General features: G+C 40.0%; 3 protein-coding genes across 8 annotated transcripts; all 3 read left to right on the top strand.

Moving 5' to 3' along the window:
- The first annotated feature begins 5,065 nt into the window (after positions 1–5,065).
- LOC119143524 (interleukin-1 receptor type 1-like) lies at positions 5,066–36,979 on the top strand. 3 transcript variants are annotated; one of them, XM_037377876.1, is made up of 13 exons: positions 5,066–5,288; positions 6,548–6,723; positions 9,414–9,483; positions 12,752–12,995; positions 13,298–13,484; positions 14,276–14,438; positions 16,476–16,541; positions 17,106–17,226; positions 19,104–19,252; positions 19,552–19,695; positions 20,966–21,127; positions 21,613–21,938; positions 36,881–36,979. In XM_037377876.1, exons 2-13 carry the CDS (start codon positions 6,676–6,678, stop codon positions 36,953–36,955), a joined length of 1,755 nt encoding a protein of 584 aa, XP_037233773.1. In that variant the 5' UTR covers positions 5,066–5,288; positions 6,548–6,675; the 3' UTR covers positions 36,956–36,979. The 3 variants fall into 3 exon arrangements, with proteins under 3 accessions (XP_037233773.1, XP_037233775.1, XP_037233772.1); XM_037377875.1 differs by lacking the exon at positions 5,066–5,288 and adding an exon at positions 5,560–6,096; XM_037377878.1 differs by lacking the exons at positions 5,066–5,288; positions 20,966–21,127 and having other exon boundaries at positions 5,559–6,723.
- A 4,348-nt stretch (positions 36,980–41,327) lies between these two features.
- On the top strand, positions 41,328–72,283 carry LOC119143651 (interleukin-1 receptor-like 1). 4 transcript variants are annotated; one of them, XM_037378118.1, is made up of 13 exons: positions 41,328–41,484; positions 42,680–42,809; positions 47,158–47,253; positions 48,143–48,213; positions 50,444–50,645; positions 50,943–51,111; positions 51,202–51,364; positions 54,458–54,526; positions 56,422–56,554; positions 56,647–56,804; positions 64,611–64,754; positions 66,685–66,843; positions 70,623–72,283. In XM_037378118.1, exons 4-13 carry the CDS (start codon positions 48,147–48,149, stop codon positions 70,967–70,969), a joined length of 1,611 nt encoding a protein of 536 aa, XP_037234015.1. In that variant the 5' UTR covers positions 41,328–41,484; positions 42,680–42,809; positions 47,158–47,253; positions 48,143–48,146; the 3' UTR covers positions 70,970–72,283. The 4 variants fall into 4 exon arrangements, 3 of the variants coding, with proteins under 3 accessions (XP_037234015.1, XP_037234017.1, XP_037234016.1); XR_005102760.1 differs by lacking the exons at positions 66,685–66,843; positions 70,623–72,283 and adding an exon at positions 58,350–58,486 and having other exon boundaries at positions 64,611–64,724; XM_037378119.1 differs by lacking the exon at positions 41,328–41,484 and having other exon boundaries at positions 42,650–42,809.
- A 5,001-nt stretch (positions 72,284–77,284) lies between these two features.
- LOC119143380 (interleukin-18 receptor 1-like) lies at positions 77,285–101,860 on the top strand. Its single transcript, XM_037377596.1, has 13 exons — positions 77,285–78,532; positions 79,495–79,593; positions 81,141–81,319; positions 82,275–82,389; positions 83,267–83,507; positions 89,550–89,727; positions 91,390–91,543; positions 92,060–92,122; positions 94,382–94,538; positions 94,723–94,856; positions 96,221–96,382; positions 97,150–97,308; positions 98,964–101,860. The coding sequence occupies exons 4-13, from the start codon at positions 82,341–82,343 to the stop codon at positions 99,362–99,364; spliced, it is 1,698 nt and encodes a 565-aa protein (XP_037233493.1). The 5' UTR covers positions 77,285–78,532; positions 79,495–79,593; positions 81,141–81,319; positions 82,275–82,340; the 3' UTR covers positions 99,365–101,860.
- The last annotated feature ends 13,847 nt before the right edge of the window (positions 101,861–115,707 follow it).

Here is a 115,707-nt window from a genome sequence, read left to right as displayed (position 1 = left end):
TATCTCATGGAGTCTGAGCACCTTTCCAATGGGATCTATAATGAACACTTTCATCTATGCATACAGGTGCCTTAGGTACTTCTCTAACTGTACTGGAAATAGTTCACCTGATTTAAGACACCAGTTGCTATTTCAGTATTTTTAATAGAAATAGCGTACTGGTGAGTCATTGGAATCTTAACATCCAAGTAGTCTTAGTGTGTGATTTTTGGATGGCAAGCTGTTATTTTTGTCTTTTAAATTATTTAAAAAAAAAAAAAAAAAAGTGGTGTAATTCCTAAGTGCATCAGGAGCACGAGTAAACACCGTTATGAGCCAGGCTGCAGGGTCACATACTTCTCTTCTAACTGTTACGCCACTGGTAAATTATATAGGAAAACTTCCTTTTTTTTTTTTTTTTTGTGTGTGTGTGTGTGTTGACAGCACTGATGAAAACATCGATACAAAGGCAATGGCTGATACCCTGGTGAGTTCCCTCAGTGCCAGTAACTACTGCCACACCTTGGCTCCTCCCTTTTCAAGCATCTGCTATCATCTTTCACCAGCTGGCTTCCCAGTCAGCCTTACAATTCTGGTTTTGCAATATAACTCAGCTTTCTCTGCTCTACCATGATAATTGGTTTCCGAGATGAAGGCAGAAAGGATAACGCAAAACAACAGACTAATGTGATGTAACTGAATGCTGCAACATTACTTTTGCATTTTCCATTTCTAGTTTTGCACTTCTATTTTAATCTTTCCGAATCAAAAGTTTCTGCATACCATGCAGCTTGCAGTTTGATTGCTTTTGAATATTTTTCTCAATAGATTTTTCTCTTCTCCAGTTGCATAATACGTACATTTTTTTAAAAACCTGTAGAATGTTTTTTTCTGCAGAAAAGCTTATCTGTTCATCTAATTTAGATGGCCCAAATAAAGATACTACTTCTTGAAGTGGCTCTTGCCATCCTTCAGGATTACTAGCTACTGTGCCTGCAACTTCTTATAGCAGTTATTCTGGAATTCAGGATAGAAGCTGCTTGACCTCCCTGAAATAAATATGCAAAAAACTTAAGAACTTTGCTTTCTTCTTAGTTATTGTAATTTCCTGGATCATATCTTAATTTCTATTAACGTTGCTTCATTCTTCTCCCATAGTTGCCACTACCTTTCTCAGAGGAGATGAGAGGATTAATTTGGTTTTGTGGCTGCATATAATTCTCTTCCTCATTCTGATTGTGTTGAATTCTTATTTCATTGGTCGCTTTTATAGCTATAGAATATTTTATTAAATGTTTTGATCTACCTTGTGAAACTAAACACTGTCAGACTTTTGCCAACGCTCTTGATTATGACCTTGAAAACAGATCTTTTATCAGTCAGGCCCATGTCCCATTTCTTTAATGTTATTTTGCCAAGCCAGATACCCCCAGCTGAGTTTTAAGCATTCCAACCATTTTCTTTGGGGGGAAAAGGAATAGATTTTGCCATAAAAAGTGTGCCTGGCCTTTCTAGTAGAAACCTGCTAGAAGTACAAATTACTTCCTATGCTCTGTTGGTGAGTAATTTGTAACTGCAAGATTTTTGATAACCACACTTCCAAGTCCAGAGAAATTATTGTACAGTGGATGTCTGCGAGATATAAATGCTAAGCTAGTTGCTCAACATTAAAACCAGTAGTGGGATTGCTCAGTAAAATGGAATTACACATTCTCAGCACTGCAAATACATTTAGGTGGCCTTGACGTTCCTAGTATTCTGGTTTGGGATGATCGGTATTACAACAGACTGTTTCATGCAACTTTAATTGTATCTAAATAATTACCTGTAATTACATTTCCTGATTTTTTTCTTGTAGCTTTAAAAGTTTTGTACGTACAATGATATTCTTAGTATCTTCATTGAAGTTATCTTGTACAACAAAGCTTAAAGCAGAAATGGCAGAAAAATATACATAAAGAGCTTTAAAATTCTGTTAGGTTTTTATTTGCACTGTTCAGTTTCAGATGAGAAATATATACAATGAATATGTATGGCAGCCAAAACCAAAAAATAAGATTGTGGTTACAACCCACAAAGTTTAGCCCTGAATATATTTCCGGATGTCTTAGAGACACATGTTACTACAATCTCTTTGCACGTAGAAAGGATGATTTACCAAAAGCAGGTAAAAGAGAAGATTACTAGATTGTATAATTTCCTTTACAAAAGTAGCAATTGCGCTTGCTTGTCATCGTTGTCATAGTCACTTGTCCTAAAATAAATCAGGGCAAGTGTTGCCCTGATTTTTGCGGGTTAAGTCAGTTGGTGTGGAGGGCCTGGTGTCCACACAATGCATGTTTCAAAAGACTATTTCAGACTAACTGCTGTCAGGTACTGTTGATAGCATGTCCAAGTAGTTGGAGCTTGTCTTTAAGTTTTGCCTTATTTGAAAGGAATTTGTTACATGGGCTCCAGAACTGTTTGGTGGTACAAAGCGTGGGGGGTTAAGAGGGAGACCAGCTTTAAAAGCTCTCCCTTGATTCAAACAAAAATGCCAATGCAGCCACATGCATACGCCTGAAGGAGATTAATATATGTGAAAAGGGAAAGCTGTCAATATTGTAAATTGGGGAAGACAAGTGATCTTGAAAGCTGGTACAAAACTACTGGAGGATGCAGAAAAACAAGGTTTGTGATAACAAAACGCAATGGTCTAAATTAATCCCAGGCAGCTTCCTTTCCATCTCTACCTAAGTGAATGCTCTCACTCTGATTTCCTTCTATGCATAACTCAAAAGGACTGAATTATTTATTGAAGGTAATGTTCTCCCTTCATTGGTTATATAACATTTCTCAAATAAATACAGCAAATGCATGCCACCACCTGATGGAAAAAGGACTTCATGGTGACACCTTATCAGCAAATACATGTTGGAAAAATCCAATGTACTAAATGCTATCCCCAAGTCCAGCCCCTTCATGTGCACAGGAGTAGCCTTTTTAGAATACCTCTTCAGTCACGGGAAGGTAACTCGTGATGATTGCTTTGCTGCAATCCATTTTCAACGATGGCACTGGTGAGTTTCTTTAGAGCCTTCCCTGTGCAAATTACAATGGATCACTCTATCTTAGAGCTTTATGAGATGAAATACTTCTGAATGTTTGTGTAGATTTTAAAAAAAGTAATTTCCACTGCACAGATCTGATCAGGAGGATACTTGGATAACTCTTTGCTTAGCATCACCTTCATTGCTGGAGGTGGTGGTTCTTAGCATGCTTTGAACTGTTCCTGCTGACCACATCAAATGTTAACGAAGACAAGTGTCAATTTCCATGTTCCTCACACAACCTACTTCTCTGCTCTTCTCTGAGATTTTTGTCTTGTGACTGCTATGTTCTGTATGTTTTGCTGTCTCATGAAATCCAGCCTTTCAGTTGATATTCCTTCAGCTTTACTATAACGTGTTTTTTCTAAATTGATTCACATCGATCACCGAATAGTTGAATGATTGGATAGTTCCCATTTAGCTATTCATCTTGGTAATGCTTTAACAATTACTTTTATACCAGAAACATTTTTACTATAAACATTTTTTCACTATTAGTATTATAATGAAGATAGAAAGAAAAAAAAACCCCTAACAACTGCATATAGCAGAATTTTAGTCTGTATGTCCTGGAAAGGATTCTTCAAAAGTGATTTTTTTTTTTTTTTTTTAATCAGTGCTTCTAGAAAAATGTAGTAGGGCAGATTAAGGAACACCTTACTTGTAAATCAGATTTAACTCAGATGTGTGTTGGTGGTGCAAAATAACAATACAGAAACTAGAAATCTTGCATAAAAAATATTTGACATAATGCAGTGAGTTCATAAGAAACACTTCCAAAATGAAATATGGATATAATTGCTGACCAAAGAGAGACTAGCTGATTGCATAAATCCTACTGCTTTGTTGTGCCAGGAATGAATTCATTCTGTGTTCCTCCCAACAGTGTAATATCTGGAGCTGTTACAATGTGCCTCCAGCCAGCACTACATAACTTGCGTTGATGTAGGATAATATATGCAGACATAGCAGGGCATAATCCCCCATCTTTGCTATCTGTGGCTACCATACAGTGGGCAGGATGGTTGAATGTGTTTCTGTTTGGTAAATACAATACTACCAGAAAGTGGAATGAAAGAAGTACCGGAATTAGAACAAGAAATAGGGTGGAAGAAGCAGGACATGGCTGGATTATCCTCCACAGTTTTTGCAGAATACTTGTCATTTGCTTAGCAAGTGAGTTTATGATGTATTTTTAACAATAATGACAACATCTACCTTGGTAATTCTGAAAGGTCAGTGATTGCGGCCTACTTTGGGAGGAACCCAAGAAAGAGCTTTCCTCGACCTTACTAGTAGTTAGTAGTTAAGTCAACAAGTGACTATGCAACCTTAAGAACGTCCTTGTCCGAGTCTGTCCCTTCAGTCTACATCTGAAGAGCTTCTGCTTTGAAGAATTCTGACTCCAGCTGTGATGTGCGAGCAAAACAGAGCTCAGGAACACCAGAACATAGTGAACATACCATTCCCAGAGGGGCCACAAGCTAAGTAACCACTAAAAAACGTCAGGGTTACTTACTAGCTGTTAAGTCTGCAGGTAAAAACTTAGCACTAGATGGACTAAGCCTGTATGTTCCAGCTTCAGAGCCAAGTACCTATGTGACCTGTGGCAGTCTGGGGAATTCAGACCATGCTGTTAAAGCAGCCCAACGAAGAAGCAAACAAAGCAGCTGATGTCCTGGGATGCTCCTCCTGCCACCAGCCTCCAAGTCCTGAGGGGATCTTTCTCTTCCAGTGACACGCTGTCTTCAACTAGGGAAGTTTGCAGGTGCCTGTAACTGGAAAAAAAATACAAACGGAAACAAAACCAAAAGGTCAGTCACCCCAACTCTTGCAATCCCTACTCGGAGGATTTCCTGCAGGCTCCCCCCGCGCCTGCCTTTTTCAATAGAAGGCGGCCGTTGCTCAGACGCCTCCCGTTTCACAGCCCGGCTTGATCGGCACGGCCCGCGCCGGGCCACCTGCGCCGGGGCGGGGCGGGGGGAGCGGCTCGGCTCGGCTCGGCACGGCACGGCACGGCCCAGCCGCGGGGCCGCCTCACCGTCGCGGGGGCTCCCAGGCCGGCAAGCGGCAGGCGGGGCAGGGTGAGGCCGCGCCGGCCGGAGCTGCCCGTGCGATGCGGCGAGCGCCGGCCGCGGCTGGCGGGCGGTCTGGGAGGTGGCAGCGGGGGCTCCCCCCGCCCCGCCCCGCCCCGCGCTCGGGCGGGCAGCCGCGCAGCAGGTAGGCAGCGGCGGGGGCTCCCCGGGCGCCGGCCCGTCCGGAGGGAGCCGGGCCGCCTGCCCGTGAGGCGGGGGGCGGCGGCGCTTCCCTCGCGGCCGCGGGGGCGGGGGCCTAGATCCGCGGGGTGGCCGAGCGCGGCGGCGGACGGTCGGGTGCGGCGGGCGCCGCTTTTCTCCACCGGACGGTCCGGGGGGACGGCGGAGACGCGCCGGCCGTGCTGCCTTGCCCCGCATCCCGTTCGTGAGGCTGGGGGGGGGGGGGAGCTCAGAGCAAGAGCTCCGGGCTGGCGGCAGTTTAGGAGTGGGAGTCAAATAATCTGTTTTATAAGGTCAGCGTTTTCCCCTGCCGGCCGTGCGTGCGGCGCGGCTCGGTTTCTGGGAGAAGGCGTGCGAGCGCCCTTCTCCGAGGTCCGCTGCTGTCCCCGCGGGTCCCCTGGCAGCGCCCTGCCGGGTCGCCTCAGCGCGCCGGGCCGGGGGCTGGGAGCGCGGCTCCCGCACCGCTGAGGGGCTCCAGCCCCTTCCAAGGGAATTGCCAGGAATGCGTAAGGGTTTAAGTGATGGACAGTGAAACGTGATTTCCTGCCGTACCCGGTGAGGGGTGGCAGCCACCCGCGGAGAAGCGGCTGCCCAGATAGTCTCAGCCCGCTACACCCTGGCGCGGGTGACCCAGTCCTTGGGCACCCGTTACGTGTGCCTCGGCGACGGAGGAGTATTTGTCATAATAATTCTTTCTAGACCAAAAGTGAGAGGCTTGAGAAAGCTCTTTTGAAGAGGCATGGTGTACCGTGCAGTTAATAGAAGCAATTAAGGTAATCTGAATATGTTTCTTTTATGATTTAAAATGTTCATGGACTTACATAAAAGAAATAGTGTGATGGTCTTTCTGTCACTTCTCTCAATTCTGAGAACATGACTGTTGCATGTTGTAATCTGTCCATCTTTTTGAATAAGACGTTCAAAGAAAAATATGCCCCAAGTGTGCAAAAATTAGCGAAAGCCGTGTTTCTTCAAAGTTCTGATGAGCTTAGGTTTTTGTTATTTGTATTAAGTAGATCAACTTTTAAAGGATTAGAGAGCAGAGGGAAAGGTGGCGGTACCGATTTAGTGACAGATCTTAATGAGAATTATGCTTTACTGTGTGCTATCAGGGATGCTGTAATTGTAATTCAGGTGTGTGATTGAAGATCTTGTTCAGACGCTGGTCTTTTTAATTTTTTTTTATTTCTTTAATCTGAAATTTATACAAAAATTTCTTTTCAGGACTTAACTTTATGGACATGGCCTCAGATAGATGGAGTTTTTTCCCCTCTGGGAAATTTGGGCAAAGATAATACCAGCTGAATTCTATCCTGAGTGATAAAACTCCACAGACTCAAGATCTGGACAAAATGACTGAGCAAATGGAGAAATTTAGCTGTTTATTGTGGCTGAATGTGGTAGGAAAAGCATTTGTACTTGACTCTACAGTCATACGCTTGTTACTTTCATCAGTAATTACATGAATGCATGCATAGAGCAGAGCCTAATTTTGCTGTTGGGTATACCTTCCACAGAAATGGAAATTTTTTCATCGTGGAAAGTCAAGAGTCTCCTCAGAGCAGTTCATGTGTATGGTTTTACACAGGACTATACATATTTGCGGGTCTTCCACGTTGGCAAAAGGGCAAGTTACAAATTTAAGTAGATAGAAAGAACGCTGAATTTATAGAGAAACAAATTCTGGAACACTTCAGAGCATGTCAGAATACTACTGCTGCATTTATTGACGCTACTGCTGGGGCAAAATGCTTGAGAGAGTACATTTGAGATGGAACGCTAGAATAAGGTAACGCTGTAATAGAATGGATCTTATGAAAAAACAGTGATTCAGAGAAGTCATAAAGAAAATACCTGGTCATAAGTGAAGTCTATTCAGTCCCAGTTTTTTCCTTTGTTTCCATGATAATATTTTCATTGTCTTTAAAATTGAAAACTAGATATTTTAAGAGTTACTGTCTGTCACAATTAGTAAGGAAGGTTGGAGCTTTTGTACAAACACACATAAACCCCTTCCAGTGACTTTAAAGTTTTGTGTATTTCTTTTTATGTTCAGCATTCTTGTCTTAACTCCTTTTTACAGCTAGGCAAGAAAAGACCTGCCTGGTAATTTGAGCGGAAAGTTGCAATAAGGGAGGAGGAAAGAGAAGGGGGAGGAAGGCAGGCACGGCAAGAAGCAGTGTGGATGACTCAATATATGGCATGCTTCTGAATCAGTTTGGTGAAGTGAAACATAGCAGCCGGAAGTGCCATCTTTGACTATTGCAGAAATTGGTGATCAGCTGAAGATTCTTCACAACAGGACAGGGTCCTCCTGCTCATCCTTCAGTTTTAATAACTGCATTTGTCCTTTCATAGTGCTGTAAAAACTGTGGTAGGCAGAATAGAAAAAAAAGCAGTAAGGCAAGCCAAGTTAAAGAACAACTTGTCAGAGGCATGCAACTAATAGATCCTTCTTCAAACATGTTAGGGATAAGCCTGCCAAAGAGTCCGGAGGGCCAATAGATCATTCAGGTATTAAACAACCCTATGGCATAGGCTATGGGAAGACACGAACATAGCAAGAGGGGAAAAAAAAGAATTTTTTGCATTCATGTTTGTCATGGAAGAGCATGAATTTCAGTGCCAGTACCTTTTTTCTTATGGTTAATCTTCCATGGAAGGATCTGTCTCAAATTGGAAAGTTAGTAAAAGGCAGTTATAGCACGAAATTATCTGTAACAAAGTACCATAACTGATACTCACTCTTGTGTTCTCTTGTAAACATCTCATTTGAAGCCCCTTTGGGACCAAAAGATCAGAAAGTGATAAATGTTACTGTAACCTCACCAAGTGATCAAAGGAGAGCCAGGAAAGTAGAGACCAGTGAGTCTGGTATCCACAGCAGGCAGCTGGGTAGAAACTGCTGTAAAGAACGGAACCAGTGGAAATGATTACAAGTTATGCAGGGAAGGAGTCAACAGTGACTTTTCTAAAGGGAAATCATGGCTCTGAAATACTAAAAGTGTGTTAGAATTGCACATCTGTATGTGAACACACTGGATACAGAAGACATGGTTGATACAATCTTAATTTACAAAAGCTGTTCAGCAGATGCTGGCAATGAAGCCAGACTGCCATAATATATTCTCACATGTATAAATAAGTAGTTAGAAGATAAATGCTCAGTTTTTCAGGTGGAGGAAGATCACTACTAGAGTAACAACTCTCTTCTGCTCAGCATATATTTTTAATGATCTACACAGAGGGAGACAGTTGCAGTGGCAGAATTTGCCAACAATAAAAAGCCATTCAGGCTAGAACACAGAGGTGTTCATTGCAGAGCGGCAGAAGGATGTAATGATAGTGAATAACTGGGTAATAATAGCAGAAGAAATTTATTGTAGATAAATATAAATAAAACTCAAAATTAAAACATTACGGGCCATATATTAACATCGTGTGGTCAGCAGCTGACTGGGTTTACCTGGTTTTTAACACTCAGTGATGGCATCTTGGGATTTTACTACACAGGCCCATGGAAGTATCAGGTCAATACTCAGTAGTACTAAGAACAAATAGATAGTTAGAAATCATTAGGAAAAAAACCCAAGGGGAAAAAAAATATCATTGTTTTAGTTTATAAATCTGTAGTGCACTTATGTTTTGAAGACTGTATGCAAGTTCTGTTTTTCCCTCCCCTCCTCAAGACAGGCTGTACCATAACTGGGGATGATACAGAAGAGGGTGGCAGAGATGGTCAGAAATATGAAATCAGATTCCATCTAAGGGACAGTTAAAGAGACTAAGACTGTAGCTTGGGAAAGCAAGAACTGGGGAGGCAGGAGTGTGCTGCCCATGTAACAAATCCTGAGTGCTTGACAAGCTGAACAGGAAATGTTCACTTTTTTTTTTCACTTTTTTTTTTCTTTCTGGTACAATAATTAGAATCTGTCAGGTAAGCAGGTAACAGACTCAAAACAAGCCAAAGACAATTCCTGTATTAACTGTGTAATTGTTGTATTAACTGTGTAATGCAAGCATTGACTTTAAATTTTGTGAAGCGTATATTGGAAACCACTAATTGAAGGGTTTCTTTCCATTTCTGCAGGGAAACATGACAGCAAAAACATTGTTTTTGTGTAATATCACAGCAGCATTTCTGTCTTTAATTATTGCGGGTAAGTTTATTGGTGGCTAAGGAAGGTCTTGTTCTGAAATTTATTTTTTCCACACAGTACTAATCTTCTGTGAAAATCACAAATTTATGTGCATGACAATGAGTTCTTTTAAACAGTCCGAAAAGCAGGAATCTATAAAACATATAGTATGTAGTATTTTATGTACTACCTTATCACATAATCATTCAGGTTGGAAGGGAACTCTTGAGATACCTAGTCCAACCTCTCTGACCCCACGAGAGTCAGCTAGAGCAGGTTGTCCAGTACCATGTCCAGCTGGATTTTGAATATCCACAAATGGAGACTTCATGACCTCTTTGGGCGACTTGTTCCAGTATTTCATCACCCTCACAGTAAACAAGTGGTTTTTTGTGTTCAGATGTGGGTTTTTTGTGTTTCAATTTGAACTCATGGCCTCTTGTCCTGTCAGTGGACAATTCTAGCCTGGTACTTTTTTCTTTATTCCCTCTCATTGGGTATTCACACACATAGATAAGATCCACCTACACTCTCCCCAAGCCTCCTCTTCTCTAGGCTGAACAGTCCTTGCTTTTTCATTCTCTCCTTATGTGAGAGGTGCTTCACTGCCTTAATCATCTTCATGGCCCTATGCTGGGCTTTCCCCAGTAAATCCATGACTGTCTTGTACTGGGGAGCTCAGAAATGGCTGCACTGCTCCAGATGTGGCCTCACCAGTGCTGAGTAGAGGGGAGGAATTACCTTCCTCGACCCACTGGCAGGTCCTAATGCAGCCCAGGATACCGTTAGCTGCCTTTGCTGTGAGGGAGCATTGATGGCTCATGGTCAGTTTGTTGCCCACCAGGACCCCAGTGTACTTCTCTGCAGATCTGCTTTCCAGCTGAATGGTCTCTAGCATGTGCTGGTGCCTGGGGTCGTTCCTCACCAGATGCAGGACTTTGCATTTCCCTTTGCTGAACTTCATGAGGCTCTGCTCAGCCCACCTCTTCAACCTGTCAAGGTCTATCTGAGTGGCAGCACAAGTGTATAAACTGATGAAATAAGTTGTAGTTGTAACTTTACAGAATGTGTCCTTAGGATTTTTTCATACTGGAAAATACATCCTTTTGACAATAATGTAACATTCAGATTCTTGTAAAACTGCTAGGCTGCTCAGTTGCAACTGCTTGTTTCTGCCCTTCAGCTGTCAACCAATGATCCAGTTGATGTTTAAAACGTTTCAGATGATTCAAATGAGTTGCTGTCATAATCTTGTAATTCCACTGGAATCTTGCAGTGGTGTCACGGTGTTAAAAGAAAAGCTTCATGAATTTCAATTCCTGGAGTTTCTAGCAAGCCATTTGTTTGGAAATGGTTTGGGTTTATTGTTTGGGGTTTTTTTTGCCCATGGATGGACAAGCTGCAAGGTTCAAAAATCCATTGGATAGTCCGGTTTTTGGCTAAGTAAGTAATCATATGGAAAGGTGATTATGTGGCTGCCCTTCCCTGCAATAGAAGACTGTTCTATTGTCTCTTTAACTATGTGAGTACCTTACAATTATTTCCTGCTCCATAGAAATAATAGAGGGCGTTGGGGGAGGGCTACTTCAGAGAAACTGAGACAAGAAGTGTGTAAAAAAAAATAATAATCACACTATTTCAGAATATTAGCATTTAGTATCAGAAAAGGGTTACCAGTTCCTGTGGCCACAGCATTTCATAAAGTTAGGGGGCATTCAATACAGATACCTCAGCAATTCAATGTTTTGGTAAGTAATTTGCGAGAGATTTATAATGAGGTGGTGAGAACTGTGGATGGTACAAAATTATCCCTTGGTGATCAAAACTAACGCTCACTTATGAAGAGGGTATCTGGATATTGAATAGTTTAGTGATAGAATGTCAGTAAGTAAAATCAAATGGATGTGGAGAGGCATGGAAGGGTCATACATGTATAGCAGAAACATGTATACTGTATGTGTGTGACGTGAGTGTTAAGTTAGTAAATAACCACCTGGGAAAAATTCTCCTCTGACATCTTTGGGTGCTTTCTGGAAGCATTAGCTCTGTCATTTGTGGTGGTCAGAAAAGAAGAATTTTTGGCAAGCAGTGGAGCAGAAAACAACATTAAGGCTACACCTTAACCCCATTGTGAATGTGCCTCAGCTGTCTGCAGTTCTGGTCGTTCTGTCTTAGAATGACTATATCTGAAGAGCGACAGTGATGTATGATAAGGGATGGCTTCTATTTGAGAAGTCATTAAATGAATGAGGACTCTGAGGTAAAGAGATGACTGAGGCAGGATGCGATGGAGGTCTATAAAATTGTAAATACTAGGCAGATGAGGGAAAGTTTACTTTGCCATTTCTCAAAACAAGAAATATATGATACCAAGAGAAATTATAAAAGCCAGTGAATGTTTTTTTGTGCAGAACATAAGAGGAAAGAAAGGGGCTGGAAGCAAAGTATTACTTGGTGTCCTACTCTCTTTTCTTAAACATTTGCTACTGGTTGTTAACAGAGACAGGGTTTTGGGCTAGACAGACACTTACATGACTCTGTGTGGCTGTTCTTATATTCTAACAAAACAAGGAACTTTAGATAAATATAATACTGACTTAGGAATGTGACCATGGTATCCAGAGTTAGTGCCTTTTTTGTTATATTGAAAAAAAAAAAAAAAAAGTAATAAAAATCTCAGGATGTTGCTCTTTTTCCGTATGAATCTCATTGTGTCAGGAGGAAAGCAAATGAGCTCATTGGTAAGTGCTTGTAATAATTCCTCTCTAAATGCTCATAAAATGAAGGGTGAGTTGACATTTCCATAGCAAACTTAATATTTGTGCAACAGCAACTTTAACTTCAGTGTCCTTTTTAGGACCTTTGGATACTGAAAGCATAGTCTTGTCTTGAGGACTTCGACTACAGTTAAGTTAACAAATAAAGACATTGAATGTGAAATTTGTGTTTGTGTACATGCACATGAAACAGAATGGAGGAATACAAGTGCTTTAGTTATTTGCATCTGAATTAAAACATACAAATGACAAGTCTGCTGCAAATGAAGAGATTCTGCTGAGTGTAAAGCTTGTAAATTCAAAAAACCAGCATTTCATTTCAGGGGCATAACTATATATCAGTGAGTAGTACCCTCAGCTGTAAAGGTAAGGGATTATATTTGTATTTTTAGTAGAAGACTTGAGAATGGAGGTGAAAACTCCACTGAACTTTGTAAATGTAGTCAAGAAATAAGTTCAGTTTATCCTTCTAGCGTTTGAAGTTTTCTTTAATGTTTATCTCTTTCCTGTAGAGAAATGTGAAGCCTATGATGTGATGTTGAGGCAAAGTCTTGTGCCTGATGGGCAGCCTCTTGCTATTAGATGTTCGCTGGAAAAGAGCTTGAAAAGTGGAGACTACAACTTAACATGGTATAAAGTTGGTAACCAGACAGCTGTGCCTAGAGACAAACATTCTAGAATTCATCAGCAGAAGAATTTAATTTGGTTTCTTCCTGCAATCTTAGAAGATTCTGGAGATTATGAATGTGTGATAAGGTGACAGTTTTTTAAAAAATTTACTCTGTTACAGAAATGAGTTTCAAGGGGAATAACTTTTTGAAAGCACGTAGAATTTTGGTGTAAGATAAATACTAATGAAGGGAGAGTGCATTCACAAAAACTAATTTTAGGTTGCGGAAAGTAAGTCTAGTTTTGGTTCATTTTCCTAGTAGGCAAAAGTAAATCTATTAGAGAAACTGTAAATTCTTGTCCTCTTTTCTCCAAAAAGAATAACATACATTTTTTTAGTTAAAATACATGCCAAATAGGTTAGTTTAATTATGTTATATTAATTGCAGGAGTTCAACAAGCTCCAGGAAAATGTGTACAAAAGTAACAGTTTTTGAGAGGATTGATGGTTTATGCTTAAATGAAAAATTTGCTGTAGAGGAGGTGATATTCACAGTGTCGTCTGCAAAAGTTGTGTGCCCACACTTGGACTATTTCAGGGATGAGAAGAATATTCAGCCTGTTCGTTGGTATAAGGTGAGAATGCTGTGTTTTGTCCCATTCTTTAAGATATAAATCACTGATGTTTATGAATTGTAGAAGGAAAACGAAAGATTTATTGAAAATAGGAGAAATGCTTTCTAAACAAATTGGAAGAGGATTAAGCCTTTTTATCTTTTAAAGGTGTATACAGGTTTTTTGATTAACAGGGTGAAAATTCAGTTTGGAGGTAGGAGAGCTGTTGAGCCACATATCCACTAGGTGGCATCTTCTTACCTGCTAGCGAAACACGCTGTCCTCAATTTCCGTTGTGTGGAAGCAGATTTAGTATGTCATTTGTGAGAAATGGCATATCCATTTACGTGCTCAATATTGTTCCATTAAATAAATGCCACTTCATATTGTTCATGCTTATTTAAAGCTTCATTCTGAAAGAAGAACGTAGTGCCTTTCTGCAGCATTCCTGCCTTATGCCCATACAGTCCATATGGTACCATAAGTATTTAAGTACTTCAAAAAATTAAGTCTAATTATTGAGTGATTCTTCATTAATGAATACTTTTATAAATACTGATACTTGCATTTCTCTTTCTTACTTCTCTGATACTGAAAGTTGTTTTCTATAGGAAATGAACTGGAGTATCTTTGAATTAACAAAAATGAAGTGTTGGTTTGCTTTTTAATCCACTGCCCTTGCTCTTCCTCAGCCTCTGCAAGGCATCCACCCTTGTGCTGTGGTCCATTGAAAGTTCAGGTTGCATTAAAGAGAGACAAACCATGGAAAGAGGTAGGGATATGAATTAACAGAGTTCTCTGCACGTGTTTAGGACTGCCAGCTGCTGGAAGGGAAAAGGTTTGCCTTCTTAGACAGTGATCTTATCATTTTGAATGTGACTGTCCATGATCAAGGAAACTACTCATGCGAAACAACATATGGCTACAATGGAAAACAATATAACATTTCCCGAGACATCAGTCTGACTGTGGAAGGTAAGCAGGTAATTTCACAGTGTTTGTGTTCATAACAATGACTCCAAAATTTTTTCCAAGCTTCTAAAGACTAAAGCTAGCAGACCAAAGTTGTGGCTAGACATTCTTAGGGCCACAAGTTTTTTCCTAAATGTGAGGGGAAGAAATGCTGGCTTAGAGTTTATATATTTTTGTCTGTTGTTGCCACTGTGTTGAAGATTCATTCCCCTGTTCAAAGTTGCAGCATGTCAAAGCATCGCTGCCCAGACCAGCTACCAAGGTTCCTAAACAGGTGCCCTGTAAGGCTTGGTAAGCACAATACATTCTGCTGTAGCCGTAGCTGCACTCTCTATCCTGCCTGTCTTACTTTTCTCTTTTACATTGTCCTCTTGATGCAAGAACAACAAACTAAACCAGACCAAAATTTTAGCAGTACCTTGACTCTATGTCCTATCTGTTTCCTTCAGACCTCCGTCTCTTCTGGTTTTGGTTTTAAGTTCCTCAGCACAAAAACTGTTGATCTCTGGTATTGTGTGTCTAGTTCAGTAGACTTTGATTTATGACAGGGGGCCACCAGCACACCAGAAAAATAAAAAAAGAAGGCCTAGCTGTAAAATGTGAACTCCTTTGCTAGCACATCATTATGAAATAGATACTGGATCACTGAAAAGGCTGTGCTATATCAATGTATGAAATATCAGTACTGTTTTTACATTCCATCTGATGAAAGACGTTTTCCGGTTTACTAATAGATTGCATTATGATTTAGTAGTCTAGTTTTTTGCTTGCCTGTTTTATCTGTGTGTAAATAGATATGCATATGTATGTATATATGTGTATTTATATGTATTATATGAATATGTATCATATTCATATAATGTTATATGTATATGATGTGGATATACAAAATATGAGGAACACAAGGTCAGATCAGATGAAATGATAATTCTGGTCTTAAAATAGTCCCTAGAACTTTTCTCTTAGTGCAATTTCAGCTCCTACTACGCAGTAGAAGCAAAATCATATCCCTCCTTTGCCTTAAATGACTGAAGGCAGCTCAGTTGTTCTTAAAGACTCCAGCTGAGGAAGTCTACATTAAAATGGGTGACTTGAGGTCCAAGAATAGTGCAGACTATTTTTCAGAAGTGGAAGGTAAGGATATATCTGGGGCAATCCTGCGTGCTTCTCTAGGGGGTTCAAACAAGATCAGTTAGAATTTCTTTTTGCTAATCTGTGCTCTTGGAGAAACTTCCTTGAACTTTGAGTATCTGATAGGAAATATTCTAAAACGTCCTACAGCTGCCTGAGACAGCTGGAACTGGTATGTGTGTTTACTAAGGGACCCTCCAGGCTGGCATTCATTTAGCCATGTTGAGACATTTCTAAGGTAGGTGTCTAGATATCCACCTGTTGATTCCTCTCCCTTTTTAGCCTGGAGAGAAAAATAAGCTTTCCCCAGTGTCATATATCTAGTCCTAATGTAAACATCTAAAAGGGGCCACTGATGTTGTACTTGCTTAGGATAGTGCTGTAGGAAGAACTGTAAGGCCATTAATTACAGCATAGGAATGAAATTTCCCCCCTTTATAATAGTAAAAGTCTAAAATAGGTGAATTTTACTCTAAAATATTTGGCTCCATCTAAAAGTATTCAGCTCCAGTTTGCATCTGTGGGGTGCTGGGTGACGTGCTGTCCAGATTGTAGAGGGGTAATGCTATAGATATTTACTCATACCCTTCTCAGCACCTGTGCATGCAATATTACAGGGTGTTTGTGCCATGGATCAGCCAGTCCACCGTGAGTGTGTGGAGATTTGCGGCACTACGTTTTGGAAGTGGTGGGGCAAAGAATAGTTTACCTTTTTGTCAGAAGTAATGACTGCCTGAGAGGACAATCAGCATTGAGTGATGTCTGTTATAAAATTGTTGACAAACTTGTCCATAGGACAGGGGTTTTTTTTTGTTGTACTTTGTACTTTTGTACTCTTTGATTGTAAAGCATAGAATAGACTGCAGCTGCCCCAGGTTTTCTGAAAAGCATTTTCTTTCTTTTGGTTAGTGAGCCCACCAAAAAAGCCCCCAGAAATATCTTACCCAAGAAACAACTCCATTGAAGTGCAGCTTGGTAAGTAGTTTTCTCTGTAAGAAAATACGATTTTGTATGGTAATGAAAAGTTGTACTCTAGGAGTGGCATATTCGGTGTTCGCTGGTTTTGGGGTTTTTTTTGGACAAAAACTAGCTCAGTGACCAGCTCAGTTTCTCTATGTTGATCTCCTGAAGAAGGAGTGTTTGGGAGTGAGTGGGGAAGAGACAGGGCATGTTGCTTACCAAGTCCTAGGGAAATCTCTTGGATGGGAAGAAAATTGTGGGGAACCCAGATGATTCTCTGTCACATTGGTTGCTTTCCATCACTCTGGATGAGATTCTAAGAACAGATCCATCTTTGAATCTGCAGGGAAAGTGATGCCCCAGGGAGAGGCATCTTCTTCCTGGATTTAGCCTCTTCCATCCTACCAGTCTCTTTCTGAACCTGCACATCACTGAGTATATAGACCCTCTGTTAGAGTAACTTTTCTGAAAGGACGTGGGACCATTGTTAGCTGGTCTGTGTGGGAGTCTGTGAATAGAATTGTATAGACTTTAATAAGTTTATGGAAATTAACTTCTCACTTTGTAACAATTTTATAGGCTCACAGGTTACAGTGGATTGCAATACAACAGGTGCTGATGGGTATGAGGTGTTTTGGACAGGCAATGGTGTGTATATTGATGTATTTCATATGAGCAGAATTTTTGCAAGTCCCTATGAGTAAGTATATTTTCTGATTAGAAAAATATTGTGTTGGCAACCAAAGTGGAACTTTCTCCCTTTGACATTAAAATATTTAGCAACATTTTTCACTTGCTTAAATAGATTTCTTTTAAAAAACTAATGTTTAATTCTTTCAATTCACTTTCTGATTTGAAGTAGAACTGCAGGCACATGGACTTCACATGTGATTGTGCTTTTTTTGGTCATTGTAAAAATCTGTCTTAATTTCCAGCCTTGGGAAAAGGTATTCTGTAGACCTACATTCTCATAATTGTAATACAGTTTCTATTGAGCAGGCTCTGGCCTCACAGAGGCCTTTTTCAGTTGGATCTAGCGTGTTCAGGCATATGATCTTCAGACTGTCTCTTCTGCGTTCTCCTTTCCCTTCACATCTGCCTCTCTGAAAGGTTGCAAGGTCAAACTTGTGCTTTACAGGAGAAATTAAGACTAAACCTTTAAACAAGGTTTAAGAGCCTTGAGTTAGAGAAATGTAACTGCAATCAGCTGAACAACTAAATGGAAGACTTGGCTGAGGACATTGTACTGAAGCTTAGTGGTGTGAAAGGAGAAAAGGGAGACAGGTTTCCAGTGATGAGTTGGAATCTGGAGGGAAAATGGACTTGGATTGAGTAAAGCATGAGAAGGGCAGCTGGGAGATAAGGTGGAGGTGAAAAGCAGGTTAAATGGAGAGAAGAAACTAGACCTGACTTGGAAAAGCAACTAAAATTGGGGCAGGAGGCGATCTGAAATTTTCATAGGTATGACAGCTTGGGAACTAAAAATTGAAGGTTTTTTTGGCAGTCCTCATCTCATGGTGGTGCTATGAAAAAAATAGTGCTTGAGAATTTTTTAAAAATTATCACAATCTATGACCAAGAAACTGATGGAGAAATGAGAATGATATTGTCAAAGTAAGAATAAAGTGAGAAATAAGTTCTCATCATAAAACAAAGGGGGAAATAAAATGCTGAATTGAGTGTTCACCGAGACAAAACCCTATACAAAAGTAATGTATTTTACTGTCATGAAGAGTTGTAATGCCATAAACAATTGGGCTATAATGCAGAGGCACATGGTCACTGAATTGATATCATAAAAGTAATGTTATTTTTTGTACTTTCTAGCACTTTAACGATCATCTTTGCAACAATTAGTCATTTGCATTAGTAATGTTCATTCATTCATTCTTTGTTAGTGTTCAAATTACTGTAACTTTTTGCTTAGAAAGTGATCCATGTTGTCCTATATATGCCCTTTATGATATATTTCAAGCTTTTATTTTGCATTTTAAATGGTGGTTAAAAAGTTGTTTAGTTCACACATCAGTCACACATCACAGTACACGTGACTAAATGTGCAGCATCATGAGCACTTTTGTGCCCTTGTACAATGTGTGTGGGATAATCTGTGTCTCCTAATGGTGTAGCCTGACACTTCAGCTGTTACAAGTCGGTTCTGATCCATGGGGTGAAGCAACAGTGGATACTCCACTCCCTGCAGCTGCACTCGCACTGTGAGCTGGTGGTGTCTGCTGCTGGTCACCTCTTTTGATGCCCTCCCTGTCCCAGAGCGGCTTACTGCAAGATGACACCTTGAACCAGGGCCTCACTCTGTGTTGTATCACATTGTTGAATTTCTCTCTCTTCGCCTGCTCGTGGAGGGGCTGGGAGGCCCATAACAGGGGTTTGCTTAGGTTTGTAAGGTGTATTTTTGTACTTTGAGCTATAGAAACCTTATATTCCTTTGGGGAAGCACAGCTCCAGGTAAGATAACAGTCTTGTAGAAACAACCATTGTCATGCTGCAGCTGTTAGTGATGAAGTCATTCCAGAAAGGGCTGTGGTTTTATGGCTCTGTTTGTTGCCTTTTGGATAGGGAGGAAACTTCTTACGATGGACGCCCTATGAATTCTGTGAAGCTCATAATTTCAGAAGTGAATAGTGAAGATTATGAACACCCGTTTATATGTCAGGCTTCAAATGCCTTTGGGCAAGTTGCGTCCTATATTATGTTAAAACACAGAGGTAAGAAATACTGTTATTTTTTCAGCCTGTCTTTGCCTTGACTTCCCTAGAACGGGTTTTGATACCAAGTGCCTATACATTGTGTTCATAGAAGACAGATGGCTTACAGTTTGCAGTACATATGCATGTACCTCTGCATAGGGAAGGAATTGCTGTAGTAGTGTATTTATCCTTATTAGAAAAATAGGTAAATAGAAGTGGAAAATACGATACTCAAATCTGTATTACATTTGTATGAAAGATCAGATTTTGACAAATTCAATATTTAAAAAGCAATCTTCTTATTTTTTTTTGTGCAGTTCCTAATATACAAAGATGGCTGACTGGAGGGCTTGTCTCTCTGTTAATTTTAACATTTACTACTTTAATAATCTACAACATTTTCAAGATTGAGCTGGTGCTTTGGTACCGTAATTCTGTCTGTGCCTTTAGAAGTAAGGAAGGTATGTAAATGTGACCAGGTATGTTAGTTTCTATAAAAAAAAAACTATTGATTTTTTTCATTTGCCACTACTTCTAAACAACGTGATTGTTTAGTAGAATGTATGTGGAATTACCTTGAGGAATTTTCAGAAATGCACAAAAATGTTTTTTTTGGGGGATTCTTTTTCAGTCATATGCGTAAAAAATATAATCATAGAAGAGGTAATAAACAATACATAATATTGAAGGTAGTGGTGGTGAGATAGGTCAAAAAGAACTCCAGGTTATTCCTAAATTTACATGCTACTCTTTGCTTTTCTGTAAAGTATTTTACATGTAGATTTATGGTCACTCTGATGATGATCAATAGGTGTCAGCAGAGCTGCATCCTGTAAACTAGCTGTTTAAAGACATGCATTAAATATTTATATGGAAAATGAGACACTCATTTTCTCAGAGATTAATTTCGTTGGTTTCCTTTTTTTTTTTTTGCAACTTCTCTCTTTTACCCAACACTTCTCTAAAATCCTGTCAGTTTTGATGTTTACATGCTGAAGAGAAAAAATACTACTTGTTCTGTATTCTGTGATTTTTCTTATGTGTTTTGATTGCTGTGGTGTAGACTAATACATTGGACAGGTGTGAAAAAATTGGAATAAATGCAACATTATAGATCTTTTGTGTGGCAGTGCTCAGAATTAGACTGTCTGAAGTTCCCCATAGCTTGAAAGTAAATGGGCTATGTGCATTGAAATAGTAGTAATTTTTTCTCATGGCTATTCTAAACATTTTCACAGAAAAGTTATTTCAACTTCTGGTTAAAAGTTCAGTTTCCCCAGAACACTTTACCAGAATTCTAATGGAGAACAAAGGAAAAAAAAGAAAAAGAAGAAAGAATTGCCATTTTCCACCCACTCTTGTGGTTAGTCGGAAGTGGAGATAACTGCTGTTGAGTTTATTTCAGGAGAGGTGGTGAGGAAAGTCCTGCAAGAGGACACGTTATCATAGCACCTGTGGGGTTGGAGGCTTCCTTCTGCAGGTCCAGGGTCTTGCATCCAGCTTGCTTGTGCATATCCCTCCCCATGGTGGGAAAAGAAGTCTGGTTCTGTGGCTGATCACCTATCTTTTGATTTGCAGGGCATTTTAGTGCTTTGACATTATTCTGTCAGTTGGGTGAATCAGCCCCTCATCACTATTTTTAAACAGTCCAAAATAAAACTTTGAAATAAAGGCACGTTGCTGTGTTATAGATATTTTTTTTTTTAATAGAAACATTTGTGTTTGTTTTAGATGGGAAAATATATGATGCATATGTCCTGTACGCACAAAGCAGTGGAGGCAGAAGTTTCTATCGTCTGGAAACCTTTGTTCGTAGAATACTCCCTGATGTTTTAGAACAACAGTGTGGATATAATCTCTTTATATTGGGAAGAGATGATTTACCAGGAGAAGGTATACTTTAATTAGTAGAGTTAATAGGTTGTCTTTTGACACATTGTTCTTGGGTTAGAAGATGAGATATACAGTTTAAAAATGCCTATTTTGGGAAAACAAAGCTTAATTGTTCATTTTTAATGGATAATTTATCAATTTATCCAATGAACAATTTCTTTATTTTAAAATCTTCTGGTTTCTTACCACAAATCCTGTTCTGATATTATGAGGGCCTGGCCTTTATTTTAGTGATGAATAAATGAGGATTTAGCAGCAATATTAACATTGTTGAGCGTTTTTTGAATGATATCTGCTCCTGGGGACTGAATTTCAGTAATTTCATGCAATGGATCATAAATCATGAATGTGGAGATCTTAAATTTACCAGTCCTCTGAGCCAGCCACTGGTCCATATATCTGCAATCTTAAAATGAAGAAATGCTTTACATCAGTTGCAAAGTTTCTGTGCAAACTTTGATTGATCGTTCCTTCATTACTTACAGCTGTGGTCAGTGTTGCTGATGAAACCCTTAAGCAAAGCAGAAGACTGATGATTATTTTGGGATCAGAAACATCTAGTTGCTGCCTGTTAGAAGACACTGCTGAACAACAACTAGCTATGTATAATGCTCTCATCCGTGATGGGATTCAAGTGATTCTTATAGAAATGGATGAAATACAGGACTACACAAGCATGCCGGAATCAATCAGATACGTTAAGCAAAAACATGGAGCTATCCAATGGAAAGGGGACTTCTCAGAGAAATCCTGTTCAGCAAATACAAAATTCTGGAAAAATGTGCGTTATCAAATGCCATCCAGGAAAAAGGTATCTTCTTCTGAAATGTGTTGTTTGCCCCTAACTTGGAACAATTCTGCAGCAAAGGGAAGTTAAAATGCACTTATTAAAATAATACTGAGAAGGTAATTCTGAAATGTGTGGGTTTTTTACACAAACTCTTTATATTACAAAGTAAGTGTTTTCTTCAAGGAGTAAAACCTACTCATCCCTTCCCCAAATTACACCCTAAAAGAAAAACTGTCCAGCTTTATTTCTGTTCTGGGTTTTGGATAGTGACACAATTTGTTGTGTTAGATACAAGAGGTACATGTTGTTGATGGTGGTAAACTATTAAATAGGCATGGTCCTGTAATATTAATGGTCCTATAAATGTAATATCCACTGAAGAAGCAGCTGAGAAGTCCACTTTTTAAAAAATTGAAACTGCAGTTGATAAATTAAAAAATCTGTCTGTTGTCAGCATTTTCCTAGTAATTCTGTTCTTCTTGTTGCTTCTCCATGATTGTCTGACTTCCTCATTACTGCAAGAATCTGCTTTGGGGTGCCCTCCTGAGCAGCAGACCTTATCCTTGATTCCTGAAGGGGTTGAGGAAACACATGACATAGGTATATTTAAAACTCCTCACAACATTAAGCGTGTTTTAGCTGAACAGTTGGTACTAAATGTGTTCAGCAAATGGAATGGAATCTGTGGCTTTTTACACATTTATTGAATAATTCTGTGGTATCTGGTTTATGGGGTGTTTTCTAAACTTAGTCTCTTGAAATGGTCAGGAAACTGAAAATATTTCAGATTTCATGCAAACTGGAAGCTTTCTAGACTGTGCTGCTACTCTGGAAACCAGATGCTCCCATTCCATGTCTCAACTGTACTAACTACAAACACAGAAATTCACGGAGAATCTGTCAAAGGACTGTGCTTGGGATGGGTATCCTGGAGAGAGTGGAAAATGGCCAGTTCTGAAACCTAACCAGGTGCTAATGGCAAGAAATAATATCTCATCTACTTCTGCAAGAAAAAAAGAGGCATGTCCTATGTCAACCTGCTTGGGAGTAGCTTGTTATTTCTGGGTCCCAATCTGTTGTTCTGTGTGCAGTTCTTCCTTTTCAAGGTGGTCTGAAGTGGCAAGAGTTTTCACACTCCAGCCTTGAAGGGCATCATTTGGATGCAAATGTGAATTCTGCTTGCTTTTTTTGTTCTTCTCTGAAGTTAAGTAGGTTCTTACATTACCTTTATTGGCAGGATAACATTTGTCACTGAATTGCTTTCAGCTGGTTCTCACAAGTGTGTATGCTATAGAATATGCTTTTTGTTGGGCTGTATTGTTGGGAGAGAAAGCAAGGTCCAGGAGCAGAACATATATTTTAAATGAAAGATTTGCGATAGCATTTCATGGTACCTTTTTCTTTGAGAAGGTCTAGCAAATATTTCTTATGAGCAGTGTCTCATCCTCCTGGTTGTGGTGTTCACAGCTTTGTAATTTTCCACAGCCTCCATTCACAAGAGACGACTTCTGAGATGTTGCCATGAAAATTGAGAACATGATAGATCCATCAGGTGAGGTACTATTGTTCTAGTAGATGTTCAGTCAGTGTTCCTTGGAAATGCAGAACACTTAGGCTAGTATCTTTAAAAAATAACTGTAGGAACCTAGAGAGTTTAGGTAATCCTTATTGGCAAATTTTTACACTCTGTTTAGACTTATACTTGGTCAGAAGTGTGTTGAAAATTACACTTTCCTTCAAAGTTGTTTTTTTTTCTACTTGTGTTTAAAAATAGAACCCTTGTTTTCCATATAAAATGAGAGAAATAATAAAGAGGTTGAAACTGTGGTAGGTATTTTTTTCCAACATCCTAATTTCATATGCTTTGAAATAAAAAAAATACCAATAACTCTAGGATTTGCAGTACTCCATATAAGTATACTGATTTGCATGGAGTTCTGCTGGTATTTTTTGTTTCCTCTGTGAATGTGCTGTTACAATTTCTGGCCACTTTTTTCATAGTTCTTTTCAGAGGCTTGCTACAATATTCAAGATAATAATTTTCCCACTAAAGGAGACTCCTAAGGACTTTTAAGTGAAGACAGATAATTGTGAGTCAGCATTTATCTACCTGATACTTTTTTAAACAACCACATTTAGTATGATTATGTAGGCATTTTAGTATTCTTGTGTGAAAATGAGTGTGGGAGAAAGGTTTCAGTTATTATGGTTAATTGTTAGCTAACTACTTGAATGTAGCACAACATGAAGTGGCTTATCCTTTTATCATGGGATTTTATCTTGAAGCTGAATTTTGTCTCTGTCTTCTTGCCTTGGAAACTATTTTTTTGCAAGTCACATAGAAAACCACACCACTTTTTGTGTTATAATAAAATAAACCCCATAGAGACAGATGTGCTGAGTGCTCTTTATTAAAAAACCCTCCACAAATGATTATTTGGCAAGAGGTCTGCTTCTGGAAACTTGATAGCTTCAGAAGGAAAAAGCAAATGCAATGTTATCTGTAAAAAAGTATTTTTTCACCATGATGTAGCAGATATATTTCAGTTTATTGTCTGTCTATGCTGACAGAGAAAACAGTCTAAATGGTATGTGGTGTAAGATACACTGAAAGCATTCTCTACACCATTTTTTTTTCTTTTCAGCCATAATTATATGATATTTCTTCTGTTGGCTTGTTCCTGTCAATTTATTTGGCACTCCAGATTGCCCCTCTTCTTTCTTGCTTTCTGATTAACTTGTTTCGAATTTTCTAATTCCACTGTGTCTTTCCAAACATACTGTGGTTTTTTCCTGGGAGACTACTCTTTTCATAATTTTCCTCCCATATCCCACTTTTTCACCTTTATGGCAGCTGGTGCTGATATACGGCCTGTTTCATGTTTTAATGTACACATCTGTGATGCTATTAATTCCTGGATAAAGGCTTATGTGATGGGGAGGAGCATGTGCTCTGAGCCCAAACCTAAACCAAGTTCTTACAACCCAGTGGAGACTATACAATGGCCCCAGACAGGATGACCCTGACTAACTTTTTCTTTTGTTCCTTTTAATTTACTTCTCTATTGCATCCTAGAAGGTAGAAGAGCACAAAGGTGATTTTACATTTCCCCTTTATCTTGGTGTCTTGAACTTCTGCAGAGGGGGAAGCCTATTCTGCCTTTTGTTCAGATGCTGTAGTATTTTAACTACTATACCTCCTTCCATAGCTGCAGTTAGCTTGAAGATGAAGAAAGCAGAATACAGTTGATGTATATAATATCTGAGCTAAGGAGAGAAATTCCTAGAAATAATTAAGGATATATTACACTGTAGAGCTTCATAATACATGTAAGTAAAACCAGTGGCTAGCAGCTTTGCTACCTAACAATACTCCCAGGGGTCTGGTTTAGTCATAGATGCTAGAATGCACAAACACAGGAGCAACGGTTTCCTCCTGTCATCCCTACACTTGTTATTCCTGAGAGTAAAGGCAAAATATACCACTTGACGTGTATGCTTTGTTGTCTTTTAAGATGGGATAATGTTAACCAGGACTTGATGCATTTGTTGAGACAAACTGAACATTAGTTACTGAAAGTGAGCTAGAAATTAGTACAAACCATTTGTGTCTTCGGCCCACTCTAAGATTGCTTCCCATGTTTAAATTAATTGCAAAAAGGACTCTGTGGTCTGCTGGGAATCAGGGGGCACAGTTAAAAAGTGTGACTTCCTCTGAGAGAGCACCCCAGTCACTGTGGCATTACAGCTGGAGCTAGAGCTCTGCTTGGCAATGACAGTGACTGTCAGGAGAACAGTCACCCTGAAGAAAGGTAGAAAGCTCACAAGTAATTAAGGTGAATTTTCTGCACCAGAAATGTTGGTTTTGAATTGCTGCTCCAGATCAGGTGACTGAGCTGTGCAAATTCTTTTTCTAGTTCATTTTTGCCCCCAGCTACTCATTTGATCTTGCCCTAAATTTTTTGTGAGCACAGCAGTAGCTGTAGTAGAAGGAGAACTTTGAACACTGTCTCATTAGAATTTATTTTTTTCCCACTAAGCATTTTCTCTGATGGACTTTATTTCTGTTGGCAATTATTAAAATCTGTGTTCTCTCTTTCCCTTATCTCACCAGCAATACGTATGGGGGGAGTGCTTCTTTTTCCTGCATTGTCCATGGTAACACCCCCCACACCCCAGTGCCACCTTGTCCCTCCAATTTCTAATGCTGATCTTGATCTTTTGCACTTTCTTATATACTTTGGTTTATATACTGTGAATATATACAAACTCCCTGAAACATAGGAAGGGCCACGTTCAAATTCTCAAGAAGGTATTTTTTCTCTCTTTGGGCATATTGTTTGTAATATCCATACTGTTTGTTTGTTTGTTTTCTATTTTTCAAATATGCATTTTGTGTCGTGGAAGTGAGTGACTTGGACAAGCAATTGGATTTGCAAATAATTTGATGTATGTACTCTTACCTTACCTCTCACTCCTAGGGAAGCACACTCAGACTGTATCAGCTAGGTGTGTACTTCCTGGGTATGGTGTGACACAACCACATTATTTCAAATGACTTGTAGGAGAAGCGGCAGGACAAATGCATCTTTGTAGGGGTAAGGAAGTTGCAGGAGGAGGTTATAAATTCTACTTCTGAAATGGCAAATAAGCAGGGTGTTTGGGAGTTACAAAAAATAAGTTATCTGTCCCTTTAAAACAGGAAAAAAAATTGGCAGTTAACTCCCCTACATATTGCCTACAGGAACAAACAGTGAAAAAGCTAAAGAGCTGTCTTGACAGGGACACTCACAGTGGGAAAGAACTTGTGTGCCATATGTCCCCCTACCATCCGTGTATGCTGTCTTCTGGGTCATGACATCTGGTTCTGCTTGATATCTGGCTCCAATTCCTGTATTTTTAAAGTAAATGGGACTTAGCTCTCCTCAGAGAGGGAAGAGAATAGACCACATGCTGACTTCTGCAAGAAAAGCCAAGTTTTTCGTAAAAATATGTCTCCTCAGCCTAGATTTGAATGGCTTGGTACATGTATGTATTTAAATGAGCCAAGAGTGTGCTAGCACCGTCTGCTGTCATTTTTTAAAAACCACTAACTTTGGTGCACTTGACATTTTTGGAGGGTAAGGTTGTAAAGTTAGTTGCATACCCAGATGAGGAGATGAACTGGCATATTATTGCGGAAAGGATTACATCCAAGACAGTAGACAACTGAGGACAGGAAAGATCAGGAGTCCCAGGGTGATGGCTGGTGAGGGAGTAATAACATCTGCCATAAGAGGTGACTGTGGGGATCCTGAAACCTTGCAGCAGTGAGCTGTGCTGGCATTGTGCTGTGCAACGTCTCCATCTAGTGATGCCTGAGACTGAAGCACTCCCCTTTTAAAAAAAGCCACTCTTCATAGAAGACCGTAGTGAAGTTCTGTTGCTAATAGTGCCAAGCCACAATACTAAGAAAAAACACACCAAGAGGTAGTAAAAAAAATAATATTCTGATGACTGCTGTTCTGAATTATACTGTAATTATTATTTTTAGTGCTTTCCCCATACTTTTGTAGGAGCTAGTGGGGAATTTAGTGGAAAATGAGATATTTTTTTTTTTGCCTTTGAGTCCATACATCTGTTAATTCAGATTTAATTGGGAACTCAGAATTAATTGGGAAATGGGGAGTTGTCCTCTGTAGAGCTGTGTTTATCAGCCTGCAGCATGTGTCAATTAGATCTGACTGCTTTATGTTGAACAACACTTCCCATTGGTTATTCCAAGAAGACTCTGAATGGAGACCACTTCATCTGGGATCTGCATTCCAGCAGATCAGCCATGCGTAATGGCTGGAACACCATTACCAACCACATGCTCCCCAGGCAATTGAGAGCAGCACAGCTCAGTTGATGTGATGAAGTATGGATATTTTTTTGCCTAATTTAAATATCTAGCCCACTGGGCTGGGAACAAATAGATCTAATGGTCACATGGTGAGAAAATCTTGGGGTCTGGGATGTTGAAGTGTTTGTAGGTCCCTAGTCTGCAGATGGACAGGTTCAGTAGTCTTGGAGCCCTTGAAGAAGACTTGCCTCAGGGCTGCCATCAGAGGGGAGCAGTCAGGTGCATCATGAAGACTATATGAAAATGTCACAGCATTCCTGGGAGAAGGAAGCACTGGCATGTTCTCCCTGGCTCTGATGATTTGGGAATCCCATTTCACAGGCAGTGTCTTCTGCTACCTGAAATGATCAGCCCCCAATCCTTGCCTTGGATTGTGTGCCCACGCCCCAAGGGACCTTGCAAACCCTCTTTTCCCTGCTGGTGTGTAGCTTTTTTTTTTCTTTTCTTATTTTTTTCCCCTTTCTTAATTAATCTACAGCCATACAGTTTGTAAGTTGAAGAGTGTTTGCAAAATGGAAGTGATGGGTGGTCTCAAAGTCTATCTAGCACCTTTGCCAAAATCTCTGTGGAGCAAAACTTTGTACTTGGATTAATGCCTGTATTAAAATAATATTAATATGAATAATCTTACTATTAACGTTAATATTAATAATAAATGCAGCCAAATAAAAAATCTTGCCGTGGCTCAGGCAAAATGATTCTGAGTTCCAGAACTAATGGTGAAGATGAGACTTTGCAGAAAGTGTTTAAAGAAATTAGCAAGAATGGCTGGGGCAGGGTGGTTTGTGATGCTATCATCAATTCAAGGAGCTCTCAGTAGCTGGTTGGATTTTGTAGCAAGGACTCAGATGGCAATAAAGTGTTATAGTAGTATAAGCATTATAAGCATTATGAAGGTCACCTGATGACAAATGGTCCAAGAGCAGCCCCAGGCGTGCTTTGTGTGTAGGCCCTTAAATGTTCAGTGCTGCTGCTAAAGCTGAAAATTTTCTGCTCCAGCTGTGGGGAGGCTATGAGCAATCACTGGTATCCTGGGGGAAGCTGGGAGTTACAGGAGAGAGGAGCTCAGTGGGTTTGGTGGGAATTCAGGAATGTGGGAGTCAGGCCATGCACTTGCTTCTCTTCAGTCTCTCTCTTCCTTGGAACCCACCAAAAGAGGCTGCTTCTTGCTCACCTTGAACTCCGTGGCACACAGCTGCTTCTCACAACCAATCACCACCTTACTCATATGCCTGCACTTGTCAGTTACAACAGATTCTAGCTGGAATTGGGCTAGAGCGCTTGAGAAGGGAGTTGCTACATACATTTCTCTCAAGGATGTGAAGAATACAGGATAGTGGCTATTTCCATTTATGGAGTAGGATCCTGGCGGATAGTATGAGATGGTCATTCATAGGGAATAAAATGAGAGTTCTTGACCATATCTTAATAAGGGTTAAATCAAAGTGCGTATTTTGCAAAAAAAACCCCTTGCCATTTAAAACAATAACCATATGACTTCTTCTTTGCCAGCTAAATGCCATCTCAACTAAGTAAGAGGCTAACTGGAAAAAAAATCCTTGTAATGTTTTAAAAGTGTTTAGCCAATTTGACCTAGACCTGGCAGCATTATGAAGCTCTTATGGCCTGGCCTGGGGGAGAAGAAGGGAGGAGGTGAGGAGCAATAAAGTCAGCAGCACCCTACATAAATACTGATAAAGATCACGTGTAGTGTTTTGAGCTGGTTGTGGGGCATGTGGAGCAGCAAAGTGCCTTTTTATCTTTGCATGTACTTCTCTGTAACCGCAAACGTACTTAGAGGGGGCATATTTTACTGCTCTTGGCTTTTCTCTTTGAAGATAACTCCGATCAGCGTGATGATCTTTTGCTTTTCTGAGCGAGGCCACCTCCTGGATCACCATGTTCCTCTCACAAGACCTGGTGTTCTGGAAATTCCCTTGCCTTAGATGCAGAGTAGATACTTTTTTTTTTTTTCTCCCCCCCCCCCCCCCCCCAAAGCTCCTGGTTTGTTGCCAGCAAAGTGTTTTCAAGCAGTGAGTACAGAGCACTTTTGAGGGGAGCTGTGGAAACAGTTATTTTTGGCCTACACTGAAAACCTGCACCTGTAGGTTTCAGTGCACTCATAACAGAGCCTGCAGGTGATCCTAAATGCCTCAAGGAGGAAAATAAGGATTTTGACATGTGATGAAGTTTAGTTACAGATGCGGTGAGTTTGTGTGTTACTTTGGCCAGGGGATTGTAGGGGCTGGAGGGAGATGTGCTGGCTGCAATAGCTCCAGCTGACCAATTCCTCAGGCCAAGAACTGTCTCCCAGCCAAAGGGCCCAGTTCACTTGTGAGAGCTGCTGGGAAAAAAGAGGAACAACAAATGCTGGAGAAGAGCATGAGAAATGCTCTGCCGAGTCAAGCCAGCAGCTGACTGAGCCAGGAGTTCTGTTTTCAGCAGCAGTGAAAGGAGCTGCTGAAAATCCAAGTGATATCTCAACAGCTGCCCCATTCTGCTGGGCTAGCTTTCCGACCGCCAAGGTAGCCAGGTTGGTCGCTGCTACTTTCTTGCCTCGCTGCCCAGCCTCGGCACACTCTAGCTTTGCCAGGGTGCTCTGTCGCTGTGGGAAAAGTGGGATTTTTCTGAGGGCTCAGGTGGGCGTTCAGGCTGAAGCCACCCTTGCTCTGACGCTGCACCTGCATGGAGGGCCAGCTCCAGCTGCACCCCTCGTTGCTGTCACTCAAGCCAGCTTGGCTCCTGTGCCATGGTCATGTTGCTTCTGTGCTGTGACGACCCTTTAGGCTGCATATGTGGTGTCTCAGGTCCGATTCCGGGGCTGCCATCCTTAGCCCTTCTTCACACTCACTCTGGGCTAAGGAATGGAGCCAGCAGCAGGCAGGACCCTAAGAGGAGCCTTCCTGTAGGCCAGGGATGCTCCCACGTGAAGTCCCTCTCCTCTTGCTTTACCCAGCATTACCAAGCTGCAGCACTGGGTGTAGAGACACCTTGTGCTGGCAGGCTACTGGGGTTTGTCCCCATTAGCTGTTAGCCAAGATTAGCTGGGGTGTTTTTAGTGTTGCAAGTTTCAGAACCCAGTCATGGTTGAACGAAAGCGAGTGACATTGTCATATGGGTGTTCCTGGAGATCTTGGGGTGCTCTGTGCTCTCAGTGTGTTTTGGTCTCCCATCTGCCTGTTTGCCTACGAATGTCAGCAGGGAGCTGTGCATGTTTGCAGCTGCTGGGCCATGGCTAATTCAAACTACATGGATTTTATTTCTAGCACTCCAGATGTGAAATCTGAGCTCCACTGAAACCCTGGGATCAAGATAATATTCTGGTGTCTGAACCCTGAAGTTTCTTTAGTTTGTTGTTTCCTCTTCCCTTCTGTAGCACGGACACACAATTGACCTCATCCTCCCCCAGGAAAACAATAGAGCTGTCTTTCCTTATTAAGGTGACTTTGGACACTGGGAGGTATTGAAAAAGTCAACATTTCTCTTAAAGAAAACAGCATTCTTAAATGGGTTTAGTTAGCGTCCTGATTTCAGCTGGGATAGAGTTAATTTTCTTCTCAGTAGCTGGTACAATGCTGTGTTTTGGGATTACTATGAGAATAATGTTGATAACACACTGATGTTTTCAATTGTTGCTAAGTAATGTTTATACCAAGTCAAGGACTTTTCAGTTTCTTACGCCCTGCCAGCAAGAAGGATGGGGAGGGGACAGAGCCAGGACAGCTGACCTGAACCAGCCAAAGGGTTATTCCGTACCACAGAACATCATGCTCAGTATATGAACGAGGGGAGTTTGCCAGGGCAGGGTGATTGCTGGTCGGGGGGCACTGGCTGGGTGTCAGTCAGCAGGTGGTGAGCAACTGTATTGTGCATCACTTGTTGCTTTTTTTTTTTTCCTTTCCCTTTGGATTTTATTCTTCTCCCCTTCATTCTCCTTTTCATTACAGCTTTTGTTGTTGTTATTATTATTATTACTATTGTTTCATTATCATTATTGATTTGTTATTATTATTACTACTATTATTATTATTGTATTTTATTTCAATTATTAATTTTTTCTTCTTTCAGCCCTTGAGTTTTACCTTTTCCTCAATTCTCCTCCCCATCTCTCTTTACGGGAGGAGTAAGCAAGTGGCTGCAGGATAGTTGCCAGCTGGGGTTAAACCATGACAGTTAGGAAACACTCATGCAACATGAAGTTACCAGGGAAAAGCCTGCAGGCATCATGCTGGTGCAGCCATCCAGTGCAACTGGATAATGGAAGAGTTGTGACACTTTTTTGCTATTCTCCTGGCATGGTCTGACAGGTGCTTATTCCCTGTCTTCACTAGTTTGGACTGTCCTGCTCCCTCTGCCTGCCAACGTCTGCTCCAAGGCTTTGCTTTCTATTGTGCCAGCACAGTTGCCTGTCCATGAAACCTGCCCAAGAACCAAACTAGCTGAAAAATAACTGCTTTTGTTGTTTCTCTTGGCCAATTATTTCTTAGGCAGATCTGTTTTCTGAACTGTCTGCCATCTAGGAACACAAAATATTTTTTTCTGGCACAGGGAAGGCAAGTGTGGATGATTAGGATGGCATAAGAAGAACTGCTGCTAGAGCACAACCTTGGTAGAGTTAAGCAGCTGTTTGAAGGTCTGTGTTCTTGTGGCTATACCTTTCCAGCTCTCAAATATGGTCCTTTGGAGCTCCCTCAGTAGACTGCAGTACCATGCCAGGAACACACTGAGATAATGTCTCTCTTCTTAGGCCACATGTTTGGGTTTTAAGGATGTTGTTCTATGCATTGCAACTGATAGACTTCAGTTGCCCTGGTCAAGGAGTTGAGTGAAAAAGGTCGTATCCTACAGTACACGGCATGGTCCGATGCACCGGCTTCTGATAAGGTGTATTTTCTGCAACCAGCACACCTTTTCTCTTGGTTTTACCCATCACTTTATCAAACTTCAGCGCAATCACAGTGCTGGCTATCCAGTACATTAAAGAGAAAAAGATAATTGATCTTCAGGAAAAAGATAGCAGCCCTGTGTATCTTTGCCAGACCACACGGGTTCCTGGGGAGACCAGACTTGGAAGAGACATCCAATAGGAGGTGAATAAACAGACAAAACATAACAGGCTCGGGAAATTCCTGGTGCTGAGAACAAGCGGAGGCTAGGAAAGTACTGAGGTGGAGTTATGAAGTGTGTTGGACATCATGATCTTACACTTTATTTTTCTTAATAGTCCTTACTACAGAAGAAGTACTGAGCTAGATGGTCTGAACCAGCACAGGTATTGTCATGTTTCTATGACTTAACCTATGAAAGCAAGACAAGGATCTGCATCAAAATTTGCTACCACTGCTGTTGACAAGCATTCTTTCCCATTCATTTTTTTTCCTGTAATGTATTGATGGTTTAATTTCATAAATGGCAAGTCTTGGAAGGAATCATCTTGCCTGAATTGTAGACTCTTCAAAATTCATCATCTACTTTTGTCTGTCACTGCCTGTTCCTTTGTGTCAACAAATTTTGTCCTCGTTGTCCATTACATTGCCTCAACAGGCTCCAGAGTTGCTTTATACCCTTCTGAGAATTTGTCATTTTGCCATGATTTCAGTAACCTCAACTAGCTGTTTGTTGGTTCAAGATCTGGTGTTTCCATTGTTGCAGTAAATTTGTCCTTTCTCTTTTCAAGTTTTAATGGACCATTTGAAGGCAACCTGTTGGTGAAAACCACCTGGAAACATTTTGCTAGAGCAGGTTCTCCTTCTTTTGTCATCAGTATTCTATTGTCTTAGTCTTTGGAGCACAAATATTTATTTTGTCTTGACACAGATGATACCTTTAGTGCTTCCTATTGGCTATTACATTTTGACTGAAATTTCTGTGTGCTTCTTCCTTCTTAGTAATTTACCCAGAATTTTAGTTATAACAAGTTAACATCTTATTCCCAGACATTGTTTGACTCAGTTGACAAAACAGATGAAATAAAAGATAGTAATAAATGAGTACAAACGGGCATATTGATCTACAGTGAGTTCAGTTGACTTTGGCATTTATAAAGAATGAAAGAAAAATTTTGAAAAAGTACCTGGAACTTCACAGACTTTACTGTTTGCATGTTGCCAGGGAGCTGCATGGACGAGACATGAATATAGTTATAACAGTGTATTTGGAATTGAACTTCTCCTAGAGTCAGTATGAGCCTCTGAATAGTTATGACCAATACTACTTACAACCTCAAATTCCACCTTTTTAGCTATGATGGTAGGTGGAATTGTTCATAACAATGATGCGCAGATGTTATTTAATGGTAGGATTTCCATTCTAGGCTTTCTGTTCTCCAGCTCAAAAGAGCAGCAACATGAAAAAGAAAAAAAAAAAAAAAAAAGGAAAGGAAAGAAAAGAAAAAAAAAAAAAGGCAAAATATAATCAGAATTTTGTATTTTCTATTTAGCTGGAACATTGGAAATATTCACTGGCAAATGGAATTTCCAGTAAGGATTTAGAGGTGGAGTTGATGGGAAAAATGGTTACAGGTGGGAAACTGATTGATTGACTGAAAGGTATGCCCACTGAAGTGTACAGTCTCAAGGTTTTTATTCTGCACATAATCTCATTCCTCTTCATGCTGGCTAGAAGAGATTATAGTAACACTTATTACAAAAATTAGCTGTGCATTTGAAAGTTTCTTCTGAAATCTTCAGACCAGAGATATGCCCCTGCTTTCCTCATTCTGTATTTTGAAAACATAGTTGAGGTTTGTGCTGTTATGCTGAGTTGATATGCTTAACTTCTGTTGTGATGAATGTGCTGGAAAACATGCCACAACCTTGTTAATTTTGTTTCTTTTGCTAAGTGTATGTAGTTTCCATCTAGGTTTAAAATGTTTACAGAGAATTGATTTTTTTTTATTTAGATTTTCTCATCAGACACATTCTTGTAGTGTAATTCAGTATTTTCTGAAACTTCATAGTAAACTACTCCAGAAAGGCAACACAAACAGAATATTTTTAATAAGAATAATAACTCAAGGACTTCAGTATCACCCAACTATTTGTCAAAGAATATATCATGTAGCATTTGCTTTACATTTGTTTCCTTCATTGGTTTATCAGCCACAGTTGCTGTTCTACTTATGACTACTTTTAGACTGTGTCTTTCCATCCTTCAGCATATGAATTCAGAGAAAATGAGTACTTTTGCTAGTGATGTGGAGAGAGATTAAACCGATTCTTGGGTTTTATTTTGTATGGTAGACTGCCATTTCTGCTGAGCTCTTGGAATTCCAATTTTGTTGCTAACCAAAGGTCAGATCTGAGGTTTTGCTGAGGCAGAAACTCAACCTAACAGAAACTTTACGCTGACTTTACAGTACTGATAAGCTGAAGAAAGTCTGTGGAAAGAGCTGTCCACACAAACACACTCATTCAGAAAACTTCTGGTTATCTGAGGATACATTAATTTGCACATAGTATTGCTTCCGTGATACCCTGCAGAGCTAGAAATGTCTGTGCCTATGAGCCGTGTCTTTGCACCCAAATTTAGACATACACAGCCCCCAAAGGGGAAGGGAATGGTTCTAATCTGTTTAGTGGCAGAAGATAAGGACCTCTAAGATCAGCAGAGGATGCTCTGCTCCCTAAATTGTGCACTCCTGACCCTTACTGTTGACTGTAGAGAGAACGAATAGGAAATGCTTACTTCCATCCCTGGGCATGATGTAAGCTGGCTATCTGCCTTCTGAGAATAGATAATAATGAGCAGAAACAGCTCGATGATACAAAAACTCTGAATGCATTCACATACTAGCCTTGTGGTTAGAGCAGTCATCAGGAAACCGGTGACCTCCCTTGCCCTGAAGAAGAACGTGCTCCCTCAGCTCCTCCTAGGATGCTTCCTCTGTTTCTGACATACCTGGGCCAATTTGTACCTGGTAGTGCAGTTTTCCTTGTTGAAAGCGAATATGAAGGAGCCCAACCCACTTAAGAGGAGTCAGAGGCTCCAAATAAAAATGTCTTATTAATGTCCACTCCCCATGTGGCTAGAATCAAATTCACTCTTGGCTGTTCTCCGTCTTCTCCATGATGTATAAACCCCAACACACAGCATCTCAGTTTCAGTGGGCAGGCTGGAGGGTTCTTTTTTTTTCATCAGATTTTTCTGCTCCAAAGCAACAACAAAGGGGAGAAAAGGAACGAGCTCTTTCAAAAAGCATGACTTGAGACCTTATGGAAATATATCTCCAGGCTCTGCAGGAATTCCTGATTTCAGAGACGAAAAATTGCTCTTTTGGCTCTTGGCAGAATTATTAATCACAATATTTGTGCGATTAAATGAAATAACTGTCCAACAAAAAGAAAAGGAATTTAAACTTAATAGTTACCTCCAATGTTGTGTTTCTTCTGTTTCTCTATTAATGTTAGAAAATAAGAACTATCATATCAGCTCACACAACCTCCCTCACCCTCATCTGCAGGTCTTTATCCTGTTGCTAATCAAAAGCACAAGCCACCAAAAACAGGCAAAGGGCAAAATGATGAACCCTGCCAGTGTCGTTTGTGTGGGATGGACATCCTCAGCTTAAAGTACCTTTTGCAACAGTATCTTAAATGGTGATCAGTGTATTTCTCCTTCTTAAATTCAAGTCATGCCTTTTGAACCCAACTGTGCATCTACTTTTGACAGCTTCACGCAGAAATTAGTTTCTGGTTTTATTTATGTGAAAGATTACTGTTCCCTGCTTTAACCATATGCTTGTTGGATTTCCCTCTTTCTTCCATCATAAGAGCTACTGAAAAATCAAAAATCTTTCCCTGTTATTTTTTTCCTAGTGCTGAAAGTCCTCTCTTTTCTCAGCTGCAGAGTGCCAGTCAGTTCAGTTTATCCTTGTAGCAAAAGCCCTTTGCACCTCTGATATCCTTACTGCTGTTTTTCGTAGCTTTTTTCATGCTGTTATATCCTTTTCATCACCGGCGACTAGAACTACATCCAGTGTTCAAGCTAAGGATATGTTGCATCAGTGTAATAAAATTTCCTGGTTTGTTCTCTGTTCTTTTATTAATTACTCCTCACAGTCTGTTTGCTTTCTTGCCAGCTGCTGAACATCAGGCTGTTTTCAGAGAAAATCCAAAGTGACCTCAAGATGTCCTTCCCAGGTAGTGAAAACTGATTGCTTCCTGTGTAATCTTTGGTAAGATTTTTTCTCCAAGAATACTGCTTTGTGTGATCAATGACTAATGGGTGACATTTCATAGGAAAAGCTTGGAAGTTCTTGTTTTCATGAGAAGGCTTGTTTTTCTTTCCAAAATTATTTTAAACTTTCAGGGAATGCAGCCATATCTGATAGTAAATCACATATGATGATATCTGATGATATATCATATATGAGATAATGAGATAATTATCACATTTGAGATAATTATGACAAAAATGTTCTTCTAAAAACAGAGTTGATAACCTGCAGAAAAAATAAGACATTTTCTTAAATCATGATATTATCAAAAATATATATAATTTTTACAGCTAAAGCTCTGCTCCTGCACGCTGTTGGTATGTCATGACCCTCTTTTATCAGTAAGATATTAACTTCCAGTAATTCATACACATTAAGAAACAAACAAGACTATTTAGTAAGAAGTCATTATAAACAATGTCCTTTGTCCACAAATTGTCTTCAACGACTTTTTGGAGAATCCCAATTAATTTTAGTTGTATAAATTAGTAAGAACTGTGTCTTTTACATCTGAGTTATGATTTCCAGAATGCCATGTATTTATAGAAGATTCTTCCTAAGAAATCATGTAGGAAAAACTCCTTATTTGTAGGGAAGAGGTCAGATAGGAACAACACTGATGTGCTGAATAATCTGTTTCTACAGTAATAGGAACTGGAGTGGAGGAGGGGGCATAGGAGGAGGTTAGCTTCCCGTGCACTCTTGGTGGTGGTGGTGGGGGTTTGGCTCTAAGGGCCTGAGTCTTCTGGAATTATTCTATGCTGTTGCACCAAGCAGTGATCTCTTAGATCTAATGGTCTTTGACTTACAATTTGGAGATTTCACTTAGGCACATCTTGTCTGTGTCCTGGAGTTACTTGGACACAGGAGGGCTGGTTTATCCAACTTTTTCTATTGTGGATAAGCTTTGGATAGGTTTCTTGCCCAAAGGTACTTGCCTGCTCAGACTCATGCTCATCACTGTACTGTAAGGCATTCTGCCATCCAAGGACAGGACCACCTGTGGGAATAGAAGATCCTGGAGACTGAGCAGAGTATTTTAATTTCCATAAGAGCAACAGATGGACTGCACCGATCCTCTCTCTGGTGGGCTTTGTGGTCTCCCCGTGGGGATCCTGCTGGCGGCCCAGTGACATTCAGAACAGCTGCTGTTATTTTTGTTCTGGCTGGCTGTATCCAGCCTCCATGGGATGGTGGCACAGCTGCTTTCCTTTTGGAGCAAGGCATGAAGAAGATAAATTGAGAACTTCTTTAGAAAGGGAATCTGGTTTTAAGATACAAAGGCTTTGGTGATGATAAGACTTTTGTTTGAATATCGTCTTTGGCCTGACAAGCATAACTAACATTGTTAAGATCTTTTATAAACTGCTGGTGATCAGATAAGTTCTCATATAACATATCAGTGTGCAAACCAAAGGTAACACATGCCAGTCACATTAAAAAGGGCAGATATTATTCTTCTTACTTCAGCCAATTGCTTTCTCCAAGATACTCTCACGTCCATTTTGCATCCCTGAACTTTAATGCATGAGCTGGCAACTAAAGTGGAGCTGAAAACCTGATAACAGACTTAATAGCTATGCCCTAGTGGGATGAAGGAGGAAGATGAGTATGATGAAAACACTGATGGCTTTGTAACACTTAAGTTCTTATTAGTCCTTTTCTGTCCACATGCAAGTCCTCACCTACTGTTGTGTGGGACCCTGCCATGCCAGTTGACCTTGGCTGCCCACCAGGGGCCCACAAAGCGGTTCTATCACTCCCCATCCTCAAAAGGACAAAGAAATACTATGAAAACCATGGGCTGAGATAAGGACAGAGATATCACTTACCAATTACCATCAAGGGCAAATCAGACTCACCTTGGGGAAATTAATTTATTGCTAATTCATAACAGAGTAGGATATTGAAACACTAAGACAAAACTAAAACTACCTTCCCCCCATCCCTCCTAGGCTCAGTCTCACTCTCAGCCCTTCTACCTCTTTCCAATGAGTGGTGCAGGGGGGCAGGGAATGGGAGTTGCAGTCAGTTCATAATATTTTCTTCCTGTTGTTCCTTCCTCCTCACACTCTTCGCCTGCTGCAGTGTGAGGTCCCTCCCATGGGAGACAGTCCTTCACAACCTTTCCAATGTGGGCTTTTCCCACGGGTTACAGTTCTTCATGAACTGCACCAGTATGGGTCCTCTCCATGGGCTGCAGCCTTCAGGAGCAGACTGCTTCGGTGTGGGTCCTGCCCCGGCCACAGGTCCTGCCAGCAAACCTGCTCCTGTGTGGGCTTCTTTCCATGGCCTCCATTCCTGCCAGAAGCGTGCTGCAGCATGGAGTCCTTCACAGGCTGCAGTGTGGATATCTGCTCAACCATGGTCCTCTGTGGGCTGCAGAGGGACAACATGCATCACCATGGCTTCACCAGGGGCTGCCTGGGGCATCTCTGCTGGGCGCCTGGAGCCCCCCCTGCCCCTCCTGCCCGGCCGGGGGGCTGCAGGGTGCTGCGCTCACACCTCCTCGCTCCTCTCTCACTGTTCCTGTGCAGAATTTTTTACCCTTTTTTAAATATGTTATCACAGAGGTGCTACCAATGTCATGGATGGGCTCAGTTTTGGCCAGTGGTGGGTCTGTGTTGGAACCAGCTGAAACTGGCTCTGCCCAGCATGGGGGCAGCTCCTGGTGTCTTCTCAGAGAAGCCACCCCTGCAGTCCCCAAGCCTTGCCGCATAAATCAAATACACTCTGGTTAGGCATGTATCCCTGCAACAGTGTCTTCCTAGGACAACTATCTCAAACTTCTCAATGAAAGGAGCCAGCAGAGCTATGTGGGGACTGTCCCATTTGTCTTTATCACAGTGTGGGTGGTAATAAGCCTGCATGATTAATAATAAAGATCAGGGGCCACTCTTACCTTAGGGGAAGAGATGTCCACCCCCGTCGGAAATTTTAACCCTTGAAAAATCTCTCTAATTTCTCTTTTGCACAAAGCATGAGGTGCCTATGCTAGCCACAGGTAAGGCACCACAACGCAGAGGAACAGGAAGGACACTGCAGCCTCAGTAGGGTGGGTCCCCACTAGCTAAAACCACGTTAGACCTACCATGGGTATGGACAGACCCAGCAACAACTTCCCCTGGCATCCCACCCTTTGCTAACTCCACCGGTGCTCCCTAGGCTGGCCTCAACAAGTGCAGATAGGGAAACCTTCCGTGCCAGGGTCACTTCTGTCCAGGTGTCCCCTACCGTGTGCAATGACAGTCTGCAAGCAGGGTGCAAAAAATGTACACAGCAAATATTTTCTGGCTAATGCAGGCAGGTATTAGATAGCCAGGATTAATATGCTGCCAGAATAAGCACTGTTTCTTGGAGCACAGTGAACCCTGGTCTTGCTGAGTTGCTGTTTTCCTATCTCTGCTTTTCATCTAAGGTTTTTATCTTTTTTTGTGTCATCATTTTTCCTCTTGAATGCTTGAACTCTTAACTCGTAGGACCTCGGTAATTTCATTTGATCTGGGTTTTCACTTTGTGTTTCTAGCATGGCTTTAACTTGTATACTTTTCACAGCTCGGGAGTAGTTTTTTCCGGTACAACCGAGTTAAGTTCATACAGCCATGCTGCACCAAAGCCAGCCATGGAGTCACAGGCAGCTGAGTCTCTGGGCCATTGAATCCTAGTGCTGGTAAGCACTTGTGGGGACAACTACAACATCTTGATAACCAATATCAGATTTTTCTTTTAGGTCTAACACCTAGTGGCACTCCACTAGGTTCCCAGTAAACTCTTCCAGTGCTTCAAAGATTTTTTCTGCTTTTTTACGTAGATATTCCCTGATTCGCTTTAAGCCCATTACTTTTTGATGTCTTTGCTTGGAGAACATGGGATTCTTTCACTTGCCGAAGTGCTATGCATACAGGCTGCCAAGGGAGCATGATGCATCTAACTACTCAAAGAAATTTCTTGCCATATTTCTGTAAACACATTTTTCCGTATACTTATCAAATAGGACATTCTTAGAAGCTGGGCCAAAAGTTATAAAGCATTCCACATTGACTGTAGTTTCTTATGAAAGCTGCAGAATGGCTTTTGCTCAGCTAGCAACTATCCCCTTTAACCAGGAGCTCCACCTGCATCATGATCTGGGAACAAACTGGGCATGGGGAATGGACTACAGGATGAAGGGCTCTTCTGAGTTATGGAGCAACAGAATGAGCATCTTTGATCTAAGTTTTAGTGGACTTTATTGTAGAAAAAAATTATTCTGTATCTAGGCAATGGAAGTTAGTTTAACCTGAATATATTTAACCTTTCCCCAGAGTAACTGAAATGTTGTGGTGAGAGGATGCTGAATCTGCCACTGAATGCAGATGGTTACTCCAAACTTGTTGGCCAAGTCTCTAGCATTGGGAAATGAGGAATACCTTGATTAAGATGAAACTCATGAACCTGAGCAGGAAGTGGTTTGTGAGCTTTTCAAGGTAGGGATCTGAGATGACCTTGACCAGTTGACCAAAGCGTTGTGGGATTTCATTGTTGCAGGGTTGGTTTTTTTAGGTCCTTTCTATTTTCTCTATCATGTAGGAAGTGCAATCCCCAGACTACTTCAAAAGAAATGTTTTACTAAGAACCGGGGAAAGCATCGGTGTGACATCAGTAAGACCTCTGCACACTGGCATATAATTGCTACATCTTTGTTCATTGATGTTGAGTTGCTGAATGCTGACAGCAGAGTCCCAGGAACACTGGAAGTGATAAAAGTTATTCATGACTTTGCCAAGAAAAAAATGAGAGTTTGGATGACCATAGTATAAAATCTTGTTTGGTTAAAGAATGAACAGATGATTCTCAAAATGTCTGTAGGGGTTATTCTGCTAAAATGTACAAGCTGATTTGTCCCCTGGAATTTGGCTGATTTGGCACTGAAATTGTTCCTTTGCACTGGCTGCTGCGCAAGAAGAGGATAGTTCGGGACCATTGATCTGATGGGTCCAGGCTTAGCGCTGATGCTTGGAAGGCTGCTCAGCAGTCTGGAACAGAGCTCCCTAAAAACATCTTTGCGATGTTTGGTGGCCCATATGGTCTCCTGCCAGTCACTGTACACTGGGTCATGTTGACTGCTGTGGTGACTTCTGCCTCTTGCTCTCTCAGAGTTGCTTCTGGAATTCCTGTGGAATTGCTCTGTCCCTCCATCCTTCTTTCCCTCAGAGACTTAATTTAGCTGCTGGTGCAGACAACTTGTTTCTCAGCAGCGTTCTTCTATCAGCTTAGCTTCAGTGAAGCAGTTTCCTTCACTAAAAACTATTCCTGGTGCTCCAAGGACTTTTAGAGCTGTTCTCCAGGAGCTGCTGCCTGACTAGACCAGGCAAAGCTGTCACTTGTTCCCAGACAAAATCTGTTTCAAAGCACCCTCTGCCAGCTCAGTGTCCCTTTGTTCTCCTCAAGCATGTGAGAAAGCCAATAACCAGCCAGCAGATTTATTGCAGTATAATTATACTGAAGTGGAATAGTTTGTAATTAATGGAAAACCTGTGTTATTTGTAAAAAATATCTGATTAATTGGAACTATGAAATGTCATCTCTGATAGGTACTTAAGGTTACTATAATAATTTGCATGTTCTGCTCTATTCAGTGGGAGGTGTCTCAAAATGAAGCTGAGTATCTTGCTCCTGCAGATAGGAACTGCACAAGCCAGTTCAAAAGAGTTCCCAGCAATATCTGGTACAAGCTACAGCAGAAAAATTAGTGCAAAGGACTCAGCCACAGAGAGTGAGCCACTTCTCTGCTCTCTGAATTTTCCAGATGGTATGTCAAATTTTTATATTATCATTTAAACAAAAACAACTGAAGTATTTTATAAGGAAGTTTATTTCAGTTCACTTATGTGCTGCTTTATCTCAAGAAAAAAAATAATTAGATTAAAATAGGGGATATGCTTATGTGATAGGCAAATGATTTTTGGAAAAACATATTTATCTTATAATGAAGTGTATTTAGAAATGGATTTTCCCTCAGTTTTCTGACATATATTTTAGTAATATATTCAAAGAAAATATTTACTGTGCAATGGATTTTTCAGAGTTTAGTATATTTATGTACTTTCTTGCTTCAAAATGTTTGTAAGAATAATGTTTATATAGATTCTAGTATTTCCATACTTCAATGCCGAAATCCCTAAATTTTACACTTACAGCTCTAACTAGTGTAGGTGTTAACTATTGTGAATGCTAGTTCTGGAATAAGTTTGATGCTACTGCTGCTATTTTAATAGCCCATTTCCAGTCAGAGTGGGTTTTCTGGTTTGTTAGAAGAATGAAAATAACTTTCAAAAGGTGAACAAATGCATTCCATGTCTTAGTAAACAAATCTTACAAAACTGGTATTTCATGGTATGTTTATGTTGCAGTCTGTTAAGCTTTTTAAAGTACAAATTGCAGTAACATTTCCAAGTTTTGTTAGTATGTAAGGTAATGTACTTTTATAATTTTTTTTCAGTTATATGAACAGTACTATAAACAGTTTGTTGCCAAAAAACAATCATAAATGTTACTTACAGTTGCCTTTGGAGAAGGAAGGAGTTAAGCTCTATAGACTACTGCTTCTGCAACATAACTAAGGCGTTCCCAGTTCTTTCATCTTCCTTTGACACTGGATCATTAGGGGCTAGGTTTTGACATAGTCTGGTAGTTATCTTGAGTGTCTGTATTTGGATCTAGTGCTTTTTCAGCATCGTACTGAAGTTTTCATTCACAGAGCTTAGACTTAAGCTTATAACATACAGTTATTGTGAGTGATAGGAAAAAAGAGATTTGTGGGAAATGTCTCCTTATCTTTTTCCCCCTGAATATTAGTGATCTAATTATACTAAGTATGCAAAAAAACCCTATTATGCAAGTTTTACTTCAGATAAATGTAATAAAACGGAAGTTCTAAATAAATCTGCAAAATCAGAAAGAAAACTCGTAACTTTGTGTCTCAGTGTTTCAAGCTACAAGAATGTCTTCCTTTTGATTGTGGGATGTCTTAGTGCTTTTATCTTGTGCCTCATAATACCATTTTGATTTCACCTAAGTATCATGGAAGCATAGATGCTTTCACTTTGCTTTGTGCAGAGTAATGCCACAAGCTTAAAGGCACTAGTGAACCAGCCCTTCTCTTGCTATTTGCTGTCTAGAACTCCAGCCTCTCCCTTGGGTTTTATTGAGGTAGTTTGGCAGTTCACTGCTGACTTTGGACAATGCAAACAGAATCATGTTGTTCTTTTAATTGTCTGAGCTCTTTGTATTTTTAGGGAACATTTCTGTTTAACCTAAAGCCCCCATATATTGCACATATTCACATACACAAACCCCAGACTCTATTAAAATGTTCCCAATACACAGCAACTTAAAAATGGGGCGAAAATCAATAAAGTAATCATCAAAGTTAGGTGGGGAGAATCTGTTCTTTCAGCACAACTGCTTTGCACTGTTTTGGTGCAGGCTGGTAGCCCAGTATGTGTAAGGTCTCTTGAAGACATACTTTTTCCAGAAACAATTTTCAAGGCTAAGTACAACTGGCGAGTGCAACGATAGGCAAATAGAAATTTCCTACTCGTGGATCATTCTGGTACTTGTTAGAAGCATTTTTGAGGGTAAGTAATTAGCTGTCTTCATTCCTGGACAAAGCTGTATCTCAAAAATGGAGAAAGTACCGCTCCTTGCAAGTTTTTGTTAATCACCAGCCTTCCATTTCTTAGGGCTGCAATAGCACTGGTAACAAGGGACTCACCAGTATCTCCAATAGAGGTATCAATTTTGGCCAAATACAAAATAGACACATACTAATAAAATATCAAATGAGAAAAACCTCATTTCAACAAGTCTCCAAATCTAGTCTGTGAAGCTGACTTTTCTTTTAAAATCAGTTGTTTTACTTTTTGTCATCTTGCCGAAGTATCTGCTTGCTTAAACAAAATAGCTTTAAAAAGTAGTAGGACAATTAGTGTAACTGCTGGTTTACCTCGTTGGGGGCAAATAAGTTCATGGAACAGAACAAAACACTTTGAGGGAAAAAGCTCCCAGCAGAGAAGAAATATTGGTAATTTTTTTAATGTCTATTTAATTACTCAACCTAATGATACTAAATTCTATTTATTATTCAGCTTAGAGTTCTTAGCTGCTTCTTAGGGTCTGTTTGGAGACTTCACTGTGGAGACTCAGTTGACACAGGTGTATCTAATCTCAGCTGTATGAACTAGCCCTGCGGCAGCTCGTGCTTTGCATATCATGTTTGCTTATGTGTATACACATACATGTGCTTTGCATGCTGTAGGCATCGAGCATCTGATGGCACGGTGCTCTGGGAGGCTGCATAAATAACCTTTGGAGGGATTCACCTTCCCTTGCTACATTGCTAGTTCTGACATGTATACCCTGCTGCCGTCCTCCTCTGGACAAAACAAACTATTCCAAATGTACATGGGTAATGAATATTTTAAAATCAGCTTGCAAAACTGGCTGCCTGGTTGGGCAGAAGGATCTTTTAGAAAGAAAAGGTCTTCTCTGCATAAGCCAGTGCTCGGTAGCAAAGACAAAAAAGTATGGAGATGGCAAATTATTTGGAATGATCAACAATGGCTCTTGGGAGCTGCGAGTGAAAAAAGTAATTTCTGTGAGAAAAAACAAGTGAGACATAGGCTAACCAGAGCTGATTTGAACCAGTAAGATCAGGTACAGTAACAGGTAGTGAAAGACTGTTAACTAGAGTGGAAATTAGTGCAGAGAATCAAGTGGTGTTTCAGAGCGGATCTATATCATAACAAGGCTCAGTGAAACAAAGTTAAGGAAAATCAGTTCTAGATGGCAGTGTTTTGATTTTACCTAGAGAGACAGAAATGGAGCAGACAGATATCTCATGAATTGTGTAAATGAAGTGCTCACTGCAGTATGCCAGAGAAACTTTCTTCACTTGCTCATAATATGCTGTTCAGGAGATTAAGACACCATGTATCAATTAAATGTTGCTCGCAACAGCGAACTGGTTTTCAAATATGTGCAGGGCATTTGCATGTCCCTTTTCTTTCTCAGGAGAATATGGAGCCATGACTCCCCATATCATTTTTCAACTGTGATCAACACAGACCTTAGCTCATGAATGAAATCAACACAGTTGCTGGGAAATACAAAACTGTTTAGGTCCTGAATTGGATCCAGGCATCTAGTAACTGGGATATGAGAAACACTGCTCCCCATTCCCACCCGTCACTCTAGTTTGCTCCCTGTTAGTGTCAGAAATAAATTCTAGGAGCAAGCCTTCTGCTCTGAAGGATGAACAAAGATAAATGCTTTGCTGTGTTGATGCTGTGAATTCTGTTGTGTGCCATTTCGCTCTGTATCCTTCTTCCCTGGGGGCCTGCCCTGTCCCAGGCCACTTCTGAACCCTCTTCTGGGCCAGTTTATTCATTCCGTACAGGGCAAAACTCCTGATGTTTGTTGTGCTGAAAGGTACCTTCTAAAAATCTATTAACTTGGCCTAAGATTTCCTTAAAATTAAAGAAGTCAATAGACTGGATGCACTTGTACGTGGTGCTTATCTCCAGCTCTAATGAAAGCAAGCAGCTCCTCATGCACACCGTTTCTAGGAGCTCCTGTCTGGTCACTTGCTTCCCATAAAAGGCATGGAATCAGTCTTGCCATGACGTTAATGCCGGAATGCTGCTTTTTTGGTATAAATGTCATCTTTCCTGTGACTTGTGAATATCCCTGCAAAACAGCTACACTGAGATTCTCAAGATTTTCTCTTCCAACACTAAGTTTTGTTGTTACTTTTAAAAGTAAGAATAAGCCTCTGTTTTTTAATGTTATTAAACCTTCTAAAAGAAGAAACTTTCCATATCAATACAAAGCTGGTGACATTTCTGAAAGCTCAACATTGAGTTTGTTCCGAGTTTCAGACTTGGCAAGAAGTCTTGACAGGGTCTGTCAATGTTTGTTTAGTCTGGAAATCTTTGGCACTGAAATAAAAATTTGTTGCAGCAAGGGTGATGACTACTTACCATGCCTGTATGGTTTTTGCCTATTTTTTACTATACCTCTTGTGCTTACTGTCTGCAAGATAAATTATTATTTGTTTCTAACTTGATTTCTCCTGAAAACTTATCTGCCATCTGTAGTACCATGGGACTGCTTCTTCCTCATACATAATAGTAGAACTCACTGCTCTGTGACCTGCAGTGGAGGGCAGCATTGAAGCAAAGGATTTATTAATGGTAAGTAGAACATCGCTTACAGCTGTGTACTATAGCTGGATTGTGTATCTGCTGCCTCCTGAGATATTCCTAGATTAGGTCAATTTAATGTCCATGGACAAATAGCCAGTTTCTTTAATAAACGGGTTTGCTGGAGAGTGCCTGAACCACACCCCAAGATGTGAACTACAGCATCTGCATATAAATTAGACACAAATAAAACCAGCAGTGAGGCATGGGATCTGCCCTACTGCTGTTACATATGTTCCTTTACCTACCTTTTCAGTCCATTTCTTCAGTTCCCCTTCAGGTTCACATTGCTGATGGCACTCACCTGGTTTTGTTCTTCCTGCTAAATGCTTAACTAAAGAAGCTGTCACTGAAGATACTGCCACTTCCATAGAAAGCCAAAAAGATGTTGTGTACCTAAGCAGTTGATTTAATGTAAGCTTAATTCAAAGCCAGGGTATATATCTTCAAATCCAGGATGGATCCTTTTCTAAATTGAGGTATAATTTTTCTGCACTTGACTATGAAAAGAAGCTTCCTTAAAAAAAGCAGTAACCAAGAAAAAAGAGATTCAGCTTGAGGCCCACCATGGCAGAGTAATTCCCCCACCCCCATTGGACTAAGTCATAACATGACTTTCAATAGAACATCAACTGTTGCATTGATTATAGAGCAAAGTATCATCTCAAAGCTGCAAAACCACTCCTACACACACACACACACACACTCTTTCACTCCCTCCCTCCCTCCCTCGCTCCTGCACAGAGCAGCTGACATGCTGCAGTTTATCGCTGCATGATATTGTTATCTATTAGTAGATGTACATCAGTACCATGGCAACATCATAACTGATGCAGTCAGAGTAAATTCTGAGATATTAATGTTTTTCTTTTTGCTTTAGAAATATGATGAGGTATGTACATTTGATCTTCCTGTCTCCCTTCCTCTCGGTTTCCATGACATCTGAAACATGTAAGTCACACTTTAAAAATACTTTCTGATGAGTTTTATTCTGTGTAGGCTGTTCCCAAATTGGTAATTTTTTTAAGCTTAAAATTAGCTAGTTTACCTAAAAACACAAATCATAGCTTAAAACCTAGCTTTATGTGTTTTCTCTGTATTTTAAAATGCACCTAGTAATGTCCATTCCTGTAACATTAAGTCTAGGCTCTACTGCTCCTTGCCATCTCTGCAAGCAGAAAGAAAGAAAAGGGTCTTTTTGAAAGGACTTGAGAGTAGCTGGTGTTAGAGGCCCCAGCTGGGCAGTCTCCCAGAGCATGCTTAAATAACACCAAACAGGGCATATGTGTATGCACCCTGCTGAACCTGGGAGATAACTGGGCTCTTTGATCCTTAAAAATGATTTTAATATCCTGGTTTTGGGGGTGGTAACCCACAAGTGCAATGTAACACTAACATTTCCCTGCATACGGAGGGGAGATTCAAAACAGTAAGCTCTTTCTGACAGGTCAGGTCTGCTGACTCAGCTATGCAATGCTGAACAGTGACACAGTGTTACATAGCGCTCATCTAGTTCTAGTCTCCAACAGAGCTGCTTGTTTGAAAAATATCTAAATCTCTAAATATTTCCCCATATTCTTAGGTTTACAACAGCAATGCTAAGAGTCAAATTAATTACATTTATTAAGAGGCCAAATTCTGCTTAATAATTTGCCAAGATAATTTTCATTGATGTCACTGAGTTTAGATGAGGCCTCTCATTTTCTGTGTGTTCCTTTCCCCCCTGTATTTTTCCTTGAAGAAAGCTCTGTTTCCAACGTGTTCCTCCTTTGGTGGGGCAATGCTGCCTTTCCTGACACCTCTGATATACCCCACTGTCTTTGCAAGGCTCAAGGGTGGGAATGCTGTTAAAGTGATGGAGTTGGGGTGCTCATAGCTGATGCGGCTAATTTAGGTGACTGAATTAGTAAGCGAGATGACATGTAATGTCAGTGGAGATTGGCCACGTCTTTAGAAAGAACAAAAGCAGAAGCCAAGTGTTCACCTTGTAGAGAGGCTCACCACCTGATTTGTGCACTTATGTGTCTAAAGCCAAGCAGTGGCAAGACTCCTACAGTGTCATTTTTGATAGATACTCTCTGTTTTGGTTAGCTATTTCATTACATACTCTCATTTTCTTGCTCCCTTATCTACTGTAGCTCCTCTGCCAATCTCCATCTTTGTCCAGTCTCCATCCTTGTTTACTTTCTCATCTTTCCGTTTTCCAAAATGCAATTTAACTTTCAGATTAGCATTTCTATTTTCAGCAGCTAGTTCACAGTTCAGGTGCCTGGGTACTTAAATATCTGTCAAAATTGCTTGATTCAAGTTTCTCTGGACCAGTTTCAGTATTCAAAAGTAGAAAGATACACAGTAAAAAGAAATCAGTATTAGTGTCTTACTCCCAATTAGATCCTCTTTTTTCTTGTGAGCATGTGTGGTTTGTTTTCTTAAGCTTCTTATTTGTCTCTTATTCCTTTCTGGCATCTTTTCACCTTCCCATCATATTCTTCCTTTCAGTCTGTTACATTTCTTTCATTTTTTCACATTTTCATGCACTTCAGACAGAAACTCCTCTGGATTTTGTCTTTTTTTTTCTTTTCTTTTTTTTTTAATAATAGTCTACAGAAGTCCTTCTTCTACTATTTTTTTCTTCCAGGGAAAGAAAAATAATTATTAATTCCTTTTTCTGTTTTAAAAAAAAGAACACAGCTCTTTCCTGTTGTATAAATAAATATTCATTATACTGAAGTAAGGAAAGCTAACTTCATAGTACAGTGTTAAAGCCAGTACTTATCTTTGTGTTTAAATTCCTGTTTTGAATAAAACCAGGATTTCAACCACAGATTTGCCTAAGAAGATCATTTCAAGAAATCACTATTTTTCAATTAAAACCTCATATTTTTTAGTGTATATCTGGTTTGAATCTAGGGTTTGTTTTGTTTTGTTTGTTTCTTTCTTTGTTTCAGTCCCACACATTAATTACTATTTTTGAAAACAAAGGGCTCCATAACTCAAGGTAAACAACATTTTTCTTTAAAAATATCTAGTGAGAATAAGTTTGCTATATATCTTCTCTGATAACCCAAGGAAGCTAGAGGGACATGACTGGCCTACTGATCCAGAAATGCCAAGTTCTCCTCTGTCTCAATGGGGCTAAGGTTTAATTAATCTGAGGTTTTTATTTTTTGTTCATTTGCAGTTGATGCAATGGAAGGTGAGGCTTTAGTTATAAAATGTCCCCGATGGAATTCATCTTTGAAAGTCACCTGGTATCACACGAATACTAATAAAATAATTCCTGCAGAAGAAGAGGGATCACGAATATTTTCCTTAGAACGATTTCTTTGGTTTCTGCCCAGTTCTAGAGAGGATGCTGGAAACTACACTTGTGTTATACATTTGTAAGTGCAGCATTGAAAAGTGAACGGCTTAAGACTGGAAAGAAACATACATATTTTAATAATGCATTCTAATTATTATCTGTGGGCATGATGCCATTTTTTCATGGTGTACACCATTTCATGTAACTTTTCATACTGCAATTGCTATTTTTGTAACAGATCATTGAAATCAATCTGTGACTGAACTGCAATAATAATCCATATGTTTATAAAACGAAACTCATATTTATTACAAATGTTTAATATATTCCATATAAAAATACTATCATTGACATAACCTTTATTCTATTTTTAAAGTTCAAATAATCGCACAAAGTCATTCAACATGAATGTGCAGGTGCATCCATACAAACCAGGAGTATGTTTCCCAAGCCAGATTCGTTACCCAAATGACACTGGAAGAGGAAAAATTGTTTGTCCTACAATTGACAATTATAAGAATGCTACTATCATCCAGTGGTATAAGGTAAATAAAACCCTGATAGTGCCAGTTGTAGATCAGATTACTGTAAGAAGCTATTTGTAGCCAAATAAAGATTATTTTTTTTTCCCCCAGGACTGCAAACCTCTTCAGGGACAGAGATACTTCAAAAATGATAAATATATTTTTATTGCCAACCCAAGAAAGGAGGATGATGGTTATTATACTTGTCAGTTTACCTACACTCATAAAGGAAATGTGTTTAATGTATCAGCAACAAGGATTTTCATAAGTAAGGGTAAGACAGTCATTTTGTAGCTTGCTAAGATAAAAAAGACTGATGTCTACTTAAAGGAAAGGAAGGTCCTTTTGCACATTAACGAGAAAAACAGTTTCTTTTGGTTTGTTTTGCCTTCTTAATGAAACTTTAGAATAGCTTTTGTGGCTGGGGATCCAAATGGAGCAAAGTGGGGATAAATTCAGACGTGGTGACATTCAGCTTTTTGCTAAAAGTCTCTGATGACTTTGGTTACGTGCTGTGGTTGGTAGAGCTGTTTGGTAGCTCTTATTCCTGAAATGAAAGGTCTCCTCAGTGGGATGCTGCAAAGCCCTGTTTTCTATTTGTTTGAGAGAATTTGTAGCTAGTGAGGATCATCTGGTGATCATTGGGAATGCTGCTGTGTTGATGGTCTACAACTCAATACCTTCTGGTCCATCTTGATTATCTACCATTTATTTGATAGTGGGGCTGAAAAAACTTTTGAATTTTTCTTGAAGGAGACAAAATGAGCAAGATGTTTATGTAGACAGAAAAGGAGGAGTGGAGCTCAATGATTACTGGGTCTCTGTTATTTTGAATGCAGCCGACATGGCCAAGGTGTGTGGACTTTGGGGTGCCTATAGGATGCAGTCTCCTCTTTTTTTTTTTTTTTATTTTATTTGTATTTGAATGGTGGTTGAGGAAGAGCATGCAGCAATTAGCAGTTCCAGATTGCATCTACATGCAAAACTTCAAAATGTGTCTTCGGTTCTGCAGTTAGATCAGTAGAAAAATAATCAGAAAGACAGTTTTTGGTGTGGGAGTGGGGGTGGGGCTTTGGTTCAGGTTGTGTGTTTTGTGGTTTGTTTTTTTTTCAGAAATAGATAATGTTCATTTGCAGACTGACATCAGATCTCTGCTGTGGGGAGGCACTCAGCTTGGGGGCAGAATGCAGATTTGGAGCATAGGAGCCTTGATTCCAGTTTTCACTGCTGTGCCAAAATCTCAGTAGCGGAGTTTGTTCTGATTCTGAGCTGGACAGAAGGCAGATTTGAGCTTAGACCTAGTACAGTATCTTAGGGGGTGTTGTGCCTTTCCTCCATCTCTTCTGTTTAATACCCTCCTGGTCTATGTGACACTTGTCTGCCTAACAATTTTTGTTTGAATGTACTTTCATCAAAACTTTTTTAACTGATCAGGAATATTGTATCTGCATTAAAATCCAGCAATTTTCATTATATTTGGCACAAAGGCATCCAAATTTACAAAAACCTTTGTTACATCCAGGCAGATTACTTAATTTCATAGGTAATTTCACTTTCTTTTGAAATCATTGCAGAAAGAAGGGATTGCAACATAACGTGAAACCTGACCTCGGTCTGTCGTATGTGCTCCAGTTTTTACTAAATTCACAGTACTTAACGACAACGTCTTTGCCTTTTTTTCAGCCCTTAAAATTAGTATGCCGATGAGTAGAGCTGTTACGTTTTGATAATACTGGCTTATGATGTACATTCCTGTTGCCTTGCAGATCCACACTGACACAGAGGACATTCTGTCTCTGAATGCTGGCAGCTAAGAACTTGGCATAGGCAGCTAGCTAGGAAGTTACTGACTTCCTCCTGACTTCTTTTTTACCAGATCTGGCTAATGAAAACTAGAAACAGTTAGGATAGGTAAAGAGAATTGCTCTTTTGGCAGCCTGGGAAGCAGGGGGTTAAATGAGTTCCTGCAGATTTTTTTAGGGAAATGTGGTTATGGGCTTCACAGAGGTACCTTGAGGTGGAAAAGCTTAATGAGGGAAAAGATAGCAAGCAATGTCTTTGCAGTGGGAAACAGAAGACAGTATAAAGGGCAAGAAAAGAAGAAAAATGTATCAAGGGCAAAAACTCTGAAAGGTCTGAATGCCTAATTCAAGTCAAGTGGATGGATGTAGTATGGACATGTCCATAACAATTATTAGCGGGGATGGAACTGAATATGTTGAAGAACAAGTAGTATTCATTCTAGAAGGAATATCTATAAGGGACGCTCAATGTCATGGCAGACTGATATAATGGGAAGCAATTTTGTGCAGCAGTGGTGCACAGACAGCAGAGATTCTTGGGAACCAGACACACTGCAATGTCCTGCAGGGACGGAGGAAATGAAGGGAAACACCGGCAGGCAGCTGTGGGCTAGAAGGTCCTCTGTTCAGACTCTGCGGAGAAGTACATATTAGCTATTTCTTTATTGTGGATACAAGAAATTTCTGAAATGTCAGAAGGAATCTCTTTATTTCTTTTTAAAAACAAAATAAGCTACTGAGAAAATACACAATCCTGTAACTGCATTTGCTTTTTTCCCCACTCAGCAGCTAAAATAGTACTTGAGAAACTAAAACTTTTATTTGCTCTTTATGTACAAAAGCATAAATTAAATAAATGGGGAGAAAATACTTAAACACATACAGACTCCCCAGAAATATCTGGTCATAGGAATAAAATCACATCATCCCAAAAGACGTGAAATTCTGCTTTGGGATCTTAAAATATCAACTGTACAGATTATAATCATTATCTACTCTGCCCTGCTGAGGCCGCACCTGGAGTGCTGTGCCCAGTGCTGGGCTCCCCAGTTCCAGAGGGACAGGGAACTACTGGGGAGGGTCCATGGAGGACTACAGGAATGATGAGGGGACTGGAGCATCTCCCTTGTGAGGAAAGGCTGAGGGAGATGGGCCTGTTTAGCCTGGGGAAGAGAAGACCGAGAGGGGATCTTACCAATAAGGGTGAGTGCCAAGAGGACAGAGCCAGGCTTTTTTCAGTGGTGTCCAGTGACAGGACAAGGGGCAACACAAACTGCAACACAGAAAGTTCCACCTGAACGTGAGGAAGAACTCCTTTACCTTGAGGGTGACGGAGCCCTGGGACAGGCTGCCCAGAAGGGCTGTGCAGTCTCCTTCTCTGGGGACATTCAAATCCACCTGGACACGACTCTGTGCAACCTGCTGTGGGTGACCCTGCTGTAGCAGGGGCTTGGACTGGGTGATCTGCAGAGATGCCTTCCAACCCTGACCTTCCTGTGATTCTTACAAAATGCGCTTTCACAACCCTCTAATATGTGTTTTCTTTCCCTCCTTAATTTCTAAAGAAAAACATTCACCTCTGCCTCCTCAAATTTTGTTTCCAAAGGATAAAGGTGTCATAGAAGTGGAGCTTGGTAAGTACAGACTTTATATTGTTTTTAAATTGACATTTGGTGATGGCCTAGCAAACATGGAGATCTTCAAGAAGATTTAATGATGAAACTTTTTGTAACTGTTTTGCGCCACGTTTACCAGATTTAATTCACCCCAGGCCCAGTGGTGTGGCGGTAGATATAACTGATGAGTTATTTAGGCATAAGCAGAAATCTAAGGGGATTTAAATAACCAATTCTACCCTCTCTGGAACACACCAGGAATACTCACACAATCAATTATTACATCTTGGCTGAAGGGGTGGCAGCTTCCATCCACTTCAAAAAGGGCTTTATCTAAATTTCTTGAAACCGCCTGATGATACCCTTAAGAGGGAAGGATGGACTGTTCTTGCAGCTACAGATACTCCTTGTTACTTTCAGTCTCTGTGTGGAGACAGGGGCTGTGTCTCCTTTGATGAATGAAGGAGAGCAAAGGACTGGTTGCTGGCCCTGAGGCTCAGGAGCACTGCCTGGCTCATGTCCATGTTGGCTAGCATTGAGCAGACTTGTCTGGTTGGAAGATACTGGGAGGGCTGAAAGACAGGACCAAGGAATGAACTTAGAAATAGCAGCTGGAGAGCCTGTGATGCAGACCTTGCTCCCTGGCTGCCTTTCATTTAGGACTGTAGATGTTCTCAGTGATTTAGATTCACCCTGCGTAACTTGTAGCATCAGAGCAAGGTGTTTGTGGTAGGACTGAGAGCCCTTTGGGGTTTCTGTGTAGTCAACAGAGAAAGGTGGACCTCTCCAGAAAGCGACTGAGCCCATCTGAAACACAAATAGGTAGGCCAGGATGCCTGTCTCCCAGGGCAGGTGGGGTGAATCTGGGCCACTGGGAGAAGGGATCGCAATTACCACTCCACTGCTTCTGTCCTACAGCCAGACTGCTCTGGTAGCAAGTCCTGCAGGGGCTCAGGACCCTGCCTGAGGTGCCACGTAACTGTGGCTCAGAGACATCGCATTGACTCGCATTCCCATTCTTTGTTCCTCTTTCCCCCAGTTGCTTTGTCACTCAGAATTAGATGGTCTGTGCTCCCAGACTGCCTTTCTCTAATGAGACGGTCAGTCTCTAGTGCTCTATAGGCTCTGCCCACCCCTCTGGAACAGTAAGTAACCTGGCAGTGCTTGCATGGAGCAAATGCGCTTCACGTTTAAAAACCATTTCCTGTACTGGTCATATTGTCTCCTATTTGCAAAAATGAGGGGATTGCTCCATGCTCCCCAATATCAATTCAGGATGTAAGTCATAAGATTTGTTAATCTTATCTAAGCTCTGCTTAGATGCAGATTTACATGGAAATAATTTAAAGTGTTTTAATTATAACTTCTTCTAGTGCAACAGTGACTCTTACTTCGGAATAAGTATTTCCTAATGACAAATACTTATTAAGTAATTTCCTGGTTTAGTTTTGCTTGGACTGGTTTACTTTACTTTTGTCAGCTTGAATAAAATCCAAGGTAAGACTCTGCACACAAGACTTATGCAAAATAGTATATACTGAAATCTAATTATGTTATTTCCATGTACATTTATGTGTAAACCAGCATTTACTTTTCATGTTCTCAATAGTTGATTATATGGGTTAAACATCATAAGTAAAGTCTACATTGCCTTCATCACAACAAATATAAATAATTCCTTTTGTAATCCTTGGTGTTGTATTAGATCATTTGTTAAAAATCTCATTTTATTATTTTTTTCAAGTCTCTTCTATGCATCATTTTTTCAGCAGTAGTTCAGAAAAATATGCCAAAATTGTTAAGGCAAAACTCACAGGTGGTATGAAGATTTGTAGAAAAAGATTTTATGAGGAAAATAAAATTATACTTGTTTTTCATCTAGGAATATTTACATCTGTCTGTATCTTGATTAGGTGCCACTTTGTCTCTGAAATGTCAGGCCCGCTTGGGGATTAAGAAACAGGCATTGGCTTCTGTCACATGGGATGTAGATAATATTCCAGTGAAATACTTAGGTTTGTCAAGATTTCATGAAAAAACTCATTTGTAAGTACATATAACACAGAATAATCTTTCGCCTATGCAAACTATGCTTAGCCGTTAAAGCCAACAGTACCAGCTCTTTCTCTCTTTATTAGTTTTGAAGGACGTCAGCACGAATTTTACAGAGAGACCGCTTTACTTATTACTGAAATAAAAAAGGAAGATCTGCAGGCAAATTTCACGTGTGTAGCAGTGAATGAAATGCAGAACACAAAAGTCACAGTGACGTTACGACTCAAAGCACAATATGAGGGTAGGATTTTTTCATTTTGTTTTCTTATATGTTACACTCAGTTTGGAATACGTTGGTCATTTTATTTTATTATTTGTTTCTGTTAGTAAGAAAGTTTCAGTTAGTGAGAGGGAAAACCAGCCTGCTTCCTTCCTTCACCAAGCCAGTGGTGAAATTCTTATGGCTTCATTAGGTCATGAAAGTCCTTGGGGTAAATTCTGCTGACAGGGGCATTACTCAAATGATGTCAGCAAGAGACTAAATATGCAAAGCAGAACCGTATCAGCCCTGTGATAATATCCTGTTTCTAGGATATTTCTGTGAGAGGACAAATTCCCCTTTCCTTGAAGGCAGGCAGTTCACTTGGATTTGAAGCACACTGGTATAGCGCAGTCTGCTCTACAAAATACTCAGGCTGTAGAGGACCCTCTGCAGTCGAGAGTCGGTAACGGAACTGACCTCTCCTTTGGTCGTCAGTGTTACAATGCATTGTGAGGAGCAGAAATTCATCTTCCTTTGAGAATCAGTCTGTTGTTTCTGGTGTGGAACTGTGGCAGAAAATAGACAAACTTTAAAAACAAGAGTTTCAGCAGGTTTGCCAGTTTGCTTGCCTTCACGCCCATAGCACATCCGTGGTAGTGCCTTGTTTCCTGACTGAATGTTAAGTGGCATGCCTAAGATGTCTGGCTTTGTCCTTTGTTCACTTTGTGCCACACAGAGGTGTGAGTAACACTTTGAAGGCTTTCCCTTGGTTTTGTTTTTAAATTCGCGGTTCTAGTAATTTCTGCCAGAGAAGGAAAATCCAGGGCAGTAAACGTTGGGGGCTGGGATGATCTTTAGCTCCTATCAGAATTTTATTTTAATAGGGATAACCAGATCCCTAAGCACTATTGCCAGCACCGCTGAGTGAGATTCTTATGGCACAAAATGCTGTTGTGTCTGAAGGCACAACATGAAGCTGGGATCAATGGTTTCCTTTCTTATCTCTTCAGGTATGCTGAACAACCAAGGAGAACATCCAAGGCCTTTAATGGGGATTAGTTCTCTATAACAGAATGGTGGGAAGGGTAAAATCAAGGGTATTGTGATCACAGGGTGTGCACAGCTCCATGTCCCACAGTATTCTTGACAGTTTATAACTTCCTACAGGATCGTGATGTCAAAGCATAGACATATTTCCTTGCCATAGCCTAGGCTAGAAGGGATGTAGGTGAACTGTAACAGATGGTGGGTCAGCAGAACAGCATTGATTCCCCCAGAGGAAGGCTGCAGGAGATGTTTTGGTTGGATATTGCAAAGTGAGTGCAAGCGTAGCATCACTCAGGAAGCTGGAAGCCATCAGCTCTGCGCTGAAGTATCTGGGTGTGGGAGCATGCCTGCAATGAGAGGGAAGGAAACTGAGTAACAGTTCCTGCTTGCTCTAGTTCAGGCAATACAAGTCCTTTTTCGGCCCCATATTACAAACTAATTGAAGGGAAGTGTATACTTTGTATTCTGTATTCATACAGTGATTCATGGAATCTGATTTATGTAGTAGACAAATCTTATTTTGTTTTTTATGCATAGGTTTTCAATAAATGTTCATGAAAGCGTTTGACTGTGAAACTCCGTTTTGCTGCTGCCTGTTTTACGTGGATATCTGTTCCCTTCTCCTTGCTGCTGCTATTGTCGAGAAGCCTGCTTCTGCTTTCAGCACTGTTAGTGTAAGAAATGCTATCTCCAGAAATGGTTGTGCTCTGTTTTAGTTTTCTTTGCTCACTCCTCACACAGCTGAGCAACATTTATGCTAAAACAATGACAGCTTGCCTCTGAGTATAATAGAAATGCTGTAGGGTTTGCTTGTGCCTCTCATCCTATAAATGTGTAATAAAAATGTGTACTCTCCTTCCTTTTGTGTTTTGTTTGTTTATTTTTAATGGGGAAAAAAGTTGTTCTGTTTTTTTTTTTTTAAATGTGATTGTTCCTTAGTGTTTCCCACAGTACAGCTTGTGTCTGCTAGCTACTATCCTGTTAATGTTCTTTTAACACAAGTTCCTGCTCTATATTCTGATTTTTTCTCCCCAGGGTGTTCAGTATGGGTTACATTATCATTATTTGCAGCAAAGAAAGAGGTGAACAGGTGTTGTGCCACTTACTTCTCCAATCAGTCTGTTTTGGGGGCATTTGATGAACTAGATAAATAGTGTTTAGCGGCACACTGAGGAAGCAAAGATGCTGTAAGAAATTGCATTGGAGCTCCTCTGCGTTAATAACTGTTCAGTCTTACAGCAATAAACTCTTTTCAGAAATCTGCTGAATGAATGATTTGGCTCACTACATGGAAATTTTCCATGGGAAGCACGAATTAAATTTATTTTACTAAATCATAAACAAATACTTTAAGTTCTAATTCACAGTTAACAATATCATTATAGTTAACCCTAACAATTTGCTTTGATAACAATTGTAATCCACATAAGAATAAAAAACTGCCAGAGAGGAGCGACGAGAAAAGGAGTTTTTTTCACAGTCAAGAATGGTGAAAACTATTTGGTTTTGTCTCTGTGGAAGACAAAACCACTTCCTTAATACTGCCAGGTACAGATGTCATTGGTAAAGGTGCTTGACATTCCACAGAGGAAAAGTATATTTTCCATTTTAGGGAATATATTGTGAATACATGTATGTATTCACATATGTGTGTGAAGAAAAGTGCTGTATTGTGAGAAAAGTGTCTGTCTCAAGTGGCTGTCCCAAGTGTCTTTTCACTTTTTAAACAAGAAATAAATGCTGTTAAGCAGCTGCTCAGCTCTTTAGAAATCAGCTGCATGACTGAAGTACCTCAGTTATCAGGAGTAATGCAATGCAGTCAGCTCTTTTTGGTGTGATTTGGTGCTATCCAGACTATGCACACTATGTCCTTTAGACACAGAAATCAGGCATTTTTTCCTTTGTTTTAAGAGAAGAATTTAATGAGGATTTGGCTATGAATTTTGACAGTCTTTGCAGCTATGTTCTCGCCTCCATTAGGAGGTACTAATGTCCCTGCATATTTCAGCTGCATCTGCTGCTGCATTCAGAGATTGTTTCTGCTCCTGCTGAGGAAGATCTTCGGTTTTTTCTCATCCACCCCCTGCCTAGACTTTGATCACCCCCAGTCAATATGGAACTCATCCTCCCACACTATTTCTGATCCTTTATCTCCCCTCTTGGCCTGAAACTGTTTGGTATCTTCTGACTCCTTCACCATTTGTTCATAAACACATTCTTTGTGTCTCATAATACTGCTTTATAGAAAATATAGGCTGTGTCATTTCCTCCAGATCCTTCAGCCCTATCTCTCCCTTTTTAATTCCAGAGACAGCAGTTGTTCCAGATTTTACGTTCCCTCTCTGCCACAAAACATGTCCTCTCATGTGCTCTGAGATCATCTGCATAACTTGTGTGGTATGCCTCTGGTCACTGTAAGGCTAAGGAATTTGTGACGACTTCTGATTCCTTTTCCTTCCACCTTTTGTGACAAAAATGTAGTTAGTCTTGCTGGACACCTGGCAAGAGACAGTGACTCTGCCTGCCAGACTGATCCCAACTGCCCTCACAGCTGCTTGGTATCTGTCATGCTGGAAGATGCCACCTCTCAGGAATGAGAAAACTACTCAGCTACACTGTTCACACCAGTTCAGCTGCAGTGGATCAGTGTCGACAAAAGTAGCTCTGCTGGCAGAGGGAGGGAAGCTGTTAGCTCCTGAGACAGAGGCAGTGATAAGTAATTGGAAAAGCACTGGAAGTGTTAACTCCTTAGTCTGCTAGCAGAGCTGGGTCAAGACAGGAGCATCCCTTCAGTATCCCCTTTAACCTGTCTGCTAGGGAATACGCAGGCTGGCTGAATACCTTCCAAGTCCTTCTGTTTTTCTTATATAAGCTGCCACTGGTTTTTTTTGTTCCTTATCTAGATTCAGGGGTCGTTAAATAACTGGAGGTAGCTTTTCATGTGTTTGACACACAAGTGTCATCTTATTTCTCCCTGAGCATTCCTCAGTTCTCATTCACAAGGAAGTATAAAATGCCCAGAGAACCACAAATGTTTCTGGTGTGACTCCTCTTCTCTGGACAACATCAGAAAATCCAGTCATTTGGAGCAGAGTTAAAGTTCAGCCCGGAACATCAGCTCTGTTCTTCCTCAAAGATATTTAACACTGAACCTAACCTTTTGACTCATTTTTGGTAGATGGATGTGGACAGGAATTCCAGACTCAGATCTCTGCCTTACTGTCTGAAGTTAATCCACCTTAGAAGCCAGAAAAGTTATAAAAAGGGTTGTTCTTCCAGAGTTTGTCAGGAAATTCTTCAAATGTTGCTTTCTGACTTGTTTTCTCTGGCCTCTCCAATATTATTTCTTGGAAGCTGATAGTTCTATACTCCCATTGGCCTTGAATATAAATAAATAGTATTAGAAGACTTTCTACCCCTGAAATCTCTTCCACTAAACGGTGCAGCAAAGTCAAATAGAGCAACAGGACCTGTCCAACCTTGTTCAGGACCTCAAAAAGTGACTTGTGTGGCCCTTGCCTCCATTATGCTGAAGATAGTTGATTTATTCCAGAGAAACGAGAGGCTGAGTCAGCCTTACTGGGAACTGAACCAGCTCTTCCAGGAAGATGCTGGTGGGGTTCTTGTCTGATACTTTGCAAGCTGTATAAGTGCAGGAAATTTATCACTTCTTTTCCAGCCTTGGTCTAATCAGTGCAAAAACAAATGTAAACTGCTTTTTAGGTTCATGCTTGCAGAAGTTGTTTGAACCTGTTTCTTCTCTAGATGTTTTAATAGATACTTAATGTGTTAAAACAGAAAACAGTGTTTGAATGTGGCAAGCACACCGTCAACAAATGAAACAATAAGAAATAATGGCAATCTCTGATGCTTGGGTCATCCTCACCAGGTAGTGGAAAAGGTTTCCTGACTTTTTTCTGTCTGTTTGTGTGTATTGACCAGGAAAATGGATCAAATCATAAAATTTGGATGGGTCCACAAAGACAGAGTTCCTTCGTGGGCATCACGTGACATTGTTAAAACTAGAAAATGGCCAAAACACTATAAAAGTAACTGGTTGTTTTCTTGCCCACTTCAATCTTACTGGAAGGTGGCTTCCTCAGGTCTCCTAGTTCTGGTGAGGTATGCTTCATCATATGCCTGATGTTTCTTTCTCCCTTTAAATGGCAAAGAAAGAAACAGGAAGAAGAGTGTGAAAATCATGTAAAAGTTACCTTGCATCCTACCAGAGGAAAGGGAAAATGTACTTATATGCTCTTTATTTATATACCTTTGCAGTGGAATTTCTGAGATGCTAATATTTTTAGGTTGCCTCCTTAAGTTCTACTCAATGCACTGCCTTATTCAACACCTCCTGGAGAAGCCAGGGAACATGTACATTTCAATATAAGACACTCTTCACTACTAAATATTTTATCTTATTTCATTCGCTTAGTGCCAAGTCCAAGTGAAAGCTCTGAAATTTCTCCTAGGTGGTGGTCAATGCCTGGTAGCTTATTTACTGGCTGCATACAACCTGCAGCATTTTCCAACCTGTACTGCTGCTTATTCTGTAGAAGAAATTGAGACTGGCTTTTTAGCCTGCTGGCAGATGCACCTCCTCATGTGCCAGGGCACTGCTGCAGCCACGTGTCTTGTGTTTGTTTTGCAGGCAGAGGGAGGAAAAGCCCTGAATGTCTGATCCCTGTTCAGAATGCACAAGGCCTGGCTTCGTGAAGTTGCTACCAGTACATATAATCACCCTCCATGGGTTGAGATGCTGTGAAGGGTCTTTACAGTGAAGATGCCAGAGCTGACCTCCATGTTTTTATTGCCAGGATGCTTACGTTTAATTTTATATTTGGTCAACATTCAAAGGAACATTTGTTTCCTCAGCTAAGACAGTTCTGAAATTGCAGCATACCTCAAATCTCATTGTAGCACTGAAGGGGTACACGCTTCCAGTGATATTCCAAGCCAGGGCATTGCATCTGGCAATTATTATGTTTGCTATACCATAGTAAAATAAAAATACAGGTAGGTTCTTTTATGCAGATGTTTTCTGCATAATCTGGATGTTTTCATGTGTATTTGTTTGGGGGTAAAAGTTCATCACCTAGTCTGATCCCTCTGGGGGTGTATTTTTTAACCCAAATCATTTCAGTGCTAATAGTTAGAGAAAGTCCCCAAAGCAGCTACATGATTACGACTGTAGGATGATGAATTGTCACGCTGGGCAAGAATAATTAGGTAAAGAAGCTGGACTGTGAATGAAAAGCTCTTAATGGATTTAGTCATCAAAGAAAAAAAATGTACATGGAACTGCTCTGAGTCTACATTTTAAAACCAAGTGCAGTAGATTATCAAGCACACCTTTCATGTGCTTAGGAGCAAGTTTCTACTATGAGGCAATTGCCATTAATCTTCCCTCCAAGGGAATAATGAATCCTTTTTGTCTAATTACTGTATGAAGCCTTTGATATTTTAATTTCAAAGTTGGCTATCTGGAATTCATAGTGAATTCATAGTGGAATCCTGGGTGAATTCAGTATGTCCATGACATTGGTCAGAAGTATCTTCTTCAGCTTTATGGCTGTAACAGTCTGTGGATTAAGCTTCCTTCTTTCTAGTTTGGAGAGACTACAAAACAACCTTGCTTCTACCTCCACTGCCTTGCTACAGCAGAACCAGAGGACGCATGTGTCTAGATTGACTTTTGCTCTGTGAATCACAGAACAAGAGGAAAAATGGGCTGTTACAGAATGGCAGCTGTCTGGGTTGTGATACAAACGTAACTTTCCCCTCAAAGAGTAATAATCACAGACTTGTCCTAGGCTAGCTGTGTGTGTGAGATAGCATAGAGCTGGTGACTGCCATCCTTAGAGAATCATAGAATCATGGAATCACAGAATGGTTTGGGTTGGAAGGGACCTTTAAAAATCATCTCATCCAACCCTCTGCAATGATCAGGGACACCTTCAACTAGGTCAGGTTGCTCAGAGCCCCGTCCAACCTGACCCTTGAATGTTTCCAGGGATGGGGTATCTACAGCTTCTCTGGGCAACCTGTGCCAGTGTTTCACCACCCTCACTGTAAAAAATTTCTTCCTTGTATCTAGTCTGAATATATCCTTGATAAGTCTTCATCTCTGTGGTGGAAGTGGTTAAATTCAAGAGCTCTTCCATCAGGGAAGCTGGAACTAAAGTGGTGGCTCCTTTCTTTCACAGTTTTCCTTACTAAACATTGCTGGTTTATGCTCCTTGACTGTTCTTCAAAGGAAAATGCAAGGGAGAACATCTTCTGTCTCTAGCACAGTTTATTTTATTTTTGTGACCAGGACATGGTCTATTTTCCTGCTTGTTTTGTGTACTTTGTTCTTATCTTGCAGATTTCATTATTTGCACGTGTTTCTCTGTAGCCTGTTTGTGCAACCATGCCAGAAGCCTCTGCTTGTCCTTTTATGAACACATTAAAGTTGTCAGGCCTAGGCTTAGATGCCTTAAAAAATGCTCAAACAATGTTGCTGGTTGTGTTATTAGCAGTTTTACAAAGTTACAGAATACTTACACATCCTTGTCAGCTGTGGTATTTAATAAGTAGGTCTGGATTCAGAAGAAGTAAATATTAATTATATACTGCTTAGTAGGCTTCTAGTTTAGGGGTCTCTGTGTTGGCTACACCAGCTGGGGAAGGAAAACGCTTTGTTGTCTCTGTTGTGAGCTCCTTAAAGTTGCAACAGAAGTAAGGATATGAGAGCCTGAGGCTTCAGACCGCAGGTTAACTTCTCTATGGCTAACAATATATTCCTCTTCTTTGCAGGGGTTCTTCCTAACGTCCTCTTGATCGTAGGATCTCTAGTTCTGCTAGTTGCAATAGCAGTATCTGTTACACTTTATCAGGCCTTCCGAGTTGACATTGGCCTATTGTATCGGGAGATATTTCAGCCCTACCCAGTCAAGGACGGTAAGTAAGAATTGAGCAAGAAAGTTTAAAAAAAGGAAAAAGGCAAATCATATGGAAATGGATTAATCTGATAGTTGCATACTAACTGATACGACATCTGAGCCTGATCCTTTGCTTTCTTATGCCTTCTGAAATGGTTTAGATAAGAGGAGACATAGATAGCTTTGGCAGTGCTCTACATTCCCTGGTTTCCTGGGTTCTGTAGTGATGTATTACAAAAGGGGGATTCAGTCCTGATTTCATATTTTTTAAACAAAAATATTGGCCATGAACCATTGAATGACAGTGAAAACATGATTTGCAGTGCTATTAACTGTACTTGTTATGCACTCTCTAAAGCAAAGGAACTGGCCTGCTGGCTAATGTGTTAATAGGCATGTGTTAGGGCATAACTAAAACAACTAAAACAGTTTTTATAAGCCAAAGAGAAAGGTACCAATATTGTGGAAGACACTTCTGGGGTGAATACATCCCGTCCAACTTTAGGGGTGGACTTCAGATCAAGGTTAAGGTATCAAAATTTAGTTGCATGCAATGAAGGTTCACACATGCAAGTTCTCATCATAGACATGAAACCTGAAGACCTGGGGCTGAGCTCAGCTGTCTAACCCTAAGCAGCTAGTGCCATTGGAGCTCCCTTAGGATTTAAGAGAGACCTGAACCCCTCTACAGTGGACTGAAGGACAGGCAGTGCCCAATGACACTATGTGGTACATGTTTTTATGTGACCCAATCCATCTCCTCATCAATAAAATCAACAGAGCTAGCCAGACACTGGGACCTTGTGTCAGTGGTCCAAACATGGGCATCTAGAGTTATTTGGGAGGGTGAAAAAAACAGGCCACGTAACACATCTGCCAGATGTTGCAGACTTCTGAAGCAGGTTCTGCAGATCAGGCAGGGTACCATGAGAAGTCTCCAATGGCACTAGGTGCCTACGCTTAGGCAACTCGCCTGCGCCCCTGGCATTTGTGTGAGGCTAATCTGAATCACTCTAGGCTTCATTAACTGCAGTGGCCCGTTCTCCACTGATTGTAGCTGGAGTGTAGACTTGTAGCTTTCATTCAGACTTGTAAGTTTACATTTTTTAAATCTGAAGCCGACTCTTACCACAGATGCCTGCATGGTAGATATCTACAGCTGATCTAGTTCTTTATGTTCTCTTTAAAGAGGAAAGAAGTATGCCTTTTAGGGCCGTTTCCATTTAAGTATATTCTGTGATGGAATGAATCAGACTCTGGAAATGGCTATTTCTTTGTTATTGTAAGGATGGTCTGGACATGAACCTCAGATACCAACAAAAGAAGGGATATGATCACCTCTGCTGGAAAGAAAGAAATGAAACATTTGGGATTAGAAAACAAATGTGGTAATGGAAAACATATTTGAGAGAAATGAAGAAAAAAGCAAAATACATATTTCATTTTGTACTTGATTCTGTCTGTAAGACTACATCCTCGGTAACAGAGCTTTTTACTCACAAGTATGATGTGTCATGGGAATGATGAGAAATTTCTTCAAGGTGGAAGGATTTAAATGGAGTGTCTTGTCCCGAAAGACAAAGGGTGTTAACAGCCCGTTGTATCACTGAAATAACCAATGCTGAGCTTCATCTCTATTTCATGCTAATATGCACTGATCAATGGAATTCTTAGTCTATATACTTTGGGATACAGCCTTCACTATGAAAAGGTCGGGTTCTGCAAAGTTACAGACACATAGAACATAATAATTGAGCATGGAAAACACCAGATGTGCACAGTCTTTAATTTTCAAACATGCGTCTGATGATATACATTATTCAGGTTAGCAGAAACTTTTACTTGGATCTGTTTCAAAGACTGATGTTTTTATTTCTCTTTTAGCTTTTACAATAAACAGCTCTAATTAATCTTAACATAATACGCTTTCTTCTTGTTTCGCCTTACAGATGGGAAGATATATGATGCATATGTTATTTACCCCAAAAGCCACGCCAATGAAGCTAATTTTGTGGAATATTTTGTTTACCAAATCATGCCTGATATTCTAGAAAACAAATGTGGATATAAACTGTGTATTTATGGGAGAGATATATATCCTGGAGAAGGTAAGTTTCAAATGAGATAATGCACTGAATGACTTGTCAAGCTTAAGCAAATTGTGGTTCTAGTCCCTTCTAGGGGTACAGGAGGTCCCTTTACGTTCCTAAGCTTGCTGCTTACCTCCTTAACATCTGTGTGTCTGCTCTTTCAGGCAGGATGACACAATGGCACTCTGAGCTTGCCAGTGTGCTAAGAAAAGCAAGCTACAGGGCAGGGGCACAGGTTGTTTATCACATTGGGTCATCCAGGAAATGTGACCCCAAGTGTGACTCTTTTAAAGATACACCTGCTCTTTGGGTAGTGTAACTCTGCACAGCCATTATCTGGGCAAAGCCACAACCAAGCCGTGTGTGAGCAAGCCTACAAGACATGAAAGAAGAGAAAACCACAAACTAATTTGAGTAATCAACCTTACTGTTATCACTCAGGGTTTTTCAATCTGTTACGAGGGTGTTACAGTCACAGGAAGTTCAGCTTCTGTTCACTGACATGACCTACTTTCACCTCACACAACTCCCAGTGCTAATCCAGGAGAGAGCTGGTATTCTTTATTCCCACTTCCTTGTCTTCCAGTCTGGAATCATGTTAATTAATCTGTGCTAATTTCCATATGGACACCTCTACACTATCTCTTGTGATTGCTGTCATCTAAGTGCTATCTGCTTTCCTCCAGAGCTGACTTGTGTGTTTATCTTGTGCTGCGGTTATTCTGTGGATCAGATCTTCTCTCCCGGTCAGTAGGCAGACCTGAAGCCAAAGCTGGCACATTTTCTGTTACACATTTCTGAAATCATCTGCATTGAGCCAGGTGTCATTCATCCGCCTAGAGCTGGGGCTGAGATCTTTGACATCCTTCTCTTCTGAGAGCAGCGAAAGTGCTGCCTGGCCTTGGGAAAAGCCACCGCAACAAGAATGTCAAAGAAGCTGCAAGAGTTGCTGAGCCAGACCATTCCCAGATCCGGAACAAGGAACTAACAGTAACTCACAAAACTGTCAATGACAAAAACTTATGCCATCTCTTCAGATGATTAGGGACAATGCAATATTGTGTTATGGGACAGAACCCTCAAACTATGGTTTATGGATGCATATTCTGAAGAAAATGGAGCATGGCATGCAACTGAAGCGAAGACTGTGGGACTAACAAGGGCTCTAATAAGTTGGATGAAAATAAAGACATTTTCACTGTATGAAGGCATGAATGGGTACCTATAACCCAGGAGTGACAGACAGAAGACTGACTAAGCCAGCCTTGGACAGTGAGTAACTTTTGTTTGACTTGTTTGGTCTGACTTAATCAAAAATCTAAAAACGGCCTGAGCATCCATCATTTTTCCTTTTCTCTTCTTGCCTACTTTCTCAGCCTTCCGCTTTTCTCTTCCTTGCCAACTTTGATGCCCCAAAACGCTGCCGCTTTGGTGGAAAAGCTATTCCAAATCTGCCTGCCACTGGGAGAACTTAAAAGTTCTGTGCTTCCATGCAGATGGACTTTACCCATATGCTCCCCACATTTTCTGTTCTCAAACCTTTTGTTACCCGGTTTCCAATACAAAGCCTTGCAACTAAAATATGCTAAGCAGAGTAAACAGGGAAATGCCACTCTGAGTAATTGTGATCCTTCCTGATCCTTCCTGAACATTATCATAGTATTTGATGAATCACTGTAAAACTCCATGTATTTCCAGGGGAGGGGAACCATCATGCTGAGGATATAAAATGGAATAATTATTTCAAGATGTGCTTATGACTCTTGGTTCCACAACAAAGCTTTGTTACTTGAAACTTATGTTCTTCCAGAAAAAAGGAAAGTTAAACAGAATGATTCAAGTGACAGACAGCATTACATAGCTGTTGGACTCCCATTATGCTTCCCTAAACCAGCATTCTTTTTGTTTCCTGGTCTTACTGATTAATGGCATTTTCTACAACCTAACAGTTGCCTGAAGAGGTGCAAATGCAAGTATTACCCAGCAAAGCAAAAGTTTTCACCAACATCACCTTCTACTCCATTCTTCTCATGCCTGCCAACTGCATTCCTTGCTGCATAATCTAACCAAATGCTGCTGGAGCTGCTGTATCTGTAATATGCAAAAACACGAGCAAATAACAAAGGACTGATCACACTTCACAGGAGCAATGTTCTGCTTAGCCAAGGGTCTTATCTTCAGCAGTTGCCATGGGCAAAGGACTGGGAAATAATTTAAGAGCAGTGCAAGCTTATATTATACTTCCACTAATGTACTCTCCCAGCAGTATGTGGACTTCAGATGCTGGAATTTTTGTATGTAATAATTGCTGATGGATTTTTCTTTCACAATATTTTCTGTCACTTTCTGAACTTATATAAACCTATAATATTCACAAAACAGGTTGCAATGAATCCCTAGGTTAAAGTATTTTCAGCATGCAGAGACCTATCTTTCCTCTTGCTGCAAGTACAGCATCAGAAATCTGGATGAAGAAGTAAATACTTCCCCAGGTCAGTAGTCTTTCAGTCCTGAGCACAATGGACAGCACCCCAAAACTGAGAAAGATTTTTTAAAGTGCTGTTATTATGGGAACTAAACATACAACAGTAGCTGCTTACCTGAATTTTTCTCACCTTCCAAAGGATCTATTCTCCTAACATCAGGAAGATTTAAGGAAAAAAAAAGAAGAAAAGGAACGGAGCTTGAATTGGTGAACATCACTGGAAGATTTAATGAACAAAAAAGAAGAAAATGTAAGGAGCTTGAATTGGTGAACATCACAGAAAGGCAAATTGTTTCCATAGAATAGTCTCAGAGACAAGAAATGGGATGGAGAAGCCTTTGAAAGTGTTCCCTTCCTCACCCAGGAGCTGGAAAAGCTGGGCCTCTCTGAGACTGAGAGGACCTTTGCAATGGGCTGGCAGCCCCCAGCAAAGGAAAACAGGAGCTGGCTGATGACATCTGCAAATCAGTGGCTTTGTTAAATAATTGAATTTCCTTAGCTCCACTCCCACCTCCTTTCTTTTGGCCCAGCATCACATGCTCCCACCCAAACAACTCCAGCTTTCATTCTACAGACCACAGGAATCTCTTCTAACTGGGGGTGATGTTTCACCAGATCTGCGGTCTTCCATAGACAACACAGTAGGTTATCAAGAAAAGCAGCTCCTGGAGGCTTGATGTGGAGCTTACCAAGCTGGCCCAGAAATTTCTCCCATAGCAAGCTGGCTTTTGAGTTTCCTAGGTTCAACACCTCCAACATCACAGTTTCAGTTGCTGTTGATCAGCTCTCCCTACCGTGGCAGTGGGAAAGAAAAGCACCTTTAGTCATGCTGACATACAAGTGCCCTGCAAGTCTGGATCCACCCCAGCAGGGTGGATGCCAGCTCGATGCACAGGTTAGTATATAAATTAGCATGCTATAGCTTGGGAGAATTAACAGTCCCTCTGCCAGCAAGTACATCTCTTAGAAGCAAGTCACTCAAAAGTCTCCAAATGACTAGTTTTCATGGGTAAGTATTGCAGGATCAGTCTCTAAAGCACTAAACTTGGTAGAACATGATTCCTTACCTGGAGACTATTGGTCAAACAAAATTTGATGCAATCCAGATCTACAGAACTTGACCCTAGGTTGCTGGATTAGAAATTCCTAACAATACTTAAGAGCACTGAAAATATTAATGTTTCAACCAAAGAAAATATTTGAAAGGAAAGCTTTGTTTTTTTGTTAAAAAGCAATGAAAATGAAATGCTTAAACCCAAAAGAGTTTATGAAAGAAATATCAGGGTCTCATCATTTTCCTGTGCATTGCTAGATACAGCCAGTGCAATTGAGAAGAGGATGCAGAAGAGCAGACGGCTGATCATCCTTCTGACAAACCAGCTGATTAATTGTAAAGAATATGCTTATGATCAACACATCGCTTTATACAATGCTCTCATTCAAAATGATATAAAGGTGATCCTGTTGGAAATGGAGACAATCGGGACTTATGAGAAGCTTCCTGAGTCCCTTAGGTTTATTATTAAGCAGCAAGGCACCGTCAAATGGAAAGAGCAGCACACTGTGCACCCACAGTCATCTAATTCTAAGTTCTGGAAACAGGTGAGGTACCATATGCCACTGAGACCCAAGTCCTCATACTCGGCTAATGCCAGATGAAGAGTCTGAAAATACTGTTACGCTGTCAGGATGGACCACATGCCAACAACTCTTTCCTTTCAGTAGGTACACAATTTTACAGTCTGGCAGTCTGGCTGCATTTTTGAACTTTTTTCATTCCTTCATGATGATAAGGTAAACTGATGGAAGAGGTCTGGGGAACTAAGGGAAGTTTTTATGGGTGTGAAAGTTCTGTAAATAACTCATTCTAGGCTGTGTGCAGAAGTTTGCATGTCGCAGGAAACAAAAAGTACCTATGCTCTTTCTGTATGTTGTTGTGCATGTAACTGGAAGTTATGACTCCGAATAAGTGAATACCCTGCAGGTTTGCTTTACCTTTCTAATGCTGTTGATCAAACTTAAATGCCTCCTGTATTATTTCATTAGAAAGTATAATGTGTATTATGCAACCAGAAAGCATAATGTTGTGCTTTTGTTATTTTTTTCCACCACTTATTTGTTTTTGATTCAATAGTAATAGTCATACCATGAAATTCTATTTTTCCTTAGTACGGATGCCTTAGTAAAGGCTCTTTTGAGACTGATATGAATACAGCATTTACAAGAAATGCAGTGTTAAGGGAAATAAATGCACTGATGTATGTGTATATGCATTTTTTTATATTTTTAAAATACATATTAAAATCAATCTCACACAAAAGAGAGATTTTAAATTTTTCAGGTACAACAGACCATGCTGTTACTGTTATTATATCCAGAGAGAAAAAAGATCTTAAACTTTAGGGTGTATTTTGTATACTGATAGCATTTCTTCAAGCTGCTGGAAAAAGAGACTATATTTTTGTAACAGTATCCACTTTTTATTTTTCCTCTGCTTTGACCTTATGGTTAGTTATACTTTTTTCTGATAGGGAACACCTTGAGATGCAAAGGTCAGAGCCAAATCTCCTCCTAGTTCAAGGGAGTATGAATAAAATGTGTTCTAGTACAGATGTCCTTGCAAACTTTTATCTTTTTATCTTCTTAAAACCAGAAATTTTCTTACTGTCAGAAAAGGCTTAGTTTTGAGCTTCAGGCTTGCTACCGAATGAACTTAAAAAACGAAAACTAGATGCAGAACACCTAATGTTACGAAGTCCAGGCTTACAGAACAGGCAAGTCCTTTCCTTTCACTGCAAGTTTTTATAGAATGTGGAATTTCAGACTTATGGAAAGCTATTTGTAATAGGAAAAATATGTATGCAATATATGTAGAGATTCTTTTTCAACATTAAATTAAAAGATCTATGGCAAACTAAACAGGATTTCACTGATTAATTGCATTTTCAAGTGTTCATGCACTCATCGCTCACTTTGCTACATCTATAAAACTTCTAATGTTGCATTTTATTATTGCCTCATTAGATTTTGTGCAGTGTTGGGTCCTGTTCCTAAAGATCCCCCTAGATAAACCTCACTGTCTCTGTGGAAACTCCAAAAAATGGCTTCTACCAGTGTAAGAGACTTGGTTTATTCCTACAGTACCATTTCTTTCCACAGAAAGAATACTAAGGCAAGTGTAAAGGCAGGATAGCCTGTTGCTTTACATCATGAAGATTTTTCACAGCAGCTGCTGAGCAAGACAGAATATTCACTTCCAAGATTATTACAAGATCAATTTTTAACAGACTTTGAGCCCTGGGCACTTAAGGAAGAAAGGATGATGACTGAGCATCTTGGAAACAAAAAGTCTAGGATGAATTTTGAAGATGGAAAGGGATGAGAGGAGAAGGTACAATGAGGAAGTGCACGGGGTCAGCAATGAACCAAATTACTGTGAAACATACTGATATCTCATTGACTTCTTTTAGCCAGGCATGTAGTTAGGATAGTGAAAACCAAACTCACTAAATCGTTCTTGTGGGGATGTTCCTTTTGTATCAATCCTCATGGTCAACCAAGAAAAAAAAAGAGGAAAACAATATCAAGCAAAACCTGGCAACTCTTATTGTGGTTTACCGATGGTAATCGGTATGGTCTTGACAGAAAGAAAAGGAGCAGATTCCGAGAGTGGCAAAGAACTTTTAGAGAACCAGTGGGTGAGTGTGTGGCTGTAATATGACAAAAAGCTGCTGCAGTTGTCTCTTCTTTTTGTATGCCTTGGTGGTTAGTAATCTGAGATACGCATTCAAATTAGTGCCTTTGTACAGATGTTATCACATTTGTAGTTGTTAAAAAGAAAGCATGAAAAGAGCTGCAGACTTCCACAACATTGTTACAACATCCGCACTGCTGAGGCCACAGCTGAAGTCCTGTGCCCGGTTCTGGGATCCTCAGTAGAAGAGAGACATGGATGTACTGGAGAGAGATCAACAAAGGGCCATGAAGTTGGTGAAGGGACAGGAGCATCACTCCTATGAAGAAAAGCTGAGAGCGCTGGGATTTTTCAGCCTGGAGAAGAAAAGAATGCCATGTGAAGGGGGGGTGCAAAGAAGAGGGAGTGAGGCTCTTCTCAGCGATGCCAGGGACAGGACCAGAGGCAACGGGCACAAACTGAAACACAGGAGGTTCCCTCTGAACATAGGAAACATTTTTTTACTGTGAGGGTGACCCAGCACTGGCACAGGTTGCTCAGGGAAATTGTGGAGTCTGCATCCTTGGAGATACTCAAAAGCCGCCTGGACAGGGTTCTGGGCAACGGGCTCTAGGTGGCCCTACTTGAGCAGAGGGGTTGGACTAGATAACCTCCAGATGTGCCTTCCAACCTCACCATTCTGTGATCTTGCGATATGCAACTTATAAAGAAACTAAATTACCAAAAACATATTTGTAAAGAAAATCGGCATTTTTATGCTAGACATCTGCCTTAGTGGAGTAACAGGACAGTCTGTGCCGTGCAACCGATCTCTCCTTTCACCGTAGGAAGCCCACAGAAGAATCAGTTTGAATACCTAAAGCTTAAAGACACAGAACAAAGGTAATTATGCTGCTGAATTAGAACTTCCATGTAGAGATTTAATGCCCTTTAATTACTGCCCTGTGCTTCCCTGCTCTCGATACATTAAGGCACTCTGGAAAGCAGATTTGCTGTCACTTGTTGATAGAGCAGAGTCATCGTGCCATCTAGTGGGTGACCAGTCAGTAAGAGATTCTGACCAACGAGAAATCGGTCTAACGGCATTAGAATTAAACACAGTGAAATGTTCAGGGTGTGCATCCTGCTGTAATCTCCTGAAACCCATTACAGCATTACTTGTAAATAGCAGCTCAGTACCTGGCATTGAGAATACAGTGCTGACTCTCTTAAAATAACATTTAGAAGGAACAGACGTGTTTCCTTCCATATATCTGCAGTCATACAGAGTTACATGTCCCCAGTTGTAAAATCTTATCTCTGGATACTTCATCTCTGACAAGTATATGATGCATTGCTGGCAATAAAGAAACGAAAATAAGAGAGGAATAAGCATTACTTAAGTGACACTGATGTCACCGGTGAAGCTCCCGGTGACTTCCAAGGTATGAAAACCAGCTCCTGCTCTTATGAAGTAAGATAATGGCAGACAGCACATAGAATGTACTGCCCTCACCACATATGAATTTAATGTATTTATATATACATTATTTAATTTAATGCCCTTTGTGTGAACATCTATAATGGTTTGACTTTGAGGTATCTTTTTTATTATTTATTTTTTTATTATTTTTTTTTATTGCTGAGATTTGATGTTTCTACAGCTTAAATGAACCATGACCCCTCTGGCTTCACCAAAGTCACAGTCCTGAACAGCCAGACTAGCTATTGCTCCTGCCACATTGCAGGGAGACGGTTTTACTTATATTTCCTTCACACGGTTGTGAAGCCCAAGAGACTGGCCACTGGAAGGAAGTATTTAGAATGTTTTAGTTTTCATAGCAAGCTATTATTTGTAGTGTATGCAACATTAATTTCTTACAGCTTTGGACAAAGGTATGTTTGGAAGATGATATATAAAATTGATAGTATATTCGACAAAAAATTTGTACGTGTGCAACTGTACAATCCTGATTCTTTCAAGGGTTGAAAAACTACAGCTGTTGTGTTAGAAACATGTGCTCATGTGTTCCCTTTTACCACTTTAAGGTGTGAGTTACATGTCTAATTTTATATGAAAGATATAATTTTTGGTATAGCAATTCATTCTTTAAAATTGTTTCCAGTCTTTATAGAGCTTCTGGAAAGATTATGAAGCAATCCTTGAAGCTGTTTCAATGTACATGAAAGAGAAGAAGGTGACTGGATTTACAAAAAGGTATCATGCATATCCAGCTGTGCTGTGGACAATAGGAGAACACTGGATGCTGAATACCTTGAATTGAGCAAGGCCTTGGCACAGTCTCTGACGGTGAGATACAGATAAATGGGCAAGGGTGAGTGGGAAAACAGTGAGACTGAGGTCCATGCAGGATCAACACACTGTGATCCCCTTACGAGCCTCCTCTAACAGCCAATTACTAGTGGCATCCCTCAGGGACTGGTATCAATACCACTGCTGTTTAGTATCCTTTTTAATGACCTTGGCAATGGGACAGATTGCACGGTCAACAGGGTTTTCAGACAGAAAACAAGGCTGGGGAGGGACAGTTGACACACTGGAGCACAGGGCTGCTGTTTTTAACAGCAACAGGCTGAAGAAATGGACTGATGGAAAATTCACAAGGTTCAACCAAGGCACATGTGAAGTGCTGCATCTGAGATGGAATAAGCCCATTCAACAGAACAGCCTGGAGGCCAACCTAACACAAGTAACTTTGCAGAAAGATACTGGATGTCTTGGTTGACAGTAAAATGAACAGCAGTGTGTCCTTGTGACAAAGGTGATGAACTGCACCTTACTAGTGAGAGTATAATTGAGGAAAGTAATTATTCTCTTGTATTCAGCATTTGTGAGATAAGCTCTGGAGTAATATGTCAAGTTTTGGGCTCCCCAGTACAAGTAAGACACTGAAATACTGGAGTGAGTCCAGGGAAAGACCACCAAGAGCACAGGACATAGAGGGAGAGGACAAGAGGTCCTGCTTCTGTCTACAAGAATCTAATGGAAAGATAGAGAGACTGGATGGAGCCAGACTTTTCTCAAAGGAGCATGGAGATGGGACAAAAAAGCAACTGACACAAATTAAAACATGGGAAATTTACATTACATATTAGGAAAAAAATTATTTCACCATATGCATGGTCAAATGCTGGAACATGTGCTCAGAAAGGCTGTGGGATCTTCATCCTGGGAGGTGTTTGGGTCTCAGCTGTACATGCGCTGGGCAGAGGCTGAACCTGATGTTCTCCAGATGTCCCTTCCAACCTGAATTATTCTGTGATGCTACAATATGGAGGAAAGTTTGTAAACGTGCAGCTTGCATATTATAAAACTTCTGAGAAACATATGAGGCTCTAACAGACACATTATTGGTCTGTAACCTGCTTTTTGACATCAGGGACAGATAATGCTGAAAAGACTATGGAATATAACTTAACCTCTGCTAAGAACTAATATAACTGGTTTATAGAGATAACAGAAGTAGATTAAAAAGGACCAGCTAGAAGAAAACAGGCTTAGGCTGTGGTTACAAGAGTTGGATGTGTTGCTATTTATGACGGAAATAGTTTCACAGTTTAGGTTTTCAGTTAGTACCTCTGTTTAGTGTATGTTAGATGGAAAGACAGATGTGAAAAACTGTGAGAAGTAACTGGTCTTCCTTAGCGGATTGGTCAGGTGGTCAGAGCTTCATACAAAAATCCATTTTCCAGTATCAGTGCAAACTTTCATTTTCATCATGGCATTTTCATAATGAAAATTTGAGCTGTAGTTATTTTGGGTTGAGTTACTTCTCTATCACAAGGCTATACCTTCTCCATTAAAATTGTATTAGTCTGAGGACTAAAAAGTGTGAACATTTTTCTCCTTTCATATACATTGACATGTGGCAGAGCTAGCTATGACATTAGTTGGAAGGACCAACTGAACACAGCATTTTCTACAATACAGATGAAAGTTCAGAAATTTGACACTATTTCAAAAGGAAATGAAAGCAAATGAATGTGAGAACAGCTCACGGAAAATTTTGTTCTAAAAGAGTGAAAAATAATGAGAAAAAAAAAAGATGTTTCCAAACTGTCACTATCAAGACTTAGCCTGTCAAAGTAAAAAGCCAATGACATTTTGCTTTACCATTTTATTTCTTGGCTGCTAACTTGCTTTCGGATTCTCATGTAAAATCATTATCTTAATGTAATAAAAAAAAAAATATTATCTTTATGATATAATCTTTCTTTTAAGTTTTAAAATCAGGCACTGAGTCATAAAACCAAAAGCCACCGCAAAGTATCCTGTACACTTTTTTAAAGTAAGTCAGATTTTAAAGTGAGTCAGATTCTTAGCTGACTTTCCTGGAGCTGTGCTGACTGACATTAGCCAAAGTGCTTTTACAGACATATAGTTTCAATCTGTGATGAGGAAAACAAATTAGGTGAGACAGTAAAACTCTCCAGGGTTTCTTTGCTTCACCTCAGTGATAAAAAAATACATGTAAAAAAGCCAGCTCTGTGGAATCCCTCCTGTTTTAGTGTAATCTGCCCTTTTTTACCTCTGAAGTGGCACCACTTGTTGCTGTTGGGAACTTCTGCATTCATAACTGTCCTGAGTTGAAAAAGTACCTTTCATCAAACAAGTTTCTGAAGATGAAAAAAGTGATGTGAAAATAAAAGAAATCTTGAGGGAATGAATTCTTTCCTGCTGTTTCCAAAATAACTTTAGAAGTATAGTGAATCATTGCACAGTACATATCGAATAAACCATTCATATGAATGAACAGTGGCAAGGTTTTGTTTGCTCAGGACCAGTACTGAAATAGGAAATACAGCTGTCAGAAATCCCTGATGGAATTACAGTTCTGATATATCAACATTTGGCTGAAAACAGGCTCAGCTACTGGTGTGAGAGCTTGTTTAGACGTGAATACATGCGCTCCCTTTGCGGTAATGGAGCTAGAAAATGTTTCACGTCTTGAAAGCCTGCATTGCTCTTCTCCCAAAGGGGACGGTATCACAGAAAAAAACAGCACTGAAATGGGGACATTTCTGATCAAAGTACGGTAGGATCACGTGTTTTGCCTTGTCTCTTTTCCTGCAGACCATATTTTGAAATGCTTTTGGGGGGTTGTATTTCTTCTTTTTTTTTTCCCCTTTCTTTTGAGGTCTCTGCAGAGTATCAGCTTTTGAGGATACAGTTTGTCTTTTTTTGCACATCCTCGTTCTCAAAACGGACAGTAAGGGGGGAAGCAAGCCATAGCGGAGGCACACGTTGCTATATTTAGCTTAATATATGCCTTCCTAAGCGTCCATTCTACTTCCATCTCACTTCTTGGAAAGAAAGTCCTGCAATGGGCCTTCAGCAGAAGAGCGGAGGAAGAGGCGTTTCGACTCAAGAGAACCGAAGACATCTCCTCCCTGTGCCTTTCCTCCCTCCGGAGGGCTGCGGGAGGGAAGACCCCCGTCTCCTAAGTACAAGTTGATGATCGCTCCCTTTGCTGTTGGGGGGCACCTCTGGCTGCCACCCACGATCGGGTGACCGCCCAGCACCCTTGGTAAGCCTGGTACTAGTTCTGCCTGCCTTCTCCGCGCTGCTGCACGCCCCGGGGCCGGCCCCGCAGCGGTCCGGTACGGGGGGGGCGGCGCGGCACCGAGCCGGGGCGGCGGGGCAGGGGGCAGCCGGGAGGCGGGAGAGGCAGGGCGGGCGGGGGAAGGCGAGGACGTTCCTTCTGCCCTCCCTCGGAGGAGCCGGGCGCCTGCCTCTGACCAGGGCATCTCTGTGGGGGTGCGGGGGTGCGGGGGTGCGGGGGTGCGGGGTCCCTCGCTTTGCCCCGCCAGCCCCATCCCTTCCGGCCCGACTCGGGCAGCGTGCTGGGAGGCTGCAGGCGCTGGCCGGAGCTCTGCTTCTGTCCCGGGCGCCCTGCCTGTCCCCCGACCCTGCCTGCCCCTCGACCCTGCCTGCCCCGACCCTGCCTGGCCCCCGACCCTGCCTGCCCCTCGACCCTGCCTGCCCCCCGACCCACGCCCACGCTCTCCCTGCCCGCTGCGCTGCCTGGGGCACCTCTCTCCCGCTCTCTCCCCGGCCCCCGATATACTTTTTCCCGACTACAGAGATGCCGCAAATAATTTAGCTCTGGAAAGGGCTTATTTTCAACACACAGCCCATCAATGGCCCCGCAAAGCCGCCCTCCCCGCGCTACCCGGGCCCCTTCCCTCACACCTGGGTGGCTTTGGAGCAGGATGGGCTCCTTAAGTGCTGTCGTAGATGGGAGCAGCAAAAGATGATGCCTAAAACATTTGTGTATGAGCCCACAGATGCCTCATTTAGAAAAGTTAATTGTAACTTGCTATTACCTTTCCATTAATGCTAGTGAAAGTTAATTTCTCACCTCTACCTTTTCCATTTTCCTCCCTGCAGTCAACGGTACACAAGGTGAGAAATTCCACTTTACCTTTTTCAGGAGGTTTTTCAGACTGAGATGTCTATTGTATTGAGAGAGGTTACTGTCTGTTTCAGTGATAAATGAGGTTCAGAAGAGTTATAGTACAAGTTGTAACCCCCCAGAGTTTGGAAGACTGCCTCTGTATCTGCTTTCCGCCTGGCAAGACCTGCATAGTAAGTAAACAACTTCATTTGTCTTTTTTGAAATGAAGATGGATTTTAATTTTTACCAGTAAATTGCAGTCCTGGCAGAATGCTGCTTGGACATAGTATAGTTAAGGCAAATGTTTGCTAGATCCTTTTATTTCCTTCATGAGTCTGATGGGAATTACGGCACTGTGTGATGATATTTGAAAAAGGCTTAAATTCCACAAGAAGCCATTCTTAATGAGGTAAGATTAGTGCTTTCCGCTCTTGACCCCAAAATATTTGTTCAAATGGTCTGACGTTCAGAAGAATCTATTTTTTCAAAAAAAAACCCCGGAAGTCACAACCCTTTGGGACCAAATTCAGGTTTCTAAAAGTGTTGATCAAAATGAATTCCTTGGCCAAAACTGAGGATTACTTTGACGTTATCAGCTCCCTTTCATACCAAAATCTTCTGGTGATTCTGGGAAAATAAGTAATAATGATGCTTAAATACATACAATTATTTACTTCATGAGGTATATCATTAATGTGCTTTACAGAACTTAAACATTCAGTTTGTTTAAAGATTTTGTTGGCTTCACAATGGCACGGTGATTTTTAAAAATGATTTTTTATTATTAAAATTCCATCAGTGGCTTTAAGCATGTATGAAATTTGAAAAACATGCTTAAAGCTATTTTTGCTTTGGGCCTTCTAGACAACTGGGCTTTTTATACTTTTTTCATTGAAGCTGTCATTCCCCACTATTGCCTTGCCGTTTTGCCGCTTGAGTATTTCTGTACCCTTTTATTCGGCAGAGAACCTTTGCCTTTACTTTAAAATAAACTCTCCATTTCTTTCTGAGAATTAAAAATCTTATTCTGTTCCTTGAAGAATCTCTTTATATTAGCTGACTTTCACCAAAAGCATTTATTATTTGCCACTTCTTTATCCCCCTCCTAGAATTTCATCAGAGTGCTGCATATGGCTCAAATGTAAACGCTGTTAGCCTAGAGTAGAACAATTTCAGACAAACAGATCAGGTTCAACAGCAATGTGAGAGTAAGATTAAGGACCTGTGTTTTTCTTGTTAGCAGTAGCTGCCAATCTCCAACTCGGTTATTACTAAGTACCTTGCATTGTACTGTGTTCTTTAATCCCTGTTGAAAGAATGTAGGTTTCTGCTCTGCATTCAACAAAATTTCCACTGTGTGCTGATGTGATGTGCTAACAAAGAATGTGATTTAGAATTTAAAATCTGGTGATTAATGATTTTATCTTTATGTAACAGATCATAGTTTCATGGTCTGTAACAGCTGTATTTCTTCTGGATGTGATAGGGTGAAAAATGAAAGGTAAATTCAAGAAATGAAAATAAAGAGGGGCCCCTTCTTTCCTTGTAAAGTGTAGCAGTTTGAATCCACATGTGTAGAAGGGAACTGAAACCAGGTCTGATGAGTTTACTGTATGACCCTTTAAAGTTGCTTGCTGCAGTACTCAGCATCCAACTTCTAGCTGCTTTCTAAATCTGGATCTGCCTACCAGTCAGTCTGAAAAAAGGGATGTGAAACACTTCTTTCATCTCCTTACAGTGATTTATGGGATGATGGCATACTTGTAAAGAACGGGGGAGAACGATAAGACAAGGAGAGCAGCTACACAGTTTGATGTCATTCTGGAATATCGCTGGAAATGCAGTAGCCTCCTGCCTCTGACTGCTGTAGATCATAGGAAGTTTCTGACTGTAGATCTCAAGGCAGTGTTTTACACAGTAAGTATATGCTTTCTCAAATTGCAAGAGGTTTAGGTGATAAAGCCAAAGAAATGCAACGCTAATGAGCTTTCTTTTGGCAGCGCTCTCTGTGAAATACATTTCGTGTGTGTGCGTGTGTGTGTGTGTCTCATTTGTCCACGCATGTTTGGGTCAGTGACTAAGCAAGGTTGTCTGTCTTGGCTACAGAGGTTGAATTGAGCTTATCATGCACCTAACCTATCTGTTTCGTAAGCAGAACTGAGGCACAGCCTTAGGACTGCTCTGCCTTTGGTTGTCAGTTAACCTGCTGCTCTGAGGAATCTCAGAGAAGACTCTCCACGCTGGTATTATTTAGTGGTGTTTTCCATTTCCCTGTGAAAATAAAGTTGGGTACATATGAAGTAACTGAATATGAGCTTCTTCATCTCCTCCCCATCAGTGGAAATGTTAGCAGTCTTAGCTGGTGCTTATTGGTTCCGTAGACAAAATTGTAAGACAAAATTGTTTTCTAACAGGCTCAAAATTAGCCATCAAGAAAGATGTTCAATCTATCAAAATCATGCTGTTCTCATCGAAGGCAAGGGAAATTTCTACTAGCTGTTTCTACAAGGTCCAGTCTTGCAAAGTTTATACTCTTCTCGGAGAAAAAAAACACTGTTCTATCCTGTGATAGGTGTCTGCTGGCTTGGGATCTAAGTTTAAGTGCTTCTGTAAGATTGTCATTTGTGAAATACATCTAGTGAACAAGAAAATGGAGGAAGGAAATCCTGCAGTGCTTTCTAAATTTAAAACAAATTTGGCAAGAAAAATCTAGATACATTACCTGATGTATGAAAACAGCTGTTATAATAAAAATGTGTAACTTTCCATTTGGGAAGCCCTTTTCAGTACAAGGCAATAGTTGCACTGCCCACATGCTCAAAGGACTTTGTTTCCCTGCACTTGTGATGAATTGTGAATCTGTTTTTTGTAGGCTTTCAGAACAAGCAAGGACAATTCAGTTTCATTTTTCTGGAGAAGTGAGAAGTAACTCAGAAAAATGACTCTTATGATTTTTTTTTTAATGTTTATCATTGAATCTGCCACTGGTAAGTATAAATCTTCATTTCATTAGTAGAACCTTCAAAATATTTGATGAATATGTGGCATCTTCTTGACAGTTGCTTAGAGTGGGGCAAGTTTTGTATTTTGCAGTTAAGAACAAAATCTTACTGGTTTCGGCAATTTCAGCCCAGTTCCAGACTTGGGAAATTTGGTCCAAAATATCCAAATTATGAAACAAAAGGAGCTGAGATGCTACCTGGAGACACCTGATGACCACAGTCCCTTTTCTGTATTTTTAGGACTTCCGTATGCAATGGTATATTTGGAAAATTTGATTGGAAAAGCAGACTTTGACACTAAATTTTACACACATAACCTCATTCCAAGGCAACTTTCCCAAAGATATCTGAAATCTTAAAGAAATCTAGCTACATAATGATTTAGTTTTAATTAAGAGGATAAGAAAGTGCCAAATGTTAATTCATAAGATCTCTGATTTTATGGCAGTTGACCAGTTCTGAGGAGTAGCCATATTTATCTAATCAAACCATATGTGAAGAATTTCTCCTTTCCCTTTCCATTTGTGGCAGCTGCCTTACTGCAGAGTGGGGCCAGATTCTGGCATTTGTGCCCATTTTCTTCCGACACTGTTGGACCCACATTAAAGAATCTTAGGGACATGTCCTTTTTTTATCCCCCTTTTCTGGTTTTGTTTGGGTGAGGTAGAATAAAGACTTGGAAAACTGAGTTTTCCAGTGAGTGTTGCTGGAATAAATAAATGTTGCCAAACCACTCTGCTGAAAGGAAGTTGCTTTATAAAAGACAAGCAGCGCAGCAAATCACTTTAAACTCAGGCTAAAGTAATTTTCTGAAATAAGTACTTGGCTTCTTAATGTACCTTTTTTTCCTTTTTCTCTGAAGAGAAGCTGTGTCCCCTTCGTGCCTCCATTGATGTGCTAGAAGGGGAATATTTTTTCCTTTGTTATCTTGAGTCAATGCAAGAACATTTTCAGGAAGAAGCATACACAATAAACTGGTACAAAGAAAATGCTGGAAAGCAGCAACTGATAAAGGAAACACACAGAATTGTTTCCCAAATGAATTTTCTGGAGTTTTGGCCAGCTGAACTCAGTGACTCTGGGAATTACTCTGTCACTCACAGGTTGGTATGCAAGCCGGGGGGTGAACATCTTGCCTTCACACTTGTGTATGTAGAAGCTAATTTCTTTGTCTTGCTTTGTGCTGCTAGTGGCATCTGTACAAAGGAGGTGCAGGGAACTACGTGTCATTTCCCACATCACTACACAATAACCATCCAGGCAGACCTGTACTATTTACAAATAGCTATAGGCAGTTGCAACCTTTCAAAGGTTCTGTAAACCTTTTGATAAGGCAGGTAGCATTTCTGCTGGTTTGTGATTAATTACCTGAGCAAAATGAGTGATAGGCAACCCTTCTGTCCACTGCCAAGTAAAAGGCAATATTTGCTTGTCTTCTCCAGCAGACTTGTTCTTCCTTACTGTGTTGAGTGGATCTCACACTCTGAGGCCTGCCAAGTGGTCTGATTGTATAGCAAAGTAATAAAGAGTGGCATAGATGAGCTATGGTTTCTGTGCAAACCTTTGCATGCTTGGAGCTGTTCAAAGAACAAAGGAAATAATTAGATTTGCTTCTTAACACTGTAGATTATGAGTCAAAAGGAGAAATAAGGATAGGCCTTGTTTATTCGGTGGTAATCTTCATTAGACCACCATTAAAGACAAAAGGAACTAAATCAAAGGTTTACTGCATGGAATTCTTTTGACTAACTTGCACCAAAACTGTAATCCAGCGTTTACAATTGAAGCAATAATTAGTTTTAAGCATGTTATTTTGCATGTAATGATTTGTGCTGGTTTTCAGGCAATATTTTTAAGGTTTTTGCCTGGTTTATAAAGGTGTAGGACTGCAGGTACTGAAAAATGCACTCCACCTTCCTCCAGTAATATCACAAACACTAGTTTGATAATTTACAGTTTTAAGCTAGACTTCAATTGTTAACTTCCAAGTTAACTTGGAAACTGAGAACTTCATGTTTTGTTTTTCCATGTGTCATTATTATTATTATCATCTTCCTGATATGATTTTAAAAATTACCAAGTCACAGTATCTGAAATGCTAAATATTATAAATGAGAAGTCTGCTGGTAGAATATTTCTTTTGGTCTTATGTGATTTCTTTTCAAATGTAGGGTACTCTTTATCCAAATAGTAAGTAAAGCTTAAGAAAAATTTTACTCACCTATGTTCAACCCAATCTTAAGAATCTTTAGGGGCGATGAGTATGGTAGTTTGGCTACTTTGTTGTGCAAGGTCATGTAAAGGGGGTGTATTATTGGATACAGACATTCGTATGAAGGAGCACAGGTGAAGCCATCTGCTTGGTCCTGGTGTGTAGGGGTTAACAATAAGTAATACCTGACATCGGCTTGTCTGTTGCAGACTTGTACTTTTCATATCGAGTCTGAATTTGGCTTTAAATTTTGGCTTTACTGGTGGCCTTGATCAGTTGTCTATATGGTCATTTCACTAAATATGGTGCTAAAAAGCTATTAAATCTAACAAATTACTGCCAGCACCTCATCAATGGTATAAAATGCATGCTCTGACTCATTTTGGCATGGGGAAAGATAGGTGGACAGCACACTTGAATCGCCAGGTTCAAGGAGGCTGTCATAAGGAGTATAAAATAAAGGACAAAAGAGAGGAAAGCTGTGATACCCCCAGCCTTACTTCATGACCCTTGTGGTTTTGTGATTATTTTAAAGACTCGGGGTAATGACAGTAAATCCACAGTAAAGTACAAGAACTCTGTAAAATGAATATGAAAAATACATAAACTTCAAAAATGAGAGAAACAGCCTTATGTATAGAAGGAGACTAAAGGAAAAGACCTTAAGTAAAACTTAGGACAAAGTTTGTATTAATAAGTATTTGTTGGAAACCAGAAAAATGTCTGAATCCTTTGTGCAATGTCTTGATTTGCTGATTTACTTCAGCAAGCAACTCAGAAGAAAGGTTTTGATCACATAAAGCATTCATTTGGAATTAAAACTTCTGATTTTCTGCTTTTTTTGTTTCATTTTCTAGGACTATTATGCTACTACATTTTAAATCTCAGTTTTGAAAGAAAGCATTTTTATTTTGAGGGGAAAAAAAGCTTCTCACTTAAAAAGAATATATTTTGACCACTCTGAAACAACCTTCTCCCCCTCCCCAAATTGCTTTCTGTTAGGCTCGTACAGGTATTAATTGTTCTGTTAGGACTGGAATGAAGGCATATGCCAGAATCTTGTACTGAAACTCCTCACAAGTGTCACCACGGCAACAATAGGCATAAGGGGATTTTTTTTCATGCGATTTTAATGGGATCTTGGATTTAGTTTATATGACGGTTGTCACTACTGGCAAACATATTAAAGAAGTTACATTTCAGAAAACACAGATTATTTGCAGAAGTGGTTTTCTGCAGAGACAGAGGACTTTTAGTAGTCTCTATGGATAGGGAAAACTTGTGGGCTATTGTGAAATACTAAATTGGTTTAAGATTTAATAAGAATGACAATTAGAATGGAATTAGTGTCATTTCAGAGCATTTGTAATAGGTTAAAGTTCTGGTTTTGGAAGCAGGCATTCTAAGTTTTTTGGGGTTTTTTTCCCCCCAACTATTTAATTTGGAGAACTATTTGGAAGCCATATGATAAATTATTTTTAGAGTACTTATAACTGTGTAGGCAGTTTTTAGTGAACAAAGTGACAACTAAATATAATTTAATTAAATATAATTTTGCAGATTTTCAAGAAAAGAGAACACATGTTGACAGATTTTGCAAACAAATTAAATTTAGGGATTTTTTTCTGATCTGTTACAACTGACAATATGCAAAAAGCAAGAGGTGAAAATGGTGTAACAATGTTTTTATGGTGTATTATCCACTTATTTTTGACTTAAAGAAGAATCAGAAGTTTTCCAGTTAAAGCAGAAGTGTCCTGCTGAGACATAACATAGATATCTAAAGTGTGCACGTGTATGCATTGATGTGTTTATGTGTGTTTGTTAGTGTAGTAGACTTAGGATATAAATTCAGGAATTAATAGACAACACCTGTAAGCCTGAGTGTGTCCTTCTTCAGCAACATTTCTTGACTATAAAGGATTTCATGTGCACTTGTAGTGGGAGTGGTAAGCAGAAAAACAGTGTCAGACATCTCTGGCAGGATTTCTAATTTGTATGTTTTTTTCATAGCCTATATCCTGTGGTTATCAAAGAAAAAACCAGAATACAAAAAAGCAGGTCATCTGATTGCTCTGTGGTGGTGACCGTGAAACTGAGGGAACTTACAGGTTCCTGGAAAAAATGAAAGTACAGAGATCCATGATAAACACATGACACTATTTAAGACCCTGATACTGCTCACTTTTTCACTGTGTTCAGAACAGTTGAAAGCAGTGGGAACACACACATTTAGAGTTAATACTGTAGGTTGGAAGACAGAGTGACAGTTTCTTGCAGTAGGTTGAAATATTGAGATAACACTGTCTTCTTGTTGCAGTGAAATAGCTAAGGGATGACTTTAGAGTTGGCTATGTATCAAGTAAACTTGTTTTATATTCTATAAGGGCTTTCACTTCCCTGTATCACCTCCTTAGTCAAGCTAGTTGTTGTTCCTTCTTGGTGGGTTTGGTGGGGGGAATTGAAAGGCTGTTAAGCCAGAAATGGTTTTGTTCCCTGCAAATTATCATTAAAGAATCTCAGCAAGTGGAAACCAAGATGGAAATAAAACAGCTGAGACACTAGCAGTTCAAACAATACAACTTAATGCATTTTTTTTTTGTTGAAAAACATGTATATGGCAGACAATTAGAAATTATGTAAGCCAAATTCATCTTAGTTTGCATAGGTATGATTTTGTCACCTTCCAGGGAGCTGCCCTTTGCCAGATTTTGGCTCATCAGGTAGAATATCTTAATCCACTTTGTGTGAAATCCTCATATTTGTTGAAGTGATTTCACCAAATATGATCACAGAAGAAAGCCTCTGTGGAGTGACAGTGCTGAGGAGAACATGTGGCTTTATTGATCCTTTTCTTCCACCTGTTGGATCTAGATAGTAGAATCGTGTATTTTATGACTAGATCCATAAATGCCTCTCCAGCAGTTTTCAGATACTAGTGTGATATCTAAAAACCATGCAGACTCAGCAGAATTAATTGAAACTGATGTTTGTGTCTACACCTAAACTTACTGTAGGTAAGGTACCTTTACAGAATCACAGAATGGTCAGGGTTGGAAGGGACCTCTGAAGATGATCTAGTCCACCCCGCTGCTAAAGAGGTTCTCCTACCACAAGGGAGAGAGAGAGACATTTCTGGGGCACGGATTATCTTGTCCTAAAACACACATATAAAATAGGTCATATAAACTGCACTCTGAAAGGGTGACTATTGACTGTGGTCCCACTGCTGACTGTGATTAGTAGCTCTGATTAAAGGTGTAAATGTGATGTTGAAGAATAGGTGAGAAGGACTCCACCCACCGTGAATACCCATGTGAGTACATCTCTGATGAAAAAGTTTTGATAAGGTTTTTCCTGTTTATGACACCATAGTTAACTGATAGAGAAACCAAACCATTATGTTTTGGTTTAGATAGTCAATTGCAATTACGAGTAATTACTATCTTAAGTAAGGAGAACAAGGAGAGCCTATGTAAGCTGAAAAAGGGCTACAGTGTGAAGAGGGTGAGCAAAATACGTAAATATATCATGTTGGAGGGGAGCTAAAAAGGGAGGAAAGAACCAACCAAAACTTGGGCTAAATTCATCATATAAACGATGTCCTAATAGTTCTGAATCTTGTAACAGTAAAAGACATATCAGTCAAGAATGGTGTTTAAGCTGATAGACTTGTTAGGCTTGCTTCTCCATTTTAACTGCTTTTTCCCCTTAGCCCTTTTCACTGAAATTATTCTTGACTAGTTTCAGTTCTCCTGGGAATGATTCTTTTTTTTTTTTTTTTTTTTTTTTTCTTAGAGACAGAAAGATTCAGACATACTTATGAAGATATGACTGATGCTGGAGGGAAGCGCTCTGTGATTGCTTCTTTTGCTTTGTCAGACCTTGCTTGCTCAGTAAAAATGAGAGCTTTATGCACTAATTGAAAAATCTCACCCATTTACTTGCAGCAGCATACAACATTCTCTTAAACACTAACTTTGCCAAAATCTGGCCAGCTTTGCTGAACTTAAGCCAGAAGTCCTCCAGCTTCTTTTCCCTTGGTGTTCATTTATTTGGACATATCCAGCAGTGAAATAACTCACAGCTATAATCTGATTCTTTAGAGGAATATGTGGATAGAACGTAGTAGATATCTGAATGACAATGGTCAGCTCCTAGATATTCAAAAGAGGCATTTTTGGAGCATATTTATCTGATCTTTTACAGATACTGCATGGGACACTTTAGAATCGGTAGTTCCTGGCTCTTCCAGTCAACCTGGGGTAGCCAGATGCTGTAGATCTCTGATCAGTGCAGACTGAAAGACAAGGAGATGAATCCTTTCCAAAATGCCTTGTTTTGCAGACATGCTTGAATCCATAAGGGATTCTGTAATTAATGAGACTTGTGTAGTTTAGAAATATTTCCAAAATATCAGTGACTGTCTGCACAGTATCAAACAATAAATAGTGTCGCTTTGTGAATAGTAGTAGGGTTGCCCATCTGTTTTTTGACATATTTTACAAATATATTTTTCACTTACAGCTTTAAACCTTAGCAACTTGTAGGGAGATTAAACCTGCAAAATATCTAGCTGATTCAAGGTCCTAAAACTCTTATGCTCACTTGTAACTATACATGATGCCATAGATTGCTGCATCCTTGTTCTGGTTGATATAGCATAGATTTTCATATTTCATAGATATAATTGTATTGTCAAATATTTTGTGATAGATGGTTTGGTTTAGATAACCTCTTTTTTTAATGGGAAGTAACATGTACTTGGGGGTGGAAAAGTAATAAAGGAAAATATAAATAATTAGGTCAGAATAGGTATACTTTTTACCTAACAGAGGTATTGAAGAATTTATTTGTATTTTGTTGTGTAACTCACTAAGCAACATTCCTTTAAAAAGCTCCTAAAACTGACTGCTAATTTTTTTTTTCATAGCAATGGAAAACAAAATTTCACAATTCAAAAGTGGACCTTGAATGTACTTCAAAGAAATAAAAGCAGCTGTTTCAACAAAAATCATTTAACTACAGAAATTAAAAATGCTGGAACTGGTCATTCACTGAAATGCAGTGATTTGTCTGTCAATGAAAATGACAGCGTAACATGGTACAAGGTAATTATTGAAACACTGTCACTCAAATCATTGGCTATAGAAACAAAACATCTGATTGCAGGAAAAATTAATTAGAAACAAATTTTTAGAAGCATCTACAAACCTTGTAAAGCTTTAATTTCTCAGTTATTAGGGAAAAAAAACTTTTAGAAAGATATACAAAAGGAATTTTTTCTCTGTTCTCAGATTTTTTAGAAAAATGTACCTATACTCAGAAGTTACTAATAAGCTGGTAGTTTGGAATGGCTACAGGTGTGATGTCCATGTCTTTTTGCTAATTTAGCCAGCAGCTGTTTTAGCCAGCTGCTGCTTCACTGATTCAGATATTATCCTGACACTAAATGAGGTGTCAAGATAATTGTTTTACAGTTGGCATGTGCTTGTAAAGTAATTGCAAACTTTTCAGTTTTGCTGGTTCTGAACTCTTTTTACAGAATGTGTAACCAATCCAGTTCTGTTCATTTTAGGCAAATCATCCCTCTTCTGTCTACCAGCTTTTGCCAGAGCATAGATGACAGTTGTGTAAACACCTGCAACTGGGGTGTTGTGCTTAACTGTTGGATGAAGCACATAGAATAGGTTTCTTCCACTCTGTCCCTATGCGTTGCCTTGACCAGCGCTCCTTATTCCTCTCAGGTGTCCTGGCTGGAGTAACAGATGCTGTTCACTCCACACTGAATCCATTTCAGGAAGGGATTTTGGCCACTTAAGTATGGGCATCTGGATTCTGTCTGGCAGAATGAGCCACAGCCCTGCTTCCTTGTCCTTTGTGGCCTGCGAGGACAGGACCATTGATGGATAGGGCCATAGGTGGATATGTTTTCCTCAGTAAAGCACCATACCCCAGGCTGATCTCTTTCATGGATAAGTTGAGTATACTGACACCTAATATTTTAATGCCTAATACTGTGTGAGACATAGGAAGCACCCACCCTTGTACCTAAATATCCTTTGGTGCTTGATTGGGTTAAAATTTTCAGTCTTACTATCACACCCTAAGCTGAGATAAAACAGGGGTGCCTTTTGTGTAAGAGCCTGGTAGTAAGCATATGCATCCAGGAAATGTCCATTCCCTGGACGATTTCCACTGCTGATCATTTCCCTTCTTGACCTAAGGTAATTTAGATGAGAACCAAATATTGCTGCATTTTCACAGGACATTTCACTCAGCGTGTGCTATGAGTTAAAAAAAAAAAAACAAACAACAAAGCAGTTTTTTTGGGGGGATAGGGAGGGCAAACAAATGTGAGCCCAACTCTTGTCACCCTCTGAGATGGTCACTTTCCCTGTTGTTGAGGCATTTTGCTTTAACCTGGAAAGTTCCTCATATGTCTAGACAACTTTTGGCCACAAGCAGGTGAATCAAGCCATCATTAAAAAAAAAAAGATGCGTGCATTTAAATTCCAGATACGATATTTTCATACTCAGATGCTTGTGCGGAATTGCAGTGCTCTCAGCTTCTTACAGGCTAAATGTTTACATGTTGCTTTTAAGTGACCGTGACTGAAAATTGGGTCCCCACTTCTTTTGGGTCAGATAAATATCACCAAGATAGTGAAAGAGTGATGGTGACACTTTGTTTCAAAAATAATTTTTCACTTCTTTAAGGTTTTGAATGCGTGTTTGCTACAGAATAGTATTCTCTGCCTTTACTGATGCAGGACTGTGTGAACTATGAAAACGAAACAGAGCGGGAACTGGATTTTAAAACCTTAACAGTACAGCACTCTGGGATATATACCTGTAAAATTTTAATCAGTCATAAAGGAAAGATATACCACAGCACAAATACAATTAAGCTGCTTGTAGAAGAAGGTAAGGAACCTTTCTGAAATACTGAAGCAGGCTTTCTGGTTCTCTTTACAATGGAGGTTTTTAATTACAGTTCTGTTTTGATGAATATGTACAAGGCTGATCGAATCTGGTAATCTAAACTATTTTACAACAATTTAAAAAATAAAAAAAAAGCAGAAGAAGAATTTTCTATGACATACCAGTTTTGGAAAATTTTTTTAGTATGTTTTCCCTGAGGGAGTTTTTTTTTTTCTTTCCAATAATAGCTGCTGTGAGTCATGCAAACTTATGAAGGGGTTTGGGGAAGAGCCTTTCCAGCCATTGCAATTTGTGCACTGTACATATATGCATTGAAAAAAAGTGCAACATTACATAGTGTGTTTTAAACTACTCAATAATGCCAGAGTCCAGATATTGTTCTTTGAATTCAGTGGAGTGTATATGATTAGTTTTAGAAATAAAGCAAATATGTAATTTTTACTGTGGTAGAATGTAAGCAAGCTATTACTTCAATAGCAATTCTTCTTTGTATTTTAGATGCACCAGAGGCTGTAACTTCAGAGATAGTTGGCCACAATGAAGAAATTGAAACAGAAATAGGTATGAAATTAATACAAGAATCTTCATGGTTGCCACTGGTTATATATGCTTCTGTTTTGATGCCTTTATGTTTGATGGTCTGGTTAAGTGTAATCAAACAAACAATTGTCTGTGCACCCTCCTGAATCTGATCGGTTCTCCCATCTAGTTATGTTTTGCCTAGTGTATTCCATGCTAAATGTACCCTTTTACAGAGGCAGAAGCTGAGGTCGCTGCTATGACCAGCAAGGGAAAGTGGATGTGATGGTAAACCATCTCTCTGTGGCTTTCTCTTGTAGATAGCAAACCCCACGGGGCAATGTGTGAAAGACATCTGGTTTGCTCAGTGAACAGCAATAATGAGTAATCCCCTTAATAATTGATGTACCTGAGGATGTTATTCTGCAGGGAAATGAGAACTGTGAGGGCTGCCAGTCCTGGCAACGTGAGCATCAAGATCCGTCACTGCTGCAAAGAATTAGTTATATTGTCAAAAGCCAAGATCTTAACTGTGCTTCTAGCTGGGAATAGGTTAGATAACATGGTCTGCAGGCTTCACACAGTGTTGGACAGGATCCAGGATTTTGTGAGGCTGTAATTAATTTTTAAAAACAGAAATTCACCTGTCTTTTTCCTCCTCTGTCCTTGAGGGCTTCTCCCATCTGGTTACCTATTCTTTCCTTTTCAAGTTTGAAAAATCATATCCACCTCCTCTGTTGCTCATACATGTATCTCATTTGCTCAGCCAGGACCTCAGATGCTACTTGTCCTTCCTTCCTACAAATACCAGTTGGTAGGTCCTTTTTCTAATGATAGTACCTCAATCCTGTGTTGCCTCATGTCTCCCAACCTACCACTACACCCTTCCTGCACAGTTCTTCCCACTTACTATGCTTGTCCCCATCCTTAGAAGGCTGCATCAAATGATTATGAACCACTTGTCTTCCATCCTTTATCTGCCTTGATAAGATCATTTCATAAGGTCATAGAACTACCTGCTGAGTGTTGAGACAGATGGCATGGCGGACAGTGAAGGGAATTTTGGATGAGCTGGGTCCATGTTCTGTTGAACCTGTCATTGTTTAGATGGTGTTCTATATTTCCCTGAAAACAGCTGTGTATGGTAAAAGAGCTAGAGTTGCAAGGTAGATAGTACTAGAAGTTTAGGTCTGTGTTTCAATCTGTGCAACTGTGATTTGGATTTCTAAGACGAGCAGATTTTCAACTGGATCCTGCTTTAAAGATTCTTAAGCAGTTCCCCTGCAAGCATCCACTCTGATAAATCTTGAGGAGTCAGTTTGTAATGTGTGCCCTTAGAGAATTCCTGGGCAGGCCTCACTTTCTGGAAAGCATTTGTGCATGATGGCCTGAACAAGAACTAACATGTGTCTTTTGTGGATTAATAAAGGGTGTTCTGAGTGTGTTCCCTGGAAATGATGCTGGCGTAACCTAGAAAAGGTGGTGTAAAGCTGCTGCTAAGCTCAGGTCAAGTTTCTGATGACAATGTTTAAAATAAAATGCCTTGCAAATCATCAGATCTTACACTCCAGAGCTGCAGCCTTCTTCCTGCACTTCTCCCAAGTGTATAGTTGTCTTTTTAGTTTGGCTGTTATAGTTAACTGGACTCTATGAGGTGTTTCCTGTCACTTCCAACTCGTGCTTTGAAATGGTACAAAGTGGCTGACTGACTGACTTGTTCATATGTTCAGGATTATGCTGATTTCCAGGTGTGGTGCTGGGGTGAGAATTTCTTCTGTGAGACTTCAGCAGGGGCTCTAACAGGTTTTGGTTTTATTGAGCAAAAGTGTATAGTTTAGTTACTATAATCAGTTGGTTATAATTCCCCTTAGCGGTTTCTTATTTTTACCTGGCCCACTAGTGATGGATTGTCCTCTCCTGTTCTCTGCCTGTAGAACTGTCTAGTTCATAGAATCATAGACTATCTCAAGTTGAAAGGACTCACAAGGATCACCAAGTCCAACTCCCTGTATTCTCTGAATCCTGGAATTCTCTGGCCTATTTGAACTCTTCTGTCTGTGACAGTTTATCTGAGAGAAAACAGTGGATGGCTGTCACTGCATCAGGGTGCAGCAGAGCCCTGTGCATGGCTGCAGAAGCTACCACCAGTGCAGGTGGAACACCTATGAAACGTGCAGGGACTATGAAGTCCAGAAAGGAGCACAGCTCATGGGATATGTTGCCTGGAAAGCTGAGATTTTACTGCACTGTGAACATGATTGTTACTTCTGACTAGGTCTTCCTATGTTATGCTTTGTTTAGGTAAAGAAGAGATACTCAATTGCACAGGTTTCTTGAGTTATTATATGCAAGAAGATGCCAGCCTCTATTGGTTAATTAATGACAAGTTTCCAGAAAAATGCACAGGTATCCCCGAGAACGAACCTTCAATATGTGAAGAAGAGTTCAAAAGATTACAGTAGGTTTCCTGAAAATACTGCACTTTTGTTTGTATGTGATAATGTCCTGCACTTGTGGAACTGTAAATTCAGTAAATCCTGTCTGGGGTTACTTTTGAACTTTTTCCTCAAAATCTGCCTCTTAGCTGGTTGTAGGTTTCTGTACTATCTGTACAGTGTTGCTTACACCACTCCTTGTTGCAGGCTGGGAAACAAGTTCTACGTCACAAGGCTACTGCGGATTAAAGAAGTAACGGAAGGGGACATCCATCATAATTTCACCTGCATGTTGCAAGCTGATGGAAGAACACAAATAAAAAATGTGAAACTGAAGAAAAGTATGCTATTATCTATGAATCACACTTCTCAGACATAGTTATTAATCATGCCAGCCTTCTCAATCCTGAGGGCCGGGTACTGATTTCAGGACATCTCTCCATGATGTTCTGTGTGCTTGTGGAGGCCCTGGTCCATCTGGTGCTGGACCTAACAACCCCCTGGGTGATTCCTCCTGCTCTGAGACAGGGGCAGCAGGGGGTTGCTGCCATATCTGCTAGAGCAGCTGTGTGAGGGCTCCATAGTTCAACCGATGCTGCTGTGGACACAGCTGGGGAGGCTGACAGATCCCTGGGTGGTACTTTGTTAGATCCCATGACTGTGCTCTCCTACTGATCAGATTGGTGGGATCACAGGGGTTAAGTACCCAAAGCTCAGCGCAGCCCAGAGTCTGCTGTTTGATCACTTTGTTTATTAAGCAGCTCTTTCTAAAATTAAAATCTGAGGGTTTGTTTGGTTGGTTTTGGTTTTTTGTTTGTTTGTTTTTTTCATCCTCTGGAAAGACCAATCTTTTATAGTCCTAATAATTCCTGAAATGTTCTAGTTGATGGTTTCTCTCTTGTCAGGGACTCTTTTCTTCTAGCTATGGAAAGCTACCCAGACTCTACCATAGTCCAGGCAGCCTGGAGGTTCATGGAAAATGGACATTACCTTTTTATTTTCCATCTCTTGCAGACCTTTCCAAGCTTCACTGGGAATATGTGAAAATAAACTAGTAAAAAGATGATGCATATAATAAAGCAAATGAAATACAGACCACAATGAGCGTGACTTAACAGTGCTTTCACAAAGACTTCACAAAGATTTAAGTGTTAAAAATACGTATTTGTAACTAAAAAGACAAAGGTAACAGAATAATAATTAAGAAAAAAACCCACCAAAACCTGAAAGGGACTAGAGACAGGAAAAAAAAGCCACTAACCCTACCTTGGCCAAAGGTATTAAATGGGACTTAGAGATTAAGGAGTGTTATGAATGGACTGAGAGGGGTGAAAGGCAAAGAATAACAGGAAATAATAAAGAACCTGAAGAAAAAACATCATAAAAGTGGGTGACCACCAGTTCGTACATCTATAAGGGTCTGTAGTGTCAGTCTTGATCCCACATATAGTTTATTTATGTAAGTGGAAGGTGCGTGAATGCATGCAAGATTGTTTCTCCAGTTTTCACAGTAATCCATGTTCTGTAGTTCTCCATCTCAGGACAAATGGCATGCATACGTGCTTGAAGTATTAGCAGGAAAGGATTCACATCAACACTGTGATTTTTTGGAGTGATTTCAAGATGCTGTCAGTATTGAACACAGTAATCTTGTCATATAATACTCTGTATTAAGGCTATGATTTCCTGGGTTTCTGTTTTACAGGGTACGCCCGAGATCTGCCTGTGCACATATTTACAACCGGAATGGTCCTTGCTGTGCTATTTCCATGTGTTGCTGTAGCTGTGGTGTTCATCTGTGTGATGTTTAGAGTCGACTTAGTCCTGTTTTATAGGCACATATGTAGAAAAGATGACACTGCTGGAGGTATGACTTGGCTAATGCTAACTCGGAAATAAGTGTATTGATTACAAAATAGTTTCTGGTGGGGTCTACAAAACAATCATCTTTGAGGAAGAGAAAAAATAAATCAATGACTTTTGTGAATAGAAACAGCAAAGAATATGTAAAAGAGAACTTGATGGTCAGGTGCTTAAGTGAGTTTGTTATACACCTGGGGCAGTAACAGCAGATAAACACAGTGAAGAAGCTGCCTCTGGAGCAGGTAATGGAAAAGACATGGTCAGATACTGTTCAGATGCACTCTGTTCTGTCATATCCATGGTGTACTCTTATACTTAAAAAATAAATTAGTTTATTCTGCTTTTCCAGTACCCATTTTACAGAAATACTTAATAGTCATAGACAAAGAGCAAAATAAATGTGGAAATCTGCAATATCACTTAAATAGCATTCTTATCAGGTTACAGACACAATTTTCTTGATCATCACAAATGTGACATTAACTGATTAAATTAATCTGTTTTTTTTTAAAAAAAAAACCCTTAATGTAGAAAGGATATGTTATTTTCAAGTATTTGCCAAATGCTATCAGAATCTTTTATATCAAATTTAAATTGATCCAGGATCTTTTTTGTTTGCTTGTTTGCAGACTGTTCAGGGTATCAAAGGAAAGAGCAGGAGTTTCTAGATGCTTTGCTACTGAGACAATAACTTTGAAAACCAGAATGGTGGATCAGATACTGTATTTCTAATGGTTGCTAACAAGCCAACAACTGGTGATTTCTTTCCAGATGGAAAAGAATATGATGCATTTGTGTCTTACCTGAAAGACTGTGTTTCTCCTACTGAAGAAGAGCGAGAATTTGCTTTGAAGATATTACCCATGATATTAGAAGAAAACTTTGGGTACAAGTTATGTATATTTGAGAGGGATATATCCCCTGGAGGAGGTAAGTGTATTGAATATTCTGCTCATTAAATCAGCACATCATTTTCACACAAAGGTAAAAGTCTGTAATTAGAAGGAATTCTGTCAAATGTGCATTGAAATGCTACATTTTTCATCTAATCTAGACCATGTGCATGCAAAGTTCACATGCACACATTTTAAATATTCTATAGATATATTTATGAATTCATATACACCTAGGCACATACACACACACATCTTTAATTACACAGAACCAAGACAGACGAGAAAGCTCACATGGAGAAAGTTAAGGTGAGAACACAGAAGATGTCAGATGTTTCAAAGTAATAGTGCTCTTGCCCTGCTTTCACTGAGAGCAGGCACCTAAAAATGAACTCACATTTACTGCACAAAGCAGCTGGTGTCTCTGGTACTAGTTAATCTCAGGTAACTTGTATGTTTGTGGTGGGGTTGAAACTACTTTGTGAATGTAATGGGTTCCATAACAAAATAGAAATGAGAAAATCGAAATTTGTTTCTCTAAACGGCCTATGGATAGATGGCCTTTTGCAGATGCTTGGAATAAAGATACTGGGGGGATTCCACTTAGCACAAAGATCCAGCTGAGGAATAGGATTTCATTGTTGAAAACACAGAACAGTAAGGTCAGGCAGCCTTCTTCACAAGGCAGGATCTTGTCTCCTTGTATCCATTCTTGACATATTTTTCTAACCTGAGAGTTGCCACAGCTCTCCCAAACCATTTTTCCCAGTTATTCTCTCTCCTTAAGTATTAAAAAAAGGCTTTTTGAAGTGTTCAATCTGGTTCTTTCAGTAGTCTTAGCTTATTTCCTTCCTATAGTTCGAGCTTATTTCCTTTTCTGTGGTCTCAACCATTATGGAAAACAGAGTATTTCTTTCTATGTACAGGAGCCTTTGGTGTGTTGTAATACTGTTGTCAGCCTCCTTCTCCTCTCAGTTTTCTCTTCTTTAGGTTACTCCTGCAATTTACTTTGCCTTTCCCTGTAAGGCATGTTTTCTAGATCTGTGGTCTCTGTAGATCTTGTCCCACGGTGCTGAAGCAAGCACAGGAAGTTGTGTGTGTGAGTTCAGTTTGGTGCATGGGTGTCTGAAAGGTATCACCATTTGATGTCAGTCATGGCTTGTCATGACGAAAGTCATGGAATTAAAACACAGTTGGAGCTCATTCTATCATCACATGCTAGTCTCAGTTTTGGATTACTGGCAATAGATTTGGGTATTTGGTGATGTAAAGGAAAGTGTAACCTGAGGGCTACTGAATATTTAGAGAGAGGTTGCTGTTGGTGGTTTTTTGTGGAATCACTCCAATGGTATCTGTTACAAAAGAGCAAAGAGATCTCTAGTTGGAGGAAAAATAAATTTTGCTGTCATCTTCTATCTGTGTGACTACTGACAGACAGCTGTCTAGGGTAGCTGGAGATTGTATGTAGGTTTTTGTCTGCCCCAGAGAACAAAGCTTTGGCCATTCTTGAGATAGTTCTTGCAGACTCTTAATCTGCAATGTGTATTAATCTCTTCATAGGGACAGGATGCTTACATGATGTCACTTTATAAGAGGAACATTTTTGGTACATGTGTGATTGTTAAAGGGTAAGTTGACTCAGTGGCTGTCCTTTCAATTTAGTTTAATAACACATTTATCTTTAATTTGCAGCGGTTGTTGATGATATCCATTCATCTATTGACAAAAGCCGAAGATTAATCATTATACTGAGCCAGAACTACGTTTCTGACAGAGCTATATATGAACTTGAGAGTGGACTGCATAAAGCCCTAGTTGAGAGAAAAACTAAGATCATATTAATTGAATATATGCCTATAAGTGACTACAAATTCTTGCCACAATCACTGTCTCTTTTACCTTCAAAGAGGGTTGTGAAGTGGAAAAAGGATAAATCTCTTCCCTTGAATTCCAGATTCTGGAAGAACCTTCGGTACCTGATGCCAGCAAAACCTACCAAGATAAACACCAAAGGGCATTATAATAATTTTGACTTAGGTTCAGAAGTGACTCAACCACGCACTGAGGGCTGTGACTGTAATGCAGTCATATAAACGAATCTGGAGACAGAAGATGCTGCTGAAAACTGTGCATTTTGCTAACTAATAGAAAATACAAACTGCACACTTACTTTGGGATGATAGTGCTCATAAGAGGCAAAGTCTGAGATCTAAGAAGAATGTAAAAACTGTTACAGTGGCTAGGACAATGCTAACCCCAATGCTAAATGCTATCCCAAAGAGAGTTTCCTCAGCAATCTGAACAAGGAGCAGAAATTGCATTCTGCTAAGGACTTACTGCATGGCACAAAGCAAAATGAAAAACATGTTTATTTCACATTTTCCAGTAATGTAGAATTATGTCAGTTATACTTGCATACTTTTTGAAGTCTCTCAATAAATTTAACAGTATTTGCAAAGTATTATTACTTAGATGCTCTTAGTTTTTTATTTTGTATATTGTTAAGGATTCTGCTTGGGAGTAGGTCCAAACGGTTCCTGCCCTAGAGAGCTTGGCGTGCAGGCTTTGGGCAATGTCAATCAGGAAAGTCAAGTGAAAGCAGGGAAAAGGGAGGTTAGAAAGAGTAGGGCAGATTTGGCTGGGCTAACAGTATTCACTACTGAGTTGTACATGGTCTGGACAAGCCAAATGGGAATTATTTGGAGGAATGGTAAAGACTGTTTCCATCCTCCTATTTCACTGAGAATACCATAAATGCTCATTTTGGCAGGGAGAAGAGGTGCATGGGATAGAGATAATAGTATTTTGGTCATAGATACTGATATCTACAATATGCCCTGAATTGTCTTCAGCTGAGGGATGTAGGGGATTTACATGGAAGTGAGATCTTTGGTCTGTACATATACTTCTAACCCTTTGGAACACTTGTACTTTGTTTTTTAAAACTAAGTTAGTACTGCCATTCAAAACCATGGTACTCCTCCCTTATTATTAGTTACCCATCAGAAGATAAGATTCTGACATAAATTCCTGGATAAAATGGAACTGTATTTCCTCCACCAATGGGAAGAAATCAGTGGAGAATCATTTTGGAAGATCTGTCAGTTCGCTAGGAGACCATAAAGGCTCAGTATCTGTCTTGCATTCAGCTAATGGTGGTTCTAAGGAGGCACCTCTTTGACACTGACACTTAATTCATGCAGCTGTAGTGATGGAGCTGCATTACCTTCTTAGTGCACTTGAGAACATAATTGGACTTCTGAGTGTCATGGCAATATCTCAAGATTCATGAGAATGAAATACCTCCTTGTTTGTCAAATATTCTGTAAAAAAGCACAGTTTCTGACAGATGTTCAGGTAAAAGTAGAGGCTGAATGTTGATTTACAAAATGGAGACAACACAGTTGCCAGGTTAACACACAGATGGCAAGGAGCAAAGCAGTAAGGCCTGCATCTGTGGTGTCCTTCAGATCAGCTCCAAGAGGTCTCCTGCTTTCTGTCAGGCAACTAACGAGCTACTGAAATATGGTAGTTAGGCAAAAGATGTTCTCTCGTTTAAGATTTTACTGAAGAGGATTTCTGCTCTGTAGATATGTGTCTCTTCACATTTCCAAATCTTTCTCAAGGTTCAGTTCTTCTGTACCAGTGTTTCCTGTGATTTGTAATCACAGACCAGTTTCAACATTCTCCTGTAGGACTAGTGATTGCCCCTACTTCAGAAACGCCATCAGACATACTGGGCACATCCATTTCTTGGCCAAACAGCTGACAGAAAATTTAGTAACTTTCCTGGTACTTAACTGAGGTGTTAAACTTGCTCCTCAGCCCCATCATTTTTCATATGCTGTCATCAGCGTATTGCCCAATAAGATAAAGTGTCAAATGTGTTACACTGCGCATGTGAATATGGATAGTGCACATGGTTTGTTAAAAGCTGTGGACTGAGCCTACCATCTATGAGAATCAGCTGCTATAAACTGAGATTGAATCTGCCATGAATGCCCCCTCACCTCCGTTTAGAGAAATGATGTGACTGCATGTACCTGCTATATCTCATGAAGCTGTACCTGGAAGACCGTGAGACCATATAGGATTTGACAGCACTGAGGTTTTACAGAATAACAGAGGAGTTGTTTGAATGCCAGAAAGCTGACATTCAGATGTAGTACAAGGAACTACTCAATATCTGTAAAAGGGCAAGTATTTTTGCACAGAATGGTATCATGACAGTCATTTGATCTCTATAGCTGATCCTCTGCCCATGCAGTGGTAAAGAGAGACAAGGGAAGTTAACGATATGCATACTCATTTTAACACCAGATGTTATTCTTACTGCTCATATATCCTGAATTACTGACTTTAATCTGGGTTTAGAAATACCTGCTTTTTGTTTACTGGTCCCTAGAGAAAAGGAGATGTTAACTGGACTTGTATAGACTGGTTGTGTCAATTTGCTGGATCATGTATATGTCAAGTTATATGTGAATTCACATGATGGTTGGTTTAAGGTAATAAAGGGTAATTTCTGTGATTTATATTGCATTTTTTTTGTTCCATTTTTGCACTTAATAAAACTTTATTTCATCCTCTCCACATCTGTGGCTTCCATTTTTGCTGCAGTTAGACAGCAGTGAGTGTCAAAAATTAAACTTATAGTAAGAAGAAAAAATGCAAGAAATAGCAAGAAAGTGTTTAGACTTGCTCTCCACAAGCAATAAAAGTCTCATTTGTACTGTAGAACAATTTAAACAAATGAAAATCCAAACAAATGATCGGAGTACGTAATTTTCCAAAGGGGGGTGCAGGTGGGATCTGTGAGGAGATAGCTGTTGTAAGTCACCAGTCTTGAAGATTCTTGTCTCTCTTGCACGTACTACAACATGGTACTGACTGGGAGAGCATAGTTTGTGTCTGCATTTTTTTACTGTTCCTGGTTGACCCCTTTCTACCACACACAATGCAGGCTGGAAAAAAAGAAGTTTTAATGAGGTCTTCTTGTCTGTTGATAATTTGAACATAAACATTGGGAAGAGTTGGGACTATTGTATATAGTATCAATACTATAGTGTAGTACCATATAAAGTCCTGGAAATGTAGAAGGTTTGTGAATTATAGTTGTCCATGTGCCCTGAACTGTGTGTCCATCTTCAGTGTCTGCACCAATTCTGGAGAGGTTCTTTGAGTGAAGGGGTCCTTCCAAATGGAAACTACATCTAGTTCCACATCCTTAATTTCTTCCTACTACAAGCACTTCTGTTCCTTCTTTACCATCTGCATTCTTTACAAAAATATGAGGAGGGGCAGAACTTGTGAAACAGGAGTAAATGCCCCCCTGCCCCAAACAGCTGTGTTGCTCTGTATGCAAGCTTAAGGTTAAACACAAGCTTAAGAGCCTCTTCCACCACTCTCCAGTTCATAAAGAAAGCAGATTTGCAAAAGGGCTAGAGGGCAGAGGGAACTGCAAGATTTGCTGGTTATGTTGCAGAGCAACTGAAGATTTAGTGGTGGACTTGGCAGTCCTGGGTTAACAGTTGGACTTGATGATCTTACAGGTCTTTTGCAACCTAAATGATTCTGTGATTCTATGATTCCAAGAGGTGCACAGAAGCAGATTGTTGGTAGCTTGTTTACCAAACTAGAAGTTAAACATAACCATTGCGGTCGTACAAAAAGGAGAGCTCCGACAGGGATGCACTTTGGGCACATGACTACTGTGTGTGCAGAGCAAGGTTAGGGTATGCTGGAGATATCAGACCTAAAGGAAATACACAGTTGACTTGTGCAGGATGGTCCAGAATTGTATGTGTCACATCCAGAAACTGGTAGACTGATGCCTCAGGTCATTGAAAAGTGGCAAGAAAATAAAGATTAGCAGACATGAAGATAGACGCATGAGTCTGGCCTGGAAGGTTACTGTACAACTGTGGTTATATATTGAAGTTGTCCTTAACTATTGGTTTCTAGAGAAAGAAAAAAAAAAAAAAAAGGCTTTCTTTGTAGAGATTACTATGGTCTGGTTTGCACAGGAGAAGCAACTTTTACGTCATGAAATCCTATAAATATTTAATAAAATGTTTGAAATGTTGCCTTTTCTAGTGAGATACTTGTGATGTAGTTGAAAAGTATTCAGTGTTTTGAAAAAGAAAATGTGATTGCATTCTTGGGGAAACAGTTTTCTGGTTTAGTAGCAAAATGGAAAAAAGACTCAGCAAGAATCTATTCCAGTTTTGATCAACTCATGACAGCTTCCTGTGATTCAACAATCCAAATTTCCTGAACTTCAGTGAAAGCAGCTGCAGGCAGACCACAATAGTCTCATTTTTTAGTTTCGTTGTCAGCTAAACATACAAAGAACTCATCACAGGGATTTGTCTCTTATATTGATAGCAGTTTTTGATCTTGCAGCTGGCCTCTGTTGGTGAGATATAGGATTTACATCAGCAAGATATCCCACAGCCCAGTGTAATATATTTGTTGCTTATTAAGTATCAAATACAAAAATAGCAGAGTACACTGGTACACTTCAGTACACTGGTAGCTTAAGGTATTTCTGAAAGTTAATCAAATAGTTTCCCAGCTTATTGCTCTAATTCTTTTGACTACTCCCATGGTTAAGCCAATTTAAGTGATGTGCTGCAGACCTCATTTCAATATATGGTTACTAAACTGTTTACTATGCATTGCAAGAAAATTGTAGCTGTTTGAGTTTTTTTCACTATGGTGAAGGAATGCTGTTCCGTAAGATGTTCCAAAGCTGTTTTTAATGCTGTATGAATCTGACTTTTTAGAAAAATTGGGCAAATTCAGAAGTGACTGTGTCTGTGAAGAGCTAGCTGTCAGTAAATCCTGGGAATAATCTAAATATTCCTGGCAAAGAGATCTCTTGAGGGACTTCTTTATGGAGTACACCACATTTCTGAATTCAGGCATTCAGCTGGAGACTCAAGCCTAAGTACTCAGCTCAGCTGTGATAACAACGTCTCTATCTGTGTATAGTGCCTTAATATGTAGTATATTAAGCACATTTATTTATGTAGTACTTAAAGAAGATACTGCCTTTGGGAACTAACTACAAGGAAAGAGCTCATACTTCGGAAATTAAAACTTCTGAGAACCTCAGGATTGTTGCCAGCTGCCAGCATGATGAAGGAAAGTCAAGCAACACAATCCAAATAGCATTGAAGTGCTGCCAGCGAAGTGAGACCTTGAGACCTGCAAAGGCAGAGCCATGAGGATCACCAGAGGGATCATGTGAAGGGGTCCTAGGAGAGTCTAAATTGTTTAGACTTGTAAAATGAACAGGAAAAGGAGCAGTAGCATTGTCAAGAAATGCAGACAGGAAAAGAAAAAGCACTAGAAAGAAGAGCTGTTTAAGCTAAGGAATGGTATTCACGCAAGGACATGTGGTCATGAATAAATTTACAACGGGCATTAAAGCTATTAGAACAGCAAGGTTTCCTATGGGAGTAATGGGGAAACTATTCTGACCTAATTTTGTGCTGGAGCACAGGAAGTTTCAGAAAGAAAACCCCTAATATGACAATGGGCGTCCTTGTCAGTTTTATGCTTCTTGGTTTGCAATAAGCAGGCTAGACTATGCAATAAGCTGGCTAGACTATCAGGGAGGGCAAGGAGGAATATCCGTGAAATTTGAGGTGCTAGACAATCTTTTCTAATTAACTGCTGAAGACTGTGAGAGTGAAATGGTTGTGTGTACTTGCTTTGCTCTGTCTCTGTTGGCAAGCGATCTGTTTAGTTGTTAGCAAATCCAAAGTACTTCTGTGGCACTAGCCATATTACACCCTGATGCCCAAGGCAGAATGCACTGTGGTGCAGCAAATCTGTATTAAATAATACCACCTTCCCTTATTTCACAGAGGAGTAATAGGTGAGTTACCCCACCGCTCCATAAGCCCCCCCTTGACTGTATGCCATTTCACTGATGCTATAACCTTGTAGAAAATGGACAGACGTTCATGTTTATTGTTCAGACACCTCCTGTGATAGTAGAACCAACACCACTGACTCAGTGTAGAAGATAATCAGAGCGGAAAATTTCTTACCCACTCGGTGTTAACCATAGCTGGGCAGAGGAGGAGGTGATGTGTAAATGTGTTAAGCCAGAATAGTACCAGAATACTAAAGAGATGTAATTCTTCCATCACTGTAAGACTACACTACATACACACTAAGATGGTGCATTTCCCCCCCTGCTTCTTGTCTGGCAAAGTGCTGGAGCGAAAGTGAGATGGACAAGGTAAGGTATGGACCCCCACCTTGACTTTCCACAGGGGTGGGGAAGCGCAATTTCCTGGAGCTGTAGCACCAAACACACTAAATGTGTGAGCAGGAGGGTGAGTGAGTGAGGGGGAGGAGGGGGAAGAGAGAGCCGAAGCAGGGAAGGTGTTCTGAAGGTGTTCCCCTCTCCTTTATAAACTTGCTCTAGTGGCGAAGGATTATTATGAACCTGGGAAGTACAAGGATGTGAGGCTGCTTGTTTAGCACATACGCTACTTTTACAAAAGGGGAAGGGGTGAACTGGAGCAGAGGCTCAGACAAATTTTTGGTACTATTTGACAAGACTTTCATCCAGTGTAGTAATCAGTATGACACACCATTCAGTCTTCTGGCAGCATGGCTTTCAACACTCTATGTGACTGATGCTTCTGTTGTATTTCTAAGATCTGCTCTGAGAGCTGGACTGCTCTACTTAATTTTTTGAATGTAATAAACTTATTACTTGGAGAGTAGGACAATTAGTACTTAAAATTAATGAAGTATATTTTGTGTCCGCAAGATGTGTCTTTGTGAAAGAACCATCTTCTCTTTCCAATAGTCTGAGCAATGGCTTGAAAGTGGCATGGGCTTGATTTTATCTGTGTTGAATTCTGTAATTCCTTCAGGGGAAGAAGAAAGTAAAATGCCTTTTTCGTTGTTGTCAGAAACAACACCTTCAAAAAGCTTTACTCTTTATAATGAAATCTACAGAGATACATCGGAGCCTTTTGTAACCTATAAACCGAATGAATGGTTTGTACTGGAGCAAAACACTGAAAATATTTTAGGGGGCAATCACCAAGCTTGATCATCAGTGGGCTCTGTTCTGGAAAGAGCAGAGAGCTAAATACATGGTGGAAGCTGAGACTACAAATCCTCTATCTCCAAGTGCTCAAAACCCAACAGAATCAAGTGTTAATACTGATCATTGCATAAAGGAATGTGTACATAAACAGGCAACATTGAAATCCTCTGTTATACAGCAAAAAGATTTTTTTAGCTTCTTGTGGAAATTGAGTAATTGACCCAATCTTCACTAAAGAGAGTGAACTTCACACAAGGAAAGATGAAACAAGTTCTTGAAATAAGTCTGGTGCAAACTGATGGACCTATATATTTAGATAACTTCTATTGAAGTAGGGAGAACTGGAGTCTGAACTGATGGCCAGGTGCTCTCAGATGCTTTTATGTAGTTTGAGTCACCATGGAGCCTCTTTTGTGTTTCACATCCATACAGGAAGCCTGGAAGGGGGGCTGGACCGTGCTGGGACTGTATATGCTGAAGCCTAGCAGGTCCAAGGGGCAGGTCACAGATAGCTGCATTTGGGTAACCAAGTCTTAACTGGGATGACACAGAAAGAAAATAATAGTGTGTCACAGTCCCCTTATAGTGCCCACTGGAAGGTAGCTGAGGAGGCTAAGGGTAAGGAGAACTCGGCTTTTATAGTGAATGTTATTCAAAACTGGGTAGGAGTGTGGTTCTCTTGTAGATTTCAGAGATCACATGCTTTTTTGAACCATCTAGTGGCAGCATTTGGGCAAAGAAGAAATCAACTTTTATCCTTCCTCCTCTTAAATGAAGCAAATGAAAAAGTCCAACACATTTTTGCATACAATGTAAATAGAAGATTTTAGAACCCAAAAGGCTTTGATCTTTTACTAGAGGCAAAGTTTTTTCCCCTGTTCTTTTTACAAGAAAACAACCCGGAAATTTTGAACCTAACGCAGCAAAACTGAGAAAGGAAGGGATGATGACAGTGAGGTAGAGGAAATTCCTGTAAAGGAAACAGATTCAACACAGTGCACAGCTAGAACTAACCACAATTCTTATCATGTAGTATAGGATGTGCAGGTAAGATTTTCAGATAATTTTTTTTTAATTATTATTCTAGCTTTTAGCTTCAGATTCTAGCCCTCTCTGTTCCATCTGCTTGACAGGTGAGTTGGTTTTATTGTCTTAGAGTGTGTGTTTTAAAGTAAATTGGTTTCAATTGCTTGGTCAGAGAAAACAGTAGTGTCTTAGTAAGTAGCTTCATCAGATTGCTTTTTCTGCTTTATAGGTATGGTAAAGCTTTTTTCTTCTTCTGTGTGATTATTACTAATCTCACTTCTCAAATCAGATTAGGTTTGCCTTTCCATTGGTGTAAGTCAAGTACAAGACACAGGAATTGATAGCTCTGATGCTGAAGTGATTTTCATCAGGAACAGAACAGCAGACTGTAAGACTGCAGCATGCCATTTTTTAGTAGACTTCAGATATATGAAACTTGGTGCACTCTCAAGAAATTGAATTTAATTTCTTTTACTTATATGCTATGTAAATACACACAAAATGCTATGAAATAGACATTTATTGCTTTCTTTTGAGAGTCCTTTAGGAGTTGAAACGTAGTCAAAATAATTCAGTTCTTATTCTTCCCTCTTACATTTTTTTACCACAGGAAATTATGCTAAAACCACATTACTTTCCTTTGTATATAAATTACTTTCCAATTAAATGGCATCCTAAATCTCTAGACTAAGGATATGATAATATTGGTGTGTGCGTGGCAGAGAAAGGCAGAAAGACTCTTGATAATACATTGCCCAGAGTGCTTTCTTTTTCTGACAGATACTGAACAAGATAAAATGAGTCACTAAATACATTGAGTCACTGAATCACCTTGAGTCCACCTGTAGTGCAAATACATTTGAACAGTCAGTTTAAGATTATCCTGCTTCGGGTACCCCCTTCCCTTGCTAACTGCCATCTGCTTCTGCTGTGAATTTCTCTTCCTGTCAAACACACTTGCCAGATGACACTTCTTAATTTCACATGCTACCATACTTTTTAAGCACTATAAAAATGCAAAGTTTCTGAAGTTCTCTAATAAAAGTATTATCAGTTAGCAAAAAGATTGGCAGTGGTGTATTTTCCCATGGCTAGCAAAAGACAATGTAAAATTATAAAGGTTGCTAACCAAAGCTGTCACGCTCATTAGGTAACTGTTCCCGTTCACACTTCTTCCCCGTTCTTGGTGACCTTTTGAGCTTGAGGAGGGCACTGCTAGCATGGAAGTAAACTAGAAAGCAGAGAGATTGTATGTCACTGGCATTATTAAATGCTTTGCAAATGGTCACTTGATGTGGCTTTGCTGCATGTAGCCTGCATGTCCCCGATTACAGACAAATGGGCGGCTGGGAAGTAATTCTTCCACTGCTCATCTTGTGCCAGGTCAGGCACTCCTCAGGTAGCTTCTGATGGCTTAACAGAGTGAATGAGTCACCAGGTCAAGGGACATCAGCTCATCGGTTCACGGGACTGCAACACTGAAATATACACAAGGCCTGTGGGTCCTGCTTGCTACTGGCACCAGTATGCCTTTGCCACATGGGCTGTTGAGTGAAATGAATCAAAACATCTTCCTTTGTTTCATACAGTATTAATAAGGCTAGAAATGCAGCCCTAATGAATGTCTTGAGGGAGGTCTTTATGGCTGTCATCAAAGCAGATTCAAGGTCTGGATCCATTGGCCATTTTGCAGTGCATTAAAAGTTTAGTGGGGCTTTTGCCCAGTGCTGGTAGGAAACCGCCCTTTTATTCAGATGTGTATTGGCTTGGAGTTTCAGGATGATTTTAAAAGATGTATGGGGTGATGACAGCTGGCAGCAGCCAATCTGTAACAAAGCACTGAGATGGGTTAAGACAAATAAGTCAACCTATACTCCATATGACCTCTGAGAGTAAAAATAGATCATTCCATTCACTTGCAAGGAACAGAGGCATGCTGAAGAGAATGGTGACTAAAGTGCTCCTCTCTACACAGAACAGCTGCCTGAAAACATGCAGAGTGGGAGTTCTCTTCACCTCTTTTATTAGCTCAGTCTGCACTGGATGCTCTCTTGCTGCCTGCATGAGTTGTGTTTGGTTTGCATGAGGTGACAACAGACAAAGGACTAGCTTTTGCCCAGCCTTTTCTTTTTTTTTACCTTGGGCTGGCTCAGTGCCTCTGTAGGAGCTGGGCAAATACAGAGTCACTCTGTATTTGGCCAAACAAGCAAAGGAAAAACCTCCTCGAGGTCTCAGTTGCACAACAAACAGTTGTACAATGTGAACATCAGAAAAGCATGTGGCCTTTACTCCTGAATCAGGCACTCCAGACACGTCAAGCACAGGTGTTGAATATCTTCTTACTAAATACCCTATTTAAGCCATGGCTGTTGAGTGTGCATGCTTGACAGCCTGCCTTCCCTCTAGCTTGTGGCTGAGAAGGCTGTGGGATACAGATCAAACCTCTTAGTAGGAGAGGTAAAACCCTTCGTACAATAGGGTTTGGGGTTTCACCTTGGACAGGATGTTGTAATATAGGGGTCTAGGTGCAGATGAGTGCTTTTTGGACTTGCTCCCAAATCCCCTGGGTGTTTCCAGCCTCAGCTCACAGATGGCACACCACAGGGCTGATACCTTGTGATGGTGTGCATGTTACCCTGTTCAGCAGGTCTCTGCTAGGGTCATTCAAGCAGTGTGGTGCAGAAGTGAAGCCTGAGGCTTCACATGCAGGTAAGTCATGGAAAAGAAGAGCTTTTTTAGGTTGCTTTGCTGATGCTAATGGACATCTTTGTGTATGTCTGTTTTAGCTGGTAATAAAGCCCAATAGGAGCATGTCTCTTGGGTGAAAGCATTAGAACCCAAGACCTGGTGTCCACACAGTGCATGCTTTAAGGATTTTACCTCTGTATAGTTCTACTCCAGTGCTATGGACTTAATGCCATTTGCACCTGCAGGAGAAATCCAGTTTATGGACTCTGGGCCTGTTGGACTTCAAGATACAGCAGAGCTCTGTGGATTTTTCTCAGTCTGTTGCTGATAGCCGTCATTAGCTAAAGGCTGATTTTGTTATTTGGTATCTCCCCTCTCATCTCAGAGGGCAGGTTCCTCTTCTAACAGCAACAGCTGCTCAAAGACCTGCATTTCCACTCCAGATGTGGAGTTTTGCATTGCTGTAAGTATAACCTGGAAATCCATTTGTAAGCAGCTCTATGCAAGATGTATTTAAAGAGACTGTTGCATATATTTGAATATCTTCTATCCTGCATTTGTGTGAAAAAGTAGGAGCAGGAAGGGCACTACAACCCCCATTTTTAAAAAGCACGATATATAAAAAATACTGTTTGCTAAATTTCCTAAAGCTGTGTAATAAAGTATATAATTGGCTACCTATCTTACTAGAATATTAATTTAAAAAAAATATCTTTTTTCCTCTTTTACAGAAAGCAAGATGATTCTTAAAGAAAATGTTTCAGAACACCAACCAAAATTGATAAAGAAAATCATACTCACTTTGTGCTGGATCCTAGCATTATTTGTCAGTGGGGCAGAAGTTAGCGAGATTAACTTGCTGGGTAAGTGTCTGCTTAGGTGAGGTTTGGTGTTCATGGTGCTTTCTGATAGCTGAGAAAAATGGATCTGCATTTTGCCATGCCTTCATGAGTTTTTCCTGAACCTGTTTGTGTTTGTGTCAGGCAAACAGCTGTTTCTAGCCTTTCTGCAAGCTTTTAAAGTATTGATAATGCAATTTACCCTCAATATGATTAAACATTCCATTCCCTAATGAAAAAAAAAAAAGGGAAAACACAAGGGAGAGTTCCTGAGAACCAAATGGAACAAATGAATTGGGGAGGAGAAGGAAGAGAAAGGCATGGCAAGACCAAATATATCAAAGTCTCCACCCACACAATGTGTCCAGAGGAGCTTGATCTGATTCAGTTTGCAGAGATAAACTGAAACTTCCGAGTCTCCCAGGTGGGCAGGCAAGGAACCAAAGGTTTCATGCCCTCCTGCCTGCTGAAGTGAAACCCTGCCATACTTTCCAGGGTTACCACATCCTGACTGGCAGGACAGGTTATGCAGCAAGGTCAGTCAGCTTTTAGAGAATTCAGGGTTATGATGGATGAGCACAGCTTTCAAAATAATAATAAAAAAATAAATAAAAACTTTAGCAACAGTAACTGAAACATAAGAGGGAAAAGTTTTGAAAGAAGAAAAACAATAATACTTGTAAATCTTCCCCTAAATAGGGAGTGTGGTGGGCAGGCTCTGCTGCTTCAGGTTTGTATCTGTCCCTTCTCCATTAATGTGAGGAGAGCTAGAAAAGCTGCATCTACTTTTCTACGGATGAGTTTTAACAGGTTAGCACCCATGTGAAAATCATCAGTTCACTAAAAATCCTCAGCTACTTTCACATTAGGCTTTTGAAAAAGGCCTGGCAACCTTTGGAAAACTTTGAATAAACTTTTGAAAACACTGGCATATTCCATGTTTAAGGAAATAACTCTCTATTAGCCCAGCATCCAGTCACATAAAAAAACTATTTAACACAAAGAAAGGCAAAGTTATATTTTTGTAGTATCCTTAGTTTTGTTTTGTTTGTGTTTTTTTAAACATGATGACTTTCAGGTGGCACTGATATCTTATTGTTCTGCTTTTTAGGATGTTCCCACGCTGAACCTCAAATACAGTATCGTGCAATTAGTGGTGAGGAGTTTGTTTTACAGTGCACTTTACCAGGTAGAGATGCTACTCACATTTATAACAACTCTCTTCTAAAAGAACATAAAGTGAAATGGTTCTGGCATCAGAAGGATAAAGAGCCACTGAAGGCTATCAAGGAAAGCTCTAAACCTGCTCTCCAAGGTGATGCACTTTGGTTTAAACCAGTAAGGGACAGTGATTCAGGGGTGTACATCTGTCTGATACGGTACGTAATGGAGCAAAAGGCTTATTTTTCTAGACAAGAACAAATTGTTTTTAGTTTTGTGTATTAAATGTTAAACTTTTTTTTTTTTCCTGCATCACTCAGGGAAAAAATCTCATGTCTCAAAATTGTTTTGGAAGTACAAACAAAGGCGGCAGCCAAATGTTCAGGCTATGACACAAATGTGCTGTATCTTCTTGCTGGCAACGGGAATTCAATTACTTGTCCTGGGACAAAATGCTACAGCCATATAAAAAAGCCAGATGTAAAATGGTACAAGGTAAGAGTCACTCTCTTGAGCATTCAAAAAAACTCAGTGGAGGTATAGTTTTAGGACTAGTTAATGCTCACAAGCCATAGGTTCTTGAGCTCTTTGGCAGACAATGCACCGTGAGAAATTCAACCCAAAACCAGAATCTCAAATTGCTATATATCAGGTTTGTGCCAAAGAAATTTGCCACATCCAAAATATTATTTCATGAAATAGAAGACTAGAAATGCTTTCTCTTCAGCTAAGAAATTGAAGTAATTAATCAAATGAAATGAAAGAAATTAGATTCTTTACAAAACTGAAATATGATTGAAATTTAAAATTTTAAGTTTTGTTTGGACATTTTAAGTGCTGAAAATATCAAATATACTAAAGAAAAAGTAGGGTTTTTAAAATTATTTAATGTTTTAAATCGTTCTGTCTGAGACTCCCATTTTTAATGGAACACTACTCCACTGAAACATTATTGACTTACTGTTTTTCTAAACAATGACTAAAATATTTGCAAGCTGAGATTTATTCCTATTGTGTTTGTAAAGAGTGTTAACATACCATCTAAACCTGTATAAATGAGCAAATGAAAATGTCTGAAATTTCAACTGTGCATTTTACTACTGGTATTATTTACATTATTTATTCTATCAAGTAGAATTATGATCTAGTAAAATTTACTCTTAATTTACTTGCAAACTTTAAATGAGGTACATCTTTATCTATATCTTGATCTGAAGCCCACTGAATTTAAGGAGATTTTTTCCATTTTGCATTAGTGGATCTTTTTCAGGAATTTGATTTAAGGAAAATTCTTAATGGTTTTAGATAATATGAATACACTAAGCTGAAAAATAGTGGTGCTTTTCAAAAAATATTTTACTTTCATTCTTTTAAAAGTAGTGACAGTGTTATCAGTCTCAGATGATTCAAGACCATGATTTACTTCTCATAAAAGAACATGAAAATGTTTTCAAAATAATTTATTTATGAAATAAAAAATACCCAGTCCATCAAAAAAGTCATGCTTTTTGTTGCTCTTTAGTAATAGGAGTCTAATATAGATTAGGTTCATGATTTCACATTTCTCTCACCACAGATTTTAAATTATTTTTTTAAAGATATAATAGTATGTGCATATTATAGACCACAATTTTAAATTTTAATTTAATTTTTATTTAACTGATAAATGTCCTCAGACTCCTAAGAAATCCTTCTTTGGGCTTCAGTGGAAAGAGTTTGATTTAGCCCTACTGCCATGTTAGTCTTGTCCAAATAGTTTAATAACAGCAACAGCAGGACTTCTAATTCCTGTATATTCTTTTCTTTGCATTAGGATGGTCATCAGATAACACGTAAGAAAAGCAGACAAAGCCTAAAGCTTAAGCATAATGAAATCTACTTGAATCCAACCTATGAGATCGATGCTGGAACATATGTGTGTGATTACACCCTATATGACAACAATATCAAGTGGACACTGAGAACGACAGTGACAGTAGAAGTCATTGGTGAGTAAGATAATAACACAGAACAAAATACCTGAAGTAAAGTATGTTTTCTTTGTTCTTTCCTAACAAATTTATGTCTCTTGTTCAGGCTTTTGTTCTGAAAAACCCATACACTGAATTAGTTATATGGTAGTTAAAATCCTCTTCCAAGTGTTCTGAGGACATCTTGAGACATCGCCTAGAATCTTCAATGTTCAGTAATAACATGTAGTATACAATGCCACCATTTTCAAGATCTAATTCCACCATTGATTTATTGTAGTTCCTAACAGTGGGGATCAAATCTACAAAAGGGTTTAGATCTTGTGATCTGGGAGTGGAATTCATGACGCTCCAACAGATGTCAATCTTATCCAGGTGCTCTATGGGGAGTGTTAGGAAGATGCTCACATACTAGGGGGAAGGAGTGCTAATCCTGCATGGGAACTGTGTACAAAAGCAGTGTATCTCAATCCCACTTCTGTCCCTGATGTAGAGGCTTGTGGGAAGGTAGGAGTTAGATAAAAATATCATTCCTTGTGGCATGGATGAGACCTTCATTTTTTTCACTTGACAATGATGACGAAGGTGATGTCAGTGGGATCGCTGCCCATCTTCCACATAACTTTTTAACAGCAGGGGAAACAGGAGACCTGGGAGCAATCCAACTAACAAACAAGCCATTTGTTGTTGCATGTGCTGTCTGGGGAGAATCATCACTGCCTGTATGACCTGTTCTTTTAGGCTTTGCCTGGATTACTAAATAAAACTGTCCAGAACTCTGGCATAGTGATATGGCATGGTTTTATGTTCTCCTTCAAATCATGGTGACCTGTTCCATAACGTTTCCTGTCCTGCGCTGCCCTTCAGGCGAAGCCCAGATATTGCCTGGCAGAGTGCTGTTGGACATCAACACTGTGCAAGGGAGCATGCTAGCAACTCAGGATCAGGAACGAGGGAGACTGTTTAGTTTGCTAAAAGAGAGATGTGGTTATGCTCTTCTCCAGAGTGTGGTAAAATGCTCTCATCAGACACTCCAGTCACATTGGTCAAACACAGGTTCCAGAGGAAAGCATAGCTACATCTAGTCTAGATCCTGAAATGGTTGGGCTCAAGTACAGCTGTTTCTGTATGACAACAGCACAGGACCTATTCTCAGCGTCCTGGTGGAAAGTGGGCCACTCTGGAAGGGAGAACAAGGTTTTGGGAGTGAAAGAAAGGTGTCAGGTGAAGCAACCTGGCTCTGCAGTCTAATGAGGACAGCTCTCCACTGGAATAGCTGGTCCCTTTTTTGCAGATGTTTGATGCATTTGGTACTAAGAAGTCATGGGAAAGATAGATGCACCCCATCAAGACACGGCCTGCAAACCACGTCTCACCACCATGTCTCACCAACTTTTGAGACTTCTATGTGCTGGGTTACAATGTCTGGTGCTCTTTCACTCTTCTCTCTGGCTATATTCCCACAATATTTTCCAAGAAGGCATGATCTAGCTCCACTTTTATTCTGATCTGGGTGACCCTGAGCTAACACACTGAGCTTCTCTGTTTTTTTTCCCTCACTTCACAGTACAGTCAGAAAAACACTTGAAAGGTGCCAGATATATATACTCCCTCTGAATCTTGCATACACTTCTGTGCTGTGGCTTGGTTTTTAAAAAAAAAAAAAAAAG

This window comes from Falco rusticolus, chromosome 2 (assembly GCF_015220075.1).
Source record: "Falco rusticolus isolate bFalRus1 chromosome 2, bFalRus1.pri, whole genome shotgun sequence".
Taxonomy (NCBI): Eukaryota; Metazoa; Chordata; class Aves; order Falconiformes; family Falconidae; genus Falco; species Falco rusticolus.
Note: the sequence above shows the minus strand (reverse complement) of the source record. Positions and strands in the feature narration are given on the sequence as shown.

Excerpts from the sequence above, each read along its gene's own strand:
- LOC119143524 (XM_037377876.1), top strand. The coding sequence starts at position 6,676 with ATGACTGAGCAAATGGAGAAATTTAGCTGTTTATTGTGGCTGAATGTG. Across the intron at positions 9,484-12,751 it reads TCTGTCTTTAATTATTGCGG|AGAAATGTGAAGCCTATGAT; the intron begins GTAAGTTTATTG and ends TCTTTCCTGTAG. Across the intron at positions 12,996-13,297 it reads GATTATGAATGTGTGATAAG|GAGTTCAACAAGCTCCAGGA; the intron begins GTGACAGTTTTT and ends TATTAATTGCAG.
- LOC119143651 (XM_037378118.1), top strand. The coding sequence starts at position 48,147 with ATGATGAGGTATGTACATTTGATCTTCCTGTCTCCCTTCCTCTCGGTT. Across the intron at positions 51,112-51,201 it reads CTATCATCCAGTGGTATAAG|GACTGCAAACCTCTTCAGGG; the intron begins GTAAATAAAACC and ends TTTTTCCCCCAG. Across the intron at positions 66,844-70,622 it reads AGATATATATCCTGGAGAAG|ATACAGCCAGTGCAATTGAG; the intron begins GTAAGTTTCAAA and ends GTGCATTGCTAG.
- LOC119143380 (XM_037377596.1), top strand. The coding sequence starts at position 82,341 with ATGACTCTTATGATTTTTTTTTTAATGTTTATCATTGAATCTGCCACT. Across the intron at positions 91,544-92,059 it reads TAAGCTGCTTGTAGAAGAAG|ATGCACCAGAGGCTGTAACT; the intron begins GTAAGGAACCTT and ends TTTGTATTTTAG. Across the intron at positions 94,857-96,220 it reads AAATGTGAAACTGAAGAAAA|GGTACGCCCGAGATCTGCCT; the intron begins GTATGCTATTAT and ends TCTGTTTTACAG.